Source organism: Dermacentor albipictus, chromosome 5, assembly GCF_038994185.2.
Source record: "Dermacentor albipictus isolate Rhodes 1998 colony chromosome 5, USDA_Dalb.pri_finalv2, whole genome shotgun sequence".
Taxonomy (NCBI): Eukaryota; Metazoa; Arthropoda; class Arachnida; order Ixodida; family Ixodidae; genus Dermacentor; species Dermacentor albipictus.
Window position 1 is genome coordinate 41373690 of NC_091825.1, and position 144179 is coordinate 41517868.

At 45.2% G+C, this 144179-nt stretch overlaps 2 protein-coding genes across 12 annotated transcripts; one reads left to right on the forward strand and one right to left on the reverse strand.

The window, feature by feature from the left end:
- Positions 1-6361: 6361 nt before the first annotated feature.
- Positions 6362-79438, reverse strand: LOC135902102 (proteoglycan 4-like). Of its 11 annotated transcripts, XM_065432009.2 has the most exons (27): positions 78953-79438; positions 78822-78883; positions 74016-74152; positions 73415-73588; positions 70558-70623; positions 66272-66378; positions 64527-64550; positions 63907-63933; positions 55866-55934; positions 55316-55336; positions 51156-51185; positions 43734-43760; positions 43613-43654; positions 43095-43124; positions 40274-40315; positions 38834-39358; positions 37436-37510; positions 36697-36771; positions 32934-33017; positions 21701-21742; positions 16225-16251; positions 15578-15604; positions 14642-14668; positions 13895-13924; positions 11382-11489; positions 9790-9897; positions 6362-7339 (listed from the first exon to the last, which is right to left on the reverse strand). In XM_065432009.2, exons 6-27 carry the CDS (start codon positions 66363-66365, stop codon positions 7233-7235), a joined length of 1641 nt encoding a protein of 546 aa, XP_065288081.1. In that variant the 5' UTR covers positions 66366-66378; positions 70558-70623; positions 73415-73588; positions 74016-74152; positions 78822-78883; positions 78953-79438; the 3' UTR covers positions 6362-7232. The 11 variants fall into 11 exon arrangements, with proteins under 11 accessions (XP_065288081.1, XP_065288082.1, XP_065288076.1 ...); XM_065432010.2 differs by lacking the exon at positions 74016-74152; XM_065432004.2 differs by having other exon boundaries at positions 78822-79438.
- A 6684-nt stretch (positions 79439-86122) lies between these two features.
- Positions 86123-87217, forward strand: LOC135902146 (uncharacterized). The gene has a single exon (XM_065432075.1). The coding sequence runs from the start codon at positions 86123-86125 to the stop codon at positions 87215-87217; it is 1095 nt and encodes a 364-aa protein (XP_065288147.1).
- The last annotated feature ends 56962 nt before the right edge of the window (positions 87218-144179 follow it).

The following is a 144179-nucleotide window of genomic DNA, read 5'->3' on the forward strand; positions in this document are numbered from 1 at the left end:
CATTTACCCGCGTTTGTTGCCTCACCCAATCTGCTCTTTTCTTATCCCTTAACGTGACACCCACCATTCTTCTTTCTATAGCTCGTTGCGTCGTCCTCAATTTCAGCAGAACTCTTTTCGTAAGCCTCCAGGTTTCAGCCCCATATGTGAGTGCTGGTAACACACAGCTATTATACACTTTCCTTTTGAGGGATAGTCGCAACCTGCTGTTCATGATTTGAGAATGCCTGCCAAACGCATCCCAGCCCATTCTTATTCTTCTGGTTATTTCAGTCTCATGATCCGGATCCGTGGTCACTACCTGCCCTAAGTAGATGTATTCCCTTACCACTTCCAGTGCCTCGGTACCTATCGTAAACTGCTGTTCTCTTCCGAGACTGTTAAACATTACTTTAGTTTTCTGTAGATTAATTTTCAGACCCACCCTTCTGCTTTGCCTCTCCAGGTCAGTGAGCATGCATTGCAATTGGTCTCCTGAGTTACTAAGCAAGGCAATATCATCAGTGAATCGCAAGTTGCTAAGGTACTCTCCATCAACTTTTATCCCCAATTCTTCCCACTCCAGGTCTCTGCATACCTCCTGTAAACATGCTGTGAATAGCATTAGAGAAATCGTATCTCCCTGTCTGACGCCTTTCTTTATTGGGATTTTGTTGCTTTCTTTGTGGAGGACTACGGTGGCTGTGGAGCCGCTATAGATATCTTCCAGTATTTTTACATATGGCTCATCTACACCCTGATTCCGTAATGCCTTCATGACTGCTGAGGTTTCCACTGAATCAAACGCTTTCTCGTAATCAACGAAAGCTATATATAAGGGTTGGTTATATTCTGCACATTTCTCTATCATTTGATTGATAGTGTGAATATGGTCTATTGTTGTGTAGCCTTTACGGAATCCTGCCTGGTCCTTTGGTTGACAGAAGTTTAAGGTGTTCGTGATTCTATTTGCGATTACCTTAGTAAATACTTTGTAGGCAACGGACAGCAAGCTGATCGGTCTGTAATTTTTCAAGTCTTTGGCGTCCCCTTTCTTATGGATTAGCATTATGTTAGCGTTCTTCCAAGATTGCGGTACGCTCGAGGTTATGAGGCATTGCGTATACAGGGTGGCCAGTTTCTCTAGAACAATCTGACCACCATCCTTCAACAAATCTGCTGTTAGCTGATCCTCCCGAGCTGCTTTCCCTCTTTGCATAGCTCCTAAGGCTTTCTTTACTTCTTCTGGCGTTACCTGTGGGATTTCGAATTCCTCTAGGCTATTCTTTCTTCCACTATCGTCGTGGGTGCCACTAGTACTGTATAAATCTCTATAGAACTCCTGAGCCACTTGAACTATGTCATCCATATTAGTAACGATATTGTCGGCTTTGTCTCTTAACGCACACATCTGATTCTTGCCTATTCCTAGTTTCTTCTTCACTGTTTTTAGACTTCCTCCGTTCCTGAGAGCCTGTTCAATTCTATCCATATTATAGTTCCTGATGTCCGCTGTCTTATGCTGGTTGATTGGCTTAGAAATTTCTGCTAGTTCTATTCTAGCTGTGGGGTTAGAGGCTTAATACATTGGCGCTTCTTGATCAGATCTTTCGTCTCCTGCGATAGCTTACTGGTTTCCTGTCTAACGGCGCGACCACCGACTTCTATTGCGCACTCCTTAATGATGCCCATGAGATTGTTGTTCATTGCTTCAACACTAAGGCCCTCTTCCTGAGTTAAAGCCGAATACCTGTTCTGTAGCTTGATCCGGAATTCCTCTAGTTTCCCTCTTACCGCTAACTCATTGATTGGCTTCTTGTGTACCAGTTTCTTCCGTTCCCTCCTCAAGTCTAGGCTAATTCGAATTTTTACCATCCTATGGTCACTGCAGCGTACCTTGTCGAGCACGTCTACATCTTGTATGATGCAAGGGTTCGCGCAGAGTATGAAGTTGATTTCATTTCTAGTCTCACCATTCGGGCTCCTCCACGTCCACTTTCGGCTAACCCGCTTGCGGAAAAATGTATTCATTATCCGCATATAATTCTGTTCTGAAAACTCTACTAATAACTCTCCTTTGCTATTCCTAGAGCCCATGCCATATTCCCCCACTGACTTGTCTCCAGCCTGCTTCTTGCCTACATAGTCAGCAGTAATTGTAGTGCCTTACAGTCTTTCATGTCATTGATATCTGCGGCTGCGAGGACAACATTGAGCATCTATTGTGCCAGTGTCCTCAATTAGAAGCACAAAGACAATCTATGTCCAACGCATACAGAAAACCAGACGATCGCTTTCCGATTGAATGGATGATACTTGAATGCCTTCCCCATCGGTCATCGGCTCAAAGGGCAATAAGGCACTTTTGTGCTTTCTGAGTGCGTGTGCCTCCTGGGAGTGCTTTGATTCGCTTGTGCTGGCCTTGCACGTCCCTCTACCTCCATCTCTGCCTTTCTCTCATTTTTTTTCCATTCCGAGTCAACCGGTCTCTCGCCATGTCAACATCCCTGCCTTCCTTTTATTCTCTCTCTCTCTCTCGCTTATTGTTACCTTTATTGCTCCCAGACTGCCTACAATTTCTAGCTCGATGCGAAATTTTTTTCGCGTATACATTCTGGTTTGCGCCTATTGGTCGTTGCGGGTGCGTTCGTTTTACAGCGAAGCTTTATATGTCTAGGATTCCAGGATATTTTTCGCTTCCGTCAGTCGACAAAAAACCCCGTGGGTCGGTCCCAGAGAAAGTGCAGGGCCATGCGCAATGGCTCATAGCTGCTTAAGGCAGAGGCGCGCAGCCAACATGAAGCACAGATTTTGTTTGAAGAACAACTGGCTAATCAAGTGCGACTCATTGAGAGGCGGGCTTGGCGTCAAGTCCGCGTGGAGCCTCCTGCGATGCCTCATCGAGCCCACCAAGATGAGCGGAGAGCAGCAGCGGAACCCCAAGAGAGCCCTCAACGGCTATGAGGGTACGGATGAGCAGCCGGTGGAAGTTCTGACAAGCAAGTACCTCTGTACGAGCAAAGATGACGAGCCTGCGTTGGAGTACCAAGGCAAAGATAATCCAGAACTCGACAGAGACTTCGAAGTAGAGGAAATACAGGTGGCGCTATTAACCATGAGAAGAGGTACGACGCCAGGACGTGACAAAATTACGGTCGGCTTGCCCGCCAACATGAACAAGAAGATGCTAGGCCAGCTGACGGATTATATCAATGAGTGCTGCAGAGCTGCCACTGGCGTGGAACTCGGAGGACGTCAGCTTTATCGCTAAGCCGGGCAAAGAAGTAAATAGTAACAACCTCCTCCGATTTCGCTCACTTCATGTGCCGGCAAATTTATGGAGAAAGCTGTGCATGCCAGACTTTCAGCATATTTCGAGGAAAATGATTATATGCCCAACACCATGTTTGGCTTCAGGGAGCGCCTGTTCACGCAAGGCGTACTGCTGCCGCTCAAGATGGAAGTTACTGACCCACCCAACAAACGCAGTAGCGGAGCCATCTTAGCCTAGGATCTCAAGGGCGCTTTCGATAATGTGAAGCACTCAAAGATCTTTGAGAACCTGCGGAACACACAGTGTGGATGAAGAACTTTTGAATACATCAGAGACTTCGTACTAGACAGACAGGCTTATGCAAAAATTGGAGATGTTAGGTCCCAGCCAATCCCTACGGGCACTAGGGGTACGCCACAGGGAGCAGTCCTCTCCCCTCTGCTCTTCAATATTGCCCTTATAAATTTGCCTGAACAAGTCGATCGCATAGAGGGAATTCGGCACGCCCTCTGTACTGATGACATCAAGGTCTGGGTGACGAAGGGCAGTCTAGGGCAGATGGAAGAGGCACTCCAAGAGGCTGCTTCGACAGTCCAAAAATGTGCCGAGGACAGTGGACTGCGCTACTCTCCGGAAAGATTGGCACTTGTAATCATGCGCAGACGAGAAGATGAAGCCCCGGTCAAAATTAGGGTGCACTACGCTGCGATCCCTGAAGTGGAGACAGTGCGTATCCTGGGACTATTGGTTAACTACATGGGTGTCAATGCAGCAATGATTACTCAACTCCGCACATCATATGAACAAGTAATGCGAATGATCACACGTATCACCAATAAGACGAGAGGAATGATGGAGAAAGACACTCTTCGGTTGGTCGAATCCTTTATACTCAGCCGAATTGTGTACGTGGCTCCGTACGTGGCTCCGTAACCACTGTTACGTGGACACTATCAGAGCTGTTCAAAAATAATTATATAACTAGGAACTTCGACGCCTACGACAGCGATTTGTGATGTCTCGTCGCGACGATTCAATCATTTTTTCCTTTCTTTTAAATTCTTGGGCGTTACCACATCATCATTTCTCAAGTTGCACCGCACAATATATTTAGCGGTCTTCTCAGCGAGCAATTTCCCGCTGCTTCTTTTCCTTAATGCAGTACACATTCATTGTTTGGTGCAAACAGAAACATGAGCATATGTCATGCATGTGTCTTTTTTAAGGTGTTTCTTACCGCTCCCTTTCCATTTCAGTGAACTTGCCAGTGTGTATCATCAACACGTTCATAGATCAAAGCTTTATGTCATTAGTCGGGCAGCGTGCAGGCGACCGTCTCAGGGCGCGCTTTCTGCTACTCACTGATCACCGCAGCCCGGACCCCGTAGCAGAAACCTTCCTCGCGCAAGTGCTTGCTGAGTGCATATCCGAGTAGTAGCGAATAGCTGCTTGCTGGTTCTAATTTGCGCGATCGAAGCTTCACGCAGCTTCTTGTCCCACGGGTACGTGTGGAGGCTGACACCGGGCTCTGTTGCTCACGTCCGGAACTGCGGCACTGAGCAGTAGCCTGCTATGTTGGATGCCTTGAAACGCGGCCGCTACGTATCGTAGCGTTTTTAAATGTTGTCGAGTAGACATCTGAAGCGGGAAGGCTTCCCCACTTAATCAGAACCACAGTGCAGGTGGGGCTTTATACCTTCGGTTTCAGCACACTTCGGCGCCTCCGAAGCAGCCGACGCGGCCGCTGTGTCCACGTGATCTCTCATAACACGTCACGCCGACGGTGGCGCCAGCTTTTCCACGGGTAGAGCTCTCCTCCAGTAGCAGTAATTTCAAAGTAATAAATAAAATAAAGGTTTTGTAAACTGCAACGAAACGTGCGTTTGTGTCATATATCAATTTGAAGAGCAATACGGTTAATGGCGCAAATCATGGATCAGTGTTTGTCAAGTTGCCCCCACATTAGGCGAAACAGATCCACCGCATCGCTGACCAACTCCATTCATAGGGGTGTCTTGGCGGTGATTTTTATAGTATTTCGTTTACTCTTGCGTATGTCATCTTACTGCTTCGAACACTGATTTAGTCCCCAATAACACACTCGCCGCAAAATATGAAATCGAAGGTAATTACTGGCAAACTGTGCCGCATTCGTAACCAGTCCTACTAATAGAGCTTGTTCGTTTCCATGCGTGAGTGCTTATGACTACAAATAGAGCACATAGGGCGCGTACTCGTAACCCGAGGCTTTTTATTAGATTTATTGAAGAATTACCAGCACCTGAATGCGCCATATTGTTCAACATTGGTGGCTTCCTTCTGAAAGGAATCCTGATGGTGATAAATCAGTATGTGCCATGCAAACCTGTACCTTTTGAGGCAAATACCACCTAGCAGGCCTACCTATCCACGCTGAAAGAATACATTTGGGAAGGAAACAACGTTCATTACCCAATCAATGAAGCAATGAAAGCGCCGAAGTGCCGATGTCATTAGGCGGCCGCGAACTTCAACAATGCTCATGTACTTCGATTTAAATGCAAGTTAAAAAATCCTGGGTGGTCAGAATTAATCCACAGTCCCACGCTATCGCTTGCCTCATGATCATACAGGGGCTTTCGCAAGTAAAACACTATGATTTAGTTAAAGTTCACCACTTGTGCCATTTTGCGATGCATCGTGCGAGACAATGACAGTGCTAACCTTCTCGCAGGCTATTAACAATGGCGTACAACAAAGCTTCAAGCAACCATGTCTCGCTGTGTGTTATATGTACTACATAGAAAAACTTAAATGTGCCCGCAACGTGCCATTGACGTGAAGTCGCAATGGTAGTATTGAATTAAATGCTAATGACTTTAAACATTCCGCGTAAACACTACCTCCAGTCATTGGGAATACACGTGAACAACAGAGAAAGCTTCAACTAAGTCGAATTCCTCAGTGAGCGGCACCCGCATGCCTTTTTTAGCATCTAAAGCACCATTACATTCTTATGGTGACAGGCTATGTCTCTACAAAACAAAACTAAACGCCACGACGGGAATCATCTGGCGCCTGGGACGTGCGCACGTTCATTGCCAAACGAAGAAATTCAACACTCACAAGGCCAATGTTTGAAGTCTTGTTTTTATTTTGACATGAAACAACGTGAAAAACAGCTCATATTTCTACACACTTCCACAAAATCTGCCGTTCTTCATAAAATAAAAGAAATTAAAATTGCTCACAATAAAATGTGTGGGCTTGACAATAATTCTGATGAACCGCGCGCTCTTGTTTTATGAAAGGTATCACATGGCATACAATGAAGTGACGGGAGATGTTGTGGCGTAATGTCACTCGAATCAGAGCATAAATTCTTGTTCCATTGATGCTGAAAGGTATGATTGAATGAACGCTGCCAAGCAGCATAGCATAAAGCTTCCGAAGTGGACGCCAGTGCCGAATGCACAGTGCACAATACCGTACTTCTTTTCATTAATTTTAAGAGGCACACCTTCGACGACCCGATGCACCGTCAAGGTCGTGGCTGCGAAAACTGAACATTATTGCATTTATAAGGTCACCATAGACCATGCCATGTCCTATGTTTTCCTATGTCACAGTGTGCTCGGAAATCCAGAATATGTGATTTTAAGCGCACAGAGCATCTCATATCTTAGAACGTCAGCAAGAATTATTTTTTTAATGTAGAGGCGTTTTCCCGAGTGCCCGTTCTATGGTTATGATGCCGGAAAAACGAAAAGAAACCTAACGATTCACATTCTTAGCTAATTTCAAACGACTTCTGATCGCTGTCTACTGATTACGCTGTCGTGACACGATGGCGAAAGCAATCTTATCTTGACAGCGTAGACGTTGCCGCCGTAAAAGGGTCTTGTCGGCTGCGACAGGTGACCATTCTGTGCACGTTAATGAGGTCTCTTGGAAGTTCAGATTTAGGCACTGTTCCCCTTTCAGCGCCAGATACGCCGTCCTAACTGTGGACGCACTGGCAAGCGTTCCTGACAGCGCAGTCGGCCGAGATGAGCTTGTCCCCGTGCGCCAGGAGGCACCGACGACGGCACTCGGCCGGTTCGCAAGCTGCGGCAGAAAAGGTGGAAAGTGAGGGAAATACTGTCAGATTATCGGTCGTTCACAATTACTTAGGCTGCGTTTATTGGCACTGCATACGCGCTTGATCTATAGCCAGCCTGCACAGCCTAGCTGGTGTTCACTGCATCGCGTAAACATTTTTTTTGCACATTTGTTCGGTCGCGATGTGGTCAACACTAGCCAGTCTGCTCTACCTGGCTAGTGTTGATTGCATTGCGACCGGACAAATGTAGAAAAAGAGTTTATGCGACCTCGAAACGACGGTGCTATAGGTGGTCAACGTTTCAATCATATTTTTTTAATCGGTTGCTGGTTAAAAACTATGCTGACCTCATTGACGACAAGCGTGGAGTGTAAAATCGCGCAACAAAGAGCACATGCACTTTGATATGTTTTTCCTTTCTTTTTTCTTTATTTCGGACTAGTGCCTTTAGGCATAATGGCCTTGATGTCCTAAATGTGTAGTGTGGCTGCTGTCTTGTGCAACATTCCGTTATGCGGCACCTTCACATGGTCATTTTCGGGGGCACCAGATGTCTGTGAACTATAGCCCTACGTCCACCTTTCTCAAAAATGTTTCTTTAAATGTGTGCGCTCGTTTAATCGGCTCTGTCGGCTGCCTTAGCTATTACGCAGAGTCGCTCAAACGATTTTGTCGGATTTGTTAAATGACGTCGCAACGCTCCTGTCGCGTGACGCCCGCCATGTCCAATTGGCAGTGAGGACAAAGAGGAATACCCCTTTCGTCTCAGCACTGCAGTTGCGTCGGTGGTGTCACACTTCTTGCGAGTGTATGGCGCACTGGCGCTTTGTAAAATATTAAAATAATGACTCTGTAGTGGAGGAATTTGTGCATTTGTGCACAGGGCCTTCCTTCGCATCGCCGTACTAAAAGCTTGAAGTGTTCAATTGAGACACTCTTTCCTGCAGTTTCCTCGTCTGACATCATTACATCGTTACATCATTACATCATAATAAGACATTATTACATCGGACATCATTACATCGTAATAAGAGAATTATCGCTTTTTACCAGGCCATTACGCGTATACTGTGGAGTCTTTGTCTTCTTCCCGCCTAGAAATAGATTAGTTTGTAGCTATACGTTTACATGACTGCAAATATTGCGAAAGGCATCACATTCACAAATAACGAGGAGTTAAAAGGAGCATGGCCTTGCTTGACATGTCGGCGAAGACTACCGAATGAGCTGTGTGGGGAAGGCGAGGCAGCTGGCGTTGCGCTAGTTCCTTGCTCGCTGACACGAGTTGGACGCAAACAGGCGTGAACTAGTCGATAATGCATCGTTGCAATAGATTGCACGTGCAACACCTAAGCTGCCAAGCTTCATATTGTGAACATGTGCTACTAAAACGATGAGGTGCGTTCGCAATGTATTAAGCAGGGACTGCAAAATAACGTTTTCCCGCACAAAAAAACCTTCCCTTCGTTATTGAGATGATGCGCGGCCGTGTCGGTTTCCTGGTTCAAGTATGTATACAGCTGATCGCAAATGTCGTTGTGGTGGTGCGGCAACAATAAGGGTTAGATGGCGTGCTTGGTGTGCAGTTGTTCCTCCAGAGCATCAGTTACTCCGATAATTGGGGTGGAGTAATTACATAACGAATTGCACACACGCGGCATACGTAAGGCCCTCGCTGGGCGCCCAGAGCTCGAAATATCTCTTAGACACCTTCTGTTATGCAGTGTAGTTAAATCTGGTGATCGTGATGACATTTACTCATTACACATTGATCGATTACGTTTTGTACCTTTTCACAGATAATCATTGCTTTTTAGTAAGTGATTCTCGGCCACTGTCTACAAGAAATATTTCCCGCTGGAAACTATCGTATAGATTTGCGATCCCGCCGAATATCAGATGCGCTTGTGCCTCCTGAAACACGTGTGTATCAATTTAGTCAGCCCGACGCCTGAAGAGCTTGAATGAAAGTGCGACCTTTTGTGCCTTTGCGCTCGTACCCAACTAGGCTGTCTCGTGCCACCTGAAAATTTCAATGTTATAGTCGTCCAAGTGGTGCTTTCGGAACTGTGTGTGGGCTTAGGCGCTTCAGCGGCAGCCGAATTGATATGGCGAAATGAACCTCCTGGATTGTGCATGACGAATAAGGCCTTTTTACACCAGTGCGGAAACGAAAGTTTCGCGCCGCCTACGGAGCATGACCGCATCATGACCACCGACATGCAAGCATTAAATCATGCGTTTGAAACCTAAGTTTTCACAAGATTGTAATTATCGCGCCAGTAAAATCGCCCACATTAATATTAGGTGAGGGAAAGCTGGTTTCTGTATTTGTGGTGTAGGCCACATACTAAAGGTCACGGAGGGGTGAAAAGTTACGGAGGAATGATATATGAAATAGCATGTTACAGTAGGGAATGAACGTAACACAGCGCTCGTAAACGCAATAACTCACGCTGGTTAAGGGCGCATCTGCAGTTTTCCCCTTGACATCCAGCGGAGAGGATCTCTTGGCCGGGATTGTTCTTGTGGCACATCTGAAGGCACAGTGATGGGCTGCATGCTGCAAAAAAAAAAAATAATGGGTTCCCCGGAATGTTATTGTAGCGGAAGAACTGAACGCTGGGCGAGTTGGCGCCTACAGTAGATTGGTTTGCGCACAAAACACACTAAAGAAGGAAGGGATATAGACACGTATTGCTTTTCATAATTCTTGCAGAAAGTCCGGACGAGCCTCGGTTCATATTCGCAAAACATTCTTACGATAAAATCGTTTGAAAGACCAAATTACAAAATGAACAAAACTTACAACCAGGTGCCTATAACATCGGTTGCTTAATATTTAAAATAATTCTTGTATGTCCTTCTCTCGCCTATTAAGTAAAACAGCTCGACAGGGCACGCATTTGTAGGCAAAACTGGCAAAATGTCCGTAATAATTGCTGTGCGGTTTTCGTAATTCCAATTGAAGAAGAAAGGATCGGTGAATTTTTTTTATTCGTGCATTGCGAAGGTCGTACGATGTAACATACACGTGGTTGTTTTACGCTTATGCATGATTCACTTACACGGGGGTGCAAGAGCGCACTATTTCAGCTGGCTTGCGGTGCGCCCTCATGGCTAAACTCCAGATTGAGTTGAAAGCGTAACAGTAATTATACATTGAGCGCAACAGCGCTTTCATGCGCAGCATTCTTTGTCACTCTGACACTTAGAGAGCATCCGTCCGTCCGTCCGTCCGTCCGTCCGTCCGTCCGTCCGTCCGTCCGTCCATCCGTCCATCCGTCCATCCATCCATCCATCCATCCATCCATCCATCCATCCATCCATCCATCCATCCATCCATCCATCCATCCATCCATCCATCCATCCATCCAGCAACTCGGATCGACGATACCATGTTTTTTACGCTAACAAATAAGCTTTTAGGGAGCCCTAGGTTCGTCGAAAAGGGCGTCAAATCGGACTGCTACCTTAAGCAGCTCGAGGATCGCTTACCACTCGGATATTACTGGGCTCAAATGAATATGAACGTATTTGTAATGATCGAGCAATTAGGCATCCTCACGCTCTTTATGATCCTCAAAATGCGCGAGTTCCACATTGAGCGCCTGCTCGATCTGCTCAAAGTGCTGGTCAAGGGACACCGCCGCGGGGTTGACTCTATAGCTAGCTATCCGCAATATGCTTCGCATATCTTCCATTCCCCAAGTACACGTGGTGTGCATAATTTCTTTTTTGTTGTTCTTGGTTGGGAAGTTGTAGGCCGAAAAATTAAAAAGAACTGCCCATTAAAGGAAAAGGTAATGTTCCCACAAGATGGTTCATCTGTTTCTTCAATTAGTATAGTGGGATGATGAACACATCTTGGTGCTCCTTGGTCACTTCTGGCCCTTGCGCTATAAAACGCTACTCATCATCATCATGAGCATGTGAAGCATTAGGGAGCAACGAGAACAGTGTTTACGAAACATCAATACGCAAATAATTAATGCAGACATTAATAGCAGACACTAAAGAATGCACTTTCAATAATAACTAACTTACTTTGGGTAACCTCGCACTTGCATGCGTTCGCCAGGCAAGTGGAAGAGTTCAGTTTCTCGCCAAAGCGCTCACGGCACATCTTCACGCACTGCCTTTGGTCGCAGAATACTGCAAATTGGCAAGTTGGCGTCATAAATGACAGTGTCACCAGTTACACGTTAGAGATAGCTGAATAACAAAACAACGATTGGCTAATATGTTTGTTAGGCAAAGTGCTTGACGGTAACTTAGGTGTAATGTTTTGTTTCTGGTACGCGATTGTATTACGCCTTGTGCTGAAGCCGTGGGTGTATCGATAAGCATGTGTCGGTCATTTAGCAATACGCGTACAAACAGCCAAAGTTTCGAGTGCAAACATTGAGATTGCCCGTTGTGTAAAACATCGTAATAATAGGAGTACTACTTGCAGAAGAAAATAAACATTTTAATTAAAACAGGTTGTAGCCAACCCCTGAGACAAAAAGGGCGAAATTCCTGTGATGATAACGTTCAGCATCGTACTTAACCAGAGCTGGTGGGTGTTGTCGCGCGTCCTGTTATGCTAGGTATCCTGGAGCCCAAAAAAATTTTGGGTAGGACGGGCAATGTGCTTGGTGTGCCTCCTTTTGGTGTAAAATAATTTACATCCTTAAAAGCAAAAAAAAAAGATGTCTATATATGTCTGTTACACACTTTTTAAAAGCAAGGGTGTGAGTTTCCGGCAGATTTATACCCCTGTATGCTTTTAAGGTCACATATTATTTTACAGCTAGTGCTCCCTTGCTGCGCCTCTGGCTTCCGCCAAACTGTTTTTGCTGATCTGTAAGAGCTGTGGTGCGTCATTTTGGCGAATTATGGTTGGAAACTTCTGAGATGGTGCAGAGCATCAGGATTAACGGAGCAAGCTGGGCGAGTTGGTGAGTGATCATATTGCTAAAGATGGGCAACGCAAGCCGTACGAAGAACGAAACGAAGGGGATGATACGGACGCAGACTGACAACTGGTTTATTTTTTCAAACAAGTGATGAAATATGCAAAAAATGTGATCATGTGACGCGTACAAGTGGTGAAGAAGTGTCAGCCTATCTTGTCATTCAAAAATTCGGTTTCTTTGTCACGCAGAGAGATAGAAGTCTGGCTGACGCATCCGTGGTTTGTGTGCACAAAGTAAGCTTCTAGCATCTCGCGGTTGATTTTGTGCGGCAAAAAGTATTTTGGGCAGACGGGTCGCTAGCTTAACATCCGCCTTAAGGAGCACCGAGCTGCTATCTGGAATTCAACATGCTTGAATCGGGGCGCATCGTAGAAATTGCCCATGCAAACGTTTAAAAAAAAAACTGAAATATTGTATAAAACTGGAAAGCAAATAGGCCGTGATATTGTAGAGCTTACTTCATGCGTATCAACCCAGGCGCATGAGTGAGCCCGACTTCTATCTCTCTGCATAGTAAATAAACCAAGTTTTTGACTGGCAAGATAGACTGACACGCTTTCACCACTTCTACGCGTTACATCACATTCTCTGTGTTGCTTGTTTGAAAACACAAACCAGTTGTCAATCTTCGCTCGTAGCGTCTTTTTCTTTTTCTCCTTCCTCTGGGTAGCACTGCCCACCCCTAAGGCTATGGCCACAAGGACACGTCAATGTATCACCCGGTAACGCTAAGCTGGAACCGCATGGCGCGTTTTTCACTCACGAAAACGCGACGCTCGGCGAACGTCTGCGCCACCGCTGAGGCGGCGGTGCCCGCATGAGCACGGCGCGTGCGCACCAGCCGCACCGCGTCGACCGGGTGGCCCGATGAGCTGCTCAGCACCAGACGCGCCGAGGGCAACACCATCTGGTGTCGTATAGGAAACTAATGCGTGACGTAATGCGTGACGTGGACTCGCGCTGCACGGTCATTGGTGGACACGGGCGCGGCAATGTGACGCGACGCGTTCTCTGCAACGCCTCACATAATCACGCGGCTACGTGATTTTCGTGGGCGCGTTCGTCGAAACGACGCCCGGCGCCCCTTCCCCGCCCCTCCCTCCCCGCCTCGCGCAATTCGGGCCAAAAATCGCGTCACGCGATTCCAGCTTTATACTTTTCTGTGTCTTAATCGAACCCCATTAGTGGTGATCCTGTGACATGTAGATTCTGTGTGAAAGAATTTTCGATCGTTTATTCCCACTGCAAGTGCTGTGTGAAGGGTGCTGAAGCTGGGGAGGGGGAGAGGGGCATTGTTGAGTATGACGGGATTTCCTGTGCGTATCAGAGTAACTATACGTCACTTTGCTGCAAGCTTACAACCACAAATTTCCCCCTTGGCGAACTTATATTTACAAGACAAGAATACTGCGTGTGTGAAGTTATAGCGCAATCCTACCCTTGACCAAATTTAAGCCGGCCAGAGCAAATATTCACTGCTGACTCTTCCCGGCATTGCAAAGTCCTACACAAGTTTCATTCTGCTGAGGAATTCGACCAACGCACTTGTGTGTGCATTGTCCGTGGCAGATATGTCGGCCAATTAAATGTTGTACTTACAGAAACCGGTACCGGTGGGAGCTGGCGTGGCTGAAAAAAAAACACAAATGGGTATTTGTAGAAAAGCCAAGAATATTGCTTTCGAAGGCGTGAAACTGAGCATAACAATCGAGAACGGTTATAACTCTACTGAAAAATATCCCCAGCACAGCTCATTGCTAAAAGGGCCCCGTTCGCAAGCTGCTATAAACCAACTCTTTTTCTCGTAGGTTGTATTCTTAGAAATATTAATCGCAGTCACTGCAGCACATTAAGCTAAATACCGAGAAAAATGTGATAGGTCCTCATGCAATTCACTCGTAAATCCATTAGTAATGTTGGTTTTGCTATTCATGGCGCCCGCGAATGCTCATATTGTGTTGTCTACAGGTCAAAATTGTTTTGGTGCATGCAATATACCTTGGAAACGTGCATCCTGGGAGAAAAGGGACGTCAAGCTTGCTAGAGACAGCAAAGGGTTGCACAGGAATAAATATGTCATTTCGCGAAGAGCACTGCTGGCTGTTTCTACACATGATTTATGAAATTCTTACAAGCTTGCATGTTAGAGAAACGCGTAAACGAGTACAGGTATACACACGACAGAAGCAAGAGTGCCTGGACATAGCGCCACAAATTTTTGGCCCCTCTATATACTAAGCAACAAATAATATGGAGATCTGGCAGTGCCTTATAATAGCGCCTGACTAAAGTGCATTTGTTAAAACATGTGCTGAAGCTTGTTCAAGAAAAAGGAGGTAAACTCACTCGGTCTTGTCGCTGGTCGTAACGTCGCTGAAAACAAATTGTTGGTATGAGTATGTGAAAACGCTTGGTAAGGTTGCATTAGTTCAGTGATAATCTATTTATTTTTTTATTTATTTATTATACAAAACTTATTGCAATGCCAACAAGGCATTATTGCAGACGGGGTCATTGTACATAGTGCAATTGACAAAAAAAGAAAAGAACAAGCACGAAGCAAAGGAAACCAAACAAAAGAAAAGTAAAGCAAAAGCAAGAAAACCAACTGAACAGCCACCTTGTACTCGAAAAGCAATGCACGTAGCACGGTTGCGGGATCGCAATCATTAAGCGTTTTTGGCAGATTGTTGCACGCGGATATGATACGCGGTAATCACGAGTACTTGAACACATTGTTGCGGCACAGTACTTCATCTACCTTACCGGCATCGTCGCGACGACAGCGCACAAAGTGTAGCGACAGTAGGTTGTGTTCATTCTTTATCCTGATCATTTGAAATTATATGTCATATTTTGTTGATTGCAGTACACATTTACCGCAATATTATTTACTAAGGTATTTCTTCTTCGCGAACACTTCCAAGTAAACATGATCGAATGCCCAACCGTTGTCACCGCAGGGGGCGGTTGCTGAAATCTCCGTTAAATAAACACACAGCTCATCCGTTGAATAACAAGCGTAAGAAATCACTGTGAAAATTATGTGGTCGTATATTTATTTCAGCCTCTTAAATTTTATACTGGCAATCTAAGCTGCGTAGGCTAGATGAATGCGTTCTTCAAAGCCAGAAATCAGAAACAGTATTTGGTGATCACATGCACGCATAAAGACACGGATATGCACACAGACACACGCACAGACGCACAAGCATACACACGCAGAATCCGCTCACACATGCATAAGAATTCAACGGCAATAAACATGACACGATTACTCACAGAACGCCGTCCCCAAGTTGAGCGTTGCTGCAAAGTAAGTTAGGAATGCAGTGAGAAGCGTTAGATGTTATAAGAATTGTTGAATCTAAATGGTACATCTAAAATATGAGCAAGGCTGCCATGTATGACCGAGTAGAAATGAGCTACATTGAGTAAGGCATTTATATGTTTTTAGAGACCTTGAATTGTAGTAAGGTGGCTACTTGAGTTAATCCCAAATGTAGCATACTACTGAAAACCATTCCATCCAAAGCACTGGCACCTCTCCTTTTTGCACTAACAACTATGGCAGGGTCCTCCAAAATTGCATCACTATCGCTCAAGGCAAAGCGCTACAGTTCCTGACATAAAGAAAAGCTGTCGTAGCATTATAAGCATGTGAAGGCAGTAACTAGGCTAAAACTAACGCAAAACGTATAACTATATACTACGAGTAAGAAGCTTTCTGTGAATCCAGCGTTTAGCTATTTTTGTGTTATGTTCCGCGTAATGCATCAAACCATCTAATATGGAGAATAAAACTGGCTCGAAGGAATAAGCACTCTGCGCATCGCAAAAATCATAAGTTTTATGAAAGATATATAATACCGTCAATATTCTCGCACGGCTGCGTTGAACAGCCAGGAAAATGCAGAGTATGCACTTACCAAGTCGAGTTGGTGGTCGTAATGTCGCTGGAAGAAAAAAAATCGATACGTAGAAATTCATTACGCCATTGAGATAAGTAAGCAGCGCAATCAATCCAAATTTGTATCATGCACTCCATTTAAACCACACCCTAGGCACTACACGCTTAAGCGAATGTACACACTTTGGGGCGTATAGTTTCCCCACAACAATAATCGTCATCCGTCTTGCTTCACTCTAAAAAAGTGTACACCCTTTGGGGTGTGCATCTGCCAGAAAACAATAATCATTATCTGCCTTGCTTGGCGTTTCCTTTCTTGAAAACGCTGCGCCCCAACTTTCCTGTCGGCAGCACTATGTCATGCTGATAACGCGCATGCCATTCGTTAGTGGGAGGTACCGGTCTCGCAGAGTTAAACAAATGAAATGCGGAAAAAACAGATGACGATTGTTGTTGTGTGGCGAAAGGGTGTAAACTGTTCTTAAAGTGTAAGTGCGTACCGAGAAAACAGTACCTCGAGGTAGGGAAAATATTGCTAATATTTCCTGCAGAAAATTTCGGAGCTATGTGACAGTGGATGGCGCAGAGGCTTCAAGATTAAATTATACTGATGTGCGTGCCTTGATCTGTACTTCAGCAACTCGAATGTCGAAAAAACGTCGAATTTAGGCAGTTTTCTGCAGTGCGCCCTACTGGATAAGCAGTGGCGCCATCTATGAGCTGTTTGGTTAGCAGCTGAGCTGACTCAGGCGAATACTTAAGCGTGGCGGCGGTAACTGGCGGTTAATTTTTAGGCTGGTATAGTCTACTTGGTATGGCGTGACGTCGTCTTCAGTGGAAAAGATTGTGTGGCACATACTGCCGTGATTTCAGTGGCTGGTCGGAATTTCTGATTACTGTGTGCAAGACGTGCGCGCGTGTTCTAACCTACAATAAGCCTCGGAGAGAAGTTGTAGATTTGTATATAGCTGGTTCGCGAATGTGCCCTTATTGGAACATTCGTCCTGTAAATTTTTGATAATCTGGTTATAGGCAGCAATGAATGAAGAAGCATACCATACCATTATAACAATGTGGGTCTCGTTCCGCTCTTTACTTTGACAAGCACTCGAACAGGTGTTTGTGGATAGATTGCGCGACTACTTCGTTTATTAGATGCACTACGACTAAGACGTATTCAAGCTATCAGACTGGGAAGTCTTAGGAGAGAAGATCAAGGGCGGATATCTAAACAACCTTTGGCCTGCAGACAGCATTGTCTTGTTCAGCAACACAGGATATTGATTGCGACAAATCATTGAAGGCTTTAACCGCGGAAGTGAAAAAGCAAGTTTGAACATTCATATGCATAAGACAAAGCTAACGTTCAGTAACCCTGGAAAGAAACCAGAATTCATGATCGCCAGTCAGCCTCTAAAATCTGTACAGGGGTACGCTTATCTAGATCAATTATTCACAGGGGACACTGACCACGAGAAGGAAATTTGCAGAAGAATGAAAATGGGTTGGAGTGCACACGGCAGGCATTGCTACACCCTGACTGGAAGCTTACCAGTTTCATTAGAAAACAAACTTTAGAATGGTTCCATTTTACTCGTGCTAACATATGGGGCCAAAGCTTCCAGGTTAACAAAGAAGCTAGAGAACAAGCGAAGGACTGCGAAAAGAGGGATGGAAGGAAATTTTAGGCGTTATGTACGAGACAAGAAACCAAGGTGTGGATGAAAAAGCAAACGGGGATCTCCGATATTGCAGTTGACATTAAGATAAAAAATAGAGCTGGGCAGGCTATTTATTGCGTAAGGTAGATAACAAGCGGACAATTATAGTTATAAAAGAGATGCCAAGGGAAGGGAAGCGCAGTCGAGGTCAGTGGAAAACTAGGTGGGATGATAGATGGATACGCTCAAAACGGCTGAACTAGGCAAATAATGCTATTCGCATTAAAATTATTTCAATTTCTACAGTGCTGTCCGGGGTCGAACAAGTGTCAGACGTATTGAGACAATCTCATTTGCACATATATTCACACACGCTCCACGCGCGGACTTCGCTGCGGCGGCTCTATAGCCGGCGCAATGTGTCTGGTGGAGAGCGCGACATAGCAGCTCACCTGAACATACAGTTAGGTATGACACGTTTCGGCAGTTGTAATACGCTTTGTCGATGCATTGCTTCATTGCTAATCACACTAACACCGACATTCACCATGTACTTCACGGACTTACTGGGGGCTATCTATCTATCTATCTATCTATCTATCTATCTATCTATCTATCTGTCTGTCTGTCTGTCTGTCTGTCTGTCTGTCTGTCTGTCTGTCTGTCTGTCTGTCTGTCTGTCTGTCTGTCTGTCTGTCTGTCTGTCTGTCTGTCTGTCTGTCTGTCTGTCTGTCTGTCTGTCTGTCTGTCTGTCTGTCTGTCTGTCTGTCTGTCTGTCTGTCTGTCTGTCTGTCTGTCTGTCTGTCTGTCTGTCTGTCTGTCTGTCTGTCTGTCTGTCTGTCTGTCTGTCTGTCTGTCTGTCTGTCTGTCTGTCTGTCTGTCTGTCTGTCTGTCTGTCTGTCTGTCTGTCTGTCTGTCTGTCTGTCTGTCTGTCTGTCTGTCTGTCTGTCTGTCTGTCTGTCTGTCTGTCTGTCTGTCTGTCTGTCTGTCTGTCTGTCTGTCTGTCTGTCTGTCTGTCTGTCTGTCTGTCTGTCTGTCTGTCTGTCTGTCTGTCTGTCTGTCTGTCTGTCTGTCTGTCTGTCTGTCTGTCTGTCTGTCTGTCTGTCTGTCTGTCTGTCTGTCTGTCTGTCTGTCTGTCTGTCTGTCTGTCTGTCTGTCTGTCTGTCTGTCTGTCTGTCTGTCTGTCTGTCTGTCTGTCTGTCTGTCTGTCTGTCTGTCTGTCTGTCTGTCTGTCTGTCTGTCTGTCTGTCTGTCTGTCTGTCTGTCTGTCTGTCTGTCTGTCTGTCTGTCTGTCTGTCTGTCTGTCTGTCTGTCTGTCTGTCTGTCTGTCTGTCTGTCTGTCTGTCTGTCTGTCTGTCTGTCTGTCTGTCTGTCTGTCTGTCTGTCTGTCTGTCTGTCTGTCTGTCTGTCTGTCTGTCTGTCTGTCTGTCTGTCTGTCTGTCTGTCTGTCTGTCTGTCTGTCTGTCTGTCTGTCTGTCTGTCTGTCTGTCTGTCTGTCTGTCTGTCTGTCTGTCTGTCTGTCTGTCTGTCTGTCTGTCTGTCTGTCTGTCTGTCTGTCTGTCTGTCTGTCTGTCTGTCTGTCTGTCTGTCTGTCTGTCTGTCTGTCTGTCTGTCTGTCTGTCTGTCTGTCTGTCTGTCTGTCTGTCTGTCTGTCTGTCTGTCTGTCTGTCTGTCTGTCTGTCTGTCTGTCTGTCTGTCTGTCTGTCTGTCTGTCTGTCTGTCTGTCTGTCTGTCTGTCTGTCTGTCTGTCTGTCTGTCTGTCTGTCTGTCTGTCTGTCTGTCTGTCTGTCTGTCTGTCTGTCTGTCTGTCTGTCTGTCTGTCTGTCTGTCTGTCTGTCTGTCTGTCTGTCTGTCTGTCTGTCTGTCTGTCTGTCTGTCTGTCTGTCTGTCTGTCTGTCTGTCTGTCTGTCTGTCTGTCTGTCTGTCTGTCTGTCTGTCTGTCTGTCTGTCTGTCTGTCTAATGATTTCAACTTAAACCTGCAACCATGTGCAGTCCAGTGTCTATGCCTTAGAGCATCGGCTGCTGTTCTGAGAGCACAGGATCTGAAACCAACCATCGCACCACTGCCAACTGACCATGGCTGCAAGTGGCTACGGAAGCTCGATGAGGACGAAGACTCCGTCCGCAAGCACGATCGCGAGCTTGAATAGTCTCTGTCAAGTAAGTCTATTTCCTAATTCACTAAAATTTCTAAATTATCTTGATTTACTTTCTCTTTCAAGTTTCCTCCCCCCCCCCTTCCTTGTAACCACCGGCTTCTTCACCAAACCCCCGTAATGGGTAAGCGCAATGAAATTAGGAGCAAGCAAGTAAGACAGCGCATGATTTCGTCCGGCATGCTTCGCCCGAAGCCCCAAAATGCGTGGCTTCCGGAGTATGCGAGGGGAGCACTTGGCGCCGAGCGGGCCTCCCTCGGCATGGTGCCACGGCAAGTGGGTAGGTTCGATCACAACTTTGGCCGCGGTACCAGACACTTCATACTTCGCACGTATGCACTACTTCTGTATCCATCGGCCCCTGCTCGTCGCCATCGGTGACAAACAAGAATGCGTCTGTCGCTGATGTCTAGTAACGCTACTGCTTAATAGCACCGCCGAAACCGGTGGAGGTTTGATTCTAAATTGGACACATGTATATAATATCATCTGTATATATTAAAATATACAATATTAAGCTGTAAAAATGTGTATGCAAAGCAATTCTACATAAAAAATATACATTGTGCAACGGAATATGTCACACAATATGGTTTCTTTTTGGTTGATATCACCATCACAGGAATAAACATCTGCCGCGAGAAATTATGCTTAACGCATTACCATCGCCAATCTCCATAGAATGAATGCGCCGTGCTTCTTTTTTGTTTTTTGTTTTTTTTTGTTTTTTTTCTACGGCGCATATTCTCATGAAAAATTTGGCGTCATCACTGGCCGGGTTCGTCCGTAAAAGCTAAAGTAGTATCCTTGTACGCGCACCTTGTCAATGCCGAAGGAAGCCGCCCAGAGACTGGGACACGTTCGCTGCCTGTTGGCGACTAAAAGGACCGTCCACCGTTTTTCATGGAGTTTCTATTTAGTAGCGCAACAGAAACCTTTATTGGAGGTGCCTAAACCTGTGGGGTTTTACTGGAACATGAGTCAATATGCTTAAAACAAAATTTCCACCTGCGTAACAGCTTAAAACTCTCTACAGACGGCCACTGCATCAATTGTTGTACGTGGTGGCAATCTTGGAGGTCATGCATCAATGCACCACTACGTTCATTTAAATTTCGTTTGTTCGCAGAAGGTAGCGCCACTTTTCAATACGCGCTAGCTAGAAACAAGAAAGAAACTACTTTCTCACGCAACGCAAACTTAGCGGAAGAGCCTAAAATACAATATAAGGAAATACAATGTTGTATCATAGGAAAATAACTCCCTGCGGTACTTTTTGGTAAAGTGATGACGCCCGGATGTGTTTCACGGTTTCATCGCAAGGGACGCCACATGTCATTCTTGCACGACATTCAGAGCCAAATCAAAAATGTAATTTCGTGTTTATTCGTTAGAAGCACGCTTGCTTCCGTCAACATAACAACCAAACTTATCATTCTCATCACAATCTAAAGACATGTTCCCAGCGATAGATAGCCCTTCAATTTCCGGGCAAACTAGGCCACCGACCAAACTAACTGTTTCTTTTAGCGATGCCCACTAAAACATTGCAATCTGGTCGTGAAATCTGAGAAAAAACAAGGCAACAGTCGTTGAAAAAATAATTTTCATTGTTACAATAAAAACGCAAGTCACTGAATTCCTAAGCATGGAAAAAGCAAACTGAACACAACTTACTTGTGGTTGGCAGCGTGCCGGAGCTCAGAGCACTAGCTGGCACTGAAAGACGTGATAAGCAGGGTACAATCAGATGTCAGAATACATGCCTCTATCGCGAGCCTCATTTACAAAAAAAGCGTGCTTTACTGTATTGATGCATAAGGAGGACCCATTATAAGGAAGCCCGCAAAAAGGTGACACTACTGGAAGTACGAGACCATGCGACAATTTTGCTGAACACAAGGCCACCCGTATCAGACTGTCATACGTGGCAGGGAAATGGACATCCCAACATAGAGTAAATACTTGTATCAACAGTATCGGCTTTCTCACGAGACGATTTATGCAACAGTTCGCAAGGCAAGCACTTGACACAAAACACAGTGCACGTTCTCCCTAGTTTGTTATATATCTGTAATTGCAGGAATAACATGTAGGCTTAGAATAAACAGGCGCATGGATGGAATCGGCCATAGGCAGCAAGTTGAGTTTCACTTAACATAAGACTCCATCAGTTTTTGCTACAGGTGGCGAAGCTGGGAATAACAGTCAACAAGAAGTAAGATTTGCCCTTTCTTTACCAGGCTTCACAACCGACACAACCCAGGTCATCTTCCGTGGTGTATATATGCTTCCGGTCTCTCTGTCGTAGTTAAGTCAAGGAGCGCAACTTCAACTCGGTACCCCTTTATGACCAAGTGCAATTATCTTAAAGTAAAGCACGCGTCTAAAGCTGATAAAATAGGACGTAAAAGGTGTTCCAATCTTTCACTTGCTCTTCCTACGAAGTAGACATTGTAAAGTCCTCGCTAGAGAGTATATGAACTGGTCATTTATAACAGGAAAGGGGCAGCAAAGCTTTGAAGATTTCTTTCGTGGAGCAAAGGCTAAGTATTACTCCACGTATTTTTAACACGATGTCATGGCTGGCATAGAGGCTTGTGCGTAACAAGGTGATTCCAAGATGAATGGCTGGCTTTCGACAGTGCTAAATATATTACCATGGTTATGTTAAGGCCCGCGGAACTTCTGCGCACTGTATGCTTTGGAAATTCGATACAATTGTACTGTGTGCGTTGGTGAAAGGAAGCATAAAAAGGTGTTGTACACATGGCACTGAGCAATGATGGATTATATGACGTCGTGATAGCCTAGGTGTACTAAGAGCGCTCCAGGAAAACGGGTGGACAGGGCAGTGGGCAATATCTGCAATTGGGGAACAGCAAACCTTTACATTCCATGCCCATACACTGCGCCGTCGAAAGGTGCAGAATGTGCACGCCATTTCTAGCGAAATGGGCTACAGAGCGTCGATGGTGTTTGCTTGTGTGGCGAACAAAAACTTGCTGCAAGAAAAAGTTCTACGCTGGGCAAGCTCTCAAACAATGAAGCTCTGTTTAAGGAACCGCAAGTTGTTTTCAGTGACAAATTCCTCGAGCCTTACCTAAACTTAAATAACTTCCACAAATAGGTGACGTAACGCAGAAGACGATGAGCGGTGATGTGCCGCAATATGTTTTTATCACGGTATGCCCAATACGAAAGCAGCAGCATCAAATCATCCGCAGTGATGTCTTATTGACGGACTCTTTGCAGCGTCTTTGCTACTCACAATAAAGAAAGTAATGTGGAGGGAAAAACAAATGAGAATAAACACTCCCGAATTAAATGTCTGTTGTCACGCGTAACATATCGCAACAACTATTTTCTGGCTACAGCGTATGTGGTTCACATGGACTGCACAATGAATTTAAACTTGCCTGTGTCCATTTGCTCTAGAAGGAGTGGGAAGACACGAACAACGTCCGTTAAAATTGACTTTACTGTAGCAGTGTGGTCAAAGGGGCTGTTTGGTTCATCTTCAGAATAAAAAGAGGAACCGCGCAACACAGGACAAGCGAGTAAAAAGCGCACGACAGCGCTCTGTCCTGTGCTCTTTACTCACTCATCCTGTGTTGTGATGTTCCTGTTTTTATTCTGACTTTACTATACACCACACCTAATGTTCAGCTACTAAACGTAGATGTACAAAATATGATTAAACGAAATTTACGTTGTGCAGGTTCACTTCTGCATTTCTATAGCTCACTGTATAAAGTTCTTCAAGTATGTTATTTTTCATTGTCCGCTATTGTAACACTCATCTGGAACGCAATTTGCTTTCATTACGAATCCCTATGTCGGTGTAGCTTATTGGCACGTAGTCGCTGATCGTGCAGTCTACGCCTGATAAGTCATCCTTCGTCAAAAATCTTGAGCAGCGCAAAATTTTTAGATGGGGCCGTTTTGTCCGGCCGAAATTCACACGCGTACAGCGGCTGCTGTCCATATATGACTTGCCGCCGAAGGATGGATACAGCGCGCAATGCCGTAAGAAAGCGTCGCCAGCCCACCGACCCGGATTGCGCAACGCAGATGCCAATGTCCTCGTTTCCGCGTGTCGGATCGTCCGCTTGCGTAGATAATCCCACAAGAACAGGGAGCACGGCGCCCAGCGCGTGTTACCCGCGCAGAAGAATGAATATTAAAAACAGAAGCCTTAGGCTGACCTGCCGCGGGGAATTTCTCAATAGCCTTGTGAAAGCGAGATCCCGCTGCGACCGGCGGTTAGCGTCACAAACCGCACACCGATATCACCACCGCCTGTTGTGGCGAGGTCGCACGACGAGAGTCTGTACGACCCGGTAGCCGTCTAGGCGATCATGCTGGCTGTGTAGTCTAGGTCAGGCGAACGGTTTCGTCAGTTCGCCCTCGCGCACTTCGAGAAACGGCAGTCAGCAAACAACACAGAAGACAAAGACAACAAGAAAATACAAATGATAATGTAACACGCATCGCGATGGAGTGCAACCGATTTTCCTCCACACTGTAAGTGGGGACACATTGAACCAAGAGTTGACGGCAACCGTGTGGCCGATGAGCAATAATAGCATTGTTTAGACTTTCCAGTTTTCCTCTGCTCAGGTGCATGACCTCTCGAATTTCTTCGTACTACTGCAATCGCCTACCCATTTTGAACACGCTTAAGCTCTACTGTAGAAAAGCCCAGCGCAGTGGCTCAGTGTGTTTAGGACGCTCTGCTACTGATCACCAGGTCGCGAGTTCATTGTTATGCCGCAGCGTCCACATTCCCATGGAAGAAGAACTCAAAAGCGGTTAACAGGAAGTTTGCCAATGTGGTGGTTCTCATCATGCAGCTCATGTTTTCAGGCATTCAATGCATTGAATTTGTGCAAGCGTGAATTTATTAAAAAGGGACAACTGCAGTATTTGTACTTAGCGAAGCTGGCCATTCTCATCGAGCCGATAGAGTGATGATGCTTCGTGTCTCGTCACTCGAGTATGACTTACAGCCAACGTGCTATATAGCTTTAGAAACCAGAGAATTGTGTCGCACTGCACTTGCATTTAGCAATGTTCTCTTCCCTCTCAAGAGCTTGCAATATTCTTAGTGCTCATTTTAGTCAGAGACGTGAGCATTTAGAGCACTCCATGGCCCGTGGTTCTCGAACCGGACCCGGCAAGTGTAAAATTGTAGATGCCTGCCAGCCCGGCCCGAGCCCCACCCGGTGAATCAAAGCCAGGCAAGGGTCCGGTCTGAACACGAAAAATAATTTCACCTACTCGACACGGCCAGGCCCGGACGCACATCAGGCGCGGCTGAGGCCCGAACGTAGCGCGGAGAGCAAGGTGTGTCTAATAGCAATAATCGATGTTTCATAATCGAGTAAATTATTTTATAATAAGGCCTCAGGGTGGAGAAAGATGACCGAACATACAGGGTACTAGGAGCGTTTATTTAACTATGGTGTGTTATTCTTACTTTTCTGAAAATAAAGTGGTGGGAATTGTCTAGAGGCGTCTTGGAGCAGATTTTGTCGCATGCAAAATTATTTATAGGATTGTCCTAACTTCAGTAGCAGGGGCGCTATAACGTAAAACTATTCCAAACTTTTATATTCCAATTCTGCTATCAGCCCTCCACGATTGGTCAAAAACATTTTCCGACCACCCCCACTTCTACTGTCTGTCACGCGACGTCACGAAAACCGCGATAGCTCCCATCTGATATGATGCGTACACACTGATTATGCATGATTTGACAGAAAAAAGAAAAACAGTTATTTCTGATTCGACCCCTTTTCGCCATTAGCCCTCGGCTATTGGCAAAACGTTCTCGGGCTGCACCCCCTTCACCTGCCTGTCACGCGACGTCACAAAACTGCACAAACCCACCGCCTCAAACTGACGTGAACGCGATAAAGATGCATTAATATGCCAAACAAAACTGAATTTTCTTCGGAATAGCCGCAGGCTGCCCCGTTCCGAAAGAAATAAAAGATGGCTGCCGCCGATCGCTGAGACGCTGGCTACTCGCACCTGCCGGAGAGCATGGGTGTATTTGCGTATAATAAAACTTCTTGCGTAGCCGTGTAACGTTTTGGAGTACTTTCGGCACGCTTACCACCTCAACCTGCCAACACTTCGTTGCTGAGGGTCAGTTTTAGTTTCATTCCTAAGCTTCCGTTGCATGCCACCGCGATTTTCGACCAGCCACCACAAGCTAAGTAAGGGAAAGCCGACCAATCGCAGACGCCGGCAACACCCTCTTCATATGGTTATCGATGTTCAGTGCACTGGCTCAGCCCCTGCGGATCCCTCTCCATTTGAGCGTTCTCCTCGCCTCTTGTGAGCCAATGACATACGACAAGCCGCTCAGTGTAGGCAATGTCATTCGTTTTTCAAGCAAACAAAAGTGACCTCCTATGGATAAGGAGAGCATTTGACTGGTCTGTACAGACAACCCTGTTGGTGACCGCTCGGTGCCTGCGTCGTGGTTACGCAAATTTGACGTCAGGAGATTGGAATAGAAATATATTGGAATAGTTTTACGTTATAGGGCCCCAGGTTGCCATAGCAAGACAATCAGAGGATGAGAGCTAAATTTTTTGCCTTTGTTCCAAGTACAGGCGACCTTCGCTATAAGGAACCGCGATTACCGCGAAAGGCAATCCGTGGTCGTTGTTCACGGAAGTGCATTAGCATGCAGTCGTTTAATTATGCCTGAACAGCGCGTGTCGTGCGCGCAGCTGCGTGACACGTAGACGGAGCTTTTAGTAGTCATATGCTCTAGTAGCCGTACCTGCGCTCGGTTAGTAATTTTATGTAGGAACCAAGGAAATCGTGCGGAGGGCTAATTTACAATGTGCCACGTGAATGTAGCTCCATATGATATCAGACGCGCAGTCAGTATTTTTTTGCGCAGGGTACCGGAGCGTCAAATTGCCTTCGCTGTTTTCTTTGATATATATATATATATATATATATATATATATATATATATATATATCTATATGTGTGTGTGTGTGTGTGTGTGTGTGTGTGTGTGAAGGAAGTCGGTTATCGGTCGGTGATCTTGCCCTCTTGTCGACACACACACATGTATATATAAATAAATATACATATATTTCAGTCACGAAGGCAACCATGATTACTTCAAGCGAATCAAGGCGAGCCTCAGATAGGATAGGATACCCTTCTTCGATGAGACAGAGCAAAACGTCCTCCTCGTCTTTCTCGTCTTCTCCCCCATACTTCTCCTTCCACTCATGCGCTAAATTTCCCGTAATATTTCTTCCCTCCTTGACGAAGCCCGCCGGGCGATTCAGTTAAGTTCTGCGAGTGAAGGCCTTCAGACGAGCGACGCGTGCAACCTCAATCTTGGAAAGGTTGCAGTGAGACGCGACAGTAGATAGTTTACCTCACTTAGTTTGTCAGCAACAACGTACGAAGTTCCGGACACAGGCCATGTTTGCGCACCGCACACCACAGCAAGCCAAGATGCCCTAGAGAAGAGGGGATATTCCTATTGTGTCGGTCACAGTGTACCTTTGACCGGTCTTGCGAAGCCAGAGTAAGCCTATGCGGGCCAAGCGTCGAGCTTCTTCAGCGAGACACAGAGTCTCGCCGATGGAGAGGTCGTCGTGGGTGGAGAAAGAAAATATGGTGAGCAGACGAGTGTAGAGGAGGAAACATGGGCTGCAATCAGTAGTTTTATGCTTCGAAGTGTTAAAGGCGATGTAATAAAGAACTAAATTTCACCCCAGTCTTTATGGTCAGATGCGACGTATATAAACATGTTCACCAGTGTGTGGCTCGTACGCTCGGTCAGCCCATTTGTTTGCGGGGGATACGGTGTCGAATGACGAAAGCTGTAAGCGCACAATCAAAGAAGCTGTTCTACGAATCTGCAGTAAACTGGTGGCCGTGGCCGCTAATGATGACTTGAGGAGAGCGATGACGGAGAATGATCGAGTGCAGCAGAAAAAGGAAAACTTGGCTGGCGGTTGCAGATGGTAAGGCTGCTGTCTCACAGTATCGAGTAAGATATTCGGCACCTACGATAATGCAACGCTTTCCTTTCGATGAGCGAGGAAAGCAACCCATGAGGTCAATTCCAACTTGCTAGAACTGAGAGCTAGGAGGCGTCGGTGGTTGTAGGAGTCTGGCTGGCGTGGTAGTGGTCTGTGAAGAAAGCAAGCTTCGTGCCAGCGGGCACCACTGTGTTTTCGCCTGAAGGGTTGACTATCCATAATTTAGAGTGCCGCTGAGCCAAAGACAATAGACAATGCGGTAGAAAAATGTTCTTCATGCACGTTAAATGCGCAGGATCTACTGCGGCGTCGAAGGCCTCATGATAGCTACTAGCACAGCCCACCAGAACGCAGAGCGGACAAAGCAGGCGTGGGAGTGTCCTCACAGGCATGAAATGCAGCGGCCTCGTTTGGAGCATCCTGCCTGAGCGCGTACGAAATGCCGCCACTTTCTTTCAACAGCGAATCTCCAGTGACGTCACCTCCACTGGCTACGCTCTCTAGTTTTGCAGTGGTGGTGACCTTGAACGGTGTCGTGGTGAAGGAGACCGGTGCACTCGAGGAGCGAGAGGTGACGTCACGCTGAGGTCGGAAGCGGGAAAGTGGTTCCGGAAGTTTCCTTGCCAAAAGTTGCTGCCTGAAGGCGATTGCGCCATTGAAGGCCATTGGGTGTTGGTGCGATGAGGTCAAAATAAGGATATGTGGCCAATAACACTGCAGACGTAGCACGTAGGAAGCGAACAGCTTCTTCGGTTGTCGTGAGAACAGTCAGGAACTTCAACACGCGTAGGACGAGTGACTGGCTCGTAAGGTGGAGCACGGCCACTCGTGGGACGTCCAGAGGAACAGGCGTAACGAGGGCGATGTTGAAATTAGGTATCCGAAGAGCAGTTGCTGCTCGATGCCGATGGGCGTCCGTACTCTGATAAATCTGCGAAGGTAACTGACGTATGCCACACATTCGGAGGTGGAGAAGTGGCTAGGGCTTGCGAAAAGGAGGTGTCAGAGACATCAGGCAGGCGACGTGCCGTCTCGTTATGCCTCTTCGCGGACGATCTATCTTACGGTCGACGCCAGGTCCAACGAAGAGCTCATGTCGATACTGAACACAGTGCTGACATTGGCCAATCGGCCAAACTCTGGCGTTATTCGGCGCATCTCCAGTGCCTCGAACGTACGGCAGTGCTTCACGACGTTAGACACTGAAGCGAGACTATCTTTGCCGATCAAAAAATTGTAGATGTCCTCTGCTATGCCTTTAAATAGGTGCCGCACTTTGTGTCTTCCTCCGACATTATTGCATTGGCTTGCTGGCACAATTTCAATACCTCCTCGATGTAGGTAGTGCAAGTCTCACGTGGTAGCTGTGCTCTCTGTGCGTTTCTTTTTTGCCTCTGAATCATGAAAGCATTTCTTTAGCTCAACAACAAAACTCTCCCACGTCCTGAATAATTCTTCATGATTTTCAAACCGCGTCAGGACAATGCCAGTGAGTGCGAAGACCACGTTTTTAATTTGTCGGTAGTGTCGCAGTCGTTGGACTTGCTCACTCGCTGGTAATGCACAAGCTACTCGTCCACATCTTCACCTGTTTTCCCGGAAAAAACCCGTAGTCTTCGGTAGTATCCCCACGTGCAGCAGGCATAGGACAGTGGACGTCTCCGTAGTTGGACATGTCAGCAGACAAAGGTGGTAGTCCAGCGAGGCGACGACTCCGGCGAAGAATAAAGCGTTCCAGGTCCGTCGTTACTTCAATTACTCCGCAACCTCCACAATAACTGTTACGCCACGAAAGAAACTGGGTTTATTTAAAAGGAATCAAGGCGAGCCTGACACGCTGCGATAGGTCCTTGTTGTTCTTGTCGCTCTCCTTTTTCACGTTTTCTCACCCACACTTCTTCCGCTCAGGCCCTACATTTACCGCAATAATATATATATATATATATATATATATATATATATATATATATATATATATATATATATATATATATATATATATATATGAAACTAATTTGTTTATTTACCGCTTGTAAAAACTTGCTTGACCACCTCGCACACAGATCAAGCACCCACTTATTGAACTAGAAGTTTATTCCCGTCACATGCATCTCAAAGTGTGTGTTTGGGTCGCATAATCTTCTGCACGCCTCATAACGAAATGCAAAATTCAACGCAGTGATGCTTGCTTCTTTTTGTATGCTTGGTGTGGTTTTTTATACTACAGCATTTGTGACGTCTAGCTGATCATATATAGCCAAAATATTGGTGAAGATGCACCAAAGATGCAATAAATAGCTATGTGAAGCTATCGTCCATCTTTCTTTTAATAGTTTTTTTTAGCGCAGCAGACAAACGCGAAATGACCAACAGGTTGGCGAAAATTGTAGCAATAGGACACAACGACAGCCACAGATTTGAGTTCAAGCTTGGCTACACATATATTATTTTATTTAGCGATGCGACTGTGTATACCCTTCCAAATTTAGAAGGCATTCAATTATTCAACGAGAGAACGGCATGGTGATTATACCCCGCTATGCCTTCTCCAACCTGCATGCTTTTAACAGTATGACCATAAGAATGGCTCCTGCTTTAATAGTTTGAATTAATAAAGGCAAGGTGCAGAAAACCAGGACTCAAGAAGAAGAACACAAACTGATACTGAAACTGAAACTTACAAACTGAGTCCTGGTCTTCTGCGCCTTGCCTTTGTTAATTCAAGTACGAACCAACTAGCCCAAGCAAGAGTTTCACCTGCTTTAATAGAGTTCACTTTTCGTTTTACATGTGTTGTTTTCTTCTGGGTTGGAATATTTACTCCACACCGCAATTTTCCTGCATCCAGAGGCTTCTCGATAAACACAGACGACTTCGTCGACGCTAACTGGCACTCGGTGACTTAAGTTGATTAAGTGGCTCTTCAGCCGTCAAATTCGACAAATACGTCTTTAGTTTCTTTGAGGCCAACTGCTGTCAATAATGTGAGGATTGTGTGGACTTTCTGGAGCAGGTCTCCGTCACAATCATCTAGAGTGTTGGCGTCACGTGTGATCTTTTCCTTTTGCATGGCCTGCCATTTTGCGTTACAGATTTCGCACTCCCCATTTAGCTTAGGGAACTCTACCGTTCTCATATGTTCGACGTAAGATTCAAAGGGGGGCTGCGGAAATCTAAGGTTACCCTTCGCAACGGTCCTTGCCTGGACAAATTGCAAGCTCTGTATAGTATTGTGGTCCGGTGTCCGGTGGTTGGCGAAAAGGCGCTCGAGAGAGGTTGATAGATTGTCGATGCAGAACTAAGGGAAGAATTAGCCCGATATTTATGTCTGCCGACCGTGCGTGCTTAGCACTTTTCAGTTTACTCCAAATTTGCTCGGTCAGTCTGCGTGGATCTAAAACGGAAATCCCCTTCGTTTGCACCGAGGTGAAAAGGAAACCGCTAAACGCCAGTCTCTCTTGCCGCAGTAGGAGGGACGACTTGAGCGATTCTCTTTATGCCTGCCTATTCAAATACGCTGGAGAAATTAGTTTCTTTGCCCGTAAACAGGCGCGTATCTCTCGCTGCAGAGAAATAGGCGCATCAACCCTTGTATACGAGTATTCCTCGTTCACTTGCAAAAGCGGGTGAAGAGTTTCATTTGGGCATGCGGTGCCTTAGCGCCCCCTTGAATTTGTGTTCGCATATAAATGCAAAATATGCATCGCCTCTCCCCTTCCATACGTGACGTGGTTGTACAGCTAAAAGGTGGACATCACTGTACACGGACAGGAACGGTAGGTGTTTGTTTCACAGAAGTTCGGTTACAGCGAGGCCACCAAGCTTATGGACACCTAAAGATTGGGTGCTTATGGTTCGAGGTAAGGGGACATCCCCTGCCAGAGAAACTGTAACTGTCTCGTTCAAGCCAGAGATCTGTCTAATGAAATGTGAAGCTGCCCACGTCTTGTTTAATAGCACTATGTTCCTGCACGTTACAGCACTGTCACGGTAGTTCCACAGAGCTCGCAGCGTATAGTCGAATAAGATGATCACATGCGTTAATGCGGGCGCGCACGGAAGCAAGCTCTGCGTACCCGTGTTCTCGCAGACCTTTCGTTTCAGTGGAAGGCGCCAGCTTTCACAGAAATTAATGCGGAGTCCCCCACTACGGTGTGCCTGATTACCATATATCGTGATTATGGCACTTAAAACACAAGAAAACCTTGGCTTACGTTCCAATTCACACGAGCGTGCTTTGCCTCACAGCAATATTTGTTTGGTTTTCACACATCTTCCCTACTTCTGACATTTGAGCTGGCTCTAAAGATAGCGCAGAAATTTACTTGCAGAGCTTATTCAATGTTGAACCTGAAATGTGGGCTAGTTGACATCGGATAATTATTAGCTGCAGCGCAACAGGAAGAGAATGGACGAAAATAAAGTAAACACACAGAGCTGACCCTCAAATGAATTCTGTTTGAAGATGTGCAGACGTGAATGTTCCAAAAAGCCGGCCCTAGAATAAAGCTAGTCGTGTTGTGCAAACATTCCAGCACGGAAAAAGAAGATTACAGGAATGTTTGCATAAGACGTGCAGCCTGAAAGCAGTAGCACTTTTTAAAACCTGGAAATCGCCACATGCTGATATTTCTCTGCTTTTTGTATCGCAAGTAAAATTTTTTAAGAGTCAGTGTGCTGTGTTCGCTTCGTTTCTGTCCCCTGTCTCTCAGTCCTGCTGCACGAAATGATGAATGTTGAACGCAAACACTTAAAGCTTTTCTTACAAGCACTTGGAAGCTATTAAACATGGACATAATGTAGGTTAAGTTGTGCTTATCAGCACGGAAGTGAAATTCTACGCAGCACAACAATGTATTTTTTTTTAAGGGAGTTACCAAAAATGCGTCTCCTCGTCGTCGACGTAGGAACTGGAACGGAGGGGCGAGCAGTGTTGATAGCATTGAAAGACCTTTCGGCGACTGCAAATGAAGGTACAAGTTAGGCATGTTAGTTGAAAGGCGGCGATAAGGAAGGTTCAGCGACAATTTTCACAAAAAAGCAATACTTGCTTTTGAAACATAGACTGCTCAGAGCTGAAGACAGCTCACGAATGTAAAAGTCTGTTCTCATAATTATCTGGTATACTATGAGCGGGAAAACCTATTTTTTGTTTAATGTCGCTGTTAAATACCACAAGCAGCTGCTCTCTGCACATGGGCAATGCAACCGGCCACTAATATTTGATATTAAAATTTGATAAGAGAATAGCTCATTTTATTTGCATAACAACACGAGATCCAACACCGCGTGGTCGCGTGCTATGTTCACACTGCATCCTGAATTTTTCAGTAATGTCCCGATAGTAGGAATGCACTTCATCCCTCTTCTTCGTCTATCACGACACGACGACTTGCACGAAATTAGTGTCAATGTTCTCGAATGCTGGCGCTAAAAATATTATGAAACGCTTTTCATGCAGTTCCGCATGCATCAGACATCCCATCTGGGGTGAATATGTCGCGTAATGATTTTTGACGACCCAATGTTTAGAAGATCCTGGGACCTCTGAGTGGTCGCGGCTACTCCTTCTCCCATCGGGAAAATACATGGCAAATATGAAAAAACAATCTGGCACAGAACAGAAGAAAGGCAAGAAGAACGAAAAAGCAAGACCGTCAGGTGGCGTAAATACACCAGAGCAGTTCACAACAGAATACGCATAAAACTCATTGGAACTTAATCGCGTTATAATTTAATTTGGTAAATATTGAATAAAATGTGCATTATAGTACACAATGAGTGGCGGCGCAATAATATTCATACAAGCCCAGGGATGAACAGTGGACGAGCGAGGGAAGCTCCAGGCCTTGTACCGATAGCAGGAAAACGAAACCTACCAGCATGAAATCAACTGAAATAAATATTTCATCCTGTTTTTGTTCTACAAGAATGGAATAAAAACGTCCACCACTAAGTGCACCATAGGCTTTACTCATGAGGCCGCTACTCAGTTTTGCTCACGCCAGATTTTACACTGTGTTGGTGGCGTTCATCGCGAGCTTATGGCCATAAAGACGTTACATTCACCATATGCGTAATGTTTATATTTTCTACTGACGACTGAACCCCGTCAAAAAACAACGACAGAGATCTTGAGTAACACAACTGAGCTGTTGTATAACACTGTTGAGAGACTTTCTACGTTATCCAGAAAAAAAAAAACAAGACTCGGTGTTGCCCAAAAACCATATCCACTGTATCCCGATTTCTCCCTTTTGCAGCATCATGTCAAACCACACCCTTCAACGTGCGAAGAGACAAAAGGATGAAAAATAAAGGGAATACATTACAACCTCCACTTTGTTCTCATAAAGGATATTTTACAACACGCACAGACACGGATTCTCCTAATGACACCAGAGCGTATATATCGCGTCACCCGGTATGACGACCTAATTTCATTTTTTAAATATTATTTTTGAACTGTACTGCCATCTCATAACATCTACGTTTGATCTGCTACCCCTACACCCGCTACCCGCTACATGTATGGAAAAGTTAGAAAGCACAATCAAATGTAATGTCAGCGCAAAGGAAATAAATGATCAATTTAAATAAATATTGGAATAAATAAAGTGGAAAACTGTCAGGCTTAATGTCATCTCAAATATTTACGCTATGAACAGCTGACATAAGTAGTCACATCAATGCATAGTCCTGGGAAGTAAGTATATTTAAGTCAGGACGCAGAAAAACGCGGAAGATGTTCTAAGGAGCTATGCACACAATGCAGCGACGTCATACCTAATAAAACAAATACAGTGCGCTTACAATAGATTATGAAAAGTCAACCTAGTATTTACGGAGAATGTTCATTGAGCGCACCAATCAGAAGTGCTTGATTTGTGTGCAGGCTGTTCGAATTGTGTCTGTTATTTTTTTCAGAAGGCGAAGCTTTCTCTGCTTTTTCCGCCTTCACACGCTGCGCTCTTTTCGTGTTCTGGCTTCTGGCTGCTTTCTTGCACCACCAACTATTACCACATATAGTGCTGCATATAAGTGCCCCATATAGTGCAACGCGAGAAGGCACAGGTGATGCAACACAAAACATTCCGTCGTCACTATGCCGTTGTCGTTATTCCTCGTTTCATTGCCTTCACAGCATTGTAATTATTACAATTAATTGTCATTCGTCGTCATTTCGCCGTCAACTGCGTTGTCAAATCACCGTCATCACGCTGCCATTGTCCGGTTGTCATCGTCGTCTTCATACCATCATCTCAGAACATATTCCAAATTGAACACATTTTCATCGGAAGTCACCCCTTTCAACCTAAACATGTGGCGCTCTACCATGCGCATCCCATGCATGATGACCACGGACTGATGACAATGGAACAACCACAGCAACACGACGGCAATGGCACGACGAAACTGAATCATCGTTAAAAGCTTAGCAAGATGCAACGACCATGACGACGACGCGGGGACTACAATGTCATTAGAACAGCGACATGACGGCATGACGATGTTGGAGGGACGGCATCAGCGTTACGCTAAATGGAATGAAAGCAACGGGATGGCGACGATAGAATGATGGCGATGGTATTTCGACGACGGCTTGATGATGATGGGATGACGATGCATAAATGGTGACAATGATATACGGTGACGGCTGGATAGGTACGACGCCAGTAGGATGACGAAGCTGATATCATGACAACGGCACAATGGCGATGTGACGTCGCGACGACAACGGCATGACGGCAGTAGAATCACTTTGACAGCATGATGACAATCCATATACCACGACAGCATGAAGGTGATTCTATGACGACGACGCAACGACAATGAAGGTACGACGATGACTGAACGATGACGACGGAATTACGTCGGCGGTATCACGACGATGGCTCCACGATGGCGGCGTGATGCCCGTGACAGAGGGATGAGAACGGAACGACGAGGGGCACATGAGAACGAAGGAATGATTAGAATGGCACCAAGGCAATGAACAGACGATGGGGGACCGACAACAACGGCATGATGACAGTGGTGTGCTTCTGTTGCAGCTGTCCGTGCGTACATGCTCCATCTGCCTCCCAGGCCGCTTCGGTTTGTTACACGCGGATCTGGTTAGCGCTATACCCGCTAACAGGCAATCGTGCAGTACAACAACCAGTTCCAAGGACTAAGTAGCTAGAACCACGAAAGGAGGGGCAGGGAGGAGAAACAGGCCTAGAAAGCTTTGCTTTCAAAAATCTAGAATAGGGGGTGCAGTATTCGCTCCATTTGCCGACGTCAATAAATCTATTTGGAGCTATGCTAAGTAGCAGCTAGAAGATTTAAGTGATGGTGAACCGCCAGAATATGTGCTTATAATCAATCGGAATATTTCGTTTCTTTTATTCGCCGCTTAGTACTGCAAAATTTTTTTCGTTTTTGCATCAAACTGCCACCTCCCTGCTTAGAATAAATGAAATGAATGAGACACTGGTGCACCTTAGTTTTGTTCCCTAACAAAGAGTGTCATGATTGTACCTATGATGGCTGTTACTGCCCAATAACCAGTAACGTCCCCACTATGTGCAAAGAGAACGCTACGTTCCAGCATAATCGACCTAACGAACATCAGGGTACCATAATAAAGACGCTCACCCAGCGGAGGTGGTGCAGAGTTGATGGGGAAAAATGGAGTTGGTTGTCGCGTTGTAAAAATTGCACTTATCGGACCTGAAAAAATAATAAATTAGTTACTTTCGGCGTGGGTTTGCCACTGTCTATAAAATTAGGAGCTCGAATGATGGTTCTGAAATGACGTGCACTTGAGCTCCCTCTCGTGTGTTGGAATCTGTGAGCGAACAATGCTGTTTGTATACTCTCTAAATTACTATTTATTTTTCTTCTAGGGTTGTTGTAAGAAAACAAGCCGCAGATTTCGGACCAGTACGCACTATCTGAATGAGTGAACATGCGAATTTTGCACTCGGTCGAAAAGGTGAACTGACACATGTGAACTCTGTAATCTACGAGTGGCAACACAGAATGAAATCAGCGATGGTCGCGCTTGTTAATCTGCCAACTGTTCCCGCCGATACGCGAGTAAATGAAGTTAGAAGGCGATAGCGTACCATTAACTAAGATTATGGAGATTTTTTCGCGCGCATAACAGCTATTATTTGCATAAGAAAACAGGTACGATATACAACAGAATGGCTTGTTAGAGCCGTTGAAATGCCTTCCTTTCAACGGCACTTTCATCTAACGTTGCCTTTTCTCACAGTAATTGTGCACGCACGAAATGGTCGCGTGGGCTCTTCTCTCGCAGTGCTCAGTTGTATACAACAAGTGTAAAGCACAAAGGAAGCTCACATCGTAAAGAAATAACTGAACTCACGTTGGGGTGGTGGAGACGTGATGACGGGGAAAAATGGTGTCGGTTGTCTCCCATTGGAAACTGTGTTCTGGAAAGCTGAGAAACACAAATATAGCATTACTTTGGCTAGGGGAGTTAGGGCTTGATAGCCACGTCAGTCTCAAGATTTTGTAATTAATGATAACACAAAGACAATCTGTAATATATGCTACGGCTGCTAGTTTTAATTTGCTTTCGGGCAAGACGCATATTATCGTGCCCTTCTCCGCTAAAACATTACATCAACAGCAAAAAAAAAAGAACACTAAAAGCAGGAGACCTTATTACAGTGCTTTAGGTGAGCGTGTTGACGTTACCTAAATAAGGGTTTTCATTAGGACGGAGTGCTTTGTTACTGGTCCGGACAGCGCTAATAAAGTACCCTTCAACTTTGCTACTTGCAGGAGAACAAAATGTCAGTTTAAATGTGCGACTCACAAATTCGGCGCATGCAAGAAAACGCGGATCCTACCGCGAGTGGTCAGAGCGCCATATGTAAGAATTCAACTTTCCGCTTCAATGTGTCCATTAGCTGTGCGATACATGGGAACTGCAGCGAATAACGCCATAGCATTAAGGTCCCCGTTTCGCAGAAAATCCGGCGTCGGTGTCGGCCTCGGCGGCGTTGTCCTTTAGAGCAAAATCATCCCGAGCGCATAAGTATTACTGAGGTAATTGAATTTTTTCAGGTAAAATGCATCAGAATATTCGTAAAGTACTACTTAGACATAACCTGCAGACATGATAGCGTCGGACTGTAACTTGAATATACGAGAAACCATAATTCTATCAGGCGGAAGCTCAATGACAAGACCCTTTTCCAGTTGCCGTTTGAAGTCTAAGGGGCCGTGGACACTAGGGGTAGATACTGGTGGGACCTAGGGAGTGGGTCTTTTAATTCATGAAGTGTGTTAGAGGCATGTACTGACGCGTACAGGAGTAATTATCAATATCCTGATTATGAATCAGATAATTATGCGAAATAAATGACGATTGTAGTACTTTATTGCACTTGAACAATCGGATGCGTTTGAGCGCATAAAAATGAGATTTTTTGCGAAAGGAAAGGCGAAGTAACCGTCTTCCTTCTCGGGGCACACCTCAACCGTGCCGTGAGGGAAGGAACGCCTGCTCGCGGACGCCGCAAGGATGAACGACGACGCCGCACTCTGCATAAACTACTGGAGCGCGCTCTCGTAGTAATTACGTAGTTATCTGACTCAAGAACATGACAAGTGAACGAGAACGCGATGCGATCGGGTCCCGATAACGCTATCGCGTTGCACTCTTAAAGGCGAAGCTTAAGCGTCCTCTAAGTTTTTTGCAGATGGTCACAGCGCTATGACTTTGGTATAAGCTATGACAGTTCACTGTACGTACTGCCCGGCCGGAAAGCGAGCCTTGGAGTAGGCGGCAGCTCCTGCAGAATCGTAGGTCTCAAAGATGGCGCAGGTCTCGGCACTGTAGGCCTCTGCGTCACGGGTCTCTGTGTCGTCGGCCTTTGTGGTGTGGGCCTTGGCGTCGTCTGGCTCGGTAGCGTCGGCCTCGGAGTCGTCAGCCTTGCCGTCGTTAACCGCAATGTCGTGGGTCTTGGTGTTGTCGGCCTCTGTGTCGTGGGCCTCTGTGTCGTGGGCCTCTGGGTCGTGAGCCTCTCCGTCGTAGGCCTTTGCGTCGTGGGTCTTTGTGTCGTAGGCCTCTGAGTCGTAAACCTCTCCGTCGTAGGCCTTTGAGTAGTAGGTCTCAGTGTCGCAGGTCTCAGGGTCGTCGTCCGCTGTGTCACCTGTCTGAAGTTCGTCGGCCTTTGCGGTGCTGGCTGAGGTGTGGTTGGTGCGAACGTCGGAGGCCGGAATGGTGCTGGCGGCCGCGGTGGTGGCGGTGGTGGTGGGGGTGGCGCGAGTCCTGGAGCTGATCGGAAGGAGAAGAATTGCGACCAGATGCAACGAGCGGAGCGAATAATTTTGCAATCGGACACTCGTACGGCGTGCGGCAGCCCTGTACTGGAAATAGCAGCGTTGGCTGTCGATATTATCCTTGTGGGGAAGGACATATGTGATATTTAAAGTGCAAATATGTTTATATACAAGCAAATACATACAATGAATAACCCTGTGTTTGCAGCTCTTAGTTCACCTAAATAAGTATTGGTTATTTCTGTAACCGCCCCCCTCACTGCAGTATTCCAAACTGGAGCCTGTGATGTACATGAACAAATAAATACCACACGATGAGGCGCTGAGTGAGTTATTGTTGCCGGTATTGTTGCTATCATTTGTACCTCCGGCTTATGTCTATATTATGTTACTTTGCCAAGTATGGAAGAAATGACTAGAAACTAAATAAAAGGTAACAGGCCGCATAAAGTCAGAATTCGGTTGACTCCGCATTTTTGGCCTTATTGTCTGGCAGATAAAATTTTCTTCATGCTCATAACTTGCAGTGTAAGGGCAGATGCGCTGAAAGCTAATTAAAGAAGCATAAATTAGGGAATGCTTTTTTCGAGACAAAATCCTTCGTTTTTTTCTCAGCTGTAATTCGCGAATAAAATTACGCGTAAATAACACGGTAAAATTGCAAACAAAGGAAGCGTAATTGGTCAGATCTATTTATCTCATTTAATTTTCATTGAATTCCTACACAATGTCCCGAAAACACTTTGCATTTTCCGGGTATGTTAGGAATAACTACGAATCATTTTTTTTTAAACTCAGCTCAAGCGGAATGAAACAAGTTCAAAATTTTGAAAGAAAGATGAAAATCTGCCGAGAAAGCATATCCGAAATAAAATAATTTCTTAAACAAAGTATTTGGTCTGTCACTTACTTGTGGGTATAAGCACTCGAGGTGCTGTAGTCGGTCGCGGAGCTGCAACAGAGGCATGATATAGGCGTTAGCGGAGGTAAACAAGCCTCGATCAATTGAATTTACAGTTAAACCGTGTTATAACAAACTGCAGAAGAACTTCAGTTTGGCCTAGTTGGTGTTTACTGCATATCACATCCACCGATAATAAAGACGGGGATAGCGGAAGAGAACACATAAACGAGTGTACGAAAGTGTACGAACGTTCTTGTAATTAGAGACACGGTAACTAACCCTAGGTAGTAAAGGTAAACTTGGAGCCCTCTATTAAGCCGTCCTGTATAAAGAAGAGTCTAGTTCCGGGAGGGGAAATCCCACAATTTAATTATGAACCGCGGGCCACTAGCTGCTGAGTGTACGCGATCTATCCACAGTACGCATTCCAGACCTCTTGCAGAACGAAACATCAGAAAAATACTGCTGCTAGCATGCTTCAGAAAAAAGAAAGAGACGATGTCATTCATCCGCGACATCCATTTCTCTAATAGCCTTTTTTTGTGACGCAGCTTCGTCGGCAAGATTGACACACCTTCAGTTGCCTGCATGCGACCCGCGTCACATTTTGAAGAAGTGTTGCGAAACGTCCCTCTAAAGCTTCATAAAGCGACCTATTCAGCACTGGACAAGAGCCGCGAGGAGCTTCAGAGAGCGCATGTACAGTTCAACATGTATTCAGTGCAATGGTGTTCCAAATCACTCGCGTCTACGGGCTGCACCATCTCAGAGGCAATGGCAAGACTTCTGGGGCCCTCTTAGAGATATTTATGGCTGAAGGGCAAAGGAAGAATGTAGCCTTCTGTATTTTACGTCTAGATATATATAGGTGCGCCTAGGTACGCTATGAACGCATAGCCTCACGCATTTAAGAGTCTACAGATATTGCTCAATCTACGATTTCGGCATGTGTGTACCCAAAATGGCGGAAAGGAAACAACATGAGCCGAATTTGTCTATGGAACATACTTACACTTTGAATAGAAAGATGTGATACGTTCCTAAGGAATTTACAAAAAGGACGCAAACTGTGAAAAGGGCTGTGGAAATTTATTTACGTATTGTCTTGTGCACGGGCAATTGGAACACACTAATGTGCGCCTGTCACATTGCTTAGTGCGGTGCACAGGTGCTTCGAAAGAGGTCAGAGCGAGTAATCAGAAGTCATGTGATGCAAGTCTAGGCGATTGTGCTCTATTGAGAGAGGAACTAGACACGCATTGTACTCACGTGTTCGCTTTAAGAGTGGGCCCCTGTGTTTGGTTACTTCTGTCGTGTGCTCTCCGAGCGGCAGCTTCGTCTTATTCATTTAAACACAGTTTATGTGAATTTCCTTTGCTCAATTTTGCCTCGAGCTCTGAGGATAGGATCACGCCACGAAAGGGTCGGGCCACAAAGAAAGGTAGGCTCAATACTGCTAGCTTTATCATAGTTAGTCAATGCGACGATTAACTCAATGGTTTAGAGTGATGACATAACGCACGCAGTTATTATGAGCTATTAAACGTTCCTGTGGTCATCACGTGGGCTCTCTTCTGAGCATCCTTTCTGCCTTGCAAATATTGTGAGCTTCACAGCTAGTTCTCCATTCTACTGTCCCCACGTCGCGAGTCTCTAACGCAACAGCTATAATGACTACATTGTTGGACGTTAATCTGGGCATTCAAAACGGTTTGTTACCCAGCACACGCAAGCACTTTCCTCGACTCAAGAGTAGTGGGATTCTCTGGTGTTACGTTTGAGAATATTTTGGCGCTCGTGAAAATATTCCTGCTTATAACAGTATTGTGGGCCAAAATATTCTTTGTGCCTATTGATGATTTAGTATTTTCTTGAATTTCTTGCATCTCGAGCTCCATGCTGCAAATATTTTCTCTAGCACGCTTTGGCTACACGTGGTAAGCTCTCTCGGTGCATGGGTTCAGAGTTCTTGACGCATGAAACATATATCAAAAGTCATTATTTGCAGCAGTGGTTCTGTTTTCGAGGCATAACTACGAAGTGCCTAATTCCAGCCGCTACGGCTGAAATGTGTACTTTTCCTGGACAAAAGGTTCACCGTAATGGTGAAAACTTGTTATCCACATATATCATTTTGCTGCAGCACTGTTGCAGATTATCGATAACGTTAAAGTGGATTTGTTTGCTATGACTATGCTTTCGTCAATGTAGAGGGAACTCACAAGGAATTTGGTACTTCCTTTCACGCAATGGGTCACGCAAGACACAGAAGCATTGCATTCACGTATAAGACACACACACAGATGCACGCATAGACAGTGCAAAGGTGCTGCGATAACTGCATTGAGCGGATATAATGATCGAAAGTAGTAAAGAAATTTAGCATTTATTGTGTAGTACACACATACGCCAGATCACAGGCAGGGAGCACAGTGTCTCTACAAAGCTTTATGTCTAGCCCTCATACGAACGAATTACATTTACAACATACGCTGCTAAAGATACATTCTTCAAGCAAATGTACAATCGTAGGCACGACAACGTGCGAATGGACGGTGCTGTGTGGGTACAAACGCCAACGTAGGTCCTAATTATCCTTATTTCGTTCAACGCATTCATACTGCTACATCATGTAGGTTAGGCTCCTCAAAGGTAGCATGCATCTTCCGGGTGGCCCACAAATTTCTAAGTATGTAAATAATGAAATCGCCTGCATTTCGTTACACAACGTATGTCATCAGTCAATCAGGGTGGTCGTAAGGCTCGGTTCGCTACCGCAAATTCAATAAAAATTATGACTATCTCTGGAGATGAATTGTTGACTTACGGCTCTCGGTAAAGAACGTCGGCCTTGTCACTGAAAAAAAAAAGCATACCGAACATGTTAGTTGTGAAATTATATTGGAGTAAGCTTATTGGCTTTCTTCGGCGTGAAACTTAATTTTGAGGAAGACAGTCAATCAGCTGGGCATGAGGCCTGCAGAAGTGCGGTTGCAGGGAAGAAAGGTATGTTTGATGTATGCTCAAGTTTCGGTTTTGTTTCTTATAAAAAACGTTGATAATCCTCCGAATACATACGCCACCATGTATTCAGAGAAATATCAAGGTTGCTAGGTAAGAAACGACATCGAAACTGGAGCATACAGTGTATATATCTCCAACGCAAGAGAGGTAAGTAGCGTGGTGAGCGTAATGAATAGCTAAATTGACGAGACCAGTAGCTAAATTTCTTGAAAGCAAAAATTCATGTTGTCATGAAGTACGAAAAAAAAAGAACAAAAGAAAAAAACGTGCAGTACATTTTATAATACTTTATAATACTTTTATAATATTTATAATACTTACCAAAATTTGATGGCGTTCTTCGGCCGGACGCTGGAAGCATGACTGAACATTGAAATTAATTCTTGAGCAATGACAGTAACACATTGGATGCCGAGAGGCGGTCACATTGATTACTACTTACCAAAACGGTTGTCCGGTTTTGCCGAATCTGCAGCGCAAAAGAATAAAACCGGCACATAAATGCCACCATTGAGCACACTGTTGCGTTGTAGTAGGAATGGTGAAGAATAAACCATGCCGCCGCAACTATGAGCTATTTATCGAATCCTTGACTGTAAGGACGAAATTGCACCCAGAAAAACAAGCAAGACTAAAGCCACAACAGTATAGGCGAGCACTGTCGTCTGTCGTCAAATCTAATTCACGGCTCATGTCTGTACGGCAATCTATCTATCTATCTATCTATCTATCTATCTATCTATCTATCTATCTATCTATCTATCTATCTATCTATCTATCTATCTATCTATCTATCTATCTATCTATCTATCTATCTATCTATCTATCTATCTATCTGTCTATCTATCTATCTATCTATCTATCTATCTATCTATCTATCTATCTATCTATCTATCTATCTATCTATCTATCTATCTATCTATCTATCTATCTATCTATCTATCTATCTATCTATCTATCTATCAGCCTCTTACGCTGGCCCAGGGACCCAAGTTGTCTACTTGCTTGGGCCACTAGGTATGTGCTCCTGGTTGTGATGCCGTCGGGGTTGTTCCATTGTCGTCATTCCAGCTTCGTTATCTGACTCTCGTCATAGTGTTATCGTCGGACCTTCTATTTCAGCCCAGTGGTACAGTCCACTAGTTTAGTTCACTAGATATATGTGCTTGGGGGTGGTGATGCCGCCGTGGTCGTTGCATCGTCGTCTTTCCAGCTTTGTCACCCGACTCTCGTCATGCCATCTTCCTCACGTTATCACCTTCACATAGACGTCGGCATGACGTCATTATCAGACTGTCGTTTTATCACGTTCACCACAGCACTAACATCATATCATTATCCTCATGCCGCCGTCGTTCCGTCGAGGTCAATCTTTCTTCGTCATTGTCGCTGCATCGTTCTCATTCAATCGTGATTACACCAATCTCATCATGCTGTCGTCGTCAGTCGCTATGATGCCTCCATTGTGAGACCATCGTTGGGATGCCGTCGTAATCGTGTCATCATCATCACCCGAGCTACACCATCCCACTCTCGTGACCCATCGTCGTCACGCTATCGTCGTCACACAGGTTTCTTGATAATCATCGCTGTGCCATTGTCATCATACACTAGTCATCATCCCTTTCGCTTCATGCCGTTGTTATGCTGTCGTCATACAGTCGTCGTCATGCATTCGGCTTCATACCTTCGTCGGGATGCCGTCGCGGTAGTTTCATCATCATCATTGTAACTTCGACATTCGACTCTCATCCCGCCGTCGTCGTCATATAGTTGTAGCCATGTCATTGCTGTCCTCGATCGATTCACCATCGTCATCACTTCGACGTCATCATCCTATCATCGTCATACCATCCTCCATCCATCAACGTCATTTTTTCCAGTATTGTATAGTAATCATAGTGTTATCTTCAAATCGTGATTATGCCGCCGTTGTCATGTCATCGTCTTCAGTGCGTCGTCGTCACACAGAAGCTATCAGGCATCAGCTGTTATACCGTAGCCATCTGGCCGTCGTCGTCGTTCCCGTTTCTCAATGCTGTCGTCTTCATACCGTCCTTATCATGCCAGTATCTTCATTAAGGTACTTTCATTTCATTCTCATTATGTTGCCGCTGCCACATTGTCGTCGTTACACCATCATTATATTTAAGAATCGACAACTCATTTTCGTCATGCCGTCATCATTATAAGCCGTTTTCGTTCCACCGATATGATTCCTTCTTCATTCCATCGTCACTGCATCGGCTTCAAACAGTCGTCGTCATGCCATCGCGCTAATGGGTCACCTTCGCAAACGAGTGCCATAGCAATGTGGGCCGATATCGATGTATGTTGCATGTAGGCGAATCAACGAACCATTTAGATTTACCGCTACCCATGGCAATAAATGCGAATACGGTCTGGCACCACAATGCTCGATTGCCGTTCGCGTTGCCGTCGACAGTCATCGTGCGGCGGACAGTTTTTTTTAAACATTATTGCTGCTTAAATAAATAATTATTTTTAAGAACATTCAATTATTTCTGATTTACACAAACTATTTACCTGGTTGTATTAGCTCTTCTGTTACACTTTTTGCACACTACTGTGTTCTATATCGCGTGATTTCCTCTGATAATGACACATCGATACTACAGACTGACCTTGACAATATTTCTGATTGGTGTAACACATGGAAAATGAAACTCAATGCGACGACGTGCAAACTAATGAAAATTTCTACCAAACTTTTCACTAACGCTCGTACGTATAACACAAATGGTTGCCCTCTCGAAGAAGTGACTACTCACATATACTTACGGGTCCACAATAATTCTTACCTGTCTTGGCAACCACACAATAATTATATTGTGAGTAATGCTAACCGCATGCTTGGGTACCTGCGCCCTAATTTTTCAGTGGCCCCTGCTTCTCTTAAACTCCTTCTTTATTCTTTGTTCGCTTCATTCGCTCCAAACTAGGGGCCCTTTAACGTAAAACTATTCCTATTCCAATATCTTCTTATTCCAATATCCTGACGTCAAATATTCGAAACCACCGACTCAAGCGTCGGGCGGTGACAGGCAAGGTTGTCTGAACAAACCAATCAAACGCTCTCCTCGTTTATAGGAGGTCGCTTTTGTTTGCTTTAAAAACGAATAACATTGCCTACACTGAGCGGTTTCTCTTATCTAATTGGCTGACAAGAAGCGAGGAGCACGCTCAAGAGGAGAGGGATTCGATGGGGCCGAGCCAGTGCGCAGAAAATCGATAACCATATGAAGAGGGTACTGCCAGCACCCGCGATTGGTCCGCTTTCCCTTAGCTTGAGGTGGGTGGTCGAAAATCGCAGCGGTATTCAACGGAAGGTTAAGAATGCCGCTAAAACGTATCCTCAACAAAGAAGAGTTTGCAGAGTGAGGTCGTAAACGTGCCGAAAGTGCTCGAAATTTAACACGGCTACGCAAAAAGTTTTACTGTACGCAAATAAACCCATGCTCCCCGGCAGGGTACGAGTAGCCAGTGCCTAAACGATCGGCAGCAGCCATGTTTTATTCCTTTCGGAACGCGGCAACCTGCGGCTATTAAGCAAGAAATTCAGTCGGAATATTATTGCTCTTTAACACGTACACGCAACTTTGACGCACTCAGTTTTCGTGGTTTTGTGAAGTTACGTGACAGGCAGGTGACGTGTGTGCAGCCCGAAAACATTTGACCAATAGCCGAGGGCTAATGGCGAAAAGGCATCGAATCAGAAACAACCATTTATCTTTTATTCGGTCCAATCATGCATAATCAGAGTGTACACATCATACCAGATGGGGAGCTATCGCGGTCTGGGTGACGTCGCGTGACTGATAGGTGAAGTGGGGATGACCCGAAAAATGTTTGACCAATTGCGATGGGCTGATTGAAGAATTGGAGTAAAAAAGTTTGGAACACCTTTACTTTATAGCACCCAAGAATATGCATCAGCTGGGTGGGATTCATTTACTGAAAGTCTTGCTAGCCACCTTGAAGCTGTGCAGAATCGTAGACCACACTTCATTTTTTACGACTACCCCAGCCTTTCCAGCGTCTCATCTATGAAAACGGTGTTACGGTTTCTGTCAATTTTCTTAGGTAGGAAAATAGCACGTCTCTCCTTATTTCATACGATTTAGTACCATAACACTCGTCTTAAGCACGAACTACTTTCCGACACTTTAATCATATCATCTCGTATTGATCGTCATTATAACGTGTTTGTTCCTCGTTGTCACTAACCAACACTAACCAACACTTTCATTATTTCATTCCTCGAACTGGCAATGAGTCGAACCACTTGCCCACCTCCACTGTGCCTATTACGGACCGCAGTGACTTAAAAAAAGCGCTTCAATATGTTACCTCATATTTGCGTTGTGTTTTTTTGCCTATTTATTGTTACCACTCCCTTCTGTAGCGCCCTATGGGCCTTGAATGCATTCAAATAAATAAATAAATAAATAAATAAATAATGTCACTTTAAGAACCAAGTAATCGGAAACCAAGTGGATTATTTAATGGCTTTATACTCCGCAGGAGATGCAGCTCTAGCGAAATATACAGGGAAGAAAAGGAAGTGTGTGCTACCTCACCGGCCGCATTCACTGCGTTTGTAGGAGGAAGCACTAAACATTTTGCGAACATCCCTGCATGCAAAAGTTTTACAAGTGTCATAGCAAGTCTCGGGTAGAATATTAATGAATGAAAACTAGGCTTCGAAACATCACAGCATGACGGTTCCACTGCTTCATCAGTGGGCAGTGAATATCTAGCCACTGCGAAACGCTTCTGTACGTACACTTTTGCACATATACTAGTATAATAGGGACTTTTTCACACCCTTTGTTTTTGATCTATCATTTCACTAGCCTTGCAAAAAAGCGATGTGCAAAAGCAGGTGATAATGAGTAAGTTGTTTGAAATCGTTTCTTAGGAAAAAGCACATGGCTTCGTTTGTTTTTTTTCTGTTTATTTTTTGTCTGTGAGTGTTTCGTCTTTGAGAGGTATAAGCTCAATTTGCAGATTTTTTTTTAAAATTACAAATCCACCCGGTCCCGGCGGCCGCATTGCAATGGGGGTGGTATGCAAAAATGGTGCACCACCATACATAGCATGCACGTTAAAGAAGGCCACGTAGTCAAACCAAATTGACAGTTCTCCATTGGGCGTTCCCTTATCACTGTAGTATCGGGACGCAGAACCCAGAGTTTCCATTTTTAAATAGTTTCAAGCTGTGCGGAAATTTCCAGTTCGCAAATAATGGGAAGAAGTTGATATTTAGGTGGCACCATCTACCGCCTATTATCTGCCGCATATTGCCGCTTATTCTCCGTCTACGCGTTCCCTAAAAGGTTAACGTGTAACGCTGCATCTAGGCACCTCGTAGTATTGGCCTCGAGCTCCACCACTGGAAAAGCAGGCGCCACCGTCGGCGTGACGTGCTATTAGGGATCACGTGGACATAGCGGCCGCGTCGGCTGCTTCGGGAGCGCCGAAGCGAGCTGAAAACGAGAGTTTAAATTCCCTCGTACGCTGCGGTCCTCATTTAGTGGCGAAATTTTCCCGCTTCGAGTGTCTCCTTTATAACGCTTGAAAGCACTTCAATAGATAGTGGCTGCCTTTGAAGGCGCGCAACATGGTAGGCTACTGCTCGGTGCCGCAGTGCCGGACTTACGCAACGGAGCCCGGTGTCAGCCCTATTCACACGTAGCTGCAGTACAAGAAGCTGCGTGAAGCTTGGCTCGCGAAACATAAAACGGGCAAACGGTCATCGGCTACAACTCGGGTATGCAGCAAGCACAGACGCGAGAAAGATTTCTGCTACGCCGCCGGGTATGCGATGTTCGGAAAACGCGGACTAAGACGCTCGCCCGAGTCCGCTGCCCGACTAATGTCATGACGGTTTGGTCTATGAACTTGTCGATGCTATATATACTGGCGAGTTCACTGGAGTGGTAAGGGAATGGTAAGAAGCGCATTAAAAAAAGAATGGCATATGCGCATGTTTGTGTTATGGATTATTGCACTGGATTACCAAAAAAGAAGCAGTGGGAAATCGCACGCTGAGAACGCCGATAAGCATACAGTGCGGCGCAACTCGAGCAGTAATATTGAAACGTCCAAGAATTTAGAAGAAAAAAACATGGAATCGTCGCGACGGCACATAACAGTCCCCGTAGGCGTCGAAGCCTCTACAATGAAATTATTTTTGATTAGCTCTGATAGTGCCCACGCAACAATGGTTGCTTTTATACTGTCAAATGCTCATATTCTGCGGCCTAAAGCTCGTGGCACGGTGCGAGAAGGCGCACGTGGTGAAAGCGAAACAGTGCGCGGACAAGCATGCAGACGCGCAGTCGGTCGCTATGAATCTGTGCGATCGCTGCATTGGGGCTTCATTCTATCGGGCTCCATTTAGTTATACAAACACTATAAGGACATATTTCACATACTCTGCTCTCAGCGTTTGCCTACCTTTCACGCAAGAAGCCGGGTCGGGAGACTTCATCGCGGCGACCACGCGCAGTGGCGTTCACTGTACGTATTCGGTAAAGAGACATAGCGTCTGTAAACGATTCTGTGCTTTCAGTTTGCCCAAGAATATTATTTAGACAGTAAAAATTTTATCTCGTTTCAAAAGTACTTGCAGAAATATGCGGGAGAGCTCGTGCGTGGTGTTTTCAGTGAGCCCTCACAGCAAAACCTATGAGGAGCGCGCCACGTGATCCCCATACTACGCCAGCGAGGCGCTTCCGATAGATGGCGACTCCGTAACTCCTCGCCGCCAATAGGGCACATGGCTGCCATTTCCGCGGTTGAAGGAACCGCATGTTTTATCCATCGACGTAAGCAATAGCGCTGAATGAAAATTAAAATTTCAAGTATTGCTGTCTATACCGCTGCAAACGCAGCCTCCGCGAACCGTGGGCACGCGCTCTCAAGGAGTCATGGAAGGAGCATCGTTCGTGCATCGGGTAATTCGGTACGACATTGTGCTGCTTATTCCTGGAACGGCACGGGGAAGCGAGTTCTCGATGATGTATTAGTCACAATTACGGCGCTTCTTCCTTCTGGAGAAAGGCCAGAATTTGGGCTCGAAAGCGAGTTCGGCGCCCAGCTTAGCCTGCCGCCCAGGCGTAGAAACATCGGTCTGCGTCCAGTACGCTCTTGAGATTCCTTGCGAGAGAGATTCGGGCTGGATTAAGCGACAGCCGCACAAAAACTTTACCTGCGCCTAATGATGCATTGAGCGTATACGTTGTTCGGAGTCATTGGGTTAAGCTTCTGCAGCGACCATTCGTAATCACTGTGCAAGCATCACCTAATTATTCTTGCAGCCCCGACAAGCTACTCTCGTGATGTGGTATTGTCTGTACATTTTAGTCGTTTCCTAGTCTATTGTGGATGTTGTAGCAATGGTGTAATCGTAGGTGCTTTTTCTTCGTGTACTTCAAGCGAGTGATGCAAGAGTCGACGTGCTACCGTGAGCTCCTTTATATGCAGCTGCAGCCCAATGTATAATAGTACAATGTGCTGCGTTCGTTTTTAAATGTTCAACAACATGAATTAAACGAACAGATAGGTTACACTTTGCTTATATGAAAAAAATATTTGGAACCAGAGCACAATTATTTTTTGGGCTGAAGCTTGCATCGAATTGAGACCACAATATCTTATCGAATTCACTCAATGACATTCATTATATGGTCACTATACCAGCGATCAGCCATGAAACGGCTGCTACGACAGCGAGCGCTTCCCCTGATCACTAAGAATAATTAATAAGAAGCACTGCTTTTTATGGGTACAAAACATGCACAAAAGATAAAAAATGAGCTCTCAAGGAGCGACTTACTAAATCGGAAGTCGAACGGTGTCGACCCAGCTGCCAGGAAAAGAAAGAATTTTGTTACACATTGGCAAACAAAATCGTATGGTTCCGTCGTATCAACCAGCACACTTGCTGATTGTCAATGTCAAGTTTAAAGAGGAATTACTTTTAGAAATTTCGTCCTTGCAGCCTGAATTATGATTAAGGAAGCTCTGCTTTATGATGAAGCCAGCTTTAGAGAACGCGCTATCGGCGCTTTGTGTGTACGGCTTCGTGCTGCCAGTCAAGCACTACAAAATTTGTTTTATGCCTTAAGTGGTTACAGAAGCACAGGAAAATTTACGAGGCCTGTATTTATACACTGCCAACTACAATGCGCAGTGTAGATTGTTTGTTCATACCAGATAAATTTCTGAGGTTTGAAGAAGAAATAAGCGAACCTTACTCCGGGATATCACAACCGGACTTGGACAGTGACTTCACTGCAGCTGAGATAAGGCATTTACACTTTAATGTAAATGAGAGATCTGCCCTGAGTCCGGATGGCTTCAAAAATAAACTTTTGCGAAACCTGGACGATGATGCCATAGACGCACCCACGGTAAAAATTAATAGTCACTGGAGATCCGGCACCGTCCCACCGGAATGGAAAGAGGCCAAGGTGGCGTTTATACCGAAACCCGGCAAACCACTAACAAAGGAGAACCTCAGGCCCATATCACTTACATCCTGTATTGGCAAGGTAGCCGAACATGCTATTCATAACAGGATAATAGAACACATAGAAAACCAGGAGCATTTCAGGCACAATCTCGTAGGCTTTCGGAAGGCATTATCCAAACAGGACGCCATGCTCATGATCAAACGCGCTATTATTAACGATTCTAGCAGGGACGTAAAGGGCCTCCTGGGTCTGGATTTTATCAAAGCATTTTATACGGTGGCACATAAAGATATCCTACATGAAATCTCAACCTTGAACCTGGGAAATAATTTTTACAATTATGTGAGTCGGGTCCAACTCGAGATAGTCGCAGGCGGTCCATACAATTTGAAGTTGAAGTTTATTTTCACCACCAACAGTACAGTGTGTTTTACACAGAACAGTTGTGGCGTGGAAAGTGGGAAAACAATTTAGGCAACAACGGCACACCACAAGGTTCAGTATTGTCCCCCCTCTTCTTTAAGATTGCCATGCACAGGCTCTCGGAGGAATTGTCCAAAATTCCGAGCTTGGGGCACGTCATAAACGCTGACGATATCACAGTGTGGGTCCCCAGGGGGTCACTCGTAGCACTAGAGCAGGCACTACAGGCAGCCGTAGACACCACAGAATCCTTCCTTAAGGGCACCGGACTCAGGCTATCACCTAGTAAATCTGAACTGCTGCTCTTTAGACAGGGGAGAGAAGGTGTCAGAAACCTTGTGCCTTTAGAAACTCTGCCAATTAAAATCACAGACAACACAGGATGGGTCATACCAAGAGGAGCGACAATTAAAATTCTGGGTCTTCTCGTTGACGCAAGGAGCTGTAATGTTACGGCCCTAAACCGTGTCACAAGTCAGGCCAACAGTACATTAAGGCTCCTGGGCAGGGTCTCAAGTAGAAATGCAGGCCTCAAGTAGGACAATCTCATCAGAGCATATCAAGCATTTTTCATCAGTCATGTGACGTACATTACATCATACCTGAACTGGGGGAAAGGAGAGAAGGTTAAGCTAAACGCACTTATACGCTCCGGACTCAAAATGGCTCTTGGACTCCCGCATGGAACAAATACCGAACTCCTCAACAAGTTAAGACTTCATAACACTATAGATGAGTTCATTGAGGCACATTCGATGTCACAAATTGCAAGACTCTCCAACACTAAGCCAGGGTGCAAAAATCTAGATGAAGCCGGAATACTGCCTCGAGGAGGAGACGTCTCTAAGTTCAACATTCCCAAGGAGGTGGAGACAAAATTAGTTGTAGACCCCATACCTAGAAATATTCATCCTGTCCACAACAAGGGCAGAAGGGACGCCAGGGCCAAATGCATTGTGGGTAAACTGCACCAACAACAAAGCTCAGATCTTTTTGCCGATGCAACTAGTTATGGATCGGGCAACCGCTACGCTATTGCCGTGGTCGATGAGAGCGGTAAATTAATAAACGCGGCGTCACTAAGAACTAGCTCCATTCATCCACCGAAGAAGCAAGCATAGCACTTGCAATTACAATGAGGAGAGGCTCCACAATTTTCTCTGATTCCCATACAGCTATTAGGAATTACTCAGCCGGCTTCGTCTGAATTTAAGCACACAAGTTACTTATACACAGTCTTAATACTCATAATTACGAGCAACTGGATAGCTCATACTTAGTATGGTTTCCGGCTCATCAGGGCCACTCGGTCAGCCCCGATGGCTGCATTCCTAACGAGCAAGCTCACTCTGCTGTGCGAGATCTCACATGCTGCGCATCAAAGCAGGAAGTGATCCAGGATGACTGCGGCTCCTACAAAGACCCACTTACTACTTTCCACGAGATCACCTCACACTATAGGGACGGCAGGAGGTTTTTTTTCCTCCTCCCCATCAGAAGCTCAACCGAGCTCCAGCAGTCACATTAAGAATTATTCAAACTAAATCTTATCCCACACCTTTTGTGCTTATCAAGATTGACCAGGATTTTCCCGCGGAATGTAAAAGTGGTGGACACTCCGTGTCTATTTGATCATATGTTCTGGCTGGGACCCAACCAAAGGACTTCGGATCTCAACAGTGAGGAGGACTGGAGTCGGAGCATATCCAGCGAAGTCCTCCAAGATCAACTCCTGGCCGTCCGGAGAGCTCACGACTTCGGGAATGCCTCTGGCCTACCGGTGCCTACGTGGGCGGAGCCACCGACATAGCCTCGGGGCTTGTGCCCTCTGGCCTTAGTTTCTCTTGACCAAAATAAAGTTCTTGCCGTGCCATGCCATATCTAACCACCATGAAAAATTGCACGGGAATGCGGACACCCACTGAAACTCGCCGTACCACACTATGGAAATTTAATTGAATTTGGTTTGCATTGTTTCGAGTTTAAGCATAGCCAGCTTCCTAGACAGCATTTAAAAAAAAACAACGTTGAAAGGCTGTTTTCTTTAAATAAATGTTATTGTGAGCATTTGATCTAGTTGTTACTTGATGCTGGCAAAAGCTTTTCAGTGTTCTCTTTACTTAAGAGCATCAACAAAAATAGGCACCATAGCTTTTGTTCGGAAAGATGGCGATAAACTCAACTTGAGTTTCCTAAATCTTCACCAAGAAGTTTTTTTAAGCACAGTAATTGCATGGAGCGTCCTAATATTTACATCGAACTATGCAGTACACGTACACAATGGCGCCATCTGGTCATATGCAGTGTGAAGTAGTATTGACTCGCTCAATTCATCAACTTATAGGTGATTCTGGAAGCTATAGTTGATATGAAGTACAAGCCTGACAATACATTATTCATAATATATGCATAAAATATGTAAACTTCCAGAAATACGTGTACAAGGCTCTGAGGCAAGTTTGCTATCACTGCGCATAATTAATAAACTCAGTAACAACTTAGTGATGGCCCGAATGCTAACATCGTTTGTATCTAGTTTATGTTAACTACATTACACATTTCTTGTCTGTCATGCTTTTGCAACTTATATTGTTTGATTGTTTACGTAAAGTTTGTTTACTATTTTATCTTCTGCCAGCATCCCGGCCTAAATCTGTGGCCAAGAGATTGGAGTGTTGATAAATAAATTAGTGCAATAAATAAATAATAGCCTTTCACTGAGAGATGCAATAAGGAATTCACAAAGTTACCTAACCATGCGCTGTGTCTTGCAGTCTCGACAAATGAAAATATTGCGAGCAGTGTCGATTACGAGTAACTAAACCGCCCATTTTGCTTTTCACATAAACTTTGGCAGCAATTATACCTTCTATAATTTGTGTCATAGAATTCCCGCAGCAAATGGAGACCTTCAATCAGTTCAGCAATTTCGAGCTAGTAACAATGATATTTTAATTCTGCTAGTCACTATAAAATAAGCACTTCACAAGACATTGCTACATAGATGGCCTTGAAAAAAAAGTTCATTGCCACACCCAGAAATCTGGACTGCAATTTCTATGAGCCCTCACAAAAGAAAAAAATCGAGTTTGCTTACTTTTCAGGGGATTTGGTGTAGCTGAAATAGAAGATGGAAACATTTAGTGTCGTATCAAAAAATCAAGAACTCTGGAGAACAAACAATCTAATAGTTATAGTTGCGAAACAGAGGCACGCGCTACTGGAACAATTAAGACTAGAACTTCAGTTACTCAAAAGCGGTAAATATGACTTAAGAAAGTGCACACGCTGTAACAGGTAAACATTACTGCAGCACGAAAGTCTGTAAGACCCACCTCAAAACGCACGGACTAGAAGAAAGTAAATGGCAGGTACATCAATTTATAATGAGTTATGACTCAGATAAATGCATCGTTCACAGACCAAAAGCTCAGAAACGGGACTGAAATAAAAAATTTCTGTTTGCTTTCGGTACACGTAATGCTGTCGCGCTCCTGTTTGGAACGCTGCTGTGTAGAGTAACCATAGCAACAACAGCAATCTGAGCTCAGCTTCTTGCAGTGCCTTATATCGGAATGAACGAAGCAAGGTATGAAATGTGTCGCATAATTTTATTCAATAAATGAACGATACAAGAATGTCCTTACTGAATTTCTCGAGGAATCCTCTTCCCAGTGTGTTTCCAGAAATGTCGGCCCCTTTTGCGGTGATGGCATCTATAATGAGGGAGAAAAAAGCAAAACTGTCATGCATATAATTATAATTTTATGTTATCTAGCGCTGCCTGTACAATGGTATGAAATGTTCCAAAAGTGCAAGAACGCACCTTTGTAAATAGAACGCTTAGCCTGAGTTGTAGCGGACCGGTGAATGAGTAGTTGTTGCCCAATGGCATATGTGCCGATGGCGCCTAACGATTTAATACGGAAGGAACAGTTATTTGTAGATGCAAATTCACAGAATATCTAAGGCCAAATGCCTCGAGGAAATCCACACGTCATTTCAGTGTGCGTCTCAACGGGTTCTAATGAGCGACAGGGGATAAACGCTTGGTCTTCAGGTCCACACATTTTCACATCACTTCTGATAAGAATGCAGCGGATCCTGTTCTAAACGAAAACCCTTGTCCTGAAACACGTGGTATTGTCATGGTTGAAAGAAATGTGAGACACACAAAATCTCTATCGGTGAGGGAGCAAACTGCATGGAAACTAGAAGTCGACTCATAGCAAAAAAGATTGGATATATATAACTAAATATATAGTGTCATTTTCGTGTATACCGATACGCAACGTACCACGAGCTTTAGCAAAATAAAGGCAACGCGATATTATAGATGACGGAAGTGTGGTTCACTTTGAGTCAAGTGACTACGTACTGACGCATGTCACCGAGCATGCCTGTGTTTCTTTCTGTAATTAATGGTGCCGTTGACCACAAGTGCGAAAAAGAAACACAGACGGCCAGGAATCACAGTAAAGCATGAAACAATACAGAGAAAAATTACGTTAAATTGTGCAGTAATTAGAGGAAAGAATAAGGTTGCATTTCGGTTAATATAGTTTAAGAAATGAGAAATGAATGTCGAACAATAGACAAGGTAAGGCGAATTCTGACAGCCATGCCTTACGTAAGAAATTCCCGATAACTGGGTCGAATTTATCTGCTTCGCCACCACTAGGCCCGCCACCATTTCCCAAGAAGCGCAAGCAATATTTGCCATGTGGAAGTGCATAAGAAAGCGTCAATAGTGCAAAAGATGTTAGGATTACGAGAAGACTCACCCGAAAACCTTCGCTACTATTCTGGAACAAATAACGAGTTCTAGTCAGTAAAACCAAAGCAGATAAAGGGAAATACCATTGCGGCACTGATTGTGTCGCTGACTTTAACTGGCTGCTGCGTTAGCTTTCCGAGTGTGATGGGGCTGCTTGTGAGATCGAAACAACGCTAGGTGAAAGACCGGCTATATTGCGATCTTTCCGCCGAGTTTTATTTGCGGAGTTCTCAATAAAGTAGTCTTTCACGCTCATTGCGTTGGGTGTTTTTTCTCGAGGGCACCACTTTTCAGATATTTTGGAATTGTAATCAATAAAGCGCAAAAAAATTAAAGGAAAATGTAAAATATATTGCAGCAAGAGGAATCACCTGTAGAGCTTGGTCAAACGGCACCAAAGAAAATAAAAAGTGTGTACGAGAAATTGAGAACCATTATGCTGGTTCCGGTATGACCGGAATCTCTTCCCCAGCCCGAACAATGACAGCGCCAACGGAAGTAGCATGCCCTGGTTGAATGTTAGGGAACTCTAAGAGATCAAATTTAATGTAGGACCTTGCTGCCTTTACTTCTCTGTCTGCCTCACGAAGATTCGGTGCGCTGATATATGCCATTGTTATTGTGTTTTCAAGGTACCACACTTAAAGGCATAAGAACGGTTTGCCATAGACTACTCGCAGCAATATCCGAGGACTTTCTGCTTTTTCACCTACCCTCGCGCCATCTGAATGGATACGGAACCATCGTTAACGGTTTCAATACCGAAGAGGACTTTCTTTGTCTTTGCTCTCATGTGTCGCCCCGGGCAGAGAGCGAAGGAAAGATTGAACGTGCGTTAAAGGGCCACACCTCTAATCACCCTTTACTCCGGCTGGCAGGGTCCGTGTGGGCGTGCAGCGTCGCTGTAGATTCGTCCGTTGGATAAATGAGGTGTTGCACCATTGTTGTCCTTTGTGTGGGAACTATATTCACGTGTTCTCACAAAAGTATGAGTAACTCTCGCAATCTAATCAAGATGCCTAGCGTGAATCATGGGAGGGCCCTCGTTCTGTTCAGGCCGCATCGAGATAACCCTGTAAGATTCAAAGCGCGGTCCAAAGAAGCAAGAAGAATAGGCTACAAAACTTGGTCAAACGGCGCCAAAGAAAAGGCGGGTATCATAAGTCCAGAACCACCAGGCAGGTTCCGGTATGACCGGCATCTCACCGACAGCCCGAACAAAGATAGCGTCGACGGGAGTAGCCCCAAGTTGTGAAACGAGCCCCGACAACACAATGCGCCGGACGCATCTCTCGCTTCCTGTTTGCGAGATCTTGCGCGACCGAAGCCCGTGCCAACGTAATCGCCGGCGTCGTGAGGCGGCTGGAGGTCGCCGCGTCCAGTCGAGCGGCGAGTTTCATCGCCCTGCGGCCGCGCCGAGCTTCTTCGAGAGCAAGGTGCAATTCAAAATGGACGGCCAGCCTGACCGCCCGCGTAGCTGGCAGCACGAGCAGTTAATGTGTAGGAGATCACCTTGGGAGAAGCATACCGCTCTTAAGCGCCTACAGCAAAGCTTTTTAAAACTGGGTCGCGACTACGGGAACCAACAGGAGGGCCTCCTGTCGAACGCGAACTCGTCGACAATAAACGAAACCACGATTCTATGCGTAATAATAATATGGGTAAACTATTGGTTGCAGCCTGACCATTTCTTAAGAGCTGTCATTGGGCTGCAAAGAGAGAATCCACCCGAAACTGAAAGGTTTTACTTAGCGTAAGCGCTTGTTGTTTACCCGTCATACCTCGAGTAAACGGTTTCCTGTGCGCGGTACACCAGATCGTTTCAGTGCCTTTCGTACACATACAACTCGGTCGCTGGCATGACAGTAAGAAGGCAGTTAACGGTGTGCGAGAACTTTCCTAATTACTTTTTCGCATCTTTAGAGAACATGGCTTGCAATCTCTGATGCGAGGTGAAATTGGAGATCTATAAGAAGGAATTCAACGGAATAACTCAAGAGACTTCGTTATTGCGCCGCACGTAGCAGGTGGCGGCTTCGCGTATGAGGTAGGAAACACAAAGAATAACGCGTCACACAATGCGGCCATCGGTGAGTAGTACTGACTGAGTTTTGCGCTATAAATGCATCTTGCGAAACTGTAGCCTCGTGTGCTCGACAACACGGCTCCTGTCTTTACTACTTTCTGCTTTATTTTTGTTCTCACTTTGAAATTTTCACATTTAGAATTATTGCCCTGTCATCAGAGATTCAGTTACCGTTAACGCGACTTCATGACTCAATTAAGGGCAGAGGGATTGTATCCTTAAACCTCGTACTCGGGACAATGTGACCACCGCCATCATTCTGGGTGCAGATTATTCTAACCCTACTGCAGTAGTTATGGTTGTAATAGCTACAGATGCTGCAGTGACAGGTGTACTGCTACTGCTACTGTTTACTACTACTACTAAAACTAACACTACTAGCAATGCTTCTGCTGCTCATAGTTCCGCAATGGTAAGCTGCACAACAATTGCAGGTTATCGCGCTAATATGCTACTTATGCTGCTATTCCGTGATCCATACCGTGAAACTGAAATCAAGCAGCCGAAGTACGTAAGGCTCATTATGATAGCCCGCGTACGATCGTTCAGTGGAAGCGTAAGGATGTACAAACGCAGACCTGAGAGTCCGAATGTCAAGGGTATGGATATAATAAGTACTGTATTTTCCGGACTATAATTCGAGGAGTACACTGGTTATAAAGTTGAAATTTCGTGGGCTGCTGATTATCCATGGTTAGGTTTCTTAAGAGTGCAGGTGCACTTAAAGATAATTAAGCAAGGATGTGCCTGTGTACTTTTACCGAGCTACTTAACATGGCAAAATTAGCTCGGCCGAGGTCGCCACTGCGCACGAGTGATATTTCGAGCCCATTCTGGCAGCTTAGGACATTGTTAGGATGTATGAAATATACACCGTGAGATATGAAAATCCGCGACATCGTGCAAGGAAGTGCTGCACCTTGAGGACATCGTTGCAGCTCAGTGTAGTCGACCGCACCCATGAACTAAATGTTATGAAGGCGATGAAGACACCCAGGGGCCGTTCGTTGAACCCGACATGCTTGACTTATTTTGTTCTGGCCGCCCCGACGTGACTTGGACAGCTTTCAGTATACACTGCTACATATGGACTAACAAGGACCCCAGGTGTTTACTGATTCACGACAACAGTTTTGCAAGGATTCAGAAAAGTGTCATTTAATGGCATGACTTGAACGAATAATTTAATGTTCTTACCGAAACAAGAACAAAAGAAATAGGTTGTCCAAGAAAAGCTTAGCTTTACAAATGAACGTATTCTGACACATTAGGGTCTCATGCAATGAGCTAGCGTGCAATAAAGAAATGTGAATGTACAGATAGTAACGACGAGTGCTACACGCACGTAATTGCACATAGCACAAAGTTAAAGTAAAAACACACACACAAAAAGAAATGGTACACTGAAAAGACCAGACACACAAATGCGCATATGTGTTTCTGGTCTTTTTCAGTGCCCCGTGTTTATTACGGCGTTAACAATTATGCGTTGAAGCCACCTCGCCCAGTTTTCAATTTTACCTACGTACAGCCCCATTCAGCACCAATACTTATGCAACAAAGTAATATATTTGCGATTTTCCAGATTTACGTTGTTTAGTACGATATATCAAACAATATGCTCCACCATTTTGGAGTACTTATCTAAGGCACTTAAGTATTATTGGTTTGCTCGCATATCGCTTTTAATCTCTCACCAGATATTTGGTTTTGTCCTTAGGAATAAATACAAACCCATTTTTTTATGGCCATACAAAAGCCCTCGGAATTTCCACCTCTCTGAACAGGCGCAAGAGATATATCGTGGATATTGCGTTGACAGTTAACGCATACACCGATTCATGCTTCCAGCAAGTACTGGTGCCAATCCAACAACAAGCAATCCTATCTGGAAAAGCCGCATCGATATCATTAAAAAAAGGACAATGAGGGATGGTGTTAATTGACCGTAAACCTCTACTGTGACTCGGACAAAGTATTTTCGCATATGCTTGGCCAAAATTTGAGTGCTCCAGTATACGACCAGAGCATGTTGCAGGTTACTACAACTGCTCATTCTGGTTCACGGAGGTATGCCGCGCGTAAACCGCAAAATAAAATTTAATCTGTCTACATAACCTCCTCGTATTCTCTCTACAGCCGCATTTATTTATTTATTTATTATTTATTTAATTATTTATTTATTTATTTATTACATACTGCCAGCCTGGATGTCAGGCTTTAAGCAGGAGTGGGGTACATAACATATTGGCATTCATCAGTAAAACATCTGATCTCTCAGCTGCACAAAACACGGCCCTGTTTCTCCATAAACGAAACACATGTCCGATATTTGCGACAAGCGCGCTGTCGCGGAACACAGCGTCCATAAAATTTGATGCACCTGAGCGGTCATGCCCCTCTCCGAAGCTCCTCTCCTTCAAGAAACCATTTGCGTCTCGAGCGTGCGTGATACGCTATTCAGCGGTCTCGTGTTTACGGGAGCGACACGCAAGGTCAAGGTGAGAAGCGAGCAACTTTGCAACACGAATGCGTGGTGTCTTTTATGTGTGTAGATACATGCGGCACATCTGTGTTTTTGCGTGATGTTCGCTGCGATGTTGCAACAGCGAGGTCGGCGGTGTAACAGAAATGGAGATTCATCCGCAAGCGCTATTGCCGAGCCGGGAAGTGCTCGTAGAGTGTCGATCCATAATGAGTTGTCATGGCTTGCGGGTTATTCTGGAGTGTGATGTATCTACGCTGCGCCCGGAAACGCTGGTCTGTAACGCGTGGTCAGAAATCTGTGAGTAGAATACAAATCGTGGCGCCGCCTGTCTGTGAGAGTTCCGGAAAGCTCACGCACAAGTGCGCAGTCTTCGCGCACGTATACATGCGAAAGTTCTCAAGATGAATTCAGGGCTGGTAAATTGCGCACACGGAACTGAATAATATTGAGGCGCTCTCTCTCTCATCTCTCTCTCTCTCTCTCCCTCCCTCTCTCTCTCTCTCTCTCTCTCTCTCTCTCTATATATATATATATATATATATATATATATATATATATATATATATATATATATATATATATATATATATATATAAGGCAGGCATGTTACCTAGTCAAGGGTCTAGTTGGCTGCCTTACTGCCTTACGCATGGGGGAACATAGAAGGGGAATAAAGAGAAGGGAGAAAAAGAGGGTATAGCGACGGGCACTGACAGCAAAGCCGCTCGTGCAAGCCAGGCGTTCTTAGAAAGTACAAAAGTGCCTTCACTGCCTTCTGGGCCGATGATCAGTCAGGACAGTGCTCTAGTACTGTCTATCCACTCAGAGGACGATAATCTAGTTTACTCAATGAGTTGTAAAAAGATTGTCTTTCTGCGTGAAATTGAAGACAGGGGCACAATAAGTGGCCAATGTTCTCATCGCATCCGCAGCATCACATGCAGGGCTACCAGCCATTCCCGTTAGTGCTGAGTAAGCTTTCGTGGAGGCAACTCCCAGCCACAACCGACACAGAAGAGACGCTTCGCGTCGGTGCAGTCTGGCCTGAGGTCTGCGTTGCAAGGAAGGGAAACATTGAGGGTAATGTACGCAGTAATATACGGAGCATTACAGTGATTGAATTATACTGTAACATATTCATAGATTGTAGCGCAATGTGACACAGATAGAGATTAGAAGCAGACAGGGCGTCCTGTCTGCTTCGAGTCTCTGTATGTCTCACTTCGCGCTAAAATCCAAAAATATGTTACCATACCAACTCGCCCAACTTTCGATCCTTTTCAATTATACAGGATGTTGCCGTGAACACTTTAAAAATTCTTAAAGGTTGCCTGTGACAGATAGCTGAATTCTAATTCATGAGGTGGTCTACTGGAAGCGGCGGACGCTACATGCAATGTATTTTAAAATATATAACATACTAATTAACAAAAATAACAAATTTCTAACTAATTACCTCATGGCTCCTGTGGCAACATACAAATTCTAGCCGTGCATTTCGGAAGGTGGACCCACTTGAAATGAATTCTCAGGATTACACCAATTTCGAGATAATTCCAGAACTTCGCGAAGAACTGCATTCACGTTCCAGTTACTGTTGTGCTTCAATGTATAAAACGACGTTCTCTTAAGAAAGTCTTTTTCATGTTTGTATAACGCTTTTTCGTTCTTTCTCTTTATATGTATTTTGATCCACTGAAAAATAAATTCGTGGATCGCTGCTGACATTACGGTGGCAGCGGTCGTCATCAGAGCAACAGAATGGACGGATGGACAAGATAAACCCAATTTCGAGCACTTAACTGCTATCACGATGCTCCCAGCTTAAGGGCTTATTCTAATCCTACCTTGGATCAGTGGGATGGAGTACTATCTAGCTCAAGCTTGCAAGGCCAGTTACAGCTTGTGGAGCCGTGGTGGCTGCTGCTGAAGTTCTTCTGGTATAAGGAGTGTACTCGCCGGTAGGTGAAGAAGCTACTCCAGCTTTCCCAATCTGATGCTTTGATCCTTAAGGCCTTAATAAAGTCATATTACATGTTCGAAGTGCTGTTAGTACGGCTACTGCTACAAGAATATTCCATGTAAAATGTTAGGCAAAATGAGATGGCTCATCACAGTCAGTTTGACCAAGTTTATCTTCAATGGCACGATGAAAAAAGGGTACAGCTGGGCAGTGCGATGGCGGCTTATTCAGAGAAGCAGCTTTGCTGACCATAGCCTGTGCATAGCTTTTTTACAGGACACCAGCTACGAGAATCTTTTGAATGTGTCTTCACAGAATGTATGCATGTGAAGGTAAAAGGGACACGAAGCGAGTATTTGATTTGGTTCACTTACTGATTTCCGATGGAGCTCTTGGGAGTCCTGAAAACAGAGACACATTGTTTTTTATGTGGATTTAACACATCGCAACAAAGCCACAATTTACTGACGGGAGCAATTCAATAAACTGAAGTTATAGTGCGTGAAATCATCAAGACGCGTTCATCTTTTGGCATGGAAACACTGCTCATTAACAGGATGGCTAGTCAGCTACTTGGGTACAATCCTGAAAACGTTTTCGTAATGTGTTGCATTGAGTTCGAGATCTCGAATCTAACAATGACTTTGTAACCTATTGCAACGTAAATTCGAGCCAATTAGGTGCCGCAGGGTTGGCTGCGGCTAAGAGTGGCAAAATCCAATAGATATCTCGAGTCGATTTGCGTGCAGTCTAAGCACAGACGTATACTTTTTTGGCTTTTATGGAAGATATAGACAGCGATGTTCAAAACGGAGCGTTTATGAAACTTCGACTTTGTAATTGCCCTGGACATTTGTATTTATACAACGTACCTATCACGGTGCTCTCCATTTCTACAAAAAATTTACAGATTTTATTATATAAAAATAATGTTTTCTGAATAGTGGATCACCTAGCTACTTCTGATGCAATGTGTTTTCTTACGAAAGCTTACCTGAAAAGAACACTCCATTGGTTTCTGAAAAGAAAAGGATAAGAACGGGTGTGAGATCAAATACGGAAAAAGAACTAAGGGGGAGGGACGGTGGTGCGGGGGAATTCATGAGGTTTTAAATCGAAGAATAGAGCGTAGTGATAGGTTTCCCAGTACTTCATGAAATTCGAAATTAGATTTTCCTCGTGCATGTTTACTTCAGAAGCTGTAAATAAGTAGTACGCATAAATGGAGCTATCTAGTCGAAGCCGCAAGGTTGATAATTGTATAACTGTTTTATTACCAGGCCCTGAACAGCACCTGAGCTGACAAATAAGCGTGCACCTAGTGGTCAGCGGTTGCGACATGAGTCCTTGCGCGTGGGGTGCGAGATTTTTCAGCACGGCTTGGGCAGCCGCGGGCGCAGCTTATCTCGGAGGTAATGCTGAAGACTAGCGCGTACTAGGCCATGTGGCATATCCGGCGTGCAGTAATGACAATATTTTTTTTTGCATGTTCGGTATTCAATAAGAACTATTTTCGTCGAGTTTTTCGTTAGTTCCAACCCTACAGCTTTCTCGGAGGTTATTTTATATGTACACTATCTTAAAAAAACGCTTTAAACACGGCGAAAAATTTGGGTGTTGCTGGCGTTTAAGCACTCGACTTTGTTAGTCAACGTTTCTTGCCAGGAAAATGTTGAATAACTGTGGATCTTATTCCTTAAATTGGCGAAACTGCTCCTCACGTTTTAACACATACAGCTGGTTGCAGCACCTATTGGAAGCTGTTGTCCGCCACTGAAAAATCAACAGCACAGGATGTTCATCACCTCTAGCAGATATTTATCATAGTCGAAAAGAGAAGAAAGATTCGGGCATTCAGAACTTTCTTCTATCGCCAATAATTCTGCACAAATTGCCAGTTTCAAGGTCACTCTACCTGTCCGTGAACTCTTGTGGCGTCTATATTTCTGATATGCAGCGGTGTGTGTGTCCTAGTAATCGAAAGTAGAATTTTTCGGCTGGAATACGTAGAAACGTTCGGCCGCAGGTGAACAATAATTTTTGTTAGGACTACGTTAAGGTTCCGCAGAGCAAGCTGTCTGTGTCGGTATTCGAGTTGCGAATGGGCTGTCATCCTCGTGTTTTTTCACTCTTTGTCAATTTAATGGCATTTGTTTAGGCCCAAGCAGCTACCACTGTACATAACTAGCAAAGATTTCAGGAAGCTCACTTCAAATTACAAAAAAAAAACGGATCAGCAAAGCCTACCGGGAGGTGGGTCGGTAAAAATTATTTTCCGTTAATTTATATCCAACAATGCATGAACTGGGCTCACTTACACTTGCAGAGCACACACAATGTGCATTATAGTATCAGCGACACGCATCACAATGTATAAAAAGTTCACGAACATTTCAGGCACATTGTGCAATACAATGAGTATATTATGCATACGTAAGAAATACTAAATAAATAGAGCATCAACCTAGTAGGTCTCCACCATTGTTTGCACTTCTACAGCTCCTTTAGTTCCTTCCACGTGGGTTTGAAGGATGTTAACATATTGACAACAATAAATAATATCTTATGAGATTCAAGTAAGTTGTGGTGATTTCATTGTCTCCATCTGTTCGATAGTGTGCTGCTCTTGCAGGTCACCTCCCTAATGACAATAGTTTTGTTCCAATAGCTGGTCGGGATAGCAACAAAAAAACGTGAAATCATTTCAGACGAACGTGTGGTAGAAAACAGATTTCTTACCTACAGCATTCAGCTTCTGACCAGTGCAAGCTGTGATGATGAAGAGAAGACTGATGATAGGCGACGCACCTGCCGGCAGCTTATGACCACCCATTGCAATTGGAGACCTTTGAAAACAAAAAGAAGAAAACTGATAAAGGCAGTATGTAGCTTAGTCGTGAAGGAAGTGGGTTGGCGCCGTCACGTTCCTCGATGCTATTGATTGTAGAGTTTTATATGAACTTTACTGAACTTAGCACAGGTGTCGAGCTCCAAGTCATTAAGCACCGTAGGAGCGATGTAAGTACACGAACTTCGGGTCGACCATTGTTGCCTCGCTAGTGTACAACGGATTCTGTTCGCTGAGTTTTTAGATGGCGCGGACTAAGGGTGCATAGAAATAAATGTTTTCACCTAATGTCGCTCTGCTGCTGCATCACTGACTTTGTATGTTTAGCTCCTGCTGCTGAGTTTACTTCTCGCATTCCTGTGGTAGCTGCATGGCCTTGTGGTCATGCGGCTTGTAGCGCGTTATAGTTTTCTTTTTTGGGTTCATCTGCGGCACAGCAGTCTCATATTATTCGGGGGGAAAAAGTGCGTGGTAGTTGAAACTGCTTGCGACTGATATTGTGCGAGCAGCTCAGGCACCCGATTTTCATATGAAAAAATGCGACAACGACATTTTTTGGGGAAAGTAGCAAAAACTTGCAGACCTGCCACTGCAGTGTGCTTTCAAGCTTGGATGGCATACGTATTGACTATGTTTGTTTACAAGGCTCAACGTAAAACAGCAAAGCAGTGGACTAGATTATTATGGCGGTTTCACTGGCTTAATCGCAATTCGCAACAACTATAGTTTCATCGCTCCCATGAGCCGAGGGGACAAGTTTGTGTATTCACTATAGTTACTCAATGAGAAGACAGCAACCTGACGTCTACGAAGGAATTATTTGCAGGGTGACGGCATACAAGGGCGCCGCTTTATTGCGGTGTTATGCTAGCTGGCTCCAAGGTTCCTCAGAATGGATGGAATTAGACAACAAATTGAGTATGCAAACGTCCTTTTGATAAATGAGACTGCGCGAAGTCAGCCGCGATGTACGCGTGTGCTACTGTCGAGATTTTAGTATGATATTCCATATTAACGGAGGCGGCGGATCTAAGTGCTGGCCCAGCTTCTTTTTCTTCTTTGGTTGACGTCTTTCACCTTTACGGAAAAGCATTTGATCGACCGATTTTGCTATGACACTCGCTCGCCAAGGTCGGCCCATGACCATGACAGCATAAAAATGGCTTTATGACAACGACGCAGGGATGAGGATAGAACGACGAAGATGGAATGACGCCAACTGAATGACGAAGACAGTGGTGATTACTGATGCGCACCTTATGGAAAGAGCACATAAGCCATTTAAGCATTGGGACACATTCCGAGGGACGGAAACAAAAAGAAACTCAACACAAACGCTATCAGTCTTGAGTTACAGTACAAATAATTTAAGAAAGGGGCTGACAAATGGAATGGCACACTGTGGTACAAAGGTTATGAACAGGTATAAGTTGCCTCAGAAAGGCTGGCCATTCTTTCGATAGGAGGACCTATCTTCGTCAAAGGCGGCCTCGTCATCCTCGGCATGTTAGTTTGAAAGGGTTAGTAGAGTGACGTCACGTACGGTTGTTGGTGCGGTTTGTTGTAAAGGGAAACACTGAAAAGAGAATAAGCGCTGTCGTCTGGCGGTCAGTAAGCGTGGTTCCCATAACGAAGGGACAAGAGCGGGAGAGTGGAAAGGCGGGGAGAAAAGAAAATAAATAGAAGGGGAGAAGAAAATACCAAAATGGTAAAAAGAACAAGAAGGGCATGGGAGGGCGTTGGGGAAGCGAGAAGTTCGGCAACATTCAGCGGTGTCGTGGGCGACATGTTTGTGTGGCTTTAAAAGAGCCGGTCAGGCGGTCAGTGCGCGAGTAACAAAAAAGACCAAAAACACATCAAAGACCCCTTTTCCGATGTACACCTGCCTCCTTACGCTTTTACTCACGTCACCTTCATATTTGTTATTCCGATCTCGGCTGGTCCCCCGCCGCCCTTTATTTTTGTCTGTTTTCTTAAACACCCTCATCAACACATTCCAAAGTCCCAGACGCCAGGCTACCTTTTCCAGTGCCTAAGGCGCACAGGGTGGCGCCACTTATGTATACCACCGTGACGACACCTACGTTGAGCTACTGGGGCTAACGTCCCTTGAAAGAAAATGCAGCTGCCTTCCGTCTACCTCACGCATTGCACCCCAGACTCCTTGTCGCCATCTAAACTCCTTCAAAATTACTCGACGCATTGCTATTACGCTACTGAAGTCATTCTTTCAGCTGATGTCTTATTGAGTCTTTTTGTTATTCGAGCACTGACCGGCTCTCCCAAAGTCACAAGAACGTGTCGCCAACGACACCCCTGACCACTCCCTGACCTCACTTCCCTGAACACTCTCCCATGACCTTCTTTCTCTTTTCTTGTTCATTTTCTCCCTCTTGGCGTCTTTCTTTCCCTTGTTTTCTTTTCTTTTTTCCCCGCCTTCCTACTCTCCTACTCTTGTCCCCTCGTCTTGAGAATCACGCTTACAGACATCAGGCGACAGCACTCATTCTCTCTGAAGTCTCTTCCCTTTACAACCCGCCGCCACCGACAACAACCACATGTGACATCACTCTACTAACCCTTTAAAACTAAAATGCCGAGGAGGACGAGGCCGCCTTTGACGAAAAACAGTCCTCCTATCGAAGCGTTGGCCAGCCTTTCTATGGCACCTCATCCCTGTTTATAACCTTCATACCACAGAGTACAGATAAGTTGTTATGTCGCAGTATATATATATATATATATATATATATATATATATATATATATATATATATATATATACAGGTGAACAAGAATCTAGTTACTCTTCTCAAGGCCTTACTCTCTACAGACCGCAGTTAAACGGAGAATGAATGCCCAGTGAAGAGTAGTGAAGGACGGCTGCTGCATCGGCGGTGTAAAACCCTTCGGAGATATCTAGCCGCTGGTGCCGCTGATGATGATCATGATTATGACAAAACAACCACGATCAAATACGTACAGGCCCAAGTTAGTAGGCAATTTGGATCAATCAATCGGCATACGATGACAGACAGACAGACAGAAGACAGACAGACAGACAGACAGACAGACAGACAGACAGACAGACAGACAGACAGACAGACAGACAGACAGACAGACAGACAGACAGATAGATAGATAGATAGATAGATAGATAGATAGATAGATAGATAGATAGATAGATAGATAGATAGATAGATAGATAGATAGATAGATAGATAGATAGATAGATAGGTGCAGAGCAAAAACAGCAAATCTCAAAAGTCGAAAACACATGCAAAAGGCAAAAGCAGTTTCGTGGCACCAACCACCCCTCCGCTTCGCAGGGGTTGCTCAGTAAACATTAGATCATTGCATAAATTCATGCTCTTCGAGGTTCCAATTTATATAAATGTTTTGGGTAAGTGCTTTTTGTTATTGGTTGGCCGCCTTCGCTAATATTATAAGTCTGGCTTCAAGATTTCTTGGAATTTTTGTCATGAACAATGCAAGCGTAACAGCTTTTTGTAAATACGAGCTCGGATTCACAGCATCGCAGTAATGCCCAGGCCATTAAATTGTTCCGTGCCTCGGTAGTAGTTCTAGGCCTTAGCTGGAGGTGAAACATTTAGGCTGCGTGAGAAGTTTAATTTAATATCTACGGCAGCGCCACATGAGAAGCAGGCATTAAGGATTGAGATTTCACCCCAAACTAGACAAACTTTGTTACCGAGGGGCTTGACTTTTCAGGGTCATGTCAAGCGAACTTCATAGAGGACAGCTTTGTGTAAGAGGTATCACCTTTTGAATAGAGTCGTATTCGTGACGCTATATGTGTCGAAATTCGCAAATAGTGATTTCTGGCCGACCACTTCAATATCAAGAATTCATGGAAAGCATAATTTTCGCCTTGAATGTCTCCTAGTGCACATGCACAATTACCAGGAAAACCTGCTGACTCAATTTTACGCTGGTTGTGGGGGGTCCAAACAGTGGCATCCTCCTTTATAGGCTGTACAGATTACCTTTGTTACGTGACAAGTTTTACCAATGCAAACAGCAGTCACATGCATGTTACATGTGGAGCATATCGCTTCAATAAATAACCGCATTGTTGTGTTCGAAAGGCTATTCCACCATATAATGTCTCCATGTTCGAGAGACTGGTCTGTATTGGCTCACAAACGCGTCTCACCTGCAATACGCAACAGTACTTGAAGGGGTATGAGTCTTCGGATAGAAGATGAAGACGCGCAGGAATCTGGGGAAGTGAGAAAAGGAGGATGAAGTTGCAAATAATGTGGACGAGACCGACTCCGATTCCTCAGCAAATATTTAAGTCTATTGCGTCGTTTTACTTAGGAACGCTACAATATTTTGGTGCAGCCGACAATTGACTACAACATGCGGATGACATTTTTTCTTGAGGGGACCTATGCAGAGATAATTTTTTCCAGATACCAAGCTCAAGATGAACCAGTGGAACCTCCTCATGAACTCAACTCCGCAAAACTCGTAAACCTGCATTTGAAGAAGGCCCTTCAGATACAGCAAGAACAGATTGAGCAACAGAATCCACTGGTGACATGCCTTATAAGCTCTCTAAATACTGAAAAGCCGGTCACTTAATTTGTGGTATCCGAAGCGTTTTGCGGCTTGTCTTAAGTCCAGACAGGTGGTTACCAGTTGGATATAAGCATAAGCATAAAGCACCCTGGAAACAGGCGTCGGCGGTACTTCATACTGGCTTCAATAAAAATTAGCGACCATCCAACAATTTTAGTTCCTTGACCTCTTCGAACTGTTCGTTGTTGTATATAAGCATAAGCTTAGAGCACCTTGGAAACCAGCGTTGGCGGCACTTGATACCAACCTTCAATAATAATCAGTTGTTCAGTGCCTTCTCACAATTTTTCCTCATTGGTTCCTTCCGGTTGTTCTTTGTTGCATTGTACCATGAGTGTAGAAAAAGCATATGCATCAGTCAAAAGGGGTCCAGGTCGTTGGGAGATGGTGCAGTCAAATTTCTGCAAGTAGTTTCGCCCATCTGGATATACATCCTTTAGGCTGGGTCATATTCAAGAGATGAGTAAGGGGTTGGTAATCGGTGAACCAAGTGAACTTCGAACCTGCTAGGTATGTACGGAAGTACTTTTCAGTAGTGATGTAATCAACGTGAGACGGCTTGAGGTTGTAGCTGTAGTAACCTACTACGGGTCGCTTTCCTTGACCGGATGCTTCTGGAGATTTCTTTTACACGACTGCACCTGTCGCATTGTGTGAGGTGTCTGTATTTAGTTCAAAGTGTGAAGTAATATCTGGGGTGAGTAAAATAGGGCGAGCAGAGATTCTGTGCACTATATCGCGGTAGACTCTCTCACATTCGTCATTCCATTCAAATGGAACTTCTTTCTTCGTTAGGCGCTTGAGGCATCCAGTTAGGACGGCAAAGTCTTTTATGAAAGGTCTGAAATGTCCTGCTCATCTAAAAAACACGCGATGTGTGGACATCATATGTTTCTACCAGGTGGGAGATCCTCTCGATAGACTCCTGTTTCGTGCTTTTTGTAGTACCATCAATGACTCTTCCAAGAAACACAACTTCTTTTTCTTGAAAGAATGCACTTTTCTTAAGATTAACCCTGAGGTGTGCCAAGCTCAAGACATTTAATACCTTAGACAGGTGTTCTTGATGCACAGCCTCCGCTTTAGAGAAGACAATATAGTATGTGTACACGTTACAGAAGACATCTAGGAGAGGCTTCAGGACTTCGTTCATGATATTTCGGAACAATGCTGGCGAGATATTCCAACCGAAAGGAATCAGGTTATAGTCGTACAGCACTAAGAAAAAACAACCAAAAACAAACGCACACTGGAAACATACAAGAAGACAGAAATTTGTACTTTTACTTGTACAGATCGAAGGGTGCGATAAAAGCAGTGCACAATTTTGTTTCTTCGGTTAGCGGGATCTCCCAGAAACTTTGCACAAGTCAATACGTGAAAAATGTCGAAAACTACCTGTCTCACCTATAACCGTGTCTATCTTCGGCATTGAGAATGGTCTAAGTTCTATCTGACAACTGAGGACACTGTGACTGTGCATAGTCAAAAAGTTCCATCTTCCTTCAGTGTAATTGTTATGGGAAAGGCAACAGGTGATACCGAAGGTCCGGTTATTTCGGCGTGTAGCCTCTCCTGCAATTTTTTTCCTCTATAGCTTTCGCTCTATTCACATGTTATACGCCGACTTGCTGACAAGAGGTCTTGTCATCCGCAAGTCGTCATATAACATGCCTTGGCTCGCAAACGCCTTTCACCTGAAATACGCAGCAATACGGTTAAGCAATTAGCGCTAAAGCTATGCAGTTAGGCAAGTGCCAGTTGATTCTGCAAGCTCCGTGGTGCGCTAAATACACACCAAGGGCCGTATTTACAAAACGTTCTTACGCTAGAAGCGTTCATGCGAGCCAATAGTGGTGTCTTCCATATTATTAGCGAAGGCGATCAGCCAATGAAAATCAGCCCTTAGGAAAGAAAAGCTTTGTGAATTTGGCCCCAGGGCCCGTATTCACGAAACGTTCTTACGCTAAAGACGTTCGTGCAAGGCAATAGTAAAGTAAGACATATTATTAGCGAAGGCGATCAGCTAATGAAAAACGGTACTTACAGACGAAAACGTTTGTGAATTTGGCCGCGAGTGTCAAGGGTTGGCCCGAAAAGAAAGGCTGGGTTCTGGCGAAATCGTCGAGTAGTCCTCAAAGTCACATTATTTAAGAAACATGATGTGGCTAGTTTCCTCAAAAAAATCATCCATTAACCCCTCTCTTGGATTTTGCCTTTTTTCGCTTTGTAGCATAGTGTACGCCAACCACTAGCCTCTAGTTATTTGCCATTGCAGATAGTACATCGTGTTGTTTTAGGCCTATCAGTCAAATATCATCCCCTTTTCTTTCCTAAGACAGTTTCAGGACTGTATTCTTCAATTTTGACACAATTCTACAGCGAAGCTTCCTTGGCCTCTTCTCCCCACTCTTGCGGTAACTTACTTCAGATTTCTTGCCAGGTATCCAAGATGGGTCACTGATATATTCCCTGGGAATATGCAGGGGTGTATGCCGTGGGTATATATCTCGGGTATGTGTCACTGGCCACGTTTCACAGTGTAGACAAAAAATTTCGGCCTGTCATCCAAGACAGGTGTCTGCCACTGCGTAGGTGTCCTAACAGACAAGCAGAACAAAAGGAAAAAAAAAGCACAAGTCAGAAGTTATGAAGTCTCCACAGAAAATTGAAGGCGTCGCCCATAATGAAGTTTTGAAAAAGGTTGGCAACAAAAGCAGACGAATGTGTCGAAAGTGATATGTGACCAGATCATGCACTGTGCTAGGTGTGTCGAACTAGGTAAATAGAATTGAAGAAATAGAAGGTAAGACACTTCAGGACATTACATACAACTTCCCTTATCAACCCCATGTATTCATGGGAACCACTGATATTTTGCCCCTCATTCTTAGTCCCGTCTTACTCTAGAACCGCATCATCACCGCATCATCATCGCTAGGCGTGCCCTACATCCGTAATACTTGTGACACTAGTTTGCCAAAACGAAAACAAGCAGATCAGCCGTACATACTATGAAAAGCCTACCTTGGTAGATTAAGTGATTCAGCGCTGCGCTACTGAGTGTGAAGTCTCGGGTTGCTTTCCAGCTGCAGTGGTAGCATTTCGATGGACGTGAAGTGCAAAACACTCGTCTACATAGATTAAGGCTCACGTTCACGGACCTGAAATGTCGTAAATTAATCCAAAACTTAATCCAATCCATTACTTCTCAAATCCAACTTAATCCACTCCATTACTTCTCAAAAGCAGTGTGCAACAGTTGGATCATGTTGTGCAGCGGCAGATAGTTCATTTGCCTAATATGTTTTCTTCCTACTCAGAAGGTTTGCATAACTAAAATTCGTTTCACAGAGGTAGGTTCTCTCCCCAGTGGATCTATGACACGATGACACTCATTCGAGAGAGACAGGGAGCGAGGTAAAGCTTTTATTGAGTCCGGATGGGATTAGAGAGAAGGGGGCACTCGAGCAAAATTTCGGGAACACGTGGTGTCAAACTGTCTAGTGAGGCCCAATGTTAAGTCTGCGTGCTTAAACGTTGCTTCTCTTTTTCATTTTTCCCGAATTCCCAAACGCGACAACTGACCTTGTGGACTCTTAGCAAATATCAGAAACTGTAAGCGTTTCAAAGATGAAAGGTGCGAATTTATAACCAGTGAGCACAAAAATACGCAATCTTTCTAGATACGCAGTTTCATTTTTTTTTCTGCGTGTTTATGCATTTAGCATCTTATTTAATCTATCACTGCAAGATAATTTTGTTTTTTTTTGTAAGTCACCTAGATTTTCTTTCGCTCGTTTATTTTACCACAACCACCATTCTAATGTGTCCTGCGCTTTGAGGATGAAAGAAATAAAATGAAATGAACCATTAAAATGGAAGGCGCATATATGATCTGTCGTCGCAAAAACACAACGTGCTTTCCGCCTACACGAGCCTCTTTCCTCTTTTTGAGCAACAAAAGTAATATAAACACCACCAGAGAATAGAATGGCATGGTTAGTCTCATTGTCGTGTGTACACCTAAGTGCGAACTAAGAGCAGGTATGCGTTGCAAGTGACACGAGGAAAACCAAATGCGGCCAAAGTGCTACCTCATTTAACGCCCGTGAGCCAAGCTTCGTGCGAAGTCGAGAAAGAAATGAGCTGAGAAAATAGTGTCCCAACACGCACACGACACGCGCTGTTGGCTGTGGCGCACGCCACGCTGCCGCATGTGGGCAGGCGGAGAAATCAATGTGACCACAAACATTAAAAAATTCGCTTGGACACTTGGAAAAACGCACGTCAGCCAGCCGGAGACTCCAAGGTTATAGACGCAAGGGTGCAGCCCTCCGAATTTGCTTTGAAGTTTGTCAGCGTCGCGTCATGAATGGTATCGGTAGAAGGCGCAACGCGAGCCAAAATACTACCTCTTTCATGAAACGAAAAGTTTTGATCTCCAGGACACAACGGGCATGCACATGTATAGACAGCTGTAGCGTGTCACAACATGAGTTTGGACGCGTGACTGAAATGGAGGCAAGTACCCCAGAACTGGCATGACCACTTGCTCAGACAAGTCATGGTCAGATGAATCAAGGCGCATGATCACATGGTCAGCATGTTACTGCAGCTAATGCTTCGGCAAGGGGACTTGACTTCGTCAAGGGGAATGCAAGTTTCTGTGTTGAAACTTTTGCTCAAACGACAAACCTTGTTCTAACAGTATAGACCACTTCGTGCCTCCACCTTCCCGTGATTCTCTGTCTTAAATGTTCATATTTAAAGAGAGCGTTTCGAGACGGAGTATGGCATCCAGTTAAACTACTTGGAAACGGGTTTCAGAAAGGCAGCTGCAGACAACAAACGAGGTGTTGCGCCGCATCAAACGGTCAGTACGGCAGAGCATGCTCTGTGAACCACGCAAGCTCACCACCGCACACCTTATCAGCAAACCCGTTGCGAGCAGTTATCGATGTCGCCGGGTTTGAGTTCACTAATCACAGTGGAAAATTACAACGCAGTGTACGCACAGGAAGTATAGCTCTGTGTTCACTAAAAACAACCAGTTAATAAGAACGACGTAAATGTAATTTAGAACATGTATGCAACAGAAAGTGCAGGATTCTAGAGACTCAGCAATCCATCGCTTACCATCACATTGGAGATCAGGGAAAAGAAAATGGAGAACAACTACCGAAATTGTGGAACCAAAACCATGACTTGCCTAAATCGCTTGTTGTGCTCCTTGCGTTTTAGCTGCCTGTGGCGCTTGCAGTGCACTTCTTGGTTGCAATTCCCATAAGTGTTTTACATAAGTGCTCTTTGCGATTGCGAGTCACCTTTGCTATTTATGTATCCAGCGTGGGAATTCTTTGCAATTTGCTCGAACAATCCTTGCGTAAGACATTTCCTCTTCTTTTTTTGCATATGGACACTTGTACACTGGGCCAATGCGCTAACGGTGTATCAAGTTACTCGATTGCAATGGTCCGAAGAATTTCATTCAGGTTCGTGGTCGATGAAGGCTGACCAAGCAAGGGCGACATTTTCTAAAGGTTATTTTAATTTTACATTCTACCTCCATTCGCCATCGGCTACCAAGAAGCTACGCTCCTGTTGTGGCGGCTGTTGACCCTTTCGCGAGACATATAATAAGAGATGGGTGAATCCGAAGAAAAAAAAATTAAACATTTGAAAATATAGAGTCATGACGCATTTCAAGCTGGTTCACAGGTGATATGCAAATGCCTATTTAGAGTAAAAGAAAATAAATTACTTCGCTTCGCAAGAACGTGTAGCAGATTGGACAGATGGAACTCAGACTCTGGAGTTCGAGCCTGCTGCTACTAGCACCTCCTCTAACCTTTGAGCAGGTGCATAATACACAAGGCCGAAGCCAATAAAGGTAGGCCGGTAGCAAGAGAAATTTCTAGCGAATGCTGATTCTGGACATATTAGTGAAGGGAATCAGCCAATGAAAATGGTCTCCCTTTGTGCATTCGGCCCCTGAACTGCATTAGGTTGCCATTTCTGTCGTAATTTCGACACATAAATGCACTCATCCGGCCCGAAGTGCACAGAGTTGACGCAGGAGAAAACATTCTAGGCATGGACATCGCCGCCAAGCGTCAAAGCAAAGGGGCTTCACTGCCCACGTACTGTTGGGCGCCGCACGGCGGTGCACACCGTGTCAAGAGTACTTTGCGCCATTTATACAAAGTGGCGCCTGTTGTGGTAAGGTTAACGTAAGGAAAGCACGTAGGAGGGCATATAAAGCGAAGCCATGACGCCGTGGCGTCATCTTATCTGTCATCATACGTGACCCATTTCTGCTACACCTCACAAAAGCCAGTGCTAATCCTCTTTAGAAAGATGTGCCCAAAGAGACGCTGAATTTTGTTTATCTCAAGGCCTGGGAAAATTAGTATAGCGTTACTCCACCAAAGAACGGCGAACAAGAGTAACGTCGACATCCGGAAATACACTGTTTCTTTTCAGCACCGCTTATTGAGACAAGTTATTTGTTGGTATTTGTCTCGTTCGATGTTTTATTCTTCAAAGTCATGGTTTTGTGTCTATTTTCTTTCTTTCTTTACTCGGCTAACGGACGACCCCACTCACAACCAGTAAAGGCTTCGTATCCTAATGCTGTTCTCTACACACGAGCCTCTTCTTCAGCAGGGCGTGGAAAAAAAAATTCGTTGATAAGTATCAACGATCTACAGGCGCTTTCCGTTATAAAATGCTGCGGCTTCATTCAGACCGCAATTAAGCATGCAAACAACGTTCGCTACAGGGGTGTTTGAGTGTTCTGCTTTCCATTGCATTGCGGCCGCTGCAGCCGTGATTCAAAGGAGCATTAAACACATAACCAATGAATCGCCCCGGTTGGTGGAATCAGGAAAAGTAGAGCACCAAAAGCAATTGAGGATATGGTCATGCGACTGACACCATGACCAGGCGCGCAAGCCAAGGGACTAGGGCGTCGGGCTGCTGAGCTTAAGGTCGTGGGTTCGATTCCGGCAGCGGTGGCCGCATTTCGATGGGGACGAAATGCAAAAGCACTCGCGTACCGTGCATCGGGTGCACGCTATTGAACCCCAGGTAGACAAAACTAATCCTCAACCCCCCTCTCACCCCCGCCCCGGCATGCCTCTTAATCAGATCCCGGTTTTGACGCGAAAAACCCAAGAAGGACATCTCTAAATTAATCGACATCATGTCTGTCGGCGCCATTATTTTAATGCCATGTTTAACGTGTGTGCGCTGGTCCCTCCTATGCACAATATTACGGGCTTTACATAATTGCTCTCGATGTCTACTGGCCTAATTACGGAATTAAATATGCTAAATGTTTGTGATTCCAGTTTAGATTCAACTAGATGCAACTCGTTTTTGCGAACTGCTCCTCTCAGGTGCATTGCAGTGTCCGCCTCATCTCTAGCTTCTTAGAATAGTGTTGTAAGTGTGCCACATGTATTAGGTAATCCTGTTTTAATAACTTTTCAGGGATCCTGGATAGAACTCCGTGCCAAAAAATTTTCTGGTTCGTTCCTATTACAAGACGAGTACGATATGACACCCCTCCCAGTATGTTGGGAAATAACCCTTGCCAGATATTTGCGTTTTTATGGCAAAAAACACTTATATGCTCCACCAACGAAACGAAATTAACCTTAACGAAGAAGTATTTCATAGTTTTCCGTTATGAGGATGTCCTGCTTGTTCAATGCTGTGATTTTCGGCATTACATTGGAGAGCTCATCAAGACTACATAGAAACGGAAAGGTACAAATGAAGCTAGCTATAAGCACAGGCGCATAGAAGACGTCGTCTCTTTCTCACCTGTTGAGGGATGCCTGTTTGTGGATCTTATTTAGCACCCTTGACAAATGTCCATATCAGGCCTGTAGGAGTTCGAAGGAGAACGTCGACGTTAGTAGCCAGGTCGGGGATGGGGGGGCTACAGCACACACCTCACTCCCACCACGAGCCCTTATGGCGCCGTGGTGCACTTATGCAAATGTTGAGGCAGCGTCGCCCGGTGATGCTGAGTTGACGTAGCCGCCGATATTTCCCGCGCTATCCACGGCAGCCTAAGTGTACGTCCGCCTCGTCGAAGAAAAAAAATGGGTTTCGATGTCTTCTTCTCGAATCTGGCTTTTCCGGGTCACGGGGTAGGGGTCGAATCGAATAAGGCGATCCGATGCCGTCTTTGGGCGCAGTACTCTGCGTGGTATGCGTAACGGAGGTGGATACTCTTGCGAGGAACGGAAGAGGAGGCAGCAATATGCGCGAGCGTGTACTGCACTTCTGCCCGATGCTTCGAGCGACGCCTCTCCGCTGGTTCTGGTTTTGGGCGGGTAAGGGTAGGAGAAGCGTCGGAGGTGCGCGTTTACAAGAAGACGCGTCGGCGATGCACGAAGGCCTGGCTTTGAATGGCGCGCTGCGCGCCGCGATACGCGAAGACGACGGCGGCGGCGGCTTCGGAAGGTGCGGGGAAGAGCGAGGGAGAGGTCGGTGTAACGGAGAACTACCGCCGTGAGAGAGGAGGAAGAGATCGGCGGCGAGGAAGGTGAGGGAAGGGGGCAAGGCCACTCCGACCTCCCCTTCTTCTGCCTCCTTGTTTCAGCGGCCGACGTTAGACTCGTTATGCGCGAGACTCGTTCTTGTCTCTGCGATGCTTTCCTCTGCAAGCTGTTTGTTTTGCATTTCTAACTTCTCAGCTTGCACCTCCGAGAAGTGGCGACGAAGAGGCTGGTGCTTAGATGTAGCGGCGAGCCTCCTTTTTTTTGCCGTTTTTCGGGGGTTCGCTTCGGGTGTTGTTTTTTTCGCCGCGCGCGGTGATCTGTCCGCGAAGGGAGAACGTGGACCGCCGCTTGACGTTACGTAAAAGGTGCGTGGTACGTTCACAACCTGCAAGAGAATTGAGCATCCGGACAATGTCAGGCTGGAGAAAGTTTGATGCCTTGTTGTGCAGGGAAGCCGCGAAAGAAAAGTGCCACTTTCTCCCTTAGTGATGTCACATTGCGCTAGATGCGCAAAACGTACAAGAAGTATAAAAAAAAAAACATTACTTTTGATCAATGCAGGCTTGCTAAACTGTGCTGGTTTTAAGGAATAGCGCAAGTTGTACGTAAACGACGACCTGATGATAACATTTCCTTACTGTTGACACGAGGCAATTTTGTTGAGTATTTAAACTATATAGAAAAGAAGGCGCCAATTCAGACCGTTTCGTCAATATATATATATATATATGAGAGTGAACGTGTGGGTCTAAGGAGAAGAAGCAATAGAAGTAATTGACAAAAAGGAACAGCTTACTTTTTGCGACCACTGTGGAGAAGAACGTGTATCTTTCTTTCTTCTTTTTTTGCAGAGATGGTCGCGCTATATTTAGTTAATTTTATTTAGTTATTCCTGCAGTTGCCACACCAGGCTTTTCAAACACAATTATTGATTCTACAAACGGCATTATAAGTATCTTGCGGAGGACAATTTCATTAAAGAGATTATCTGATGAGATGAGATGATATGAGATATAGAGGTGAGATGAGATGAGATATATGAGATGAGATAACGATGAGTTTATCTTACTCGTCCGAAGTGAAATCTCTCATCCTATTTTCTGCAAGTCATGTAATTGTATTTGTGCTGTAGATATACTGACTGGTTTATTGTTTAGTTGAAATAATATCCCACTTAATATACAATAGCAGTGGTTCTTTTATATATTCCTTTGTTGCCTAACCACCAACAGTCTAATGCACTGCAAGAAACATTGACCTTTGTCAGGACGCATACGGCGCTCGCCTTCTTGGTGCGCCTCGCTGACATGTTGCAAACACGCACAAATAAACAGAAATTTAAAATGAAGTTCAGCAGGCTATATAATACCGCGAGCGCGGACCTTGCTCCGTAAGGTAAACACGATCAGCGTCAAGGGAAAGGAAACACAGCTCTGGCTGGCGGATGATTGCGCTAAGACATTAGAATTTCTTAGGCATAGTTTGCAGCCAGCTTACGCGGGAAATGGCAACCTTTAGGTCGTTGGGAGTGCATCTCGTAGTTCAACGCGTTTAATATTTCTCACCCCAAGCAATTTTCACACAGTTCTTTGTTTCAAGCCATGTGTGTCTATTGTACACGTATGTATGTAAGGCCTTATACGGACGCGTAGTATCGTGCTACTTGCTGTATACTGCGACTAACCCTCGTGGCGACTTTCTTTCCTTTAGAAGAAAACCACAATTTAGAACTGTCCTACTATAGCTTTTTTCTGTACCCGGAACCCTACCCTCCATTTTCGTTATTTTGTTAGAATGCACTTAATATGAGTTCACTATCTACAAAAACGCAATTGTACTTGTAACATAAGAATACGTTCTCAGAAGAAACAAAAACACGACTCTCACTTTAGGCACATTCCCCCTTACGTCATCATCATTTTCTCTTCCCCTTTCCAGCAAACCGTCATGTCTCCTCAGGCGCTCGTTACCCTAAGAGACCGGACATCAAGGGTCTCGGAGCCATTCTATGAGCATTAACCCCACGCAGAGGTCGAGGAGCGTTTGGGATAAAGAGAACGGCGGAGCCGAGACAGACTAGGTGCCAGAGATCTACGTGGGATGGTACACAACATTTCTCGGGGTGGGGGAAGGGTACTTGAGATCCCAGGCGCACAATAAGGATACGATAAGGCCAACGCGAGTCTTCCGAACGTCTGAGCGCCGATAGAGTCTCGGCATGCGCTTGCGATGAGCACAGTAATGCGCGCCTTCATCACTGCAGTTTCGACGAAGGCTCCCACGCTGGGCTCGCGACGTAAACGGGATCCGCAGTGTGACCTGGCAATTCTCCTTTTCGTCATAGCGGTTGGGGTGGGGAGAGGGGACGTGCTCTCAGTTTCCGGTATCGTTCATGGTTGTAAGCACAGCTAGTGCCATCAGCTGTGCTTCGCGTTACGCACATCGGAAACAACACTATAGAATTGTCCCCCCATCACCTATTGTTCCAACAGGGCATTGACCCCGCGACACCCGGTATTTCTTGCGTGCGTGTCCACTTTAGTAGTGTTCGACCTAGCGATCGTTGCCGAGTTTGCTCGACGATGTTCCATTGCGTCTTATTCGCCTGAATTTTTTTGAGTGTCACCCTTTTCTCTCAGCTCCTGTCAGACCATTGTAGAACTCTATAACACGCCACCTTATTGCCTTTTTCGAATTGTTCCTTCTTTTTAAATCCTCCTTGCCTCACACGATGTCTCCGCATTATATATGCGAGGCATAGGCGGAGAGTAATCATGTTTATTTTTGGTAGGCCAAGGTGCCCCAGGGGAGCCACCGGCATGTGGCGCATATGGTGCGGGAAGTGGGCGAACGGGCCACGTTGATAGCTCGAGAAAAACCGTGTGAACGAGGCTGCGCTTGTTCGCGTTCGGGTCTCTGCAGCTCACAAGCGCCGCCTGTACAGGGGCTCGTCCATCTGGGCTCGTTTAGCTTTATTTACGTTAAACATTCTGCCACTCATTTGATTTTGCGGCTTAAGTTTTGTAGGCGTATGCTAACTACGACTGGGAACGCGGAGTTACCACCGCCCGTCAACGACTGAAAAATACCGCTGTCAAGCAATCGCTTTCAATGGTCATGGAAACGCGCTTTCTTAAATGGCTCCTTGGCGCGAGTTTGCGGATTTTAATAGTCCTCGTAAGCGAGCGTGTCACTGTGGCATAAAGGCTCGACCGTACACACAGTAGTGGCTGGGCGTCTGGCTAGGGGTACACGGGAGCTCGCAGAGGTTTGAGTCCATGCGCTTGTGACGAAGGGAAGCGCGACCAGCATACGGCGCACGAAGCGGGCGCTTCATCGTGCGTAGCACGCTGCTTGTAGGTTGCTCTCAGCGGAACCATTTTGATTTGAGGAATTTTCATTGCGAGTTTGATTATGCGATTTTTCTGGCATTTCATTCGTCAAGGCGAAGGATACCGCATTGTTCTCTAATTGAGAAACACAAAAAGTTTGTACGTACACGCTCTCAAAGCCAAAATCAACTTAATTCAGCAGGCGTGCCTTAAGTTTATATGCCCACATCGTGATGTAAGCGTGCAGCTTGCCACTTCCAGAACGCACGCTCGTATCTGACATGGGCAGATATATATCGAACCTAACGTCAAATGTAAGGAGGCGCGTGCGATTGGTCCTACTTCAAAAGGCTTCCACTTTTCACCGTATCATTGTAGCTTACGTGCGCTCTAAGTTGGTGAACAGACGAGTAACTTTTGTGAACCGAGGCCAACAGGCCTGGAAGAGCCGTGAAACATGCCAGCACTCAGAGAAGAACATGCAAGATGTGGGTGGAAGGGAAGGTGGGAAATTATATATATATATATATATATATATATATATATATATATATTAGCGATCTGCTTTCTCCCTTTCTCACTCTCCAGAGTTTTGCACGTTGCAGGAGACCACCGTTCTTTTTTTTTTTAGTACAAAGTGTGATACAAGCAGTGCCGGCTCGTGTAGTCGGTAACTAGTTTACGAACTTCTCTGGAATTCCACCTTTATTTTCTGCGTCCATTGCTGCGCAGAAAAGGTAATTGAACCCACCACAGTGGCTATGTAGCCTTCTTCAGCCTAGCAGAAGGTTACAGCTGCAGCTTCTATGCACCTTCGTGGCGGGTTGGAATCGCAAAACCGCTCTCGTGTGCCGTGTTCCGGGCGCACCTTAATAAACCCAATCTGGTCACAATGATTCTGAGGTCATGGCGCGCGTATTAACATACAAGCGGCTTTTACAAGTGTCATGTGTGGTCGGTCTTCGTCTGGCCTTCTCTATATAGCGCTTCATTGAAAGCCCAGTATGTCGTGTCAGTGAGCTCGTTTATAGCATTGTCAATTGCTTTCCTGGAGTCGCTCGTTCAGCGTTCGTGATGCAAAAAAATTAAAGAAAATTCTGCAGCTTTAGGTGCCCGAAACATTATCTGATTATGAAGCACCCTGTAAAGGGCCGGAGGTGGGTGTACACATAAATAACCTTGACCACCTCGGGTTCTTTCACGTGCACCTAGTACAATGTACATGAGCGTTCTTGAATCTCGCCCCCATTAAAAAGCGGCCAGCGCAGCTGCGTTTAATCTCATCACCTATAGCTAAGCAGCGAAACGCCGCACTGCGCTGCAGCGGCGGGCGATTATCCTGATGGTTGCCGCATGTTGTGACTTCGCTCTTGTTCCGCGATTTTCGTATTTGAAAGCGGGCAATGGATCATTTTTTATGCGAAGCATATTACGAGAGCTCAACCCAGCTCCTCAGGCGCGGCGGTGTCGCCTTCAATACCACGTGACACCGTGACGTCACTACAGAGGAGAAACGGGGCTCCAATGGACCATTTCGGAAATCGCAGCGCCGCGAGAAAACCTAGCGGGCGCGCGCGACGCATTATGGGAAAAGTGAGCGAGCGCCGACCACCCGCCCGTCTTGGCTGCCTCCTGCGTTCGCATAGCTGCGGTGTGTGTGTGTGCGCCTGCTTTGTTTGGTTAGAGATTTCGTGTACTTTTTGGTGGTGGGCGGTTGCAGGTGCGTTATATTAACTGTTACTTGCCTGTGGGTTACTTAGTGACCTCAGCTACTACTGCGCGTGATGTCGTCGAAGGGCCGAGGCGGCGGTCAGACTTGTTGTGTGCCTGGTTGCGACAACAACACGCTGAAAGACAAGAACGTTTCATTTCACGCGTTCCCTGCAAATGAAAAAGAAAAAAAGGAGTGGGTGAGAAGAATGAACCGCCAAGGAAGTGCTGGTCGCTTCTCTTTGTGGCAACCTTCTAAGCACCACCGGATATGCGGAGCTCACTTCAACGCAAGTGGACGCCGTGGTTATCTGGACCGGCTGCCAACAATTTTCCCCCACAATGTCATCAATCAACTATCTCCTTCCTTTAATACCAGTAAGTATATATGTTCAGACGGTTATTGCATGTAATCATAACTTCCAAATCTTTTCCAGTCGCGAAACGCAAGAAGACGAGCTCCCAAGCTGCCTCTGCCAGCCCGGTGCTCCTTCTGAACGAGTTGGATATCGGCTGCGTAGTTGACGTGCCCCAATGCGATCAACGTAAGAGACGCTTTAACTGCGCCATCTTTTTTCTGAGGCTTCGGCTTTGTGTGTACGCATTTTCACGAAAGTGTATTATACGCAGAAAGCGACGTTGTTTCCAAGGAGTCCACCCAGCTGACATTCGGTGCACCGGCTTCGCCTCGCACGGAAACGGAAGGTTAGTGAGAATTCAAAATTCTCGCTTTCTGCATTCCACTATGAAAACCTATTTTTCGTATTTAACGGACCCCTATCGCGCCCAGGATGCCGGGGTCCACGGGTGCTGTGGCAACCGATATATTAATAGCGAGCGACTTCCTTATCTAGTGAAAACTGACGAAATTTCTTCCCGCGAAGCCAGTTTTTCGCAAGCTTTTGCAACTTTCTGTTGCAACTTTCTGTTGCATTAATAAATAAATAAATTGTGAAAATTGTGAACTAGCCATGGGAAGTCTGCATGTTAGGAGTGGCAGAACCTCATGTGTTCTGTGACGTAAATGTCATCAGTGATTTGTATCATCCATGTGTTAGTACTTCAGCGAGTTTTCTGATAAACGTGGTACCTCTTCCACCAGTGCACGCATTGGGAAACTTACCCATTTCATTTCTTTCACCTCGATATTATTCCCTTTACCCCAGCTTGGAAAAATGACTCAAAAGTCAGGCTATCCATATGTAGTGCAAATTTGGCGGAACAATACACTGGTAGCACAAGCTGCAATGTCGTCGAACTGCATGCTCAGGAGGGGCACAGACAGCTCATGAGGTTTACGAGTATAAATGGATAGCATTAATCTGGGCTTGCTGGTTGGTAAGCTGCTTGCGCAGGTGGATCAGTGGAGTGAAAGAGCGCTGGGCTCTATGGCTTTGGCATCCTGGTTCTTTGTTGTCTGTATATCAATGTAAGCCGAGAGCAAAGGTTCAGAACACACATTGTGGGTTGAAGTGACTATTTAAAACCCTGTAATCTGCATTAAAGTAGGGCCTAACTGTTCGCAAATCAATCAGCAGTTCATTTCTTTTTAGGTGCCGACCACTCGTACTCCATGGGGCCTCCAGACGCAGCATCTTCTGCCACACTAAGAAAAGTCAACCACCTTCTCGAAGTCTGTGGAAAACTCGAGCATGAAAACAGCTTGCTCCGCAAATACAAATCTGTGCTCCAGAAAGAGGTTGAGGATCTGAAGGCTCAGTTGCACGATATGAAAGTTGAGGCGCTCAAAGAGAAGCTGAAACTAAAAGATTCTGTCTCTAAAGTTCACGATTTTGTTTCAGATGAGAAACGACTCGTGTTTTATACGGGGTTTAACTCCTTCAAAAAATTTGATGCGTTTGTGGAACATGTTGAAGGCATGTACGAGGCAGTGAAAACGGGTGCTGGCAGGCCACCAGCACTGACAATGAAAGAACAGCTCATTGCAGTGCTTTGCAGGCTCAGGGTTGGGTTACTGGAACAGGATTTGGCATATCGCCTGAAAGTGTCTGTGTCGACCGTGAGTGCCATGTATACATTTTGGGTAAATTTTTTGTTTGAAATGCTAATCCAGATACCAATGTGGCCATCCCGTAACACAGTGGACCTGTTCATGCCAGACAATTTTAAAGAATTGTACCCATCTACACGCATTGTACTAGACTGCACAGAAATTTTTATCGAGAACCCGTCTGACTACAACACACAAAGCGACACTTTCAGCTCGTATAAAGGACACAACACCGCAAAAGGGCTCATTGGCATCACTCCGAACGGCTTCGTTTCTTTCGTGTCTAATCTTGCTCCTGGGAGACTTTCTGATCGAGAACTCACAAGACACAGTGGCCTGTATGAGTTGCTCGAGAATGGGGACAGTGTAATGGCGGATAGAGGATTCCTCATTGAAGATGACCTCCGTCAGCTTGGAGTCGAATTAAACATGCCACCTATGTTGAATGGCCGCTCGCAGTTGTCACTGGCAGAGGAGTTAGCAACACGGCAGATAGCCAGTTTGCGAATCCATGTTGAGCGTGTCATCAGGGAAGTTAAAAACTTCAGAATACTCCGTGCTGTTTTTCCGAATGTTATGGCAGAGAAGCTGAACAAGATATGGAAAATTTGTTGTTATCTCAATAATTTCATGCGTGAGCCCATTCTAAACAGATGAGCGATGGTGGTGTTTTTAATGTTTCGTACGTTGTGCATGATCTACTGTAAAGAAGGGTGCTCAAACTTTTTAGCCTTTTCAGTTGAAGAAAGACAAACCTCATTTGTCTAAAATGGAGTCGGCTCCTACCATGTTTCATTTCTATTTTGGCCAGCTTCGGTCACGGAGCCTGTATTGAAAATATTTGCTTTATGGGGGTTTAACGTCCCAAAGCGACTTACACTATGAGGGACGCCGTAGTGAAGGGCCCCGGAGATTTCGACCACCTGGGGTTCTTTAACGGGCAGTGACATCGCACAGTACACGGGCCTCTAGAATTTTGCCTCCATCGAAATTCGACCGCCGCGACCGAGACTTGAAAAGGTGTTGGCCGGATTATGTAAAAGGGGTACGCAAGCTGCACAGCACCTGAACAAATACTTAAATTCAGTTATGACTGGCTGTATAGTGAGATAGCAGTAAGCGGCTAGAGCATTAGTCCCAAAATAACTGGCTAAGGCGGGTGAAGACATGCATGAACATAGGTGCTTGGCGATTCTAGGAAGTGTTCCAAGAAACCCAAGAGTTCCACAAAATGCAGTTTGAGAATCCCTGCTGCAGTGCAAGGCATTGAACTTGCGTTAAAGTACACTACTTCATGTACAGCAGACTAGGGCAGCATTTCTTGCTCTGCTGAAGTAAGCCTGAAGTCACTGTACAGGCTATATAGCGCTGCAATGCCTTATTTCTGTGTCGGTGTTGTGCAAATGATTCGAGCATAGAATGTGGCAGTACTATATCTGAGTCATGACTAAAAATCAAATCACCAGTCCCTTTGCTGAGCTACACAGACAAGTTGTAAAGTTGCACTGTGATATAAAGTTTGTGAACAGGGATGAAGTACCTCAGACAGGCTGGCCAACGTTTCGATAGGAGGACCTATCTTCGTCAAAGGCGGCCTCGTCATCCTCGGCGTGTTAGTTTTAAAGGGTTAGTGAAGTGACGTCACGTGCGGGTGTTGTCGCTGGCGGCTGGTTTTAAAGAGAGAGATTACAAGAGGGAACAGGCGCTGTCGTCCGACGTCTGTGAGCCTCATTCTCAAGATGACGGGACAAGAGCGTGAGAGTGGGCATGCGGGGAGAAAAGAAAAGAAATAGAAGCAGAAAAAAAAGCGAAAAAAAAGGGAAAAAAAGGAGGGGGGGGCCAAAGCGGCACCAAGACACAAAAAGGGGGGGAGTGAAAGAAAAAGAAAGAGAAAAATGAAATTTTAAGAAATACGGGGCCTTGGGAGCGTGTTGGGGATGCGAAAGGTTAGGAGGTATTCAGGGGGAGTCGGCGGCATGTTTTTGAGGCATTAGAACGGCCGGTCAAGCGGTCTGTGCGCGAGGCGCGAGTAACACAAGAGACAGAAAAGAAGGAGAAAACCCAGACACACACACACACACTCAAAAAAAGCATGAGTTGAAAGTGACTTGAGTAGCATAGTAGTAATAGGTCGAGTAATTTTGAAATAGTTAAGGTGGCGACGAGGAGTCTGTGGTGCAATGTATGGGGTGACTGAAAGGCATGGTCTTTCAAGGGGCACTGCCCCACGCGCTTAACATAGGTGTCGTTACGGCGGCATCCAGAAGGCGATATTCTGGGTTGAGGCGCCGAAGAAGGCATATTGACTTCGGAATGTGTTGTCGAGGTGGTTTCAAGAAAAAAAAAAGATTAAAAAAAAGGGGGGAGGGGGAAGGGGGGGGGCGAAATCGGTATAACAAACAGGAGGGTGACGCGTGCAGAAGCGGGCGGGGGCAAGTGTACATGGAAGAAGGGGATCGTACAGTTGGTATAGATGTAAAAACCTGAATGAGTACATTAAATTGAGTAGTAGGCAGAAAAAAAAATTTTTTTTCTTTTCTCGAAATGGAAGAGTAGGTGAGGTTAAGAATTAAAGTTGGCTGGTGGCCTAATGTGTTTTGTGTATTGGTTGATGATATGAGAGTTTCAGATTTAAGTTACAACTTCTAAAGATTCTAAGTTGCCGCGTGCCAAATTAATTCCTGTCGGGTGTAGGCAATTAAACTTGTGTATGAGGTATGATTCCGTATACTTCCTTTCGCGAGGGGAACGGAAATTTGTTTGTAGTATATAGAGCCTTGCTTTGTCAAACATATGTCCATGTTCATTAAAGTGGCTGGCTACTGCTTTGGGTAAATTGTGTTTTGTGTCCGCGCGGTGACCATTGAGTCTTGTATTGATTTGTTGTCCAGTCTCACCTATGTATTGTTTGCTACAAGCGGCGCATTCTAGACAGTAGACTACATTGCTTGATGTACAGGTGAAAGCCGAAGTTACCTTGTGTGTGTAATTCGACGCTGTACTTTTTACTGTAGTAGTGGATTGAATGTGTTTGCATGTAGAGCACCTGGGGCGGCCACAGGGATTGGTTCCCAACTTCTTCTTTTTCTGTAGTTTGGCGTGCACAAGAACATCTTTATAATTAGTGTTGCGTCTGTAGGCCACTCTGGGAGGGACGGGAAAAATCTTAAGTTTCTGGTTGCTGGTGAGAATCGGGTAGTATTTAATTAGGATGTTATTCACGTTTGGGAGTGCGTTTGAGAATTTAGTAGTAAGAAGAGGCGTTGTTGTTCTTGTGATCCTCGGGCGGGGCTTGAGGACCTCGGCTCGATCAAGTTTGGTTGCAGCGATGTAAGCTGTTTGAAGGTCACTGTTTGGGTGGTTCCTGTTTTATAGCGTTTCTTTAAGGTGATCGAGTCTATCTATGTAGTCTTGGTTTTCGACGCAAATGCGACGTAGTCGTGTGGCTTGGCCTTTAAAGATGCCTTGTTTGCAGTGTCTGGGATGGTGGCTGGTATATTCTAGGTATTGTTGTTTGTCGAAAGGTTTCCTATACAGCGTCGTCTTTAGTTCACCATTGTCAATGTATATTGTTGTGTCCAGAAAGTTTATGCGCTCAGTTGAGGATCCTGATGTGAATTTTATTGTTGGGTGAACAGAATTTAGAAAGGCTACATATTTATCTAGACTGTCTTGACCGTGTCCCCAGATTATAAGTATGTCGTCTATGTATCGTAGGTATGTGTGGGGCTTGGTAGTGCAGCGCGATAGGAAATTTGTTTCTAGAATCCCCATAAATATGTTCGCGTAGGTTGGTGCAAAAGGCGTACCCATGCTTGTACCATGTATCTGTAGGTAGTAACTCTCTTCAAATTCGAAGTAGTTAAGTGTTAGAACTAATTCAAGGAGAGACAGGTAGACTTCAGTAGAGTGTTGTGCACTGTGTTTAGACAGCGTTTGTTTTATCGAGGATAAACCATCAGGGATTGGAATGTTGGTGTACAGCGCCGTGACGTCTAGTGTTGCGAGAATTGTGTTGTGTGGTAGTGTGCCTTTAGTATTAATGTCTTCAATAATTCTCAGCAGGTGGGGCGTATCTTGTACAAATGACGGAAGTGCTTTTGGCAAGTCGACAAGTTGTAAAGTTGGTGTTTGCAGCCATTGTCTTTTCTACCACAGATTTTCTTTCCTAACTTTTTGGAGTGAAATCTGTAAAGTGAATTTCACTTTGTCATTTTTACATGTGTTAGTGACGCGCTCATGTTTAAAAAAATTGTGATATGTATATGTATTGTATATTTTGTACATTTGTACATTGTACATTGTATATTTTGTATATTTTTGTACTGTATATGTAAAAAAATTTGTATATGTATGCGAGACCTTTTGAGACCTTTATTACAAACTCTCATGTAATGTCCTGCATGGAATTCTTGAGGAAGAACTTATGAAATAACTGCTATCGCACTCAGTATCAGTATGCAATACTCGAGATGCGGTAGGTTCGAGCTTGGTCGTCAAAGCAGTGCGAGCCCAGTGCAGCTCGAAACTTGTGCATTTGCCCCTCAGAGCAGAGATGAAGTATGCTCAATGTGCACCTTGGGCACTCTCTATGACGGCACATTGATTACTGTAAAGCATAAACCTTCGTTGGTTCACTCCACGTATGTTACAGGTCGTACCGAGTGCAAGAGTACCTACACTAAGGAGAACACACTTTTCACTTCGCAAAGGTTTTGCTTGCAACTTTCAATGCGGTTTCCTTACAGAGACCAATGTGAAGTCACTATCACCATCAAGTATAGGAAATGTTGAAGTGTGTAGCCGCCCAGATTCCTGTGTCTAAGAGTGCTTTATGTATGTGTTCAATGACAAGGCAGCAAGACGTGTGGTGCTTGATTTACTTTTTACACACCGATTAGTTGCACACACATTTAAATAGGTGGTGGCAACACATACGCGTGGCCATAACGATATTACACAGAAAAACACTTTCTTCATTTCTTCATGGAGACTAATGCAATACAACATATTTAAAAACCAAATATATGTAAGATGAACACATGCCAAAGCATGTTATGAGTCCGAGCATCTTTGTCCTGCAGACCAATGTGACTTAACTAAGTCGTTGATATTCACACACAAGCACAGTGCTCTTGGTAGTTCTTGAAACATTCCAGAAGCCGTGGCAGCATTTGTGAAATCCAAAGCGAGCTGTCAAAAGTGATCCTCTGAAGAGTGCAGTTTGTGCCATTATCAACCAAAAAGTCACACCAGGAGAGTCCAGTCAAAGCCATTTGCCCCTGGACCTGGTAAAAGTACTTGTGGGTCGGTTTAAGAACTCCATTCTTCAGGTAGGATGCCGTATTCACAGCATTTTCTAATTCATCACCCCGTTCCTTGGCAGCTGAGAGGGTCTTAACTTCAAGGAGACCAAAATCTCCTCCCTCGTGTACAACACGGTCTGGCGTTGCACCAAGAACAGGGACACCAGGGTTGACGCACAACCCACAACAGTAAATCCTAACTGGGACCTCTCTCTTCTCTATGTAACGCTGCACGGCTGCAGCTTCATTCCTTAAACCATCAGCCATGTATTTGGTCTGCATCTGGCTAGACCCAAACAGCCTCTTGAAAAACTTCTCGTCAGCTGGCTTCTTCCGTGACACCACATCTCCGAAGTGCGAAGCAGTCAGGCGCTTGGATCTCTCGAAGCTCCATGTTGTAGAGCCGCTCTGCATCCTAGTCGCTTGCTCAAGGGCCCATGAGTCTTCTAAAGTAAGCTCACAGGAGCCGAACTTGTATCCAGCTGGCACATGCTCAACCCATAGGGCTTGCACCGGTAACCTGATTGGCATCTGGCTAAGAGCATCCTCGTGAAGTGCTCTTTTCACTGCTACGGGCAGAAAGTGGTTGTCCTCCAGCGTCTTGCATAGCATGGCGTTTGGAATATTTTTCTGTGTCTGATACATTCTCTTAATATGGTCTTCTGTCACTGTCAGAGAAACTGTGGTTTCTTGAGCCAGATGCCTGCCAGCTTTCATTGGCATATGTTTCACAAAACGTAGTTGTGAGAACTCGCGTGAGTGCATGTTGGCCTTCTTAGCGCCAGTACCCCATGCTCTGGGTTTGTCTGTACACGACTGTGCGTCTCGCACGTAGGCTGCCCCAGAGCGCTTCAAGTCTAGTACAAACCATAGTATGGCAGCTACATGTTTACATACACCCGCAGCTCCAGCCCGGCAGTTGCAGGTTCCTTCAACCACAGTTCCATTTGACGAGAGCACAGCAGCAGTGTTATATAATTTTGCCAAAGAGAACGATGCCTCCACGGTTGCTTTAAGAAAAGTGGAACTGTCAGCCTTGCAAATAAGAACATTGTGAACCTTATCTGCTTTAAACATCCTGTATCCGCTTATAGTATGCTTCTGAGCACTATGTGCATTCTGATGTGCCAAAATTTCTTGCTCTGAGAAACCATCCGGCACGTCTTTTAACTGCTTTGTCCATGGTCCTTTCGGTAACCTTGCTTGAAGAGGACGAGTATTTTCAATGGCTCGTAGTGGTTCCTGCAACATGGGTATAAGCAAGCGTCAAAATGTTTTCTTCGGCACTCCACATATGAACAGAGCATGGAAGCATACACAGCTGATCATGGGATCATCAATGCGATCTTGAAATAAAAGAGTATTCATTCATTGTGTCTTGGTCACTTGTGGCAAGCATGCTTGAAAAGCAACGCTGAACCCGTTTCGTTCACTATGCGCGGTAGTGAAGAATGTTGCACAAGGACGGGCTCCGTAAGCCACTAGCTAACTTAAAACTCTGAGGCCGCCCTAGTACAAGGTACTGGCGCGTTCAATACTTTTCAGGTTAGCCAAAACATCCGCCGCAGTTTTTTTAGACCGCATTCGCGTTACTTGTAGCCACCGAGGCACGTTCATATTTTGGGTGCGTCTATCTGCACTCCACGGTAGTAAATAATGCACACCGCGACCGAGGTAGTACGAGCTGTCAAACAAACAGCAACTGCTATCTATACCGCAATGCTATGCTCAGATATATGCACTGAATGTAAGAGGACTAATACAAGAGCTTCTTGGTTCTACTTCGTACTTGCTGCGTGCTATTCAAACAACACTATAGGCAAGAAAATTCGCTGGCACAAGCTAAGCACCAACTCAGCTACTTATTTCTTGCAAGATGTACATTATTGAACGTATGCGCTGTCCGTTCCTTTCGACGATATGCTTGTTTCAGACTCGTCCGTAGATTAAATAGCCCGATGTAACCAAAAGACTGAATGGGCAGTGCTCGATAACGAGGTATTTTGCATACAGCGCATAAATTCTCACAAGAGGGTGTCGCACTGTTGCAACAAACATGAATGTACTGTACCCTACGTACTACGCCTGCCGCCGGAACAGCCGCACAAACTTCGAAGGTTTGCGACGGGCGACTAGTAAATAAATGCACTGTTAGCGCGTGCTCACCAACAAAACACGCCTGCTAGCCGTAGGATCGCGCTCGTGCCTTCAGTAGCATAGCTATAAAACGCTGACAAAGGTGTTGCTATGCAAAGCAAGCTCCGAGCGCGAGACACTGGCACATGTGCGCGCTTCACGAGCGAAAATACTCGCTTCGCGCTCGTAGCGTCGGCTGCATAACCACAAGAAAGTTGTACGGCAATGTAAAGATCACTTGCGCGGCGCAAACATGCAACAAAAGTATTACTAGCACTCAAAAAACAAAGTTTTTCTTTTTTACCTGCTGTTGCGCAACGTCCATGTCGTACCGCTCCTGCGCCGGATCCTGCCCGCCAAGATCGCTCACAATTCCCTGCCTGCTTTGCGGCGGTCGCGTAGGGGGCGCGCGCAACTTTCCGAAATGGTCCATTCGCGCCGTCGCCCGCGGCGTCGCGGTGGCATATAAGCAGCTACGCTTGCCTCTGCTAGACACTCACGAGGTGAGATGCCTCCTGGAGACAGAGCTGCTCGTTGGAATGAGAAGCGAAGGTTGCGGCGTGCTACAGAGACTGTTTCTAGGTGGCTTTGCTACGGCGCAGCGACTACGCGCCCCGCGTCGGACGCGGTGAGCGTCGAGCAACGCAGCGTTCGGCGCGACAACGAAATGTGCGCCTGAGCAAGCGCCGCACGCGTGAGCCGATGCCGACGACACCGGCTTTTCTGCGACACGAACTCCTTAACGCTGTCGCGTTAAAATAAAGGCTAGTATGCTTCGCATCCTGGGCTTAACCTTAGCTAAGCCACAGTCATTTTTTTTGTTTGGTCTCGCGAATTTTTGAAGTGAAACGTCTTTCAGTTCGCTCCCCTAAGGTCGCTTGCAAAAACCGTATTGAACGGAAACGCGTAGCACTCTTACCACTTATATATTTGAAAGCCTAAGACCCGCGTGCCTTACGTTAGGATCGATGTGCAGAGGAAAAAAAGAAAAGACATTGTTTAATCACACCGTGGTCGCGTGCACAGATGGCGCCGGAGTCGCGCCATGCATGGTGCAACTAGAGCTAAATTTAGCCTCTCACTCTACGTTGAAAGGTGCATAATAACTCGGCAGTACCATTTCTCGATCCAAGCGGCGATGGTAACGTTTGTAACAGCTGACTCTGCTATAGTAAGTGTAATTCATCCAATGCATACCTGCGCATGTCAGAACTTGGGGCTTGCATGTATGCAATTTCCACAAGAAACTTTCCGGTTGCTCTCTTATGTCGTACCCACGTTCGGCACGTAGTGTCCGGATATAAGGTGAAGAGACTCGGGCTTCAAGGCATACGGATGCCAATTCACCCCCACCGCCTTTTACCACGGCTGGCCCACAAGGAATTGAGAGCGAGCACGAATGAAAGATTAGAGCGTAGGACCCTCGCTGGCTGTATCTTAGGTTAAGCATGTAGGCTTTGTAATGTATTATTAAATGTCCCTTGCGCTTGTGGATGCATAATTTTTGTACTCTGGAGCCCGTACACGCTCCGCGTCCCGCACAAGACTTTTCACGTACTCCCGCTGCGGCTGCGTCTCCAATACAGCATACCCCACATTTTTTATTGCTTTACGTAGCTTTCAATGGCATGTACATTTGCACGTATTTGTTCATGGAGGCTGGTGTTGTGCGAATTAAAGTAAATGGTGTTGAAGTTCGTAAGAATTCGTAATGGTAACAGCTCGAAAAAAAATGGTAGAAAGGGTGAAAGAAGCACAGCACCAGTGTTTATTTCTCTCCATCCGTCGTTAATTTCGCCCTGTTACCTTTATGAGCTGTGCGAAACTTATTCACATCCGTTCTTACCGCTATAGGAGCAGCACTTAAAGGCTAAAGCAACATATTCTTGAATTTCTCGAGCAATGTATCGATTATGTTTTCCCTTATTTCGAAGGTATAGTCGTTAGTGTGTGGGAAATATTTCGAATCTCCGTACCCACACTTTTTTCCTTTGTGTTATCTCAAATTATGTTAGTTCAACCACGAAATGAGCTTGAACATTATTGCCATTATCCACCTCGTGTCTCCCACCTTCTTAGTTGTTGAAATGAAGCAAAGCAGGGAGCTGAAATTAGCTCTTCCGAATTTATTTTCCCAGGTTCTGGCCCGTGTGTAACCCCGGGCAGCTATTTGCGAGTCTTTATAGGCAGCTGTGGAAGTCTTTCTTTTGTGCCTTTTTTGGCGTTCTTCAGGTCGCTATACAGGTGAACGAAACCACACTGGTTAATAGACAAAACATTTCAACGCCCTCCTTACTATTGTTAAGATGATGATTTCTTATGGTATCGATGTTGAAACGGCGTGTCAACACATGATCAGTTAGCCTGTCTGAGCTATTAAGGTATATATATACATCTATTGATGTCTAGCATACTGCCTATCTCTCCTTGACCTTTTCTCTCTCACTCTGCGTCAGAAGCGCAGAAAAGACTTTACAAACGTGAAAAACGTGTTTTTTCACTTTTCTTGTGTCCTCACATTGCCTACGCTGCCATCTTAGTATGATGAGCCAACTAGCCATCTTTCCCTCTTCAAGAAATCTGTATCTCAATATTGTATAATTACCCATGTCTGCAACGACTATGGTTCTACCAACATTTTTCTGTTTTTATTCATCCTACACTCTTAACGTATCTCGCTTATTTTAACTGCGCACCACTCTATGCTTCCATCCGCTTTGAATCCCAGCGCTTCTGGAACGGTGACATTTCCCAAGGGACGTTGAGGGCGAACATCTTGGTATGCCATTACGATGCGCTGAGTCGTTTCCGGACTTTTGCTGCAGCAGATGCACGCAGCATCCTGTTGCAAATATTTGTTCCAATGTGTTTTCGTCCTCATACAGCGAGCTCAGGCGTAAAGTAGCATGGCACTGCCCTCTTGTTATCGTACAGACTTACGGTCTCGATTTTATTCTTTCCGTATTACAAATTTCTATTGTCCTTCGTGTTTCGATACTTTGCGTGCACTTTATTCTTTCTGTTTCTTGCAGGTTTATATCACTATATGCGTAGTCTATTTATACTTTCAATTACCCTGTATTTGGTTGCCAACTTTCTGGGCCTCTTCCTCTGTTCTGTGGGCACGCTTTTGAGGTACAGATATTTGTTCACATTACCCGCCCACTTATTTTTAGTCATGTTCCTAACTATATCTTCAAATATAATTTTGCCATGCGCTTCACTGACTTCGAAAGTGGTTCAACCAATGTCGCCCTACACTGCCTCATTTGTGGGTTTACCATGGACAGGCAATGCCAACACCAACAGGTACTGTGATTTTACGTACGGAATTACATCTTCGAATGTTAACGCTGATACCATTACTCCTTTACAAAATTTCTAGCTTCCCCTCATATTATTTGTAAGCACAAAATCCTATATGCTTCATTATTGCCCTATTCTATTTCCACTTCATGTTCATATTACCTTGATGGATGTTTGAATGAGTCTCTTCTGCTTTTATTTATACAACTATGTAGTTTTATTGTTTGACTATGGATATGACCTACTGTTAAATTGATACGACACCATTATTCGTCTTTTCTCTATCTTTTCTCAAGTATTCTCAATTTATCCATGCTATATGGTCAGTATGGGTCGCTTTAATGCTGCAAGTATCCGCAAGTTTCCGTAACTCCCCCATAATAACGGTCCTGAAAGCAGCACTCATTTTACCGATTGCATGAGCTTCCTTTGCAACATTTTTCATGGCACCATTAGTTGGAGCGGACGATATACTTTAACGTAAGTCGAAAAGGAAACCACCGTAGTTGCTCAGTGGCTATGGTGTTCGGGTGCTGCGCGCGAGGTCGCGGGTTCGAATCCCGGCCAGGGCGGCCGCATTTCGATGGGGGTGAAATGCGAAAACACCTGTGTACTTAGATTTAGGTGCACGTTAAAGAACCCCAGATAGTCGAAATTTCCGGAGTGCCCCACTATGGCGCGCCTCATAATCAGGGAGTGGTTTTGGCACGTCAAACCCCATAATTTAAAAGTCGAAAAGGTCAGCCTGGTAGGGCTGTCTACTTGTGGCCGGGACCAAAATGAAATCAACGCACCGACAAGCGAGAGAGAGAGAGAGCAATGTCAGGGTAGTTAACCAGAAGCAAGTTTCTGGTTTGCTACACGCCACTGGATGGAGTGGGGAACATACGGGCTTATTACCCTCGCGTCCCTGCTACCTTTTGTTCCCGGCAGACCACCAGGAACTTCGAGTATTTTAGCTTGACCGACACGTTAGTGTTTCGTTGGAAATGTGACTACGAGTGGCTGTCTCACAGCTTCTCATAAATAAATAACTAGGTGGCTGAGGATTAGGAAGCATACATCAATAGGATCCCTAATTGGTGCAAAAACATAGGGAAGGGATTGGCCGCAGCGACATCAGCCCTTGCATTCTTAGATGCATGGACGGTTGCACTGGCCCTTGCAATACACGTTATGCGGAAAACGCCCTTGTTCGGAAACGTTTGAAAAGTATTTTTGCACTTGTGTTTTAAGTTGTATTATGCCCCAGGAGTAGCTTCTCGCTTAAAAAAAAAACATTTCTAATCGTGGAACAGGATAGACTTGATATTTCCGAATGCCTTCAACACGACGGCCACTTGGGCAGCAGCAGCGGCACAGATGGCACACGTGTATTATTCATGACCGGTACTCTGTTTTACAGGCGATTCAGATCAGGAACTGTGTTCTTGATCGCTACAACTACTGACGCCGACACGTGCAGCTGACCTTGGTGGTCCAAAAGCCTGACGATCTGCAACCCCCGTCCTACCATGCGAGGGTACCACCCTTCCTGTCTGTAAATGATCCTGCATCTTCCACAAAAGTTGGGCCCCAGCAGTGGAACAGACGAAGCACGTGTCTTATTCTTGGTACTTCGTTTTGCAGGTGCGTTATTGTCATTTTTTGTATAAGCACGGTTAGTTTTCTATTCTGTGTAACGAATGCCTGAGCTCCTATCACCTGCGCATATCATGCATCTCAGAAAGAACATTTAAATCAAGAAACCAATTTTCTTTAAAGCAGTGGTGATGCCCGGTGTGGAGGAATAGAAAGTAGTTGATACAACCAGTTTTGCAGCAATTGCTGAGCTGCAAGAGAAGCTGAGGAGCCTCAGGACCACCACGAACGCTATTGAGACAAGTGTGCAACTATTGTCTGATAAATATCATCACAATGTTATCTCAAGTAGCCCAGTGAGGTAACGAGCTAAAGGATATTAGGCGACGAATGGAAGGAGCTGAGGCTGCATAGGAATCGCAGCAGATATATGACCAGAAAAAAGAAGCGATTGAACTTGAGTGGCAGAATTGAAAATTCAAATAATGAGCAGGAAAATCTTCTCGAAAAGGTAAATGTAGTTTCTGCTTCGGTTGAGCTTCCCGCACTATTTTTTTCTGATGTAACTGCTATGCACCGTTTGCCACCATAGCCTGATGAGAAGCCCAATGTTATCGTTCGCTTTGCAGACCATCCGTCCGGCATGACTGGTTTCGCAACCGAAACAAGTTTGGGCCGTCAAATAAAATGTATGCTTTAAGCAAACTTTAAGCAAATGCGACAGCTTGTGCATGCGACAAAAGAGTAGGCACAGCAACATGACTTTCGCTTTGTCTGGCACAATGAAGGGAATGTTTTTGCTAGGCGGAATGAAGGTGAGTTAGTAGTTGTTGTCATGTTAACAAGCGACTGTACAGCCTAAGGCTATCACCTAGTTAAGCGCACACCGTGTCTTCAATAAATTGTTAACTGTATCGAACCCAGCGATTTGGAGAAACACCTTGGTGAAGTCTGTTTGCCAGGTCTCAAATTTTTTGTCTTGAAGGCTCGATCTGTTCGAAATAAGTATGCACACTTCGACGTACTATTTAACCAACTTCGTTTTAACTGTCATCTGCCCTTGTTGTCTGAGACCAGGGGGGGGGGGGGTATTCTGTAAGAGTCCACCTAGTTGACTGTCCACTTCGGCCGCTGTTGACTGGATGCAGCTCTACGAGCGAGGAGGAGACGAGTGGCCCTAGCCAATCAGCAGCGGCCGAAATGAACACTCCACTAGGTGGACTCTTACGCAATACTTCCCCTGGTGTGCTAATTGACGTGAAAGTGACAGTGACGTGTACCAGGCACCTGACTACAATGTTTACAACCTTAATCGTATAGGCCATCGAGGTGATGGTGTGTCTGTTTTAATGCAAGAAGGCTCACCATGTGAATCTCACCTCCACTAGATGTCACGTGGTAGTGACGGTCGAGGACACAGCAACAAAACTGTGAATGGCGAAACTAACTTTTTTGGGTGAACCTGTGCAAACGAAAACAGGCTACAGTCAAAGCCCAACGAAAGCGGCGAACACAGTCGGCGATCGTCGAAAATCTGATCAACGGGTCAAGCGCGTCTGCTTTTAGACATCAGTCGTCGAATGTTCCAGAGTAATCGCTGGGACCCGCGTGTCTTGCGCAAAGTTCTACACTATTCGCGTCGCGTACGCATGCAATCCGATTTCACAAGGTTCGGTGACAGACAGCGGATGGAACCATCGATAACAATCCAGAAACTTCCGATACGTGCAGGCGCGTCCTGCGCTGTGCCATAACATTCGTTAGGCGATGACAAGCGGTCACCCGGAAAAGATAAACAAGTACACGTGTCAATATGGCGTTTCCACAAAATCGCAAAGTGCCAAGATCTCGATCATTAGTGCAAATTATGGCTTCACAGGAGCTTTAGCATTTTCACAATGAAATCTTAGTTACTTGATGACCAGATGTTCTTGCCTCAGGAAACGGCTCTATGGCTTTTGGTACTTTTCTTGAAATATTCAAAAATACATACAAACGAATTTTCCGTACAAATATTAATCTCGTCCTCGAGGGACATGAAGGCCGTTGATCAGCCTTGAGTCGCACACGAAAGTTAAAACTAAATGTTCAGTGTACAACAATTTCATTTCACTTCGTGATCCCGCTTTGTTTCAGGAATTTAGAAAAATATCACAATCGTTAAAAAAAATTCATCGCGTTAAAGAAACCTACTTCAAATATTACGCTTTCAGAGGGCTCGAAAGACAAGGGTGCGACTTGGCGAAAGCTCAGTTTAGGGCTCGCGAGGAGGAATAATACTGCAATATATGAAATTGTAGTCAATGGTGAAGCAGTTAAAGTACAGAACTTGCTAATACGTTGAACGAGGACCTGCAAACCCGTCTTTTTCTATGACTCCGGGAAATTATTTAGGGTATTTCAAAATCGACTATGCCGACACGTCGTACTTGAATCCCGTTTCGGAGGCTGTGATTTGCCTACTAATTATGTGGTTAAGAAATTGTAGTTGTCGCAATGTCTTTAGAATTCAGCTGCGCCCTGGATGCAATTGCTAAGCCACTAGCTCATCTAATCAACTGATACATTTCCGGTGGCATATTTACTTTTCAAGTTCAGAACTAGAAGGTTTGTCTTAACTAAAAAAAGGGGGACTGAAATGAGTTAGGGGGAGGCGCTGCGATCGCCGAGGAGCATATATATGTTCTTGCATCGGCTCCATGTTCGTGAAATGATTTTGCAGCATTTTCTTGCGAATTGTGGCCTAATTTTTACACCAGTCTATCCGTGAAGATGCCAGGACTCCGTGGACACCTCATTTGCAGGTGGGACGCTCCATTTTTTTTTCTGCTACGAACATTTTCCTGTGCTACGAACATTTTCCTGTGCTACGAACATTTTTGTGAATTGCCCACGTCACCGCCGCGCGTGCACGCCAGGTGCACCGGCTGCGTGGTGCGCACTCGCGCGAGCTCCGTATCGCCGATCAAGTTCTCTGCCCCAGCAACGAGCATGGATCTCGAAGTGACCACCGAGATGGGATGGCGAACAAGTCGCCTTCGCCAACCGGCGAAGTTGAGTGACGACTCTTCACCCCAAACTGACTCCACCCAAACCTTAAACACTTGTTCTCACTCCAAGACCATGCCACCAGTCAAAGCACAAGTTGTCAAGGCTGGACGCGTGCATCCGCTACCTTCAAACAAAATCATGATTATCCTTTGCCCCAAGGGAGCCCTCAGCATCGCCAAAATTGGCATTCCTACCGTGACTTATTCCAAGCAGCACAGCTCAGCCCAGCAGATATTCAACAACACACCGTGTACCTCAACACCCAACAAAAGATTGTCGTTGTCAGTACGCCAAGTCTGCAGAACTCCGACCGGTATGTCTGCATATAGTTCATTCAAATCAATGAGGTCATACACGATGTTAACGCCTATGAGACGGCCGCCGAAAACACCACGAAGGGAGTCATCCACGGAATTCCCCTCTCCGATGCCCCACCGCAATTCAACGCCAATATTGTCCATACCCGCAACTCCCTCTCACTAGCCGCAAAACGCATTGGAACGATAACCACCGTTGTTATTGCCTTCAGTGGCTCCAACATGTCATATCTGGTCCGTTACGGAACCACCTTAATCCCATGCTCATTATACCGCGAGCAAATAGAAATTTGCTACCAATGCGCCTGCCTCGGACACTGCATTGATGTCTGCCATTTTCCCAATAACAAGATCTGGCGAGGTTGCGGAGTCCGCAACCCACCTCCCGATCGCACGTGTAAACCCAAATGCTCATTGTGCGGCGGCCCTCATCTTACGGCGGACAAATCGTGTACATCTCGCTACAAGACACCGTACGTTATTCGCAAACGCATTGGGGAACGCCGTGTTGCAATGCAAGCCACCCTTCAAGAAAGCGACTTCCCGCCCTTGAACTGTAAGCCCCGCTCGAGATCCAGGTCGCCATCACGCTCGAGGCAACATTGTTCCCGTACCCCTTCACGTTCGAAACAGCACCGTCCCCGATCCAGATCTACCTATACTCCACCAGCCAAGTCTCCTAATAACAAGGTGAGGGAGAAGCCCTTACGGGCGCCTCACGAGAGGGTCGCAACACGCCTTCTCCACAGCCCACGAACACCAATGATAACGCAGAAATAGCTCATATCAAAAAAGAAAATGCCACTTTGCGTGACCTAATTCACAAGCTCTCGCAAGAGGTTGGCGATCTTAAGCTATCCAAGACACCCACTCCTATACCACAAGCCAAAGCGTCATCCTCCTCAAGCCGCGACGCTCCACTGACACCGACCCCCAAAAAGCGGGCCCGCCAAGAGGGAGCCGCGGGCTAACTGCGCTAAGAGGTTGAGGACATGCTAGTCTCACTTCAAAGCACGATGGACATGCTCCAGAACGCAGTCGAATCCATACAGCACGCCCTTCTCGCCCTGACACAGCGCGTCACAAACATTGAAACCCACCTACAAGCTCCCCCCTGCCCGCTCCGCCTGCCCACGAAACCCCGGCACTACGCGTGATGGCATCCCCCAATGCCCATCATGGCCCACACTAACGGCGACACACTTATCTGGCAGTGGAACTGCCAAAGCTATCTCCGCAAACAACCAGCCATCCGTCAACACCTTCGTACTACCCCCCCCCCCCCCCCCCCGCCAAGCGGACGTCATCATGAGTCAGGAAACACATACCGATTCGATCACCGTCCCAGGTTACCAACATTTCATGTTGTCACATGCTTCTCGCCGCCTCTGCACTTTCGTCCGCAAGAGATTCGCCGCCATTGAAAAAACCTCCACGAGTTAAACATCGAACACCTTCTCGTACCAGGAAGCGCAAGGAAAGTATTTTTCTGCATAACGTGTACAGCCATCCCTCTGCCAAAGTTCAAAGCCATTTTGTCACCGTTTTCAATGCCCTTAACGTAGCTGGCACCAAACCTCTCGTTATCGGTGGAGACTTCAACGTCCGCCACACGGTACGGGGATATGGCTACTCGATGACGGCGGCTCAAAGCCTCTGGAAAGAATCCCAGGACCTCTGCCTCACTTTCATTACAGACCCCCCGTGCCCCACACGCCTCGGTAATTCCACTTCCCGCTACACGACCCCCAACCTGACATTTACCAAGAACATCACCAACACCCAGTGGAGCCACACATAACATGATCTTGGTAGTGTCCATTTCATCATTGCAATACTTATCCCTCGCATAGCTGCAATTACCGCCAAACACCGTGAGTTCACCTGGGTTGACTGGGATGGATTTCGCAAGCATCGATCCGCTGACCAGCACGCAGAACGCATAGCGGACATTGATGCATAGACCTGAAATCTCCACTCCGATACCCAGGCAGCCACGCACATCGTTACCACCGATGCCCCCGTCGAGCGCATGGACAGCAGACTGACCCATCTCCTCGCGGCTAAAACATCAATCCTATCCCGCTGGAGAACGCGACGTCTCAACAGGAGCCTCCGTGCTAAAATAGCCGTCTTCAACAAGGAAATCGAAGCCCATTGCCTCACTCTGAGCCGTCAACAGTGGACTGAACTGTGCAATACTGCTAACAGACAGATCCGCTTTCCCTTTTCTTGGAAGCTTCTCAAACATCTCCTCGATAGTCAAGCCACCCGCTCTTCCCAACAAGATCGCCTCACTAAACTTCTCTATACGGAAACGAAGAAACAGGGCCGCGCCTAAGTCTTAGACTACCTCACTAACAAGTATCTCCCAGTGGGCCCAGTTCAACTTGACGGTTCCTACACCGGGGACCCCAACCCCTCACTGGACGAAGACATTAGTGTCACTGAGATCCAAGCCACCCTGCATAAATTAAACAGCCGCTCTGCCCCTGACCCCGATCTGGTCACTATCAAAGCCCTCCGTAACCTGGATGATGCCTCCGTCAACCACTTCATAGATTATATCAATGACTGCTGGCATAATGCTGCCGTTCGGCCGGCTTGTTAAACAGCAAAGGTCATCCTTATTGCCAAATCTGCCAAACCTTCTAGCATCGATCATCTTCGTCCCATGTCACTAACCTCATGTGTAGGAAAGCTTATGGAGCATGCCTTCCTCACTCGAATTAACACCAACCTGGAAGACACTGCAGCGTATCCTCACTCGGTCATTGGCTTACGGGCCCATCTGTCGCCGCAAGACGTTATGCTACAACTTAAGCACCATGTACTAGAAGGTAGAACACGCATTACTAAAGCTATACTCGGCATAGACCTCGAAAAAGACTAACAGCATAGCCCGTTCCACCATTCTTGACCGCATATCACGCCCTAACCTCGGAGCGCGCGCTTATAATGAAGTCAGAGACTTCCTCTTTAATCGCACAGCCTTCCTCTCGGTTGGCCATCTCCGCTCCGACGCCCAGACTCTGGGCAGTGCGGGAACCCCCAGGGCTCTATTATCTCCCCAATGCTTTTTAATCTCGTCATGATCGATCTTGCCAAGGAGTTGCAGCAAGTGGACGGTGTCACCCACACCATCTACGCTGACGATGTAACCATCTGGGCTCACCAAGGCAGTGACGGCCAAATAGAAACTGCACCACAATCTGCCATTGAAACAGTCGAGACCTATCTCCAAGGCACGGGACTTCACTGCTCCCCTGCGAAGTCCGAACTCCTTGTCTACAGGCCTACTCTCGGTGGCCGCCGTCCGAAATACTCCAGCGCTAAACGCCATTACGAAGACATTGCGCTTCATCTCACGGATGGCAGCCCCATACCTCACGTCACCAATATCGATGTGCTCAGCATGCTCATAGAGGCGAATGGAGCGAATGGCATGGCCCTCGCCAAAACCAAGATGAATACAGCCAACACCATGAGACTTTTGAAGCGAGTCTCCAACCGACGGGGGGGGGGGGGGTATGAAAGAGGAGAATGTCCTCCGAATAATCCATTCATTCGTAATTTGCCACATCACCTACGTTGCTGCGTATCTAAACTGCTACAAGGCAGAACAAACCAAGCTCAACATCCTCCTACGCGGTGTCTATAAACAAGCCCTCGGCCTCCCCGGTTGGACCAGCACGGACCTGCTCCTTCAACTAGGCACCCACAACCCACTGGACGAGCTCATCGAGGCCCAACTCCACTCTCAGCTGGAGAAACTCACTCTCACAGTGACGGGCTGCCATATCCTCACCTCGCTCGGTATCACCTACCACCATAAACATGGCCATAACCACCAGATCCCCTCCGCCATACGAGCCTGGATTCACGCCGACCCTATCCCCTGAAACATGCACCCTGATTACAACCGCGCACGATGCACAGCACGTGCCACGGATCTCACCAAACCCTTTGCTCGCCACGACAGTGTGAGTTTCGTCGATGGCGCCGAATATCCGCAAGGTACCCGCTTTTCAGCCGTCACCACGCGTGAAGGCTCTCTCCACCATGGTATCAGCCTAGTAACCCCGTACGCTGAGGAAGCTGAAAGTTGGAAGAGGAAGCCACACTAGACTTAACATGCCATATCATCGTCTCTAACTCCCCCTCCGCCATTATCAACTATATCACCGGCAGTATTTACACCAAGCCTTGCACATCTTGCAACAAGCACCCCGCTCAGCCGACCATCAGGTTACACTCATCTGGTTCCCAGCTCATGTAGGTACCATCCACCCGCACCTCACCAACCTCAACCAGGTCACCCACTTCCTAGCGCGATGCCTACTTAACCGCGAGGCAAACGAGGAGGCTGCCCCTACCGGTAGGGACCGCCTGACACGCTACAATTATCTTGTGAACTTCTTCTACTTAGAGCGTAGAACCTTCCACGGCCCACACAACAAGCTATACCGAGCGCACGCTACAACTTTCCGCCTGCTACAAATCAAGACTTACCCCTCGTTACAACTTTACAACAAGATCTACACAGACATTTACCCCAATCCCGCTTGCCATATCTGCAGGACACTGCCAGCCACACTTCCACACATGCTTTGGGACTGTACACAACCATGCCCCGACACTAACACCGCGACCGCCTCGTCGAGATGGCACGCTGCCCTGCATACCTGGAACCTCGACGACCAACTACGGGCGACCCAGCAAGACTGCGGGGCGGCGAAGAGACAACACCTCTACGCCCCCACTTAGGAGGCCTAGGCCCAGCCATTACCTCTTGCTGGTTTTAATAAAACTTAGTCAGTCAGTCAGTGAAATAAGTTTGACAATTATAAGCCAATTTAAATTTTGCCGATTATTGCAAAATTTCCTAAAAAAGAAGCTCTTTATTCTCGATTGGTCTCTTTTACTGATACGCACAGCATAATCAAACGACCTGAATTTGGCTTTCGTAAGACCATTCCACGCAACTGGCACTTATTAATAAAAAAAGAATTTATACTGCAGAACATTGAAGACAGAAAGTATATATTATATATTTTTGCAGACTTCACGAAGGCATTTCATTCCCTCAATGGAAATCTGCTCATCCAGAAATTAGAATTCTACACCATTCGGGGCGCAGGTAATCTAATCCTTCAAGATACCATTAGCTACCGCCCGCAATATGTTTCTGATGATAATACCATATCTCCAATTAAACGCGCTTCCTCTAGACTGACAAACGGTAGTATCTTAGGGCCATACCTTTTCAATATATACATAAATGTTGGGTATATTAGTTATGCAATGAGTATGACAGGTTGTTCCAGCCCGGGAACCGGGTTCCGCTGACCGAATAGGCATTGTGTACTGAGTTAGGAATTACCGTTTCGAAAACGCGTGCGGTTGCATTGCGAGCAAAAAGTAATCACTTTGTACAACGTAGTCCACTCATACTAAACGGAAGTCCCATTGAAGTTGTTAATAACTTCAGAACTCTCGGTGTTGTATGTACTGAACATATGTAATGGACCTCGCATACTGATTATGTGCTAACGAAGCACGTCATGCACTAGGACTTATCTACTGTCGCCGCTACATACTACAGACAAAGACTAGGCTTTTGGTTTATCACTCTTTATTTGTGTCTCATACTGAATACTGTTTTCTCGTGTAGTGAGCCACCACTTCTACAAACATTTGAAACGCAAAATACTTCAAAACAAAATGATAAGAGTAATTGCTAATACCGCCCCCGCTCAGTCTGTTCGGCCGTGACATAAGACGTATGGCTTAATTAGTTCGGAACATCAATAGAATTTTAAGCTACGTCATGCGTTGCGAAGTGAAATTACTTAAATGCAAACATACACACATAAAACACAAGGAATTTCGAGTGCCGCGAAGTGCGTCTCACCTGAACTTACTATAGAGAAGACAGATTATGTTGCATTGTTTCTATGATAATAAATTATTTTTATGAACAAAATTTAAATTTGGAGTATTTCACACTCGACCAAGTAAAGCAGTATTATATGCAGCGCTCATTTTATACTGCATTCCATTTTCTCTGTATGCTCCTTGCGTGTGCATAGTTTCGTATGCTGAGATAAGCGGAATTATTTTTTGTTATTTAAGTACATTGAAAGGTGGAAGCTTGGGCGAGTTGGTGATTCAATATGGACATTTTCGGCATGGCACAAAAGACAAGGACTGATGGAAGAACACAACACAGGCGCTAAATTCAACTGATTTTTATTTGCGAAATTACCAGAACAGTATACATGAGCAAAAGTAATGAAAAAACCACTTTTGCATTAGGTCACACATGAACCTCTATTGCATCGCAGCCAGATACTTGATTTCGTTTGATGTGAGGGCAATAGACGGCATGCTGATGCAAAGGTCGACCAGCCGCTATATCTTGTCAGCCTCTATGGTTTCACGTGTAAGCTGTTCATGTTGTTTGGAAATTATGACACAGTATTCAAATTCAGGATCACAATGGCAGTCTCTGCAGTGAATGCGAAGATGACCTTGCACGCAGGGGCGTAGCCAGGGGGGGGGAGGCTGATGGGGCTTCAGCCCCCCCCCCCAAAATTTTTTCGGGCTGTCCATACACCCCCAACCAAAGCAACCCCCGGTGCCAGAACTAATTCTGGATTTTGTCTAGAATGTCTTTTTCATGCTCTAAAATACATTTCACCGCGAACATTGCGAACTCGGGCTGGATTTCGCGGCACCACCCATGTACCGAGAATCACATAACGCCAATTAACCCCATACGAGCACAAAGTTTCAAGGGCGTTTTGATGATAAACGGGCTCGCCGCGGCATCTCGCGGAGGCCGCGGAATCTCACAGAGTGCATGGATATCAGTTCCGAAATTTTATGATTATAAATCTCATAAACTTTTGATGTCAAAAGTGCGTTGACATTTCCAAAGTTGTGCTTTATATTTTCAATTGCGGAACTTTGTGGGTTTAATGTTGTTATAAACATTTGACGCCAAAGATGCATTGACTATTCTAACGTCTTACATCGGAACATGCAACGAGACAAGCCAAATCTACACACTATTAGACAAGTTGACAAAGCACGCAGCTTGGTCCGATGAGACGAAGCGTTGTGGTGGTTCATTCGAGCCGTCATGTCACATAAAAAATATCAGTATTTTTTTTCACCTACGCCAAGCAGCCATGTCAAGACACTAAAGCCAGCCAAGATAACTACGTTCTTATTTTTTTTTCTACTTTGACTTTTATTCGCGAGGACACATTGAGCGTCTTCAATTTTTTTGTTCTCGCTACCCTACCCGCGGGCTGCCAGAGGCAGCTAGAGCGCATATGTTTTTATCGTGCTGCCTCGACCACCACGCGGCGCACTTCGGTGCGCGTTCGGTTTGCCCTGGCCGAGTGGATTCTTGCCTGGCAGAGTTTTGGGCACTTTCTGGCTAGTACACGAGAAAAAGAAACAATGGTCACTCGCTGCCATCACTGAGGGGACTCAACGGATTGCACCACGTTCGCTTGAGCGTCAACCTCTCCAGAAAGTCTTGTCTCACCGGTGTAGGATACTGAGCAGTAGGTGTATGGTTCTTGGTGGACCATGCGTCTCACGTTTTTTTTTTCGATATTTCCTCGATAGCCGCGTTAGGTGGGCAGTATAGCATTCGATTGTGGCTAACACATTTTCCTTTGCGTATTTTCATTTTGGTGCCCTACCCCACGAAAGAAAAAATGATACATTGTTGCGGCGCAATGAATTGTCGCATGGTGAAAGTTCGTTTTTGTAACTTTTTCCTTTGCGGAAAGTTATGGGCCATGGGACGCTTCAGTTCCCGAATACTCTTATTATATTATTGCCACAGCAATTATGTGGATATTCCAGGCGCTTTCCTGCCGTCATCATCGCCCTCATGTTTCGTATACAGACCAAGAGCGATAACAATGTTACCAAGCGCCGCATGCTACATGTGCGAGTGAAAGCGCAAGGAAAGGGGGGGGGGCTGGAATGGGTGAGCCGACGATGGTGACTGTCTTGTGTGCGCAAAGGAGACAAGCGGAGAGCCAGCTAGCCGTCTTCCGTCGCGCGCGGTACATCAACGGGAGTGGATGGAATGGGGGCGGTATCTAGGATTCTGTGAATCTGTGATTGTGCAACATGTTTATTTGCCTTGTTTGACGCATTATATACCATGACTTTTTCTTAGATACGTAAATTTATTGGAGACTTACACGTATAATTAAATATCTTGTTGCGAGGTTTCGTGTATACGTGCGGTGAACTTTTTTTCCAGCGACAATTTCTTGCCTTTTATCAAGCTGTATCTTCCCATTTGTGTATCCCATTGTATCTTCGCATTTGTAATGTACCAGGGCAAGTCAAATGAAAGTGAGCCTACCCACCCCGCGCAACAGTAGCTCGGTTCATTATCTGCGAGGCATGTGCGTAGAATTGAAGGATGTCTCATTTACAAAAGTGACACGCAGGTGTGAGGATGAAGGTTCTGTAATGCTCTCATAGACTGAATTGAACATGGTTGCGTGACATAATGGGAACTCCAGAAGTTGAACAGCGTAGTGCTGTGAAGGTTTTGACTGCGGAAGGTATTTCCCAAAAAGAAATTAGACGCCGTATGGCTGCCGTGTACGTTGGACATCGCATTTCATTGGCCACTGAGAAGCTTTCGAGCACACGGTTCAAAGAAGGACGCGAAAATTGCAAAGGTGATTCAAAACGGGGCTAAATTCCATCGTGAAATCACCGTTAATAGAATTGCAAAGCTTGATGAGCTGATGAGACAAAAACGGAGGATAAGCATCGATGAAGTGGCAGAGCATGTGAATATCAGTCAAGATTCAGTTCACGCCATATTTCATGAACATCTCTGTTATCGGCTTTTATGTGCGCAATGGATGCCCGATACTTTGAACCACCACCAGAAGACGGAGAGGTTTGGCGCTGCCTTGACTCATCTGATCCGGTATGACAATGATGGTGGTGACTTGTTGTCTTCAATTGTGATCGGGGACGAACCATGGTGCCACTATCACGAGCCTGAAACACGACGGCAAAGCTTACATTGGAAACATTCGAATTCGCCACGCCCAAAGAATGCAAAGGCCGTCATTTCTGCCGGAAAGGTGTTGTTGACTTGTCCTTTCTCGATCGTCAGGGACCATTACGGATAGAATTTGCTAAATCTTGAGAGTCTATCAATTGTTTCCGATACTGTGAAATGTCGGAACGGCTGTGTGTTGCTATCAAGAACAAACGACGTGGAAAATTGACGAATGGGGTTATCTTGTTGCATGAGAATGCCCGTCCCCACATCACTGATGTGTTTAATACAAAACTGGCAATGTTAAAGTGGGAAAGGCTGCAACATTCGCCATACAGTTCAGACCTGTCACCTTGCGACTTCCACATTTTGGGGCAACCGAAAAAACAACAGCTCAAAGGAACCATATTCGTGTCGGACGATAACGTAAAAGATTCAGTTGCATACTTTTTAAAGCAGCAACCCAAGGAATTTTATCAGACCAGAATCACGCGACTCCTTAGTCAATTGGACAAATGTCTGTATTCTCATGGAGGCTACTTTCATATAAAGTACCCCGTTTGTCATATAATCGCATTGGCTCACTTTAATTTGACTCGCCCTCGTATGTTCTGCAGACTTCCTGCTTTTTATACGTGCTCTCTGTTTCGACTATAATTTTGGTGAACTTACTCACGATACAGGGCCGGTGACAGCTGTTCCTGCGTAATACATTGGAATGAATGCCACCATCATCGAGATTTTTCACTGGCCGTTGCATACGCACATGAATGTAAACACTGTTCTTGAATGACAAAGTTTCGTTAAGAGAATTGTCCTCAACTTGTTCATTTCACGGCCATTACATTTTTCATATCAACGGCATGCCCTTTTGCTGGTTTCGAACTGGAATAGTTCTAAATTTCGTGTGATATTTTCTTTACTTTGTAAATAGAAAAAAAATGGAAGCATTGATATCAGTTATTCTGGGCACAATTTTTGGCACATACGAGTATACTGTTTTACGAAAAATGACATATTCTACTTCTTTTGACAGTGCGTAGCGTTCTAGAATTCGTTTGCAGCGCCATTGGCAATGGCGATGCAATTATTATTCATGTATTTGATCGCTCGACAAATTATTTAGGAGGAATGTTTAGCTCGGGCCCCACTGCGACGCGGCCTATTCAAATACATGTAAAACAGAGAAACGCTTTTCTGAGATAACCTCTAGATTGCTTTTAATTAAATTTGTTGCATTTGAGAGAGAAAGTTAAATTCTAGTGTTTGTTGAAATTTCGAAAAATTCGAAAGTTCGAAAAGGAGAGAAGCACGACGTTTACAATCTGATAGCTCTGCATCAAGAACAGATATCGCGGTTCTGTCAACGGCATCTATTATAAAAGTCAAAGCGGACAAATTTGATTTGTCAATTTGTATCTTATGTGAATCGGTTACGATGTGTACAAGGGTTCTGCAAAAGCCGTATATCCAAAATAGTATTTTTTTAATTATTGTGTAACATATCAATTTTGTCCGCTGTACATGTGCTATTAGTAGAAATTCACAGAATTGTGATATCATTTTTCATTGTTTAGTTACAGATTTTTAAACTTGATTGTCTCGTTTTCTGAAAATTTGCAATCTTGGCGAATTTTAATGAAAAATTTACAACCTAAATGCAAAATTCGAAACAAGCAGTCACTAGAATTCAAGTTTTTCTTAAATGTAACAAGCATCGTCGAATTTGGTGCAGTGGTTGCCGAGAAAAACGAATTCCCCTTCTATATGTGTTTAGATAGGAGCACCGGGGCTAAAGCTTCCTCTTGAGTAGGATACCGAGCTACAACGTGAACCCCCCCCCCCCCCCCGTCCCGAACGAATTTTCTGGCTACGCCACTGCTTGCACGGCAGTATAAACATTGTAAAAATTCTCTCTCAATCGCTCATTTCAACATCTGCCTGTTTGGCCAACGCATTTCTTTCCGCAAGTCAATGGAATCATGTAAACCACACCCAGGTCGCATGCTCCAAATCGATTCGTATGGTTAGTAGCGCAAATATTTCGTTGTGTAGCATGAGCATTCCCACGCCTGCAGAGCACTGATAATTTTTCCAGAACAGAAAAAAACAACTTTAACAACTTTCTTGCTAGCCGCCTTGATAACACAGTGGTTGTAAAGGTTTTCCGTTTTGTTAATGACTTCTTGTTACTTTTTGCGTGCGAAGGTCAAGGTTCTGAGCCTGCTGTTTCAGATTTACTTAGCCAATTCAACGAGTATTTGTCGCCACTTGTCCTGATGCAAGAACTACCGGTAGATGACTCGTTGTGGTTTTTAGATTTGCGACTTAGTATCTGTACAGATCAATTGAGCTGGATGTACGAACCCAGAGGGCACGAACCTCTTTTGTCTTATCGGTCAGCCCATTCCAAGCTGGTTACATGGGGCATTGCAAATTTTTGCTTCACAAATGCCCTAAACAAGTCTTGCTTCCACTCTTTAACGCCCAGTCTCCAAGTGCAAGTTTACCACCTGACCCGAGTTGGGTACCTCGAGCTTTTGTTAGTTTCAGTCGCAGAAAAGATGAAAAGATATTAAAGAAAATCAACCTGAGAGGACAAAGCACCAGCTCCACAGCGCTGCGAGAGACAATAAGCCAGTCGCGGCGCTTCCTTACTTGCACAAGATATCGCACAGCTTGAAGATCGGCAGTAAAGTAGACGTAAAAGTGGTTTTTCCTGCTACGGAAAAATTATCAGTGCTCTGTAGGCGTGTGAATGCTCATGCCACACGACGAAATATTTGCACTATTAATCATAGGAATCTGTTTCGAGCATGCGCCCTGGGTGTGGTTTACATGATTCCCTTGACTTGCGGAAAGAAATACGTTGGCCAAGCTGGTTTAAATGAGTGGTTGAGAGAGCATTTTCGGAATGTTTATACCACCGTGCAAGGTCATCTTGGCGTTCACTGCAGAGACTGGCACTATGACCCTGAATTTGAGAACTGCGTCGTAATTTCCAAACACCGAGAACACCTTACACGTGAAATAATAGAGGCTGACAAAGTACATCGGCTGGGTGACCTTTTCATCAGCCTGCCATCTATTGCACTCACCAAAAACGAAATCAAGTATCTAGCTGTGATGCAATAGGGGTTCATGTGTGACCTAATGCAAAAGTGGTTTTTTCATTACTTTTGCTAATGTATATAGTTCTGGTGATTTCGCAAATAAAGATCAGTTGATGTCAGCGCCAGTGTTGTGCTCTTCTGTCAGTCCTCGTCTTTTGCGCTGGGCAAACATGTAGATATTTGTGTACCATGTAATGAATCATGTGAAATTATATACCAGATATCTTGTGTAATGTATTTCTTGTATTTCTTTTCAATGTGATTACAGCTTGCACATTTGTGATTTCAATGAATGGTATGTAGTTCACCATGTGACGTGCCATTAATTAAGTCTGCGACATAATCCTGACCCATGTCCAAGATACAAGGGTGAGAGCTTCGTCAAGCTGCATAAAAGCAGGTTATTCTCCCACTCTTGATGTTCTGCACAGCAGCCTACGAAATAAACTTGTTGCTCCTTGTGTTGAACCTCACATGGATCCAACCGCGCTCACTTACCGCGGTACATCAGTGGCTATTACGTTCTGCTGCTGGGCATGCGGTCTCGTGTTCGCTACCTCTCCATGGGGGCCACATTCCGATGGAGATAGAACGCAAAAAATACTCTTATCGCATGCTTTCGGCACGTAATACAGGTTCCCAAAGTTTATCCAGAGCTCTCCACTACGACGCACCTCATTAGACATTCTGCCGATTGGGGATGTAAAACAGCGAAATTTTAATTTTAATCTACGCCGTGGGCTCCTTTATTTCGGTTAGTGTGGCCTCGCTTTGTCAAACTTTTTCAATAATCTGTGTGGGAGATATTGTGGTAAATGAACAAGGCTGCTCGGCCACTTCCACTAATTGGCCCTAAGACGATCGTTTAAATATAATTCTCTCTCACTCTGCTCAGTGACTAGTTCAGTACGCGTGGAAAGCGCCAGGAGTAACCCCCACATACCTAGCAGGATTTGCAGTACCGCTTTATGCGATGTTGTTCAGGAGCGCTCTGGCCTCGCCTATTGTCCCAGATTCTCTGAATTCAAGGGGCGATGCCGCGCACTGGACATATATATAGAACGCTGCTGTTTGATGCCTGCCAAGAAATAAAGTTTTCTTTCCCTTATAATTCGGTAATTACTATAATTCTTACCGTCAACGGTCACAGCAACCAGTGAGTAGGGCATTGAAGGAAATCGACCACTATACTGACAACGGGCGCCATGAATAAGACTTTTCGCGAATAAGCGTTAATTTTGTAGTCCTGGCTATACGCGACTTTGCATATATTGAGAAGCAATCTTGCTAATATGAGGCGATGTTGCCTTTCGAGGATAGCACGACATTGCGTTTGCCTCTTTTCGTTTTTTTTCTGCACTTGCTTGAAGCTTATTCGACTCGTTCGTTTGCGCCTGTGGCACTTGGCCAACTTGTGTTCTCGTTTGATTCCTCTGCTTTGATGTCTTTTCTCTTGACTCAAAGTGAAATCTGAAAGGGAGATTATTTGCAAAGCAGCGCTTTCTGTGCTTCTTCTTTGGGGCTTTGCGTTCATCGTCGTTTGCTGGCTGAATATATTTGTGGATATATACAAATAAATATAAAAAGTTGGGTCACTAAGACTCTGATAGCTGCTATCCTGCCGAGGAGACAAGTGAAACCACTAGGTATGTACACGAATAGCAAAGTCGCTGTTGGAAAGTACTTGGCAGGATAGACAACTTGGGGCACTGGGCATGCAGCGCTGCTGATGTTCCCGAAGAGATAACATCGACACTTTGTACGTGCGTGTATGTGCCCTTTATTGTCCAATTTGCCAGGATGCACGTGCCACTATGAACAGTGGCCAGGAAGCCCTAATTGTATTTAGAGTTGTGCCGCACTTCTCTGTGCATCCACCTATCGCCACTGTTCTTCCCTCGACAAGCGACCTACACTCAGCTACAAAATATTGCGGAACACTAAATCTGAGCTAAAGACGAAAATCTGCGCAGCCTCACAACGCAGCCTGGTATTCGCATTGACAGCGTCTACCATTTTGCGTAAACATTGTGGTGCTCGGTTTTACTGACTCCTGTTGCAGGATGCTCGGAAATTGAATGTTTTCTCAAATCCCGTAGCCCGTAAACTTTCGTGGTTGACTGTACATTGACTTCGCTCTACTGACTCAAACAGCTAGCATGCAACTGATGGTGACGACGCCGTGCTCACGGCATCCGCTACTGCTGCTGCCCCACTAACTTCAACGACCTTCGCGTCATCTAGATTACAACAGTGCATTTGACATGCGTATGTTTCTTTTTCACCCACATCTCTGCAGTATAGTACTGCGCGCACACCAGTTCATGTGGTCAGTGTTCATTTCTGCATCGCATTGACATACATTCAAAATGCAGCGCCAGCTCGGCCAGACTACCATCTTATTGACAATGAAGCTTATCAAGACCATTTTCCTGTGGCGCATTTCTTTATCCGGCATCGATTACCATCTTTTACCTTCCGATGTCTTACATGCGAAGGTTGCCGGAACCGAGAAGTCAAAAAACATTTGTTTAGCATAAATGTCCAAAAACAGAACTCATCGTTTGTGTTCCTAAAGAAAAGTCATTTAAATTCTGCTACACGTATTACAAGCATGCAGTTTTCTTGTGGCATTAAAAATTATGTAGTGTAATTTACTGCGAATGCGGATTAAGTATTTAACTGCTCAAATGAAACGTTTTGCGGCGAACCACAAGAAAAATAACCAAAAAACTGTGAGCCAGAACCATAGCTGATATAAACAAAAATTCGTTTCTCAAAGCGAATCGCGAAAACAAATTTAAACATGACTTACCCGAATGCAACAATATTATATGAGCAGCGGGATGGTCGTGAAAAACAAGTACGGCTGCTTTCGATTCATGAGCTCGTTGATGTCCTTGCACTGAAAACTAAGTCAGGGGTAAATTAAGGGGCGCACTATTTCCGTCACATAGCACAATCTGTAGCAGAAGGCCTGCTGAAATTCAGAATAAATTGGTGCTACTGTTCAAGATCACATGAATGATTACGAATACTTGTTAAAATCACAAGAATTTCTCAAAATATTAGATTTCAGAAATATGCATTTTATATTTAACGAATCCTAGCCTCAAGTATAATATAAGTTAGCTTTGCTAGATTGCTTCTTTCAAGCAACTTACTTGTACACTACACTACAGGCCAAGCACTCAGCCCATCGTGTGGAATAAGAGAAGCCTGTGAAGTGGGCAAAGACATCTTGTTAGTAAGGGTGCACTCAGCCCCCCCCTCTCCCTTTTTACACACTGCAATTACCCAGTTACCCGCATGGTTTCTACGACACATCATTATCTGCTTTGAAGACCCGTGTCTCGTCAATAAGCCATAAGCCTGAACTTGCTGTTTTACAACAGTGTTTATGCTGAGCAGCCACAAAATTGCTACATGCGAAAAGGAGCCTTAAACAAGAGCCATTATAGTCATATTTGGCTTAGTTCCGTCGTAGCTGCATGAGATCAAAGAAAGTACGCGAAACCTAAGAGAGCCGTGAAACGGTACATGAAAGAGATTCAATGCTATAACGGATGATTTACAGAAGTAGGTGAATGTTGACTGATTTTTGCAGTAGAAAGTAAACGCCCAGTGGTAGCTAGAGAAATGTGTTTGACGATGTGCCATTTAATCCGCATTCAGTAGTTCTCGTTGCACATAGCTTTCGCGTGCGTATACCAGTTCCAGTCATCTGGCAGCCGCACATATCTCGTAATTGCACTGAAAGAGTCATGTGTGGTCAAACTTGTAACGTACAATAACATCACTCAAACTGAATTACTTGGTTCCTTGCAGAGTGTCGTGAACAAAGGGTATCATCTACTCGAAAGATATAAACGCCGGGAGTATCGCGACCGCCGCCGCACCTGCACGCAACACTAGGAATCGCTAACGGGAGACTTTGGCCATGCTGCATCAAAGCTGGTACTGCATTTTGTTCCCATGTTTCAGTTTCGCCCTGTATAATGGAGTGTGCGTGTGCCCAACGTACAGGTATACAAGCGACCTGATACACGTTGGCCATACCATTCACGATTACGAACTCGTATAGCGCACAGAAATATTGGGAGACGCGCGAATACTATCACGGCTTACCATTACAAGCTTTCTTTAATGCAAGCGATGCGTATGGACAGAAATCCCAAGTGTGCAGCCTTTAACTGCTGCGGATCGAACTTTACGACGTGACAATTATTCTGGCAAAACACACGTCGCCTGCTGACGCTGCTGCACTATTTTCTTGTGTTGCTATTTCCTAGCCACCGGATCTCGTGAAACCATGATGCATCGTATCCTCCGCTAGTCTCTTTCACACTTTCACACTACGCCACGTCTGTTTCGTGCGACACGGGCCAAGTGGGGAACGGGTGATCACCCGCGAGGGCACTCCTGCCATTTCGCTTGCCCTGCCGTTGCACCGTTCGTTCTCGTCAAGGCAAACACACCCACACGCCGAACCGGCGATGCTATCCGCCGTTGTTTGCTTCAGTTGGCGATCCCGCCGTGGTGGCACCTTAATTGGATGGAAAGGCAGTACTCCTCGATGCTGAGATCCCGGTGGTTGTCGACGGCATTGCGACACGTAGACGTAAGCGCTCGCTAGCGACCGACCGCGCGGAATTGAGCTATGGAGCCGCAACTTGCGCCGTTCACCGCAATCGCCAAATGGCATAGGCCGCCTGACGCACGCGTGGAGGCAGGCCATCACGTCAGCGCCGTGGGCGCAACGGGAGGCAGCGCCCAGATCCGTTACTAGGACCACCACCGAAGCGAGAGTTTTTTTTTCTCTCTCATTCAGTAGTGCAACAGAACACTCGCTTCGTTATGCGCCTTGCCGCTGCGTCAAAGTCCGTTGTTTATGGCCCGCATGAATCCTGCTGCTCACGTATGCTGGACGTGGAGGATCTCGGACAGAAGGCTGTTTCACAAGGCGCATGCGGCGAGAACGATGACGCCCGTCACGAAAGCGAAGTGCTAGGGAGGGGTCAACATTATACCGGATATCTTTGCAAAGGTTGCCCCTTTAGCCCCGTTGGTAGTGCGAGTTCCGGTGAAAGTCGAACGTTGGGGTGTGTATGCTCACCGCGGGCGCCTTGGTCGCCGCGCCAGCTTCTGAGAAGTCTCGCTTCCGGATCGAAAGGTCAGACTGTTTCGGCAACCCGCCGTGCGAGTTGGGGCCCGAGCGGGTGGTTAAGTACGCAAATTGCCCGAGGGAGGCCGGACGACCAGCTTCGATACGTTGTACGCATATGTGGGAATGAAAAAAGTGAAAGCTGCGATTATCCTATCGAGGCGTTACCGCTCAAAGCGGCAACATGTTTTCCGCAGCATGGTTATGACGTAGGTTTTGACCTCGTTCTGCGTACGTAACAATGCAGCATATCACGCAGGATAAAAAATTAATTAGGAATAATAGGGCGTGTAAAAATCCACCTTACTTTTTTTTAATTCATGTGCGTGAAACACACTTATAATCAAGGCTGGCAATTTGAACAATTTATGGAGCTGCATACCCTATACCTTAAAGAAATATAAGCATCAAATGGACACAGACATGATGCTATAACATATGACGTACACTATACCACATCCTCTAACTGAATGACGCAAACTTGAGAAAATACAACATTAGCACCTTGTATTTCTTCAATTTATTTATTTAAGAAGCCCTTAGGATGATAAAACAGTAAAGTGAGGTGTGGTTACGAAGCAATAGCATAAATAGCAAGAATATAGTATACACTCAGTTTTAGTAACATAATACTCCTAACTTTATAGAGCAACCTGACATAATTGCACGAAAAACGTTTCTTATCGGCTATCGCTACAGCACTTGGAGGAACTCTGTTGTAATCCCGGGAAGCGCTGGGAATGAAGGACTTTGCGTAACATGAGTGAATACCTACCTTATTTCGGTGATCAGTATGGCTTGTAACGACTTTAGCCCACATTATGAGGTAGTCGTGATGTGCGGTACGATGGGAAATCTTGTGAAACGACTAAAGCTGGGCAAGTTTGCGACAGACAATTAGTGGGGCAAATGCTACGTTAGCTTTTATTAAGATTACACTGGCGGTTTAACTGCAGTTTGAAAGGACGAAATGAACAGAAATAGTTTTTAATAGTTGAAGTGATGCTAATGTGACTAGGATCCCACATTTCCGATGCATATTGAAGATTAGTACTCTTTATTGTCTTGCAGAGCTGTAGTTTTAAAGCGCTCCAGACACAAGATTTGTAACCCTGAATTCTGCATTCTGTGAAATCACCTGTACCCCCCCCCCCCCCCAACAGAAGTCTTTCAAAACTTGCGTGCATTCATTGCTGTAGAAAATTCGGATTCAAGTTTTTTTTTATGTTCTAGTTCGACCCGACAGCAGTCTAGCAACATGAGATGTTCACGAAATCAAATAGTGGTACCACGGAAACGGCTCCCTGTGAGTAACGGAAGCCGATCTCAAAGTCCACTCTTTTGTGCTGGAAGGCGAGGAAGTGACTGTAGGAGCTGGAAACGCGATGTGGTGCCAAAAGTTTCAAAATGTGCTCTTTGAATAAAGTTAGTGTTTATTTGAATCGAAATGCTTTGACCTTCTAACTAGTCTCACTGCGCAGCAATGCAGCGCTCCAAGCGTTCCGAGAATTGATCCGAGAATTGATCATTGCTGCTGTTTCTTTGTCCACAAGACACGGCTGATTTATGTCCTGGTCCCCTGGTCCTGGTCCCCCAAATTGACCCTTCGAAAACCTTGGTAATTCATCAAAGGGAATGATTCCAGTAGCAGCCCTTTCGAACGCTCTACGCGCTACACAGTGACCCCTCAACATTCGGCAATTGCAGCATGTTCGACAGAAAATGCTGATACTGTCGCCATGCTTACTGAGATTGTTGAACGAGAAAAATAGATTGCTGAGGAACGTGCGAAAATTAAGTCACTCCAAGCCTCCGTGAACTCGCATTTTCATGCGCTAGAAAGTTATGTAGCAGTAGTTGAATCGCCTACAACAGAACAGAAGGCTAATTCTAATGTTTCCCATCTCCTCTGCTCCGAGATTGAAACACTAACTGGAACTGTGGCTGAGTTAGTTGCCAAGAATGATAACCTTTGATAACCGGTCCCGTCGCAACAGATCCCTCATCATGGAAAATGGCTAAGTTCTTCCTTTATTCAAGACCAGTGACAAACGCATTATATCCAATTATAGTCCGATTTCTTTAACCTCTCATTCGTGTAAAATATTTGAGCAAATTACTTGCAAACACATTATGGAATACTTTGGGGCTCATAAATGACTAAGTAATGTCCAACGTGGTTTCAGACTTGGATTCAGCACATTAACATAGCTAAGTGAAAATGCAAATGACATTTGTATTTACCTCGATGCGGGCAACCAAACTGACGCAATCTTTATTGGCTTTTCAAAGGCATTCGATAACGTGATTTATAGAAAATTGATGCATAAACTTGATGTCATCCTTAATAATCGACGCTTCTCAGCTGGATTACCACTTTTCTTCCCCATCAATCTCAATTTGTATCCTTTAACCGAGCTAATTCCAGGGTAGCAGATGTACCCTCGAGAGTACCACAAGTTTCCGTGTTGGGGGGGAGGGGGCCGGTGGTCTCCGTTGCAGTTCTTGATCTTTATATATGATTGGCCTCGTTACATAACCTCAAGTCCACTTTTGTATGCTGATGAGTGCGTATTATATCATAACACTTATTGCCTTCTTTACCTTTTACAGTTTCAAAAATCACTTTCGAATTTTAGCTCTTGGTTCGTTACCTGGCAAATGACACTTAACATCCGTAAAACCGCCGTTATGACTTTCACTATTAAAACCATGCCTTCCATTTTTCTTCCTTACATAATTGTTAATAACCCCATTCGGAGCGTTAGTGCAAATAAATACCTTGGTAGTTTTTCACACCCCGTATGGCTTGGTCTAAACACGTAGATTTAATTACCTCAAAGGCACTGAAAAGTTACGCTATCTACGCCTCACATTGACCACGGCCCCAAGGTATACTGAACTACTGATGTATAAATCTCTAATCCGGCCTTTACTAAAATATGCTTCTCTTGTCTGGAATGCGCACAAGCAATGCGACATTAATCAAATTGAGGCCATCCAAAAGAAACCGATTCACGTCATATGCCGCAGGTTCGATAGGGATTTTCCACCTTGCCCAGCGCTGCCATCCCTAGGATTGCAATCGCTCTCAGACAGCCAATGCAGGGAATCGCTAAAGTTTCTATTAAATCCTTTTGCCGGATTTCATCAGATAATTAGCTCTCCTGCTAAACCACCCAATACTAGAAATCACCATCACCTAAACATCGCACCTTATTTCGCTCATACACTTTTAAATAGTTTCTGTCCCCATGTTACTGAATATTGGAATTCCTTGCCTCGTAATATTTCTCTGCCTTTAACTCATCTTTAGGGAACATTCAATAGGTAGTTATTTTCACTGCGACTGTATTGTTAATATTGCTTTTATTATTTGTCACCGTTCTGCTTTTCATACCCACTTCTCCAATAGCCCTATAGGACTGAACTATGTGGAAATAAATAAGTAAAAATAAATATTTGGTCTCTTGCAAGCACACTTACGCCGAAAGATGACAACAGCATGCCTCTAGAGAAAATCACCTATAGTCGTCGCCCGGTGAATCAGCTCACTCTTGCAGTATACTTAGTTGCAGTGTCTTTAGAATAGGAGTAATTCCAAGCGTAAATTTATTAAAGTGGACCTTGAGGTTAACTGTATAAGAATAGGCCAAAGGGTTTTCAACTTATACAGTCCTATCTGTGACATTCCCAGTGATCAACTGGTGGTGAGGAACTCGTTACAAACACTATTCCAAGTCAGATCAGAATCTCAGAGAACAGAGAATGGCATGATGTTTTCCCGTATTTATATTGTTGCGCCCACAAAAGGCGTTACTTTGAAGCTGGGAAGAGTTAGAAGCGATGGCCTTGATCAGCTGAGCGCCTGTCGAGATCCAGCCAGCCAGCCTGCCACACGTCGTCTTCCTCGTTCACCACTCTTCGGTGCCCCCGCATACTGTTTGTTGAGGCGTGAACCCACTATGCACCTAAGAGCGTCACATTCGTGAACCCACTATGCACCTAAGAGCGTAACATTACTATGCACCTAAGAGCGTCACATTCGTGAACCCACTACGCACCTAAGAGCGTAACATTTCCCTCCGCGCAGACGAAGCCCGCCGGGCAAGTCAAACAGGCTGTCGAGAAATAAAAGGCTTTAAACGGGCGACATGCGAAAGTTCAGTCTTTGCTGACCGTCGGCCATTTGATGTGAGACGTGCTATGCGGTAGGTTAATTCGCTGATGCGCTCCGTAATAACATAGGGTCCAACATAGTGGGCCAGCAGTTTTTCACATAGTCCACGTTTCCTGGTTGGTTTCCAGAGCAACACTAAATCACCAGGGTCATATATCACGTGTCGGCGTCGGCGGTCGCAGCGTGCCTTCGAGCGGTCTTGTGAAGCAAGGATGTGTAAAGAGGCAAGTCGTCGGGCTTCTTCAGCAAGACAGACTGTCTCTGATATACAAAGATTATCGTGGCTGGAAAACGGGAAGATAGTGTCCAGTGCATAACGAGGCGGACGAGCGTAAAGAAGAAAGAAGGGACTGTAGCCCGTAACTTCATGCTTTGAGGTGTTAAATGCGTACGTAATGAAAGGTAGCACGCTGTCCCAGTTCTTATGATCTGACTCGACATACATGGACAGCATGTTAGTAAGAGTTCTGTTCGTGCGTTCCGTAAGGCCATTTGTTTGGGGATGATACGGGGTGGAATGTCGAAACCTTGAAGCACATAGACGAAGCATCTCTTCGACCACGTCTGCAGTGAACTGCCGCCCACGATCGCTGATGATGACTCTGGGAGGTCCATGTCGGAGAATGACAAAATGCAGCAGAAAAATACACACTTCGGTTGCAGTAGCCGATGGTATTGCAGCTGTCTTACAGTAGCGTGTCAAGTGATCGGCACACACGATAATCCAGCGATTCCCATCGGATGAACGCGGGAAAGGACCGAGGAGGTCGATGCCAACTTGCTCAAAGGGAGTGCTGGGGGGTGGCACTGGATGGAGTTGACCAGGAGGAGCACTCGTCGGACGCTTGTAACGTTGACACTCGCTGCAGCTGGACACATACTGGGCGGTCGTCTGGCGCATTTTAGGCCAGTAGAACCTTTCTTGAAGGCGGTAGAGAGTTCGTGCAGAACCCAAATGTCCAGATGTTGGATCGTCATGCATAGCGCGCAAGACGGAGACACGGAGACTCTCCGGGACCACCAGAAGATATCGTGGGCCTGTAGTAGAATAGTTCTTTTTGTAAAGAACCCCATCACGAACACAGAAACGAGGGGATGGTGCTGATTGCCTTGCAGTAATGAGCAGTGGTTCTAAAGTTCTGTCTTTTTGTTGCTCGACCTTGAAGGTATTTATATCAGGAAATCCCGGCTCCAGTGCTGCAATATAGCAGTCGAAGTTGTCCGCGTCGCAGTCCGTCGTTGGAAGCGGCATGCGCGAGAGGCAGTCAGCGTCGGCGTGTCGGCGGCCGCTTTTATAAGAAACCGTAAAGTTATATTCCTTTAAACGGAGTGTCCAACGCGCAAGCCGGCCCGACGGATCACGGAGATTAACCAGCCAGCAGAGAGAATGATGGTCTGTCACCACAGTGAAGGGGCGCCCGTACAGGTACGACCGGAAGCGCTGTACTGCGAAAATAACTGCAAGACATTCTTGCTCTGTAACAGTGTAGTTACGCTCGGACTTAAAGAACGACTCGCATAGGCGACGAAGTGTTCTTTGGTGTCGACGCGTTGAATAAGGACAGCGCCGATGCCAATACCGCTAGCGTCCGTATGAACTTCTGTGGGAGCCGCATGGTCGAAGTGTCGGAGAATGGGGTGAGAGGTCAGACGAGACTTCAGCTCACGAAAACTAGCGTCACACTCAGGAGTCCATTCAAAGGGAACGCCCTTCTGGAGGAGGCATGTCAGCGGATACGCGATGTTGGCAAATCCACGAATAAACCGGCGGAAGTAAGAGCAAAGCCCTAGGAAACTGGGTAGCTCTTTTACATGCCGAGGTTGCTTGAAGGCTTCCACCGTAGCAGTCTTCGCTGGATCAGGTCGTATACCGTCCTTATCCACTAGGTGTCCCAGAATGAGTGTTTGGCGCTCTCCGAAATGGCACTTCTTCGAGTTGAGGACCAAACCCGCTTTGTCCAAGCAGTCTAGCACAAGATCGAGACGTGCGTTGTGCTCACTGAACGTGCGCCCGAAAATCACTACATCATCTAGATAGCACATGCATACTTCCCACTTCAAACCACGCAGGATGTTGTCCATGAAGCGCTCGAAAGTTGCAGGCGCATTACAGAGCCCGAACGGCATCACATTAAATTCAAAAAGTCCATCTGGTGTTACAAATGCCGTTTTCTCCTTGTCTGCCTCGTGCATAGGAATCTGCCAGTACCCCGCACCTCCACCACTCTGTTGCGCCCACAAAAGGCGTTACTTTGAAGCTGGGAAGAGTTAGAAGCGATGGCCTTGATCAGCTGAGCGCCACCGAAAGGCTGCTGGGATTAGGGGTGCACAACACCTTGGAAGAACTGCGGGAGGCACACTTGGCGATGCAACTCAGTAGACTTTCCAAAACGATAGTAGGGAGGGATATATTGGAAGGGATCGGCATTGGAGTTGATCCTCCAGCTGGGGACATGAAAATTCAGGTGAAGCGAGAAATGCACAAGGGCTTGTACATAAAACCTTTACCTAAAAATATGCATCCGATACATCACGAGAACCGTAGGAAGGCAAGAGCCAGAGCTTTACATGCTAAGTACGGGAAGTACAACGGGGCGGTCTACGTAGACGTCGCCGAGTATAAGAACAATGACGCATTTGCAGTTGCGGTGGTGGATGGGCGGGGACGCTTAATCACCTCTGGATCAGTCAAAACCCGCTCCTCAGAAACTGCAGAGGAGGCGGCGATAGCGCTAGCTATAGGTAATACTGAAGCTGACCTGATTTTCAGTGACTCTAAAACAGCCATCCGAAATTTGGCGAGGGGCAGAATCTCTGTCACAGCGGCAGGATTACTAAATCGGGCCACGGGGCGAGGGACTACGGAGGTGGAAATTGTCTGGGTACCAGCCCACTCTGGGAACCCTGGGAACGAGGCAGCTCACATGAATACTCGAGGTTTCGTCAGCCGAGCAAGTGAGCCGGACGTTCCAGGGAGGTCCACGAGAGATGGGCTGGTGTCCTTTCACGACATTACTAACCATTACAAACTTGAGCGGAGAATTTACCCTCCACCGGACAAGCAATTGGTGAAGGCGCAGGAAAGCGTCTGGCGAAGATTGCAGACGAGATCTTTCTGTAACCCATACGTGTTAAACAAAATCTACCCGGACGTTCAGCCGGAATGCAAATGGTGCCAGGAACTGGCCACCTATGACCACATATTATGGAGCTGTAGCATAGCGCCGCCACCGGCGGATATTATGCGTGATCCTTCTCTCGAGCAGTGGGAGGCCGTGTTGGCCAGCTCAGACCCGGTCGTCCAGACCAGGGCCGTGGAGTGGGCCACCCAGGTCGCCGTCAGCCATGAGCTGATGGCCATCTAGCAAGGAATCGTCCGCACATGCGTTCTGACGAAAATTGCGTACATGCGTTCTGACGAAAGTTTTTCCATCCATCCATCTATGTCGAGATCCAGCCAGCCAGCCACACGTCGTCTTCCTCGTTCACCATTCTTCGGTGCCCCCGCATACTGTTTGTTGAGGCGTGAACCCACTATGCACCTAAGAGCGTCACATTCGTGAACCCACTATGCACCTAAGAGCGTAACATTACTATGCACCTAAGAGCGTCACATTCGTGAACCCACTATGCACCTAAGAGCGTAACAATATTTATGTCAGCGTGTGAAAATAGCGCAGAAACCATTCAGTAGATTTTGTAAGCAAGTCGCTGTGTGCACCCAGAGGTAATAATTTACCTCTGGGTAACACCGCCCTAATAATTAGTTGCGGTCTTAGCCTGTTCGACGCCTCGGGCTTTAGAAATAAAATAAATGTAAATAAGCTTGCCGTGAATAATAGTAATATACATTTAAGGCAGGTGGGACACAGGTAAGGAAATGGTGAGTCATTCTTCAATTAGGGCAACAGATTTAATTTGGAATTGATGGTTTATTAGAACACAGCACTGATCTTATAAGGGTGGAACATAAACGGAAAGAAAAGCAGAATTACTTGCTGGTACGACGCACCAACCCGTTTGGAAATTGTTGCTCACAAAATTCATTTCTCCGCAATAATTGATCACACGTTCTATAACGTGTATGTTTTGTAAAAAGTTTTCAGTCACATCTCTCGAAATTTTCTTCCGACCTTACGTGAGGCCTGTAACTTATTCATTCGGGTTTAAGAACCGGCCCCGGCAGCCGTATTCGAATGCATTTCAGCGTCTACTGCGCTTGAGCTAATTTCCCGAAAGGAGGATTTAAGCTAGAACTGTCGCAGAAGCGGCATCAGTTTGTGGCAGTGTTTATAGCAGCAGTGACGTTCTCTCATTGACGCTTCCTATGGTTGCAAGTTAGCTGTTTTTTAACACACTAAAGATCTTGTTTCACTTGCCGCAATGACTGCCATGCAGTGTTGTTTGCAAATCTTGGTTTTAGTTCATTCGCTGTGTCCTAGTCTTAAGTGTGCATCATGCCGACGAATGCGGACATTTATAACAGAATTGATTTAATTAGTACTGTACTTTTAACATTACGATATCTAATCTGATAACACCTTGAGAAAATTCACGTTGGTAATACAGGCTACAGGGCTTGATTTCATTGACGTGAAATACCAAATGGACAGTTTGTTGTCTAGTGTTGATTTTCATGTTACGTCACAAGAACACAGGATTGGTCACCGAGAGCAGAACTCTGTAGCCACAGAACAACACGCTAACGAGTAAAGTGACACAGCGCGAGCCGTACTTTAGAATCAACAGCATTGAGATCAAGGGTATTCTGTGCAGCTATGAAGAAGATCGTACGACAATGATGCAAGCCACGCGAGCGGTTGTCTTTAGTGCCCACTAATCTCGATGCTCCAGACCGAGTTAATACGAGGCCAGGCAACCAGAAGTATCTTATAGCCCGATTATGATCGCGGACAGAAAAGTCCAAATTTGTGGCCAAAACAAGAAGGCAAAGCTTGAGCTAACTGATATAAGTATTGCAGGCAAGAGCTGGGTGCTCGCAAATGACCACCCCATTCAGCATAACAAGGCACTGTTCACAATATTGCTGGCACTAAAAAAATGAAATAGACGTTTTCGGGATAAATTATTCCCAAATTAAAGAAAAGTAATTGATTGAAAGTCATGTCTTTCGCACCAGGACAGAGGCAGTTCTCTCAAAAATGAGTAATTCGTTCGTACAGCATGCTTCAATATGTGTTGCTAAATACAAGCCAGTCAACAAAACAGTTTCTGATCTATTTTTTACAAGTCGATCATTGATTTTACCTCACAAAGTTCACACACACTCAGGTGACTTTCAATATCTGTTCTGATGAGTTAATGGAGCTGTTTATATAAGTGATGTATAGAAAATATGATTGGCTGAGAACGACAGGAAGTTCGTGCTAAGTTCGTTGCCTTTGCAGAAAGAAACAAAATATAAATATTTGGTTGTGACAGTTACTAACAATTTATCATGGAATTTACACATTGATACTATCTGTTCTTAGGCCTTGCGTAAATTATATTTTTTGCGATATAAACTTAAAAATTCCCCACCAAACATAAAACTGCTTGCTTATTCTTCAATAATGCTTATTATGAATTATTAATTCATGGGTACGGTGCCGAATCTTTGGTGGGTGACTTAAGTCCTCTGCTGTTACAGGCTGCGGTCACCTGGCCCGTTTCCTCCGGGGTCCCCGAATCCTGGACGCTGACCGACCCTAACCGCCTGCCTCTTCCTTCGCCTACTGCAACCCTTCTGAGGCCAAACTTGGATGTAATCGGCGCATCAATCTGGCAACACGGAACTGCGACATCGACACGAGGCTCCAGCAGTTGCGCATATAATCGTCAGCCTTCATCCGTCTGCTTTGGGGACGGCGTGGCATCTGGGATCGGTGTCTTACGTCTTCTGATGTTAGAGGTTTCCTATATGAGGGGTGCTTCCAGTACCAAGTGCAGTCATTCCTGTCTTATCGCGGTGTCGTGCCCACCAGAATTTTACGATGATTTGAGGCGATTGCTGCGTATTCCGTACAGACTGTGTTCTGACGTCCTAAACATATTGCTTATGCTGTCGGGCGATGTAGAATCGAACACCGGCCCCATCTATAAAGTTGAAGCTGATGTCCTTGCTCCGGCCTCAAAAAGAATTGATAAACTAGTAGCTGATCATACCACAATGTTTGCTCATCTGAAACAAGTAAGTGACGAGCAAGAAACGGCTATAATTCAGATCAAGTTACTTAAATCTAATGTCGCTTCCTTCGAGGCAACGATTGCATTGCAGCGTAACACGGAAGGTGCTACGGACGACGGCCTGCTCAAGGTTTCAGATCAGTTGGCAGAAATTACGTCTCATTGCGACGATGCTGAAAACAGGCAGCGACGATCTTCTCTTTCTTTTTGGAATTAGGGATTATGAGGAAGAAGAATCGGCCATAGCCGAAGAGACAATAATAAGGTTTTGCTCTGAACAATTACAAATGACGACCACTAGTTCACAATTCGAGAGTGTTCACAGGCTCGGCAAGTTCACCGAAGGAAAAAACAGACCGACTATCGCAAAACTAACCTTCTTCAAAGACAAGCAGCAGATTTGGTCTTCGGCAGGAAACTTAAAACGGATGACATTTTGCATCAGCGAAGATTTTTCTCCAATGATACGACAAGCAAGGCGGAAATTGGTGGGCTTTGCCAAAGCCTAAAACAAGCCTTTCAAAGTATCAGTCAACCGTTTCTACATTAACAAAAACACCTACATTTATGATATCAACACTGGCTCAATTGTTCTAGCTAGCAGATAGCTAAAGTTGAACACGTGCACGGAAGGTCGGAATAAAGCTGAGCCACATGAAGCCATTTCCTCATTATCGATATCATCTTGTAATATCCGCAGCCTACTCCTGAAACAGGATTTGGTCTGTTCTTTCCTTGACGACAACGACTGCGACATACTTGCCCTTACCGAAAAGTGGCTATACCGTGACATCACGGATAGCGAAATTCTGCCTGATCGTGACAATTTTCACATATACTGAAATGATCGTACAAATAGGCGTAGCAGGGGTGTCCTTCTTGCAATAAAACGAATCTACAATCATATGTAATCAATGCACACTATAACATTATCTGGTTAGCCTCCATAACCATGTTTTCCATTCTGCTTATCGGCAATTGTTGCCAACCTCCTGAATGTAGCCATTCATTTGTGAACGAACTGCGCAGTAGCATCATTGAGGTTATCAAATTATGACGCACCGATGCCATTTACATTTTCGGCGACTTTAATTTTTCTACAACAGACTGGAACCTGTTGTCTTCCCACTGCCGCATGTCCACAGAATTTATCTAGCTAACCTCAGATTTTAACTTATTTAAATAGTGAAGCAACCCACACGCGCTTCAAACATCATCGACCTAATCCTGGCGACGGCTCCTGAAACCATATGTACCTTACTACGCATGGATGGTTTTAGTGATCACAAATTCAATCAAGTTTCCCTTAACATTCCTCCACCATTTTCCGGCACCGACAGCAAAAAAAAAAAAGGCGAGAACAGCAAAGCCAACTACAACAAAATTAATGCCGAACTCGAAACCTTATACGCTGACACATTCCTACCATCCTTCGACAGTCGACCCATCGATGATAATTGGTTGCTTTAGCGAGACAAATTTTGTGCGCTAGCAAATTAGTACGTCCCGCTAATAACAGTCACAAACGATAAATCAAACCCCTGGGTTACGAAATTCCTCCGGCAGCCTAGAAACAAAAAAAAAAAACGTTTATATCGCACAGCGAAACGACATAGCACACCTTCTGCGTGAATGGCATACAAAGATATAATAACTTACTGTTCCACTGCTAAATTTGCTAAACAAAAATATTTTCTAGTGATTTACCTTCCCAAATGTAACTCTAAAAAGTTTTGGAAATTTGTATCCCCCCAACACGATCCATAACAGATATCTTTGCTAGACGACGATCATGTTCCACTTTCAGACATTCATTGCACCTCGGCATTTAACAGATTCTCTTCATCTGTTTTCACCCGGGAAGACCATTTTAACGTTCCGTACGTACCAGATCTTGACTTCCTATATATGAAACCGATCTAAATAACTGCAGAGAACATAATAATTCTAATTAATACCTTAAATTATCCACTTTAGCCGGCATTGACAATAATAACTCTAAAATTCCTAAAAAGCACGTTCTCCGTTTCAGCTAACATTTTATACGAAATTTTCAGGCCATCTTTAGCAACAGGTCAACTTCCCTCCGATTGGAAAATTGGTAAAATTCTGCCTGTGTTTAAAGCCGGTGATAAACATACTCCTGAAAGCTACCATCTAATTTCCTTAACTTACATCTGATGCAAACTTCTTGAACACATAATCGCTTCTCATGTTTACCGACACTTACAATCTAACGATTTCTTTTTTACCAACCAGCACGGATTCCAGAAAGGTTTCTCTTGCGGAACCCAGTTACCAGAATTAAGGACAGAACTACATTGCAACATGAACAATAACCTCTAGACTGGCTGTATTTTTCTTGATTTCTTAAAAGTCTTTGATCGTGTCGCCCATTGTCGTCTGATTTCCAAATTATCTGCCCTTCGATTAGACTCGCTAACCTTATCTTGGCTCCGTAACGTCCTTTCACGCCGCCAGCAGTTCACGGTAATTAACAATTACCAATTCTCCCTTTCTCACTTAACTTCGGTCGTACCACAGGGGTGGTTCCTCGACCCCCTATTGTTTCTAATCTACACAAACGATTTGCCAGAAAACATTTCTTCCTGCATGCGAATCTTCCCTGATGGTTGCATCATATATCATCCAATAACCTGTGCCGACGACCACGTAACCCTGTAAAACGACCTTTACCGCATTAACAACTGACGTGAAAAATGGTTCATGTCACTGAATACAGAAAAAGGCAAAATAATCTCCTTCACACGCAAGAAAAACATTTCCAACTACTGCTGCACCATGAACCATTACCATCTGTCGCAGGCATCATCATAAGTACCTTGGTATTCATTTCACACCCTGCCTCTCCTGGTATCACCATATTACCACCATATGCGCAAAAGCTTCAAAATAGTCAGGATATTTACGCCAAAATTTACATAACTGTCCCATTCACGTTCGTCAACTAGCTCATCAGACCTCGGGTGCTATAACGTAAAACTATTCCAAACTTTACTATTCCAATTCTGCACTCAGCCCACCGCGATTAGTCAAAAACTTTTTTGGACCACCCCCACTTCACCTGTCTGTCATGCGACGTCCCGAAAACGACGATAGCTCCCCATCTGGTATGGCGTCAACACACTGTTTATGCGTAATTTGACCGAACAAAACAAAAATGTTTATTTCTGATTCGACGCCTTTTTGTAATTAGCCCTCGGATATTGGTCAAACGTTTTCGGGTTGCACCCACTTCACCTGCCTCTCACACGACGTCACAAAACCGCAGAAACTTATTGCGTCAAAGTGATGCGTACGCGTTAAAGATGCATTAATATGCCGAACACTGCTGAATTTTCATCTGAATAACCGCAGGCTGCCCCATTCCGAAAGGGATAAAAGATGGCTGCCGCCGATCTCTCTGGCACTGGCTACTCGCCCCTGGAGGAGAGCATGGGTATACTTGCATGTAATAAATCTTTCTGCGTGGCCATGTAACGTTTTCGAGAACTTTCGGCACGTTTACGACCTCGTTCTGCCAACTTTTCTTTGCTGTGGATTCGTTTTAGCGCCATTCTTAAGCTTCCGTTGCATGCCACCGCGATTGTTGACGAGCCACCACAAGCTAAGTAAGAGAAAGCGGACCAATCGCAGACGCCGGCACCACCTTCCTCATCCGGTTACTGATATTCATTGCAGTGGCTCGGACCCATCGAATCCCTCTCCACTTCATCATGCTTCTCGCTTCCTGTGAGCCAATTAGATAAGACAAGCCGCTCAATGCAGGCACTGTTATTCGTTTTTCCAGCGAACAAAAGAGACCCCCTATGAACGAGGTGAACATTTCATTGCTTTGTTCATACAACCCTCCGGATGACCGCCCGATGCTTGCGTCGGCGCTTACGCGAATTTGACAACAGGAGATTGAAATAAAAACATATTGAAATAGTTTCACGTTATAGGGTCCCTGCTCGCCAGTGCCCGCTTGAACAAGGACCAAACATGCTTCGTAGACGCTGCTTTGTACGTTTAAGAAGAGGCCTTCTCCTCAGTGGTCATCGACTGTGGTTCTAAAATCCTCACCGCACTTCTAATTCCAGCGTTGCAGAGCAGGTTGATATTGCTCTTGCATTGACGGACAGTGTGCATGACACGATTTATTCAGATTCCAAGGCCGCTGTTAGGGCCTTTCAGATGGGAATGGTGGTATCATCCAAAGCGCTAAAGACATGAAACGTCACTCTTTGGCCTGGTTCCCTGCGCATCTTGGAACCATTGAGGCTGCCTCGATCAACCCCAATGCAGCAAAACCCAAACCCAACCCCAACGCCCAACCCCAAACCTCGTGCAGCACTCGGCTGCACGAGGTTTGACTGGCCGTGCGCTGGGTAACGCGCCCTCTCCTGGGCGACCCGAGCCTCTCTGCTCGTACAAAGAAATTTGCAAACATAATTATCTCTCAAGAAGACTCCTGCCTTTGCGGCACTCGTCGCTGTGCAGGGCCCAGGCAGTCACTCTCAGACTTCTGCAAACAAGCACTTACCCAAGCCCCGCGGCGCTGCACACAATGTACCCCGAACGATTTCCAAGCCTGGACTGCCCTCTGTGCAGTGATTATGCTGACTTTGAACGTGTCCTGTGAAGCTGCACCTCTACCGGTCCCCCTTTCACCCAAGAGGAAATGATGAAGCTAATTAGGGCCCAGGATCAGACCCCTCAAATCCTGGCAGTCCAGAGCGCTCGCGAGAGGGCCGTCAGGTTTCACCATCTGATGGTCCCCGATTGGGCCTAGCCAGGTGACGTTGAGTTTGCTTACGTCTATAGTGGACAAAATATATTTGTTTCACTCACTCACTCACTCACTCACTCACTCACTCACTCACTCACTCACTCACTCACTCACTCACTCACTCACTCACTCACTCACTCACTCACTCACTCACTCACTCACTCACTCACTCACTCACTCACTCACTCACTCACTCACTCACTCACTCACTCACTCACTCACTCACTCACTCACAAACAAACAGTATGAAAATATGGAAATTACAATGAAAAAATGTGGAATTGCTTATTTGTATTCAAATGTAAGGAGTGAGCACGAGGGGATATCCTATGTAACTTACGACGACAAAATGTTCACGCTTTCCATCGATATAGACAATCTTTTCTGTCTCTTCTTTCGTGATGAAAAACCAAATTCCACAGATGATGACCCTCGAATATCACGTCTTCGACGCTTGGTTTCTTCTTTCCCACCACTCCACAAGAAGTATTTAGTACCAAAATATATCTAAAAGTATGGGATCTTGGACTGGACATTATTTATTCAATCCATAATAAAATTATAGTACATGAAATCTGCGACATTCTATCTGTTCACTTCAATCGCACGATGCGAACTGGCTTCTTACCTCAGGAATTAAGATATGGAAAAATTATACAAGTTCTCATAAAGGGTGACAGGGGTTTATTGTTTAACTATCAGTCCATTGGCACACTTGCGTTTTTCTGCAATGTAGCTGAAAAACAAAACAAGCATGCGTAAAGAATTATGTAACTAAATTTGATATTCTTTTTTCTGACCACTTTTGGTTTACAGCCACGCTATTCGAGAAACTTAGTGCTGAGTTTCTTCACGGAACAACTTAGAATGGCTGCTGACAAAAGCAATCATGCTTGCTCTGTTTTTACAGGCTTACCAAGGGCCCTCGGTACAAGCAACCACTAAGTACTGTTTTGTAAACTCGCCGCAATAGGAATAACAGGACCTCCACACTGGCTCCTCCGAAGCTACTTAAATTATAGAAGCCAACTTGTCAGTGCCATTTAGTGTTCAGTGCACATAATTATTAACACCGGATTGCCATAGGGATGCCTCTTAGCACCTCTGCTATCGATTTAGATCAACGACTTTCCCAAGTGTGGTTCCTCTTGAAAATGTCGACTACGTGCTGATTAGGCAACCATATGCAATTCTGAACGAAGTATTTTGCTAGTGCTAAACCAAAACTGGCCCACTTAACACAAATAAATGGTGTCAAAAACAAGGTAAAAAATCAAGTCACAACTAAGTTTGTGTATTTGCAATCATAGCAACGACTGCCTGTTCTCACGCTACCTATCTGCATCAATCACCAGTTAATTTCGTCGAAATGATTGCTGTTCGTACTAAGGGGTCCAGATGGATTTGAATCTAGAGTTCCATCATCACATTGCATCCATCGAAAAGGTGGCTCCTCATGGAATACGAATGCTTATAAAAGCACGCCCATTTGTTAGCCATTCCACTCTTTTTTCTCTGTAATATACGTTCATTCATTATAACGTGTATCATATTCATGGGCACGGTCTTACAAGCCAACTGATGCTTAGACCGACCTTTTTGAGTTGTTTTGCATTTTTGGTGGCAGTAAACATTATATAATAATAATAATAATAATAATAAGTAGTAGTAGTAGTAGTAGTAGTAGTAGCAGTAGTTGTAGCAGCAGCAGTATTTAAGAAAGCCAGCTTGGCTTTTGGGTCCCTCTTAGAGCATTAGTAACGAAAATTCAAGACAGTGAATGATAGGATGCAGCAACCAAAAATTTCGTGAGTGTAGCCACTGAAAGAAAGAAATAAAAAAAAGTTTCCTTAATTAGGAGCAGTATTGATCGGCATTTCTAGAAATTATAAGAAAAATTTCCAACGTAATATATTTTCACGAATTTTATCATAATACCGCTCACTGTGCAACATCATTAGCGTTCAGCTCATGTCTGTGTGCACTGATCTAATGCTCTTATCTTTTCTGAACTTAGCCAATAAAGAGCAGAATTCCCTTCCAAAATTTGCTTCCTTTCTTACCGACCATGACACATTTATGGACAAACTTAGGGAAGGTTCGGGCAATACAAACTGAAGTATCCACAGTTGAACAAGTGTTTGTGCCATTTAACGCTTTTCAGCTAATTCGAATTTCGAGGTGCTTTTACATGTACCCATGACACGGCATTTACTTCTGTTTATTTCTACAGATAATTTGATTTGAATACCTCATGTTTTCTATACTGTGTAGTGTCGTTATTGTATTGATAGGTTTAATTTCTTTTTTTTATTTACTGCCCCCCTCCTTTATGTAATGCGCCCAGGGGTTTAGGGGAAAGTAAAATGAAGAAACGAAAACTATGAACTTGTAGCATTACGTGACCTGATTTCGGGTTTCCTTTGGGAGACCTCTGACTAACGCGCACTCAGACCCACTTTTTTCTTCTATGTCCATCACTCAATCGCGATAGTTTTCCAGCGAAGAAAGCGGATAGGTAGGGACATATGTAGGTAAAATATCACGCCACTTAGATGGTGCCATTTGCTGATATGCTGGGGTAAGCTCATAATGACGCGTCTTGAACCGTGTCTCATTTTGCCCCACCATGCGCTATATCCTTGCAAATTGTACCTTTTATGGACGAAGAAGTCTTCTTTTCAAGATCTTCCTTCAATGTCTGTGCGCAAATGTAATATTTACTCAACTGTCTCTAAGATGATTTTCATCGGGCAGTTTATATGGAACCGAGATGCGTAATCGTAATATTAAAATTGTCCTATCCTTTCTTGGCTCTCTCCCTCTGGGACCTGCGGTGATATTCCCCACAATAATCAGTTCCAACTCTGCTTATTCGTTGCTCTCTCTCTTATGTAGACCTTAGTTCGACCAAGAATACTAAAATAGGCTTTTGTTGGGCAACTTCAATGACTCAATCCGTTTTTACGAGGCCTACTTATTTATTTATTTATTTATTTGTTTATTTGTTTACTAATTTATATATTAACCCATTCTGCGGACCCACTGGAGCTATACACCAATAGGAAAGACATAACATATCAAGTGCATGCAAAAAAGTCGGTCAATGGATACAAACAAACATCTCCAGGCAGAGTATTCCAAATTTGTATATTTGAAGCAAAGAGAAGTGTGTTTGTAGATGTCCGTTCTAGGCTGAAGCGTTAGAGGTTTATGCTGTGAGTGCTAAGTGTTCGCGAAGGTTAAGCGAAATTTACGAATTTATTGAACTAGTACTGCCTGACGAGTTGATTATGGTATAGTGACACTTTAAGATTTAAACGTGACGACGTATTCACATGGTTAAGTTTAGGCTATGAAAGCTACAGAAAGGTGAAATCTCTCTGTCAAAAGTACGACGGATGAAACGTACAGCTTCCCATTTTATTGACTCAACCTTCTTAATATGAGTATTGCGAAAAAGGTTTCAAACTGTAGACGCATATACAACGACTGGGCTAGTTAGAGTTTTGTAAGCTAGCCATTTAGTTTCTTGAGAAGTCACACCAAGAGTAGGTTGGAGATATAGTAATGGCTTGGGGGGGAGGGGGGGGGTTGAAACTTCAAATCAAAGTGTAATTGAAAGTCGATCTTCTATATTCATAGGCTTAGTTTCACTCCTATAAAAGATAAACCAGTGTCCTCTGCGAACAAGGCACCCAAAAAAGCCATAGTTCGTCCAGCCGAGAGTGATGTTATACGTAGGCGTAGCAGCTTAGGCGAGTTGGTACATATTGAATTCAGGCACGCAGCACACAATAAATAAACACAGGGGAGCGGCGGAACAAACGTATCGCTGCGTGTGTCTCTGTCTCTATTTTTTTTTTTGTTCTTGTTATCGTGCCCTATAGTATATAACATAACAAAGCAGTTGCGACGCATTGCCGCTCTTTCTACTCTTCATGCTTTATATTCTTGAGTAGAGACATTCATGTGACACACGAGGCCCCAAAGCAATGCTGTTGTATCTTGGATCAATCTTGGATCTCTAGTTAACTCAAGAATTCACTGAAACAGTGCGGTTTCCTCTAAAGTTTTTACCGAGGGAACCACGTAAATAGACCTACTTATTGCACTTTTGTTATTCGCAACGTTGCATGCACGCTACAAATCAGTGGCAAGAGTTCAAAGCGACACACAAATAAGGGCTTATAATCGTCAAAAGTAATGCGTAGACCCCGCTGTCTTGTCGCGTTGCTGATGTCCTAACACGCAAGGCCTCGGTAAGGATGCTGCTTTTGTACGGACGCTACTTGGCCTTCTGGTGTCGTGTAACAGCACCGACACGCCAGCTGACGTGCTCCGCAGTAGCCCACAAGCCTGTACGCCTTCTCAATGCAGCCAGTGCACGGCCGGACAGCGAGAGAGAACGAATCCCGAAGCGCGCACAGTCCGGGCAGTAAAAAAGGCGGAACAAGGTCGGCACAGCCTTGGCACCAAGCGGCCCCACTTCAGACCCCAATCATCAACGCACCGAGACAAGAACGGCGGACGCAGGGATCCGCATGGCGAAGGGAAGATGGTTCGTCGGGCACGTTGCGAATCCCGGCACCCCGCGTACTGTAAGTTAGCGCGCATTACTAGCACTGACGTTTCAGGAAAACTAGCGGTGAAGCGCTGAAAGTCGCGCTGACGCGGAAACGTATGTATAGCCAAGTTTGTAGCCGCCCACCACGGTAGCGCAATGGTTATACCATTTTGATGCTATCAACCAGATCGCGGGTTGAATTCCGGCAGAGATAGCCAAATTTCGAGAGGGGGTAAATGAAAAACGTTTTTCTATCTACATTATGTACAACGCTCACGGAACGAAACACGTCAATTTAGCGCTAACTAAGGCGCATACTCTAGTTTCCACCGCTTGCAGTGCGTGTCCCATCAGCGTAACTTTGGCGCGTACACTTAGGTCGGAGTCCACGTCACCTTTGGTGACCAGGAGCCGTATTCACGAAGCTTTTTTTTCGTAAGTTGTTTTTCAGTGGCTTATCGCCTTCGCTGATGATATGTCTACATTACTATTGGCTGGCCAGAACGCTTTTAGCATAAGAATGTTTTGTGAATACGTGCACAGATTTCTAGCGACATGACAAGGTATTCTCGAGTACGTTAAGCAAACGACGTGGCCCAAGATTAACTGAAAACTCCTCTTCGCCGTCTTCAACACCCAGTGTGGCTTTCGAATGTTAAACACATGGATAAATAAATCAATTCGAGATCACAGCTTTGTTCGGAGTTATTGATAGAGGCAGCCTCTGTTGCGGTGAGGGATCATTGACAAGTGAAGTACAAAGGAGCTGCTAACGGATGTGAAAATACTCAGAAATATGCTTTGCGGAAGAATTAAGCAACGTCTCAGCAACGCAGCCGACAATTTTCGAGAAAATAGCAATCCAGAATGAATGACGGCCAAAGAAAAGAAACCAAATTGCTTTTGCCAGTCGTTTTCGAACATTCATTCTGGAGGAGCACTTCACTTATGCTAGTTTTAGCGGCACTGATACGCAGGTATTCCTTAGCCAGTGACGCACCAAGGCGAGCTGTAAGAGTGAAAACACGTTACGCTCGCTCCCTGCGGCACGCCACCGTCTTGCGTGGGCCGAAGTGACTCGGGCCGTGGCATGACGCGGCGGTGGCAGCGGCCGTCATTTGTTCCAGCGCGAGCTTGTCCATACGTGCCTGGACTGAATCACGCCTAATTAATGGCGCTAAGGACGAGCGAATGTCCGATCCGACGTCGCCTCTCCGCTGACGGCCCGAAGGCGTGGGTGGTGTTTTTTGAGCTCCACGCTGCGTCCGTTAAACGAGACAAACTGTTTGAGCTAGCCGACTGAGAAACGCGCAGATTTGTTTTTATTCTTATATTTGGTTGCTGTAGTCGTTCTCCTTAAGCCCTTCACAAGGTTTGAACGCAACAGAGGGAAAACACAGCCTTTGTGGAGCTTTCTCGTCAAAGAGCCGGACCTTAATTGGCCGACCTAAATGCGGATCTTGGTGAAGAAAGCTCTTGCAAGCGCGGGCAGAACGCGGAGGAGGATAGCCAGCGTGCAAGCGCATTATGCACCTAGAAACTAACGAGGTTCTGACGTTAATTGCTTGTAGAGAGACGTCCTTTTTGTTCCGCGGAAAGTGTGCCCAAAACAGCTGCCTAAGAAGACGCAATGAGCGTTCTTACAATATGCATTTGCGCAGGAGCAAAGTAGTTACGTCCTTTTTTTCTTTAGCATATTTATAACTTTTTTTCAAGCGTACCGTCGCTCAACTGCGTGAGTTTTCCTAAATCAAAACATCATTATGAAGACAAATGCAGTAAACTTGCGCACTTGTGGAAGCAACAAAATGGCATGTTATCCTTCTGAGTAGTGCAAAAAAATGTGCACGTGCCAGTTGGGGCATGCAGTGACGGATAGTTTGTGGAAGTGGCACAAGGTAGACTTTAATTGATACCAGGCTTAGCTGCAGTCCTCATTCCATTAATGAATATGACTGGGAAAGACGCGTCCTGAGACGAAGTAGAAAGAATAATGGGAAAGGCAGGGAGTCTAGATATTGTAAAACCGGCCGGCTACCTTGTATTGAGGCATGTGTTATAGAGGAATGAAGGTGATAGAGGGCCACAACGGATAAAAGCAATTAACCTCAAGGGCTTCAAATATATTGCTAACCTCGTAATGAACAAGTTCTCTCGTCATTTCATCATGCATTGCATTCATTTTAAACTGTGCATAAAATGGGGAGCCTAAGTGTTTTGCTTCGTTAGAGTTAACGGATGCCTACAAAACTTCATTGAACCTAATTTACAGGCCACCTCAATTATTTATTCATACAAACATGAAAAAAAGCTTCGTCTCTTACTAAACGTTTTCGGGATCATGACGCGTTTGAAGAGACAAAATTTATGGGAAAATTATGTATATTTTGATCGCACTCTCGAAAGTGAAATCTAAAAGTTCCCTCGATTGATATCTCCTTTCTGACCCCGAGTAGAAATACTTGTGGCTGTTCACTTTACTCATCTCTTTTTCCCGCCCTGTACAGACATCGCAAATGAGCATTGCAGAGATGGCGGAAACAAAGAGAATGGCGGTTAGTCACATATTGTAACCGTTCATGTAGAAAGGAAAACAACTGAGGAGAGGTCCTGACGAAACTCTTTGTGAAGCCTCCGGGACGCCGGAACTTGGCATTACTCCGCCATCTTGCCAAGGAAACTTTTACCTCCCGTGCTTACGTTTCTCGCTTTCGGTGCCCAAAGACGCCACGCTACGCGGACATGCGCGTGCCGTAGTGATTTGACCAACGGATCAAATCGCTGCGTACCATCGCGATGCCGTTTCCAAATTCAGTTCGCCCGACTATTGCGCTCTATAGCATTGCTATTTCTGCAAACTAGACCTTGAGGCCGGTCCTCGCTACTTTTGCCGGCTTTTATGAAAATAAATCATTACATTCACAGTGTATTGCAAGAATGCACGGCGTGTCTAGCTTTTCTGGGCACCACGTTTCAGTTCGCGGGAATGCCACCACGTGGCGTATTGACCTTAAGCTGTTCACACTTCCGCGGTGACGTAGTGATGACGTCAACAGAACAAAAATAAAACAATCGAAAGCTAAAAAAAATATGGGGTTTTACGTGCCAAAACCACTTTCTGATTATGAGGCACGCCGTAGTGCAGGACTCCGGAAATTTCGACCACCTGGGGTTCTTTAACGTGCACCTAAATCTAAGCACACGGGTGTTTTCGAATCGAAAGCTATCCCTGCGCATTGAACTCCATGACAAAATTTGTCCCAATGGCAATATCAGTGTTCTTGGTAAAGGGCATCGCTCGTCGGGTGGAATTTAATGGCCATCCTAAGACGATGAACAAAACGTGAACAAGGTAAAAGCGGGAGCGACCGTTTCGACATAGAGTCTTGTCTTTTTCAAAGTGACATATGCTTTCCCCGGCACAGTATATATATATATATATGTATATATATATATATGTGTATATATATATATATATATATATATATATATATATATATATATATATATATATATATATATATATATATATATATATATATATATATATATGCATTTCTTCTAAAGGGGAGATGGGGTAAGGCGTATTGGTGAGGCAATGACCGATGTGTGTGAGCGGCGATGTTGCAGCATTGAAAATGTAGGGCTGCTGCGCAGACGATTGGTGGCACGCTCGTGTGGCAGCCGGCGTGTCAAGGGCCGTGTGCACAGCACTCCTCTATTATCTGCTTCGCTGGAGGTCAGTGGACTATCGCCTCTCTAAAATAAATAATAAAATGAGCGGCAGAAAACGGTGCTCGTGAAAAAAAAGTTACTAAAATGGACTAAATATGTAAATAAAAAATAAAGGGCAGAAAAGAACGCTAAGCAACCAAATGCAAATGACTAAGTGTTGTTGCCTAGAGGGAGAGATTTAGCATAGACGTTGACACGCCGGCTGACACAAGGCAGTGTCAATAGCCGTGTGCACAGCACCTCTCTATTGTCAATTGTGCACCCTGGCTGCTAACACACTTCGGTCGTTGCCTAACCCATACGCCTTACCCCCTCTGCCCTTTCGAAGAAGACCACACACACACACACACACACACACACGCACGCACGCACACACACATATACATATATATATATATATATACTCTGCCGAGGAACGCATACGTGACATTGAAAAAATGTCTGCATGTCGAAACGTTGGCTCCCGCTTTTACCTTCTTCTCCTTTTGCTCATCATATTTAACATCCATCTCCCACATTCCCCGTGTTTTTTTCCTTGTCATTCTAAGAACGTTTACTCGCGACGAGGCCAACCCAGCGGTGATTGATTCCGGACTTTTCCGAGGCTTCCCTAAAAGCCACTGTTTCTTTTTTTTTATGCTGCGGAGTCAACGGGTCAAGATAATCGTCGGAAGCGCTTGCGGCAGCTTCAGCTCGGGCCTAACTCCGATGTCGCCTATTCAAATATATGTAAAACGCAGAAAAGCTTTTCTGAGATAACTACAGGGCCAATTTTAGTGAAACTTGTTGCATTTGAAAGAGGATGTTAAACTCTAATGAGTACTGGAAGCAGAATTTTGAATTGATCATAGATGTTTTACACAGAATTTCAAAAAATTTGCAAGTTTGAAAAAAAAAAGAAGCAAGAAGGTTACAAATTCTCAGCTCTGCGCCTGGAATAGATATCACAGTTATCTGAACTGTGTCGATGAAAGCATCCAAAGCGCAGAAATGTGATAAGTCGATTTAAACGTTACGTGAATTTGTTATAGTGTTTGCAAACGTTTTGTAAAAGTTCTACTCACAAATTAATGGTGTTTTTGAGAGGCACGTACGAGGTCTGTTAGAAAGGTATGTGACCTTAT

Bases quoted from the DNA above. Each gene is read 5' to 3' on its own strand.
- LOC135902102 (XM_065432008.2), bottom strand. From the start codon at position 66,365: ATGGGTGGTCATAAGCTGCCGGCAGGTGCGTCGCCTATCATCAGTCTT. The intron at 55,337-55,865 runs GTAAGGACATTC...CTTCTATTTCAG, and splicing joins AGGATTCCTCGAGAAATTCA to CTACACCAAATCCCCTGAAA. The intron at 43,761-51,155 runs GTAAGTCGCTCC...TTTGCGCTGCAG, and splicing joins ACCGTTCGACTTCCGATTTA to ATTCGGCAAAACCGGACAAC.
- LOC135902146 (XM_065432075.1), top strand. From the start codon at position 86,123: ATGGGGCCTCCAGACGCAGCATCTTCTGCCACACTAAGAAAAGTCAAC.